Here is a 142,918-nt window from a genome sequence, read left to right as displayed (position 1 = left end):
GAGAAACGCCCCCTGCCTGCAGCGTGCTGCCTGTACATGGCACTCGGGGGGGGGGGATGTCCACTCGAGGGTGTCACTTCCCTCTGGGCTGAGGAACAGGCCCAATGCAGCCCACTCTTTGCAAATGCCACACCTGCAAGATCTTCTGCAGCTCCAGGAGGCTGGAAGTGGCTGACTTGAGCACCAGCACCTCCAACATGTTGTCCATGGCATCGAGGGTCTGCAAGGAGGACAGGGGGCTGTGGCATTCCTTCCCCACTGCCTCTGACCCACAGCAGACTCAGTTGAACCCCTGCTGCCCAGCGAGAACACCCGCTGCCCTGCACGGGCCAACGAGAGGCCTCAGGGCAGGAGATCTGCTGTGCACGCACCAGCCCCTGGGCACTGCCCATGGCCCAGCCCACGGGAAGGGCATGAAGGCAGGAGGGTGGGAAAACAAAGCTGAGATCCTGCCCAGCCTTGGAGCTGACAGTCACCTCTCAGCACAGCGAAGCCAGGGGCAAGCCCAGAGGGGCTGGCGGGCTCCCTGTAGCTCACCCAGCACCTACCTTGGAGTAGAGGGACATGTCCACGGTCTCCATGTCTTCTCTTGGAGGAAGCAAGAAGACACTCTTGAAGCAGGCATGGAGAAGGCTGCTCTTTTTGCCCTCCAGAACCGGCTCCACTGCACTGCAAAGAGAGAGCGAGAGAGAGAGAGAGAGAGATGCCTGTTGGACACTGGTGCTGGGAGCAGTGCCTGGATGCCCTGGGGAGGTGGCTGTGGGCCGCTGGGGCAGGAGTCCCCCGGCTGCTACAGAGAGCACGTGAGGGAGCCCTACAGGGAGGCACCTCCTCCCTCCATGAACTGGCCCAGGGCCAGAGGAGAGCCCAGGCAGCTAGGCCTCCCCCCTTCTCTACCACCTGCCTCCCCTTCTGCACTACAAGCCAAGGGGCCCTGGGGAGCTGCAGCAGGCAACCCTCTGCCCTCCCATCTGCCCTGCTGACAAGCCTGGGCCAGGGGAGAGCAGAAGCGCAGCAGACAGCACCGCCAGCCTCCTCCCACCATGGTGCACACCTCCCAGCCAGGGACGGTGCCATCAGGCACATGCTGTGCACAGGTCCTGGCCAAACCAGGGGCTCTGCTAGCTACCTCATTGCCGTGATAGCAAGCATGGCTTGCTGGCGCACTGCTGTGCCCAGGCGCTCCAAGGGCTCCTCTTCCAGCAGCACCTGCACAGCACAACCGGCAGTCAGCGCGGCAACTGCCATCACCCAGCACCAGCAGACCCAGGGCCCAGCTGGCCTTGCCCCTGTCCTCACACCTGCTGCCTCTCCCCTCACCTCGATATGCTCGGCCAGCTCGTGTCGGCAGCAGAACACCTCCAGGCCCCAGGACAAGGTCTTGGCGCTGCTGCCTCCACAGAGGGTGCCGATGGACGCTAGAAACTTCAGCTTCTGCGCCTCTTGCTGACAGACGGGGAAGAGAGACAGAGTGAGCGCGAGAGGAGACAGGAAAGGCCAGCAGGACCAGAGCAGCCAGGGGGCTGCAGTGCTGGGCGGGACCCCGGACGGCAGCAGCTCTGCACAGCCAGCACCTCCCCAGCAGCCTGCCAGCAGACATGGGCGGACCCGCAGGGAGACCCAGGCACAGCCCCCATGGAAACGGCTGCACTTACCTGTTCTCGGCCACCCACAAAGGCCTGGATGAAGTCCAAGGCTTCCTCATCCTCTCTGGACAGCTCGGACCAGCTGCTGATGGAAAACCTTGCACCTGAGAAAGGAAGAGAGCCGGGAGCACTGCAGAGATGGAGGGCAGGCAGCAGAGAGCCGCGCAGTGAGCTCTGCCCGCCGGCCAGCCATGGGCCTGCTCCCGGGCACGCAGTCTCCCCCAGGCTGCTCAAGGCTGCACGGTGCCCAGCACATGGGCTGCCCTGCTGCAGCCAGCCAGGCAGGGCAAACCTCAACTGCACCAGGCTGGGGAACGTGCTGCCAGACGGGCAGCATCCCTCCTCCTGCCACGGAGCTGCCGCTCGCTGCCCGTCCCAGGCAGCAGGAGCTGCGTCCATCTGCGCTCTCCCTCCTGGGCGCATGCTGCGCTGGGGCCAGCTCCCAAGCCCCGAGCGGGCCCTGGCATCCAGGCACCGCTGTGCCACCACCCCGGGCACCCCGACACCACGTGCTGGGGACATGGGAGCCCGGCGCAGAGCAGGGTGCGCTCCCCGGCCCTCACCCCAGCCCGGCCCAGCCCCACGGGGGCTCACTCACCTCTCCGCCACGCCTGGGACTCGAACCCCTCCAAGGGCCTCGAGGCAGAGCTGCTCTCCTCGGCAACCCTGTCCTGCTCCTGGGATGCCCGGCGCGGGCAGCCGTACTCCTGCTCCCAGGCCACCCGCGGGCGGCTGGGGGGTCTCTCCGCCATCCTGCGGCACGGAGCAGAGGCAGGAGGGGGACACTTGTTTAATGCAGACCTGGGGAGGGTCCCCACGGGGGTGGGGGCAGCGCAGTCAAAGGTCCCCGCGCCCGTCCCGGCCCTGGAGCCAGCTCTCCTGCGCCTCAGCCCCTGCCACAAGGTCCTGCCCCCGCCACGGCCGAGGGCCCCCGCAGCCCCGTGGCACTGCCGAGCCCGGCCCCGTCGCTCTCACCCGCAGCAGGAGCTGGCAAGGCCTCGGCAAACGCCTCGACTCCGCGGGGCTGCCGGGGCGGCAGGGAAAGACGCGGCTGCGCTCGGGGGCTCCTCCTCGAGCTCCACGCGCTCCTGCCCTCTCCCGTCGCCGTCCGCCCGGACACTGCCCGCACCTGACAGCGCCGCCGGTGTCACAACGGGGGGGGTCACAATGGCCCCGCCGGGGGCGGCTCTGAGGTCACCTCTGCTGCGCGAGCTGCTCCAGCAGCAGCAGCCGGCGCCGCCAGGGGCTCCAGGGCCGCAGCGCGGCCGCCCCGGGCAGGAGGGAGCTGGGGCAGGGCAGGGCGAGGCAGCTCGAGGGGCCGCGCGCGGCTCCGCATGGCCAGCTCCCTCCTCTTTCATCCCCGGCTGCCCACGCCTGGCCGCACTCACCTGCTCACCACTAACCACCAGCACCACCTCAAAACCTGACCCCACCGTACCTCTTGCCCCAATCCCCTCCTCTCATCCCTCACCCCAAACTCTAACCCTCCAGCCACAACCCAGACCTCCAACCCCTTTCCCTAACTCTTGCTCCAGCCCTCACCGGCATCTCCAACCCTCAGCCCTAGACAACAAATGCTAGCCTTCACCCCAGCCCTCACCCCTGCCATAGCCCACTCCCCCACAAAGCTAGCCAACGCTCACAGCAAGCACCAGAAACCCGCAGCACAACCACCAAACCTCGCCCCACGCCTCACCCAACCCCTCACCCCATGCAGCCAGCTCTCGTCCCCAGCCCTGCCCTCAACACCAGCCCCCAAGCACCAACCCCAGGGAGATGCCCGAACCCCCACTGCCAGCCCCAACCCCTTCCCCAGCCGCCCTCCCCCTCGCACCAGCCCCCTACCCTGCAGCCCCGCCGCTCACCCTCACGCTCCCGCCGGGCCCCCTCGCGCCCCACCCCGGCAGGCAGAGGAAGGGCAGGACCGGGCCGTGCTGGGGCAGCTGAGCGTGGCAGGCACCGCTGCAGATGCTCTGCTCCAGCCCCGCTCCAGCAGGGGCACCTACAGCACGTTGCCCCACACCAGCACAGGCGGCTTTGCAGCTTCTCCTGCAGCGGAGACTCCACAGCCTCTCGGGGAACCTGCTCCACTGCTTAACCGCCCTCGCGGGGAAAAAGCGCTTTCCTGCGCTCAGGGGGAATTGCCTGCTTCGCCATTTTGGGCCACGGCAGCACCCAACTCCTGGGCCGGGGCCGGGCCCGGAGGGGCGGGGCCATGGCAGGGACGGGGCGCCAGCCGGGCCCCCCGCGCCGGCACAGGGAGCGCAGCAGGCTGCTGGGGCGCGGCCGTGGCGCAGACGCCCCCGCCGCACGCCCCTCGCCCACGGGCCCCGCCCGGGCCAGCCCCGGCCCCCGCGCACGCAGCAGGCCGCCGCCGCCGGGCCCTGCGCCACGCTGGCCCCGGCCGCGGCCGCAGGGACAGCCCGCCGGGCGGCCGTTGGGCGGCCTGCGTGTCGCTCACGGCTCACCCCGCCCCTCCCGGGCACCCATTCGCTCGCTGCCTCCCCTCGCTCCCCGATTGGCCGGGCGGGGGGCGGGCTCTCCACCCGCCCGCGGCAGCTGCTGGCGCCAAGCAGAAGCTGCAGCTCGGCTCTGTGGAGAAGAGGTGGCTGCAGAGAGCCGCTCGCTCTGCCCGCAGCCCCGCCGCCTCCGGGCAGCGTTCTCCCGCCCGGCACCTGGCCCCTTCTCTGCACGGCACAGGTTATTGGCCTTGCCAGTTCTGCTGGCCCCCGGGGCCGTGGCCGGGCTCCCAAGTGGGCGGAAAACCACACGGACGTCGGGCAAAGAGCTGGTGAGCAGCCTGGACTGCTTCAGGCTGGAGCACGTTGTACGGCGTAGAAATTATGCCCTCCACTCCTGCAAGTAGGAGGATGTTGGCCCGTTCAGCTGGCACGGTTGGAGCTGGAAAAGGATGCCTGCCCGTTGTCTAAAAGAAATTGTTGTAAAACCTAAAACCTTTTCCCTGTGTTTTACAAAAGCAAAACAGCTAACCTCGTGTGAACTCAAGGAGCAATTTCTCTGGGAGGACTGTATGAAAACTGAGGGGTTTTTTTTGTTTGTTTTGAGGAGAAAAGCACTCTTTCTTTTCCAAACCCTTGAGTTGGTGTTCTTTGACCTTCATACGTGAGTCGATTTCAGCCTAGAAGGCTCTTTTCCCACCAGTAGGTGTTGATGTTGACAGAGGCACCGCTGTGCTTTCTAGTGTGGCATGCTAGCACCTATTCCAAGAAGTGGAACTCTCTCTGCTTATTGCGTTGTGGCCAAGCAATACATCCGCACAATGGAAGAAGGTTGAGGGCAGAAGCCTGGCTGTGACTGACCACAGGTGTTGCCAAGAAAGCTGGATGAATCTCAGCACAAAGGGCGCCACAGGCTGGCCTTTGTTTTAAGGCATGCCCTGGACTCCTGCAAGCACCTGAAGGCTGGAAGTCCATCCTTCCAGGAGCAGAAACGATGAGCAGTAGAGGGAATGTGCTGCGCAGGTGAGCTGCAGCTGGTGCAGCAAGCATTGCTGGTTTGAAGCGGTGGCTTGCTCCTTTGCCCTTTCCCAGAGAAATGCAATCTGATAATGGATGACATCTGTAAGAACAAAGAACTGCAAAGGTGGAGTTCTTCCCGTGGAGTCCAGTGGACTTTGCACCTACCGTGTCGAGCTCAATGCAATGGGGGAGGAGAAAGATGCAATGGATGAGAGAAAGGACAGCAATGCAAGAGTGACTCTTCTCTCTTAGAATACTTCTAAGTGGGGATTGGATTTGTGGGAAGTCTGAAGTTGGCTACGTAAGTGACACCCTCCCACCATGGGAAGTGTCAGAGAAGGACATTGTATCTGATTTAGCTTCAGCTTAGTCTCAGGGCCTAAAGTAGATGAAGCCTGCGGGCCTCAAGGCCGAGCTGTGAATGAACTTGAGAAACATTGCTGGCAATGTAGCTGCAAAACCATTTATGACCAGCTACTAAGGCTACAAAAGCAGCTAATGAGGATGTAAAATAGGATGCAGGAGACAAGATGGGATGCACGTGGGTTGGGGTTGACCTTGGAGGAGATAAGGGCCTGGGCTGTAGGCCAGGAGCTGTCCGAAGGAGAGAGAGACCAGTCAGAAGGGGAGAGACCAGTGACTCAGAAAAGACGACTGGAGGAGACTGTCACTGGCAGGTGGGGAAATAAGACTGCAAAGGGTCTGATTAGCCCAGAATGTCTTTGTTCAGGGTCCCTGCGTGGAGGCAGCCAGCTCGAGCTGTTACTTCCTGTACTGTCATTTATTCTTGTAATTCATGTCAAAGAAATAATTAATTCTGCTCCTATATGTGCATGAGACTCTGCTCCTCGGAAACCTAGGGTGGGGCCATGTCTACAACAGGAAGTCCCCTAGATGAGGGGTTTGTGTCAGTAGCTGCACAAATTCCTTTGAAAACACTGTCAAGGTCCTGGAGAATCACCGATCACAGGACGGCTGAGGTTGGAATGGACCTCTGGAGATCATCTAGTCCAACCCCCCTGCTCAAGCAGGGTCCTCCAGAGCACATTGCCCAGGACCCCACCCAGAGGGCTTTTGAGTATCTCCAGGGAAGGAGACTGCACAGCCTCTCTGGGCAACCTGTGCCAGTGCTCCGTCACCCTCCCAGCCCAGAAGTTTTTCCTCCTGTGCACATGGAACTGCCTGTGGTTCAGTTTGTGCCCGTTGCCTCTTGTCCTGTCACTGGGCTCTACTGAGATCCCCTCTCAGTCTTGTCTTCTCCAGGCTCTACAGGCCGAGCTCTCGCAGCCTTTCTTCACAGGAGACATGCTGCAGTCCCCTCATCATCTTTGTAGCCCTCCGCCGGACTCTCTCCAGTAGGGCCATGTCTCTCTTGTACCCTCTTTCCAGCAGGTCAACCCCCAGCCTGTCCTGGGCCATGGAGTTCTTCCTCCCTAGGTGCAGGACCCTGCACTTGCCTTTGTTGAACTTGAGAAGGTTCCTCTCTGCCCATGAGGTTGTGATTAAACAAGGTTGTGGCTCTTTTTCTGGATGGTGGACGGGTGGGATGGCAGCAGGACGAGGAGTCATGAGGGGAGGAAGGGGAATTCCATTAACTTCTGCACCTGGGTTAGGTTCTTGGGAGGGTTATTATTGTGGGAAGTGAGGACATATGCAGCGTGAGTGCCCAAGCTGTGCACGAATTCAGCCACAGTCAGGGGTGAATCCTCCTTCGGGAGAAAATCAAGATGTAGGCCGAACTGATGAATGACTAGTTGAGGAGGAATATCCTTGTGCTTGTATTCGATGTGTATGTATGTTTTTGGATGTAATCCCTTTGGCTAGTCAGGGCCGCATAACCAGGAAAGTGGCTGGAAAGCAAGTAACCTTTCTAGTGGCTACAGGGGCTACTTTATCTCTCAAGCCATGGAGCTCAATGACAGTCCTTCCGAGATGGGTGTGTTATAAAGGTCCGCAGGCATTCACCACTAAGTCAGAGTCAGACTCTTATACGATCGTTTGTTTCAGCTGGAGCTGGGTGCCTCCAAAGAGGGACCCAGAACAAAGACATTCTGGGCTAATTATACTCCTTCCAGTCTTATTTCCCCGCCTGCCAGTGACAGTCTCTTCCAGTCTTCTTTCCTGAGTTGCTGGTCTCTTTCTTTTTAAACGGTTCATGTCTACATCCCAGGACGGTTGCTGTGTTCCTGCTTCAAAGTGCCTTATCTTATCCGGAGGTTAACCGTGACCTCTGTCCATTGTGTTCTGTATGTTGGAGGGCTGATTCTGGCTGCTTCTGCAGTTGTTGCGTCAGCAGCAGCCCACAGGTTCGGTAAAAGCTTCGGCCTGCAGGCTTCAGGGCATTATTTTAAATAAAATAATTACTTATTTAAATGATTTTACAGCATAGAAACAGCTCGAAGTGGGTGCCTCTGGAGAAGGACACCGGACAAAGAAATTCTGGGGTAATTAGACCCCTTACAGTTTTATTTTCCCACCGGCCAGTGAAGGCCTCCTCCAATCTTCTTTACTGAGTCAGTGGTCTCTCCCCTTCTGATTGGTGTCTCTCTCCTTCTGACAGCTCCTGGCCTACAGCCCAGGCTGGATGCCATGTCCTTGTTTCTCCCAGGCCCTTATCTCCTCCAAGGTCAACCCCAACCCACGTGCATCCCATCTTGTCTCCTGCAGTCTACTTTGTAGCCTCATGAGCTAGTTTTGTATCTTTGTCAGCTAGTTTTAACTGGTTAGGCAGTTACAACATTGGCAAGGTCACATCCTTCGCAAAGTTTCTGGAGTTCAAGGACAGTTCAGCCTTGAGGCCTGCAGGCTTCATCTACTTTAGGCACTGATGCTAAGCAAGAGTGAGACTTATGCGAAGCGGAAGCTAAATCGGCTACAATTTCCTTCTCCAACAGTCCTCCCTTGGTTTCTATGAGCACACCTGCTGGATACATATATTGGGGTAGAGTATTTGTGCACATCATAGAGGAGAATGTGAGGCACTTTTTCTCCCTTTTTTTTTTTTTTTGTGAAGTTTACCTTAGATTAAATAATCTAATGAAAAGGCGCCAAGGTGTTGCTGGGTTGTTAAGAAAGCCTTACTGCACGGATTTGGTTTGGAGACTCAAGAACTGAGATGCAGCTGTGCTTTTGCAGCCGGGCACTAATTCGTGAAGCACAAAGTATAGGCATTCCTCTTTTTCGATTGTAATCCCGTTCCCAATAGTGCGTTATGACAAACAAGAAGTTATGTTACCATTTTTAGTTATTGAAGGCAGAACACTGAAGGAGATAAGCCCGCCTTAACTAGGATAATCCTTCTGTTAAGCAAACATGAAGATGGTACTGCTCTTTTGGAAGTTTGTCTGCAGCTCTTGAAAAAGCAGGTATCTCCCTAAGAGACAGCATCTCGAAGATGTACACAATATGCTAAACATTTCTCTCTCCTCAGAGTTTCTGGATTCCCCTGTCTCTAGTCATTGTGAATACTGTCCACCCTCCCAAGCTGATCCGCTTGCCTGGGGGCTCCTTACTCCTGGGAGCCTTCTTGGACAAAGGAGACATTCTCTCTGCATACGTCCTACATTGCCACAGAAGTAACATTCCGGTCCCTCACTGTCTGCCCATCTTCTCCTGTCCCCTTCTCGTCCTTGCCCTTGGCATTGCCCTAGCCTTCCTCGGCCTCCTCTGTCTCTTCCTCTACCCCTTCCTCTAATTTGCAAGTTCCGTGCTGAAGCTGCTGCTAAGAGATTAGCCTCTTCTTGGTTTTCCTTTTTCCGTTCCTTTGCTTGCTTCCCTTGCTGTTTCTCCTCTCGCCCGTCATAGACCAATACTGCCACGCTTAAAATCCTTTGTGAAGTTTCTCCTTGCCACCCTGGCATGTGCTCCTTCAACTCTTTTGGGCTATCCGGAGCGGCCTGATGGACAAAGACACTAATGGCTAGTGCATCATTCCAATTCTGGAAAGTCCTTCCCCCATAGTTCAACAAGGCTTGCCCTAGTCGTCCCCCAAAATCCCTGGCCTCTTTGTCCAAGCTCTGTCTACGCTCCTGCACTCTAGTCCAATCCACTCCTAGTTTGCTACATGCTCTAATAGCTTCTACCGAGTTCCGGAGTCCTGTCTGGCAAGCGACTCTGTCCCCTGCGTTATTGTAATCCCAATTTGGATCGTTTGCTGGCTAACGATTTGTGTTTCCCCCAGTCTGTTGTACAAACTTTGCCTCTTTATTAACTATTTTATCATCTCGCTCGTTTGGTCAGAACAACTCTCTCAAGAGTACTTGGGTATCCCGCCAGTTTGGATTATACCCAGTGCATATATATTAGAAAACAGCTGAGCGCTCCTTTCCGCATCCTCCCTCAACCTGGGCATTTTGCTTGCCCACAATGCTCAATCACTCAGACTCCAGGGTTGGCTAGTAAATACATGCAGTACCACGTGAGGGGGGTTAGCTCCCCCCCCCCCCACCCCCGCTGCACTCGGTTGTAATGCTGCTGCATTAGGTAAAACATTAGCAACCATAGGATGGAGGCCTGCCACGGGAGGAGGGGAAGTCTGAGTAAGAGGAGGAGAGGGACAGATAGACAGATCTTCAGGAGGCGCCACCGGAGGAGTGTAAGGCGGAGCAGTAGCTCCTGGGGCGTTATTTGGGACACCTATATCTGCTGCAGCAAGAGTAGTTTTACAGAGGGTGCCGTTTGTCCTCCTTGGATCTCGCCGGTCCCACATCCAATTATCCCCACACATACCAATAATCCATTCAGTGAGGCTTTTCATCTTCCAATATAAGCTGTAGCAGAGCTCATTTCTTAGAATCGAAGGATCCTTCCTTGGGTTAACCCCCACATTAATTGTAAGATGGACAATCATCCTGACATAAAGGGACAGCTAACTAGCTAGGGATCGATTTGACTGTAACGGCTTTTTTCTCCTTTTTGTTCCTTTTCCTTTTCTAAATTTGGATGTTTGGAGCCAAGAGGGTCCAATGGTGGTTGGCTACACTGCCATCTGGGGTGCCAAAGTGCTGTGGAAACACTTTGATCCTAGGTTTCCAAGAAGCAGAGCCTCACGCACATCTAGCAGCAAAATTTTATTTCTTTAAATGATGGTGCAGCATAGTAACTGCTGGAGCTGGGTGCCTCCAGGGAGGGACCTTGAACAAAGGAATTCTGGCCTAATTAGACCCTTTACAGTTTTATTTCCCACCTGCCAGGGAAGGTCTCCCCCAATCTTCTTTACTGAGTCTTCTTTACTCTCCTTCTGGTTGGTCTTGGCCTTCAGCCCACACTGGTTGCCACGTCCTTGTTTCCCACAGTCCCTTATCTCCTCCGAGGTCAACCCCAACCCAGGTGCATCCCATCTTGTCCCCTGCAGTCTACTTTTTAGCCCCATGAGCTAGCTGTGTATCTTTATTAGCTGCTTTTAATGGGTTTGGCCGTTACATGCTCAGCAATGATTCTGGAGTTCATGGACGGTTCGGCCTTGAGGCCTGCACGCGCAGGGTAGGCAGTGGCGATAGAAACAGAGCTGCATGTCATACCCCAGCTCTGCCCTTCCACCTGAGATGCAAGCCCTGAAGACAGCAGGGGCCTGCTCTTGCCCTGGGGTGACTGGAGAGGGCAGGGGAGGCCAAAGCTTTTCTCCCCCTTTCCCTTGGCTATTGTGGGCCAGCAGAGCAGTTGACGCTTTGCAGCAAAACCAAAGTGTGTCAGGCCGCTCTACGCTGGCCTGGCATATTGGAACGAGTGGACACCCCGTCCCCCCCAGGACAAGCCAGATTCATGCAGGCAGCAAGTTTTGCCCCTTGCCTTTGGCTCCCTAAAAAAAGAACACTCACTCCGGCTGAGGAAACGGGGCTGTATCTTTGCGGGAAGCCCAACAAAGCCATGAAGTGGTAGCACAACAGGGGCTGTGCTTGAGGAGTCGAGCTGTCCTGGGGCTGCGGGAGATGCCAGCAATGAGCCAGACCTTCCAGCACACTTGCGTGTGTCCGTGGTGTGCAGCACCATGGCATTGGCACAGCTGCGTCAGCTCTGCTCAAACAGAGTCACGTCCTGGCGGGAGGGTGCCACCTCGCCCATGCTCTCGGGAGCCAGGGACACAGTGCTCCGAGGTGGAATCTTGATGTTCTCCTTGGCACCCTCAGGTTCATGATGGTCTGTGACACCAGGCAACGGACTAAAGGTTCTGCATCATTTTCCAGGGGCTGGAGGGCTGCGAGAGAAAGGCACCGAGCTGAGAACAGACTCCCACCTTTGCAGAGATCCCAGGAATCCCCCCCCAGGCAGGGCCAGCCCCACTCAGCTCTTCCCATGCGGAGGAGGCAGCAGGTAGGACAAATGGATCAGCTGGCACTTGCAGGTCGGCCAAGCCCCAGATGCGCCCCAAATACCCCCTGCTCTCCCCCACATAGGGACACAGAGCCTTCCTCACCTGGGGCAGGCCAGTGAACTGCAGCTCACTTCCCAGCCTCCTCCCTCCTCCCTGCCAGGGCTGCCTGACACAGCGCTGCTCTCACTCACCAGTGCACAGCTCCTGCACCTTCTCCTTCCTCCGCTTCTTCACTTGCTGCCCGATGAGCCCTAGGCAAACACCTCCGCTCACCCCTCATACTCCCCAGCAAGCCCCCAGCAGCACAGCTCCCATCTGGCCTTGCCAGCTTGGCCATGCAGCCTGCTCCCCTTGGGCAAGGCTGGCCCCAGCCCCGTCCCCACGGTGCAGGACCCAGGGACGGTGGGAGGGACTGAAGACCCTCCTGTGTGCCCGTCTGGGTGGGCAGGCATGGCCCTGGGCTTGTGGCTCACCAATGAACCTCACAGCTGCCTCCCGCAAGGATGCGTCCGGGTTCTCCAGGTAAGGCAGGCTCTGGCGCAGGTGTTGCTCCGCTCTGCTCCTGTCCCTCAGCAGCTGCAGACAGCACAAGGACAGGGGGTTGGCACCGAGCCTCCCCAGAAGGCCAGGCCTGTCCCTCCTCCCAACTCCGGCCTCCTCTTCCTTCCTGTTCACGCCTCCCAGCTAGAAGCTGGCTGGTAGCCAGGTTCAGAGGGAGCAGAGGGCAGAGCGGGGCCTGCGGGTGCTGAGATCCCCGCCATGCTTCTGCCAAGGCCCAGCCAGGCCAGGGGCCCCTTCAGCACCCCAGCGGGCACTTAGAGTAGAGGGCTCTGGGCTGCAGCAGTGCGTGAGGGGCACAGCTGTGCACCCTGCCCACTGGCCATGGCGGCAGGCCTCATCCCGCCGCGGCCCCGGGGGCTTTGGCCACGTCCTTACCACGCACTCCCCGATCTTCCATGTCTCCGCTCTTTTGGCCAGCTGCTTGAGCTCCTCCCACTTGAGGAACTGTGCAGCGCTCACCAGGGCTTCCTGAGAGGCCTGCAGAGCAACAGAGACCAGGAGATGCCACCGCAGCCACGGCAGGACACCCTGGGTCCCCCTCGTCTTGGCAAGGCTCCCAGCCTTTCCCAGCCCCAAATGGCACGACGCAGCGTGCCACTAGGTCTGGCCCTCCCTGAAGGCAGAGGCAGCTCTGCCTTGTCCTTCGGCACACAGGAAGCTGCACCTCATGCTGCCATGCGTTCCAAGGCACACTTGGCAGCAGCCCTTGCCTTGCTGCTCACCTCCACCCATGGCATGTCAGCATTGCTTCCCCAAAACACTGCTCCCTACCTGGGCCACTCTCTGCACCTTGTCACTCATGTGGAGGAAGAGCGGCACCAGGCTCCTCTGTGCATGCTGCTTCAGGTTCCGTTTGTTCTTCCCCACCACAATCTCCAGCAGGTCTTTGAAGAGGAGCATGGAGAGCTCTCGCACTCTGCTGTCTTCCTGCAGGCAGGGAGGAGAGGAGGGGAGGCCTCAGCAACGACTCCAGGAACGGGGCCCGACAAGAGCGTTTGCCGTGGCAAGGCCTCGTCCTCTCCGGGCACAACTGTCCCCCAGCCCGGCCAGAGGTCGGAGCTGAGGACAAGCCTCTGCTGAGGCAGCCTGGACAATGAGGGTTGTCGGCAGCAGCACGACAAGCCTCCCTGGGCTCTGTCTCCCTCTCCCTCTGGAGGGAGCTTCTTGGATTTCCCGAGGCCTCCATCAGGGCCCCCGCACACAACAAGAGGACAGAAAGGGACAGCCCCGCGGCACGGCCTCTCCCTCGCTCTCTAGCCTGCTCCTACCTCTCTGCTCATCGCTGCCCCAGGCCACGGCAAGCGCCGCACGCAGTCAAGCACGAGACGCAGCAGCCGAGAGCAGACAGGGGGCTGGTTTGCTCTACTCCCACAGCCCTGGACACCAAGGCCAGCACAGGGCATGGGCTGAGAACCACAGGGCAAAAGGTTTCCTGACATACAGCAGGGCCTGTGTGGGGACGTGCCAACAGGCACGTATGCAGAGGGGCACACAGCACCCAGACCACGCATACGGACCCCCGGACACACCAGCAGAGCCCCGGCTCTCCCATCAGCCTTACGTCATCAAAGCGAGGCAGAAGCTTCTCGGCCAGCTGCAGAACAATCGGGTTGGAGCCCTTCTGTTCCAGGTAGCTGAGGATGTTTCTCAGCAGCATCAGGCTTCCTACACGCACTTCCCTGCAAGCATCCTGCAGCCACTCCATGCTGTCTGGGAGCAGGCTCTGCATTCTCCTTTTCTGTGGGAAACACACAACTTTCTTTGTGGGAAGCAAGGCCAGACCCCCCCCCCGCCCCGCCCAAAAGTGCTCTGCCCGCTCTTTTCCCATCAGGGCTCAGTGGCCAGGGCCAGGGCTCTGCACACACGCAGGCCTTGGGCACAGAGGCTGCAGTGCAGGGCACAGATCTCCAAGGGGGCCCTCAGCATGCACTGGCCTCTGTAGGGAGCAAAGCTGCTGCCTCAAGGCCCAGGAGCACCTGGCTGCCTTAGCCCGGCCCTGTGCTCCAGCTCATTGTCCCTCTCCCAGATCTTCCCGCTGGGCACTGGTGCCTTTCTCCTTGTGCAGCACGGCCAAGGGCCTGGCATGACACTCGGGGCAGATGAATGGGGCAGCGGAGACTTGGGAGCAGCTACCACACCTCCGGATTGCCAGCCAAGTCCAAGCCACTCTCTGACCCAGTGTCTCCTGTCAAGCCCCAGGCTGCCAGCATGGCTTCACCCGCCTGCCCCCCTCCTCACCATCTTGGGTCTATTCAACAGGGCCACGAGGCCTCTGAACGCCAGTCTGCGCATCTCCAGGCTCTCACTCTGCGCATAACCCTGGACGAGTGGCAGGACCTCCTCATCCATGTCGGCAAGGTCAGGGCATTCCAGCAGCTGAAATGGACACAGCACTGAAAGACTGGCACAGCCGGCAGCACTGCCCGCAGCGTGCAGCTCTCCATCCCACCCACCATCCAGGGCAAGGGCACCAGGCCCTCACAAAGCTCAGCCCAAACACAGCAGGCATTGTGCAGACACCCCTGGGCCCTGCTCCCAGCCCCGCGCCTCACGGCACACTGCACACACTGCTCGCCTCCTCCTCCCGTCCCCTGAACCCTCCACAGCCTCTTGTTCTCATCCCTTGGAGGAGCAATTGAACACAGACAGCTGCCACAAAGCAGGCACGAAATACAAGTGCTTACGAGTGGTCGCCCAGCAGAAACGAGCCAAGGCCGGGGCTACTAACAGGAGCGTATGCATTGCCCCAGCTCCATTCACCAGCATCACCCCACACGCATGTGCACAAGCGAGCACAGCATTTAGAGGCCCCTCCAGAGAGGCACTGCTTGCCATGAGGCCCACCTCGACAAAGAAAGCCATGACGGGCAGCTGATGAAACTGGTCCTCCCTCCTCAGCAGCCTTGCCAGCTGGCGGAAGATCCAGCGACGCAGGTGACTGGCAGCCCCCCTCATTGCTCTGTCAGAGGCAAGAAGGCAGTGTTGGGCCTCAGCCGAGCAGGCAAACCTCCTCTGGCATCGCTCTGCTTGGCACGCAGCTCCTGCAGCCAGCGGCATTTGCTCATGGAGCACTGCTCTTGCCCTACCACACCTTGCCATTAGAAAGTCAGCGTCAGGCATCATTACGTTCCTCTTGGTGGGAGACCGGAGAAACAGCCTTCCTGCCCAGGCGGCATGGCCTGCCCACACATCCCCTCTCCTGCCCGCTTTGGATTCCTGTGCCCCTGGGCCCTCCCCAGGTTCTCCTGCGCACGACCCTCTCCCACAGCTCCTAACACCACCTGCTCCCCCAGCAGCTCTCCAAGCTGGGCAGCATGGCAGCTCCCAGGGCCCTTCTGCTGGGCGAGCCCTTGCCACAAGGGCTGAGGCTGCAGCCTCTTTCTTGGAGAAGTGGCGTTCCCCCTCCCCCACCAAGAAGCACATGGGGAGGCACACCCCACAGCCAGGGAAGAGGTGCTGGGCCAGAGCAGGCCGGAAAGGGCTCTACCTGGCCAGCACCACCACCCCCTTCTGCGAGGTGTCCGCATGCAGAAATAGGTCCCAGCCGCCCTTCCTCTCAACAGCCACGGCTATGGTCTCATAGTGGGCGCAGCGCAGCAGACTTTTCATGGCCTGCACGGTGCACCTGCATGCAGAGCAAAGCCCAGGTCACACTGGCAGCCCGGCCCTGCCTCCAGGTGCAGCGCAGAGACAGGGCGAGCGGGATCGAGCACCTGACGTGGCTGGTGGGACGGGACTCATCCCGTTGGCATTCCCTCAAGAAGATATTTGCTTCCTGGTGGCTGAACTCTGCTGTGAAGACCATCTGCAAGAGCAGCGCCAGGAAGAGCTGGGGGAAAAACGCCTTCACCGCCTCTGGGCAGACGGGCTCCCGGATGATCTCACACAGTGCCCTCGTTGCCTGCAGAAAACACTCAGTCACACCTCTCACTCCCGAGCAGTCCCCGGCATGCTTCCACAGCCCTCCAGGTGGGAGGCTCGAGCACAGCCTTGGAGCATGGGAAGTGCAGCTGGAGGCCTCAGCCTGGCTGCCTGACCAGGGCCAGCGCCCGCAGGCTCTTGGGCCTCAGCTCCTGGTTGTACACAGTGAGCCTTCCTGCCTCAGCATGACCATCACCTCGGCAGGCTTCGTGTAGCGGGCACGCTCGGCCAGGCTCCCTGTCCCAGGCCGTGCTGCCTGCCCAGGTTTTGCAGGAGCCCTACTCCTGCCCCTCACCTTGCCCCCAACCCGACCCTGGCTTTCCAGCCTGCTGAGCGAGGTCGGCGGATGCAGGGACAGCGTCGGATGGAGATTTCCTGGGCATGGCCAGCCTGGCTGTTGGTGTGCAGAGAGGCCAGGCAGCACTTGGCAGCCCTGTGCACTGGCACAGTCGGAGGCCTGGCGCTGGCCATGTTGTAGCCATGGGCCCAGGAGAGGTCCCTGCTTGGGGGCACACGGGCAGCGGAGAGGGGGAGGGGGCCCAGGGAGGCAGGCACCAGCCTGGGGGCACGGGAGGCCTCGTCCCCTAACTCACGGCCAGCGGAAGGATGCAGTTGTTGTCCCTGTCGGAGCTGGACTGCTTGCGCAGTGGCCGCTCCTCCAGCAAGCTCAGCAGCTCCCGCAGCATGTCCGGCGCAAGCATCGGCTTATCCATCAGCACCTTCCACATGCTCACGGCAGTGCTGCAGGCCCAGAGCGCCTTGTCAGTGGCACTTCCTTGGCCGCAGCACCGTAGCCTGGGCCAGCCCTGGAGGTCCCCAGCTGTGTGCCAGCCCTGCCCCTGCCCACCCCCTCCTCCCTGGCAGCCCCAAGAGGGTCCTGCCCAGGCAGGCAGCACATGACCAAGCTGAAGCCCCTTGCGCGGCAGGGAGCGTGCAGAGCCGCTGCGCTCTGCGGCTCAAGGCAGGGACACTTGCTCAGCTCTGGCTCCTCAAGGCCTGCTTGAGGCACCAGGGCTGGGAAACGCTGGGCGAGACACAGGGCCCTGCCCCTCAGCCGTGTGCTGGCCATCTGCTTGCCTCTGGCCCTCTTTGGGCCCTTCTCCCCATGGCCAAGGAGCCACTGGAGCCCGTCCAGGCTGACGGGCCCCATACCTGTTGCACAGTGGCGAGCAGTACAGCAGGCTCACGGTCACCTCGCTGGGCTCCAAGCAGGCCAGCTGGCAAAGGGTCTTGTTTAGGGTGACCCGGGCCGACAGCTCCCTCACATACTTGACGTTCCTGTAGAGGCACCTTATGATGCGTGGCACCTGGAAGACACAAGGCGGACGGTGAGGCTGCTCCCAGAGAGCAGCCAATACCCCAGCTCCCACTCACTTCTCCTTCCCTCTCCACCACTCCCACCGCTCCTTGCTGCCTTCCAAGGGGCTCCGCTGCCCACGAACACTGGCTCTCGGCGGGGAAACAGCGCCCCAGAGGGTCGAGCCCCACGCACGCCAGCCCCAGGCTCCTTACATCTTCCAGCACAGAGAAAGCGTCCAGCAGGAACATGGTCAGCATGTGGGAAGCCACCTCCGTATTGTAGGTGCTGCAGTTCCTCATGCCCTCGATGGCTGTGACAATGACGTCTGTCCTTTCGGAAGGCTGCAGGTTTTTCACAAACAGCTGGGGCAGAAAGGACGTGAGAGAAGAAATGTCACGCTGCGGGCCGCACTACTGCTGCTTAGCTAAGCAGTGGATGTGGCTCTGGAGAGAGGTGCGGGGCAGTGCTGGCACCGTGGCCCAGGAGAGCCAGGAGCACGCGCTGTGCTGGGTAGCAGCAGCATGGGGCATGTGGCCAGAGGGCCACCAAGGCAAGGCAGGATGCTCGGGAGCAGGCTCACAGTGCACTGGCTCTGCAGGCAACCCTAGCTTGCCGGTGGCCAGCAGGCTGCAGCTGCTGCTGGGACTCTTGGAGCCAAGCCTCTGGCTAGTCCCCCCGCTCAGGGACAGCGGGAGACACAGCAGTGAGAGCAGGGCTGCTACCAGGCAGCAACCAGTACTCTAGGTGCCACTCAGAGCTGCTTCCTTCTCCACCACCACCTCTGCATCAACCCCAAGGCCCCCTCAGCCCCACTCGTTAGGCATCCCTTTGCTCATCCACGTCTCCTCAGGACCCCATGGCCAACAGTCCCAGCAAGGGAAGTGCTCCTCACCCTCATGATCACGCTCATGTTGCTCGTCCACGAAAGGCAGAGCTCATTGTCGGCTTCCCTCTCCTTCTGGGGCTCCACATACTCTGGATCATCCTGCAGCATCGCCCGGCCTGAACAGCAGCAGAAAGACACAGCAGTCAGCAGGAGTCATGCAGAGCTGCAGCTGGCAGACTCATGGCGTCAGAGAGAAACCAGCCTGGCAGAGACAAAGGGCATGCCAGGAATGGATGGGGAGCAGGATTCCCAGGGAGGGTCGGGGCCTATTCCAGGGCAGAGAAGGGCAACTGCTTCAAAGGGTACCAAAAGCCTCACGGGCTTTCCGGTGCGAAGCCCGACACAAGCCGTAGCCTCTGAGCAGGGGCTGCTGAGCGTTTTCCAGGCCAGTGGTATCCAGGACAGGTACTAACAGCCCGCTCCCCTGCTCCTACATCAGCTGCGCCTCCTGCTCCTTTGCCTCACTGAGCAGAGGGGCCGAGGCAGTGCGATGCCTTCCCCGGCCTTGCCAGCGTGGCCGCGTGCAGAAGCACACAGCCCAGCACAGCTTCTCTTACGTTTTCGCTGCACGACGAATCTGAAGAGGCAATGAAGAGCATCCAAGGCCCCACCCTTGGTCTCCGCATCCTCGTAAGCACAGCAAAGGATGAGACAGCCCACCAGCTGTCCCAGCATCGGCACGGGGATCTTCCCATAGCAGGCAGGGCTCTCATCCACTCCTCCAAAGGGGTGCCACACCTGGGCAAGGCGGGTGGGACAGGTAGAAGGGCTGACGGGAGGCAGTCGCCACCAAAGCCCTGAAGCCAAGACTCTGCCCAGGCATGGATCCCAGCGGAGCCAAAGCTCTCGAGGGCCCTGCAGGCCTTGCCTCCCAAAGCAGCAGCCCAGCAAAGGCAGCACTGCCAGGCTGCGGCTCACATCATGCTCCGCGCGCACTGCTCCCCTGCACAGGGCTGGGGGCACAGCTGGCTCCTGCGACAAAGGGACTGCAGAGAAAAGCCCATGGAGAGAGGGCCAAAGAGCTTTGCTTCAGGGCAGAGCCTTGCTCAGTGCCTTAACCTGTGCCCACGCTTCCCTCCGAGGGACCCCCTGAGCTGCACTGTGCTCTGGGCTGCTGCAAAGGGCCAAAGCGGGGGCTGCACGGTGCTTGGCTCCTTACCTCCAGCGAGGAATAGTTGGCCAGCAACTTGCTCAGCCTCCCAATCCTCCCCACGGCCCTCTCACGCACAGCTGCTCTCTCCGTCTTGGTGAAGGGCAGCAGCATCTGCAAGGAGAAAGGCTACTGCTCTGCCCGGGGAGCTGACGCCCACTCCAGCAGAAGCAGCTCTGCTAAGCGCCTGCCTGCAGTCCTACAGTGCACCAAGGCTTCCTCGGAGCTAGAGCCAAGCCTGGAATGGCCTTCCTGCCCCTACAGGCCCCAGCCTGCAAGGCCCACCTTGCCCTCAGGCAGCCAGCCACACCTAAGCCCCCTCCCAGCCTCTGCTCCTGGCCATGCACATGGCCCCGGGTGCCCTCTTCAGGATGGCATGCCTTTCAGGCCACACCTTCCCTAGGGGTCTGCAGTGGGCAGCCTGGCCTCCGGCCTCCTGGCATGGCAGAAGAACCAAGCTTCCGGGCTCGGCTCCCCTTGCAGCACGGGCAGCTCCCAGTGGGTCTCTGCCCCATTCCGATCTGGCAAGGAAAGCACAAGGCACGCGGAGGCGGGGGGGCAGCAGCACCAGCTGCCATCAGTGCAGTGCCTAGAGAAGAAGGGTGACATTCCTCCCACTGCTTTGGTGCAAGGAGAGCTTTGGGGGCAGAGGTGGCCCAGGAGTGCTCATGGGGGCAAGGTGTTCCCAAGAGCCTGGAGGATGTTTGGGGTGGGAAGGGACTTGGGCTGTAGCCAGGGGACACTGGGCTCACAGAAGAGCCCAGTGGGGAACCTCCGCTCACCCAAGCGAGAAACGCCCCCTGCCTGCAGCGTGCTGCCTGTACATGGCACTCGGGGGGGGAATGTCCACTCGAGGGTGTCACTTCCCTCTGGGCTGAGGAACAGGCCCAATGCAGCCCACTCTTTGCAAATGCCACACCTGCAAGATCTTCTGCAGCTCCAGGAGGCTGGAAGTGGCTGACTTGAGCACCAGCACCTCCAACATGTTGTCCATGGCATCGAGGGTCTGCAAGGAGGACAGGGGGCTGTGGCATTCCTTCCCCACTGCCTCTGACCCACAGCAGACTCAGTTGAACCCCTGCTGCCCAGCGAGAACACCCGCTGCCCTGCACGGGCCAACGAGAGGCCTCAGGGCAGGAGATCTGCTGTGCACGGACCAGCCCCTGGGCACTGCCCATGGCCCAGCCCACGGGAAGGGCATGAAGGCAGGAGGGTGGGAAAACAAAGCTGAGATCCTGCCCAGCCTTGGAGCTGACAGTCACCTCTCAGCACAGCGAAGCCAGGGGCAAGCCCAGAGGGGCTGGCGGGCTCCCTGTAGCTCACCCAGCACCTACCTTGGAGTAGAGGGACATGTCCACGGTCTCCATGTCTTCTCTTGGAGGAAGCAAGAAGACACTCTTGAAGCAGGCATGGAGAAGGCTGCTCTTTTTGCCCTCCAGAACCGGCTCCACTGCACTGCAAAGAGAGAGCGAGAGAGAGAGAGAGAGAGAGATGCCTGTTGGACACTGGTGCTGGGAGCAGTGCCTGGATGCCCTGGGGAGGTGGCTGTGGGCCGCTGGGGCAGGAGTCCCCCGGCTGCTACAGAGAGCACGTGAGGGAGCCCTACAGGGAGGCACCTCCTCCCTCCATGAACTGGCCCAGGGCCAGAGGAGAGCCCAGGCAGCTAGGCCTCCCCCCTTCTCTACCACCTGCCTCCCCTTCTGCACTACAAGCCAAGGGGCCCTGGGGAGCTGCAGCAGGCAACCCTCTGCCCTCCCATCTGCCCTGCTGACAAGCCTGGGCCAGGGGAGAGCAGAAGCGCAGCAGACAGCACCGCCAGCCTCCTCCCACCATGGTGCACACCTCCCAGCCAGGGACGGTGCCATCAGGCACATGCTGTGCACAGGTCCTGGCCAAACCAGGGGCTCTGCTAGCTACCTCATTGCCGTGATAGCAAGCATGGCTTGCTGGCGCACTGCTGTGCCCAGGCGCTCCAAGGGCTCCTCTTCCAGCAGCACCTGCACAGCACAACCGGCAGTCAGCGCGGCAACTGCCATCACCCAGCACCAGCAGACCCAGGGCCCAGCTGGCCTTGCCCCTGTCCTCACACCTGCTGCCTCTCCCCTCACCTCGATATGCTCGGCCAGCTCGTGTCGGCAGCAGAACACCTCCAGGCCCCAGGACAAGGTCTTGGCGCTGCTGCCTCCACAGAGGGTGCCGATGGACGCTAGAAACTTCAGCTTCTGCGCCTCTTGCTGACAGACGGGGAAGAGAGACAGAGTGAGCGCGAGAGGGGACAGGAAAGGCCAGCAGGACCAGAGCAGCCAGGGGGCTGCAGTGCTGGGCGGGACCCCGGACGGCAGCAGCTCTGCACAGCCAGCACCTCCCCAGCAGCCTGCCAGCAGACATGGGCGGACCCGCAGGGAGACCCAGGCACAGCCCCCATGGAAACGGCTGCACTTACCTGTTCTCGGCCACCCACAAAGGCCTGGATGAAGTCCAAGGCTTCCTCATCCTCTCTGGACAGCTCGGACCAGCTGCTGATGGAAAACCTTGCACCTGAGAAAGGAAGAGAGCCGGGAGCACTGCAGAGATGGAGGGCAGGCAGCAGAGAGCCGTGCAGTGAGCTCTGCCCGCCGGCCAGCCATGGGCCTGCTCCCGGGCACGCAGTCTCCCCCAGGCTGCTCAAGGCTGCACGGTGCCCAGCACATGGGCTGCCCTGCTGCAGCCAGCCAGGCAGGGCAAACCTCAACTGCACCAGGCTGGGGAACGTGCTGCCAGACGGGCAGCATCCCTCCTCCTGCCACGGAGCTGCCGCTCGCTGCCCGTCCCAGGCAGCAGGAGCTGCGTCCATCTGCGCTCTCCCTCCTGGGCGCATGCTGCGCTGGGGCCAGCTCCCAAGCCCCGAGCGGGCCCTGGCATCCGGGCACCGCTGTGCCACCACCCCGGGCACCCCGACACCATGTGCTGGGGAGATGGGAGCCCGGCGCAGAGCAGGGTGCGCTCCCCGGCCCTCACCCCAGCCCGGCCCAGCCCCACGGGGGCTCACTCACCTCTCCGCCACGCCTGGGACTCGAACCCCTCCAAGGGCCTCGAGGCAGAGCTGCTCTCCTCGGCAACCCTGTCCTGCTCCTGGGATGCCCGGCGCGGGCAGCCGTACTCCTGCTCCCAGGCCACCCGCGGGCGGCTGGGGGGTCTCTCCGCCATCCTGCGGCACGGAGCAGAGGCAGGAGGGGGACACTTGTTTAATGCAGACCTGGGGAGGGTCCCCACGGGGGTGGGGGCAGCGCAGTCAAAGGTCCCCGCGCCCGTCCCGGCCCTGGCGCCAGCTCTCCTGCGCCTCAGCCCCTGCCGCAAGGTCCTGCCCCCGCCACGGCCGAGGGCCCCCGCAGCCCCGTGGCACTGCCGAGCCCGGCCCCGTCGCTCTCACCCGCAGCAGGAGCTGGCAAGGCCTCGGCAAACGCCTCGACTCCGCGGGGCTGCCGGGGCGGCAGGGAAAGACGCGGCTGCGCTCGGGGGCTCCTCCTCGAGCTCCACGCGCTCCTGCCCTCTCCCGTCGCCGTCCGCCCGGACACTGCCCGCACCTGACAGCGCCGCCGGTGTCACAACGGGGGGGGTCACAATGGCCCCGCCGGGGGCGGCTCTGAGGTCACCTCTGCTGCGCGAGCTGCTCCAGCAGCAGCAGCCGGCGCCGCCAGGGGCTCCAGGGCCGCAGCGCGGCCGCCCCGGGCAGGAGGGAGCTGGGGCAGGGCAGGGCGAGGCAGCTCGAGGGGCCGCGCGCGGCTCCGCATGGCCAGCTCCCTCCTCTTTCATCCCCGGCTGCCCACGCCTGGCCGCACTCACCTGCTCACCACTAACCACCAGCACCACCTCAAAACCTGACCCCACCGTACCTCTTGCCCCAATCCCCTCCTCTCATCCCTCACCCCAAACTCTAACCCTCCAGCCACAACCCAGACCTCCAACCCCTTTCCCTAACTCTTGCTCCAGCCCTCACCGGCATCTCCAACCCTCAGCCCTAGACAACAAATGCTAGCCTTCACCCCAGCCCTCACCCCTGCCATAGCCCACTCCCCCACAAAGCTAGCCAACGCTCACAGCAAGCACCAGAAACCCGCAGCACAACCACCAAACCTCGCCCCACGCCTCACCCAACCCCTCACCCCATGCAGCCAGCTCTCGTCCCCAGCCCTGCCCTCAACACCAGCCCCCAAGCACCAACCCCAGGGAGATGCCTGAACCCCCACTGCCAGCCCCAACCCCTTCCCCAGCCGCCCTCCCCCTCGCACCAGCCCCCTACCCTGCAGCCCCGCCGCTCACCCTCACGCTCCCGCCGGGCCCCCTCGCGCCCCACCCCGGCAGGCAGAGGAAGGGCAGGACCGGGCCGTGCTGGGGCAGCTGAGCGTGGCAGGCACCGCTGCAGATGCTCTCCTCCAGCCCTGCTCCAGCAGGGGCACCTACAGCACGTTGCCCCACACCAGCACAGGCGGCTTTGCAGCTTCTCCTGCAGCGGAGACTCCACAGCCTCTCGGGGAACCTGCTCCACTGCTTAACCGCCCTCGCGGGGAAAAAGCGCTTTCCTGCGCTCAGGGGGAATCGCCTGCTTCGCCATTTTGGGCCACGGCAGCACCCAACTCCTGGGCCGGGGCCGGGGCTGGAGGGGCGGAGGGGCGGGGCCATGGCAGGGACGGGGCGCCAGCCGGGCCCCCCGCGCCGGCACAGGGAGCGCAGCAGGCTGCTGGGGCGCGGCCGTGGCGCAGACGCCCCCGCCGCACGCCCCTCGCCCACGGGCCCCGCCCGGGCCAGCCCCGGCCCCCGCGCACGCAGCAGGCCGCCGCCGCCGGGCCCTGCGCCACGCTGGCCCCGGCCGCGGCCGCAGGGACAGCCCGCCGGGCGGCCGTTGGGCGGCCTGCGTGTCGCTCACGGCTCACCCCGCCCCTCCCGGGCACCCATTCGCTCGCTGCCTCCCCTCGCTCCCCGATTGGCCGGGCGGGGGGCGGGCTCTCCACCCGCCCGCGGCAGCTGCTGGCGCCAAGCAGAAGCTGCAGCTCGGCTCTGTGGAGAAGAGGCGGCTGCAGAGAGCCGCTCGCTCTGCCCGCAGCCCCGCCGCCTCCGGGCAGCGTTCTCCCGCCCGGCACCTGGCCCCTTCTCTGCACGGCACAGGTTATTGGCCTTGCCAGTTCTGCTGGCCCCCGGGGCCGTGGCCGGGCTCCCAAGTGGGCGGAAAACCACACGGACGTCGGGCAAAGAGCTGGTGAGCAGCCTGGACTGCTTCAGGCTGGAGCACGTTGTACGGCGTAGAAATTATGCCCTCCACTCCTGCAAGTAGGAGGATGTTGGCCCGTTCAGCTGGCACGGTTGGAGCTGGAAAAGGATGCCTGCCCGTTGTCTAAAAGAAATTGTTGTAAAACCTAAAACCTTTTCCCTGTGTTTTACAAAAGCAAAACAGCTAACCTCGTGTGAACTCAAGGAGCAATTTCTCTGGGAGGACTGTATGAAAACTGAGGGTTTTTTTTGTTTGTTTTGAGGAGAAAAGCACTCTTTCTTTTCCAAACCCTTGAGTTGGTGTTCTTTGACCTTCATACGTGAGTCGATTTCAGCCTAGAAGGCTCTTTTCCCACCAGTAGGTGTTGATGTTGACAGAGGCACCGCTGTGCTTTCTAGTGTGGCATGCTAGCACCTATTCCAAGAAGTGGAACTCTCTCTGCTTATTGCGTTGTGGCCAAGCAATACATCCGCACAATGGAAGAAGGTTGAGGGCAGAAGCCTGGCTGTGACTGACCACAGGTGTTGCCAAGAAAGCTGGATGAATCTCAGCACAAAGGGCGCCACAGGTTGGCCTTTGTTTTAAGGCATGCCCTGGACTCCTGCAAGCACCTGAAGGCTGGAAGTCCATCCTTCCAGGAGCAGAAACGATGAGCAGTAGAGGGAATGTGCTGCGCAGGTGAGCTGCAGCTGGTGCAGCAAGCATTGCTGGTTTGAAGCGGTGGCTTGCTCCTTTGCCCTTTCCCAGAGAAATGCAATCTGATAATGGATGACATCTGTAAGAACAAAGAACTGCAAAGGTGGAGTTCTTCCCGTGGAGTCCAGTGGACTTTGCACCTACCGTGTCGAGCTCAATGCAATGGGGGAGGAGAAAGATGCAATGGATGAGAGAAAGGACAGCAATGCAAGAGTGACTCTTCTCTCTTAGAATACTTCTAAGTGGGGATTGGATTTGTGGGAAGTCTGAAGTTGGCTACGTAAGTGACACCCTCCCACCATGGGAAGTGTCAGAGAAGGACATTGTATCTGATTTAGCTTCAGCTTAGTCTCAGGGCCTAAAGTAGATGAAGCCTGCGGGCCTCAAGGCCGAGCTGTGAATGAACTTGAGAAACATTGCTGGCAATGTAGCTGCAAAACCATTTATGACCAGCTACTAAGGCTACAAAAGCAGCTAATGAGGATGTAAAATAGGATGCAGGAGACAAGATGGGATGCACGTGGGTTGGGGTTGACCTTGGAGGAGATAAGGGCCTGGGCTGTAGGCCAGGAGCTGTCCGAAGGAGAGAGAGACCAGTCAGAAGGGGAGAGACCAGTGACTCAGAAAAGACGACTGGAGGAGACTGTCACTGGCAGGTGGGGAAATAAGACTGCAAAGGGTCTGATTAGCCCAGAATGTCTTTGTTCAGGGTCCCTGCGTGGAGGCAGCCAGCTCGAGCTGTTACTTCCTGTACTGTCATTTATTCTTGTAATTCATGTCAAAGAAATAATTAATTCTGCTCCTATATGTGCATGAGACTCTGCTCCTCGGAAACCTAGGGTGGGGCCATGTCTACAACAGGAAGTCCCCTAGATGAGGGGTTTGTGTCAGTAGCTGCACAAATTCCTTTGAAAACACTGTCAAGGTCCTGGAGAATCACCGATCACAGGACGGCTGAGGTTGGAATGGACCTCTGGAGATCATCTAGTCCAACCCCCCTGCTCAAGCAGGGTCCTCCAGAGCACATTGCCCAGGACCCCACCCAGAGGGCTTTTGAGTATCTCCAGGGAAGGAGACTGCACAGCCTCTCTGGGCAACCTGTGCCAGTGCTCCGTCACCCTCCCAGCCCAGAAGTTTTTCCTCCTGTGCACATGGAACTGCCTGTGGTTCAGTTTGTGCCCGTTGCCTCTTGTCCTGTCACTGGGCTCTACTGAGATCCCCTCTCAGTCTTGTCTTCTCCAGGCTCTACAGGCCGAGCTCTCGCAGCCTTTCTTCACAGGAGACATGCTGCAGTCCCCTCATCATCTTTGTAGCCCTCCGCCGGACTCTCTCCAGTAGGGCCATGTCTCTCTTGTACCCTCTTTCCAGCAGGTCAACCCCCAGCCTGTCCTGGGCCATGGAGTTCTTCCTCCCTAGGTGCAGGACCCTGCACTTGCCTTTGTTGAACTTGAGAAGGTTCCTCTCTGCCCATGAGGTTGTGATTAAACAAGGTTGTGGCTCTTTTTCTGGATGGTGGACGGGTGGGATGGCAGCAGGACGAGGAGTCATGAGGGGAGGAAGGGGAATTCCATTAACTTCTGCACCTGGGTTAGGTTCTTGGGAGGGTTATTATTGTGGGAAGTGAGGACATATGCAGCGTGAGTGCCCAAGCTGTGCACGAATTCAGCCACAGTCAGGGGTGAATCCTCCTTCGGGAGAAAATCAAGATGTAGGCCGAACTGATGAATGACTAGTTGAGGAGGAATATCCTTGTGCTTGTATTCGATGTGTATGTATGTTTTTGGATGTAATCCCTTTGGCTAGTCAGGGCCGCATAACCAGGAAAGTGGCTGGAAAGCAAGTAACCTTTCTAGTGGCTACAGGGGCTACTTTATCTCTCAAGCCATGGAGCTCAATGACAGTCCTTCCGAGATGGGTGTGTTATAAAGGTCCGCAGGCATTCACCACTAAGTCAGAGTCAGACTCTTATACGATCGTTTGTTTCAGCTGGAGCTGGGTGCCTCCAAAGAGGGGACCCAGAACAAAGACATTCTGGGCTAATTATACTCCTTCCAGTCTTATTTCCCCGCCTGCCAGTGACAGTCTCTTCCAGTCTTCTTTCCTGAGTTGCTGGTCTCTTTCTTTTTAAACGGTTCATGTCTACATCCCAGGACGGTTGCTGTGTTCCTGCTTCAAAGTGCCTTATCTTATCCGGAGGTTAACCGTGACCTCTGTCCATTGTGTTCTGTATGTTGGAGGGCTGATTCTGGCTGCTTCTGCAGTTGTTGCGTCAGCAGCAGCCCACAGGTTCGGTAAAAGCTTCGGCCTGCAGGCTTCAGGGCATTATTTTAAATAAAATAATTACTTATTTAAATGATTTTACAGCATAGAAACAGCTCGAAGTGGGTGCCTCTGGAGAAGGACACCGGACAAAGAAATTCTGGGGTAATTAGACCCCTTACAGTTTTATTTTCCCACCGGCCAGTGAAGGCCTCCTCCAATCTTCTTTACTGAGTCGGTGGTCTCTCCCCTTCTGATTGGTGTCTCTCTCCTTCTGACAGCTCCTGGCCTACAGCCCAGGCTGGATGCCATGTCCTTGTTTCTCCCAGGCCCTTGTCTCCTCCAAGGTCAACCGCAACCCACGTGCATCCCATCTTGTCTCCTGCTGTCTACTTTGTAGCCTCATGAGCTAGTTTTGTATCTTTGTCAGCTAGTTTTAACTGGTTAGGCAGTTACAACATTGGCAAGGTCACATCCTTCGCAAAGTTTCTGGAGTTCAAGGACAGTTCAGCCTTGAGGCCTGCAGGCTTCATCTACTTTAGGCACTGATGCTAAGCAAGAGTGAGACTTATGCGAAGCGGAAGCTAAATCGGCTACAATTTCCTTCTCCAACAGTCCTCCCTTGGTTTCTATGAGCACACCTGCTGGAAACATATATTGGGGTAGAGTATTTGTGCACATCATAGAGGAGAATGTGAGGCACTTTTTCTCCCTTTTTTTTTTTTTTTTTTGTGAAGTTTACCTTAGATTAAATAATCTAATGAAAAGGCGCCAAGGTGTTGCTGGGTTGTTAAGAAAGCCTTACTGCACGGATTTGGTTTGGAGACTCAAGAACTGAGATGCAGCTGTGCTTTTGCAGCCGAGCACTAATTCGTGAAGCACAAAGTATAGGCATTCCTCTTTTTCGATTGTAATCCCGTTCCCAATAGTGCGTTATGACAAACAAGAAGTTATGTTACCATTTTTAGTTATTGAAGGCAGAACACTGAAGGAGATAAGCCCGCCTTAACTAGGATAATCCTTCTGTTAAGCAAACATGAAGATGGTACTGCTCTTTTGGAAGTTTGTCTGCAGCTCTTGAAAAAGCAGGTATCTCCCTAAGAGACAGCATCTCGAAGATGTACACAATATGCTAAACATTTCTCTCTCCTCAGAGTTTCTGGATTCCCCTGTCTCTAGTCATTGTGAATACTGTCCACCCTCCCAAGCTGATCCGCTTGCCTGGGGGCTCCTTACTCCTGGGGGCCTTCTTGGACAAAGGGGACATTCTCTCTGCATACGTCCTACATTGCCACAGAAATAACATTCCGGTCCCTCACTGTCTGCCCATCTTCTCCTGTCCCCTTCTCGTCCTTGCCCTTGGCATTGCCCTAGCCTTCCTCGGCCTCCTCTGTCTCTTCCTCTACCCCTTCCTCTAATTTGCAAGTTCCGTGCTGAAGCTGCTGCTAAGAGATTAGCCTCTTCTTGGTTTTCCTTTTTCTGTTCCTTTGCTTGCTTCCCTTGCTGTTTCTCCTCTCGCCCGTCATAGACCAATACTGCCACGCTTAAAATCCTTTGTGAAGTTTCTCCTTGCCACCCTGGCATGTGCTCCTTCAACTCTTTTGGGCTATCCGGAGCGGCCTGATGGACAAAGACACTAATGGCTAGTGCATTATTCCAATTCTGGAAAGTCATTCCCCCATAGTTCAACAAGGCTTGCCCTAGTCGTCCCCCAAAATCCCTGGCCTCTTTGTCCAAGCTCTGTCTACGCTCCTGCACTCTAGTCCAATCCACTCCTAGTTTGCTACATGCTCTAATAGCTTCTACCGAGTTCCGGAGTCCTGTCTGGCAAGCGACTCTGTCCCCTGCGTTATTGTAATCCCAATTTGGATCGTTTGCTGGCTAACGATTTGTGTTTCCCCCAGTCTGTTGTACAAACTTTGCCTCTTTATTAACTATTTTATCATCTCGCTCGTTTGGTCAGAACAACTCTCTCAAGAGTACTTGGGTATCCCGCCAGTTTGGATTATACCCAGTGCATATATATTAGAAAACAGCTGAGCGCTCCTTTCCGCATCCTCCCTCAACCTGGGCATTTTGCTTGCCCACAATGCTCAATCACTCGGACTCCAGGGTTGGCTAGTAAATACATGCAGTACCACGTGAGGGGGGTTAGCTCCCCCCCCCCGCCCCCGCTGCACTCGCTTGTAGTGTTGCTGCATTAGGTAAAACATTAGCAACCATAGGATGGAGGCCTGCCACGGGAGGAGGGGAAGTCTGAGTAAGAGGAGGAGAGGGACAGATAGACAGATCTTCAGGAGGCGCCACCGGAGGAGTGTAAGGCGGAGCAGTAGCTCCTGGGGCGTTATTTGGGACACCTATATCTGCTGCAGCAAGAGTAGTTTTACAGAGGGTGCCGTTTGTCCTCCTTGGATCTCGCCGGTCCCACATCCAATTATCCCCACACATACCAATAATCCATTCAGTGAGGCTTTTCATCTTCCAATATAAGCTGTAGCAGAGCTCATTTCTTAGAATCGAAGGATCCTTCCTTGGGTTAACCCCCACATTAATTGTAAGATGGACAATCATCCTGACATAAAGGGACAGCTAACTAGCTAGGGATCGATTTGACTGTAACGGCTTTTTTCTCCTTTTTTTCCTTTTCCTTTTCTAAATTTGGATGTTTGGAGCCAAGAGGGTCCAATGGTGGTTGGCTACACTGCCATCTGGGGTGCCAAAGTGCTGTGGAAACACTTTGATCCTAGGTTTCCAAGAAGCAGAGCCTCACGCACATCTAGCAGCAAAATTTTATTTCTTTAAATGATGGTGCAGCATAGTAACTGCTGGAGCTGGGTGCCTCCAGGGAGGGACCTTGAACAAAGGAATTCTGGCCTAATTAGACCCTTTACAGTTTTATTTCCCACCTGCCAGGGAAGGTCTCCCCCAGTCTTCTTTACTGAGTCTTCTTTACTCTCCTTCTGGTTGGTCTTGGCCTTCAGCCCACACTGGTTGCCATGTCCTTGTTTCCCACAGTCCCTTATCTCCTCCAAGGTCAACCCCAACCCAGGTGCATCCCATCTTGTCCCCTGCAGTCTACTTCATGAGCTAGTGTGTATCTTTATTAGCTGCTTTTAATGGGTTTGGCCGTTACATGCTCAGCAATGATTCTGGAGTTCGTGGACGGTTCGGCCTTGAGGCCTGCATGCGCAGGGTAGGCAGTGGTGATAGAAACAGAGCTGCATGTCATACCCCAGCTCTGCCCTTCCACCTGAGATGCAAGCCCTGAAGACAGCAGGGGCCTGCTCTTGCCCTGGGGTGACTGGAGAGGGCAGGGGAGGCCAAAGCTTTTCTCCCCCTTTCCCTTGGCTATTGTGGGCCAGCAGAGCAGTTGACACTTTGCAGCAAAACCAAAGTGTGTCAGGCCGCTCTACGCTGGCCTGGCATATTGGAACGAGTGGACACCCCGTCCCCCCCAGGACAAGCCAGATTCATGCAGGCAGCAAGTTTTGCCCCTTGCCTTTGGCTCCCTAAAAAAAGAACACTCACTCCGGCTGAGGAAACGGGGCTGTATCTTTGCAGGAAGCCCAACAAAGCCATGAAGCGGTAGCACAACAGGGGCTGTGCTTGAGGAGTCGAGCTGTCCTGGGGCTGCGGGAGATGCCAGCAATGAGCCAGACCTTCCAGCACACTTGCGTGTGTGCGTGGTGTGCAGCACCATGGCATTGGCACAGCTGCGTCAGCTCTGCTCAAACAGAGTCACGTCCTGGCGGGAGGGTGCCACCTCGCCCATGCTCTCGGGAGCCAGGGACACAGTGCTCCGAGGTGGAATCTTGATGTTCTCCTTGGCACCCTCAGGTTCATGATGGTCTGTGACACCAGGCAACGGACTAAAGGTTCCGCATCATTTTCCAGGGGCTGGAGGGCTGCGAGAGAAAGGCACCGAGCTGAGAACAGACTCCCACCTTTGCAGAGATCCCAGGAATCCCCCCCCCCAGGCAGGGCCAGCCCCACTCAGCTCTTCCCATGCGGAGGAGGCAGCAGGTAGGACAAATGGATCAGCTGGCACTTGCAGGTCGGCCAAGCCCCAGATGCGCCCCAAATACCCCCTGCTCTCCCCCACATAGGGACACAGAGCCTTCCTCACCTGGGGCAGGCCAGTGAGCTGCAGCTCACTTCCCAGCCTCCTCCCTCCTCCCTGCCAGGGCTGCCTGACACAGCGCTGCTCTCACTCACCAGTGCACAGCTCCTGCACCTTCTCCTTCCTCCGCTTCTTCACTTGCTGCCCAATGAGCCCTAGGCAAACACCTCCGCTCACCCCTCATACTCCCCAGCAAGCCCCCAGCAGCACAGCTCCCATCTGGCCTTGCCAGCTTGGCCATGCAGCCTGCTCCCCTTGGGCAAGGCTGGCCCCAGCCCCGTCCCCACGGTGCAGGACCCAGGGACGGTGGGAGGGACTGAAGACCCTCCTGTGTGCCCGTCTGGGTGGGCAGGCATGGCCCTGGGCTTGTGGCTCACCAATGAACCTCACAGCTGCCTCCCGCAAGGATGCGTCCGGGTTCTCCAGGTAAGGCAGGCTCTGGCGCAGGTGTTGCTCCGCTCTGCTCCTGTCCCTCAGCAGCTGCAAACAGCACAAGGACAGGGGGTTGGCACCGAGCCTCCCCAGAAGGCCAGGCCTGTCCCTCCTCCCAGCTCCGGCCTCCTCTTCCTTCCTGTTCACGCCTCCCAGCTAGAAGCTGGCTGGTAGCCAGGTTCAGAGGGAGCAGAGGGCAGAGCGGGGCCTGCGGGTGCTGAGATCCCCGCCATGCTTCTGCCAAGGCCCAGCCAGGCCAGGGGCCCCTTCAGCACCCCAGCGGGCACTTAGAGTAGAGGGCTCTGGGCTGCAGCAGTGCGTGAGGGGCACAGCTGTGCATCCTGCCCACTGGCCATGGCGGCAGGCCTCATCCCGCCGCGGCCCCGGGGGCTTTGGCCACATCCTTACCACGCACTCCCCGATCTTCCATGTCTCCGCTCTTCTGGCCAGCTGCTTGAGCTCCTCCCACTTGAGGAACTGTGCAGCGCTCACCAGGGCTTCCTGAGAGGCCTGCAGAGCAACAGAGACCAGGAGATGCCACCGCAGCCACGGCAGGACACCCTGGGTCCCCCTCGTCTTGGCAAGGCTCCCAGCCTTTCCCAGCCCCAAATGGCACGACGCAGCGTGCCACTAGGTCTGGCCCTCCCTGAAGGCAGAGGCAGCTCTGCCTTGTCCTTCGGCACACAGGAAGCTGCACCTCATGCTGCCATGCGTTCCAAGGCACACTTGGCAGCAGCCCTTGCCTTGCTGCTCACCTCCACCCACGGCATGTCAGCATTGCTTCCCCAAAACACTGCTCCCTACCTGGGCCACTCTCTGCACCTTGTCACTCATGTGGAGGAAGAGCGGCACCAGGCTCCTCTGTGCATGCTGCTTCAGGTTCCGTTTGTTCTTCCCCACCACAATCTCCAGCAGGTCTTTGAAGAGGAGCATGGAGAGCTCTCGCACTCTGCTGTCTTCCTGCAGGCAGGGAGGAGAGGAGGGGAGGCCTCAGCAACGACTCCAGGAACGGGGCCCGACAAGAGCGTTTGCCGTGGCAAGGCCTCGTCCTCTCCGGGCACAACTGTCCCCCAGCCCGGCCAGAGGTCGGAGCTGAGGACAAGCCTCTGCTGAGGCAGCCTGGACAATGAGGGTTGTCGGCAGCAGCACGACAAGCCTCCCTGGGCTCTGTCTCCCTCTCCCTCTGGAGGGAGCTTCTTGGATTTCCCGAGGCCTCCATCAGGGCCCCCGCACACAACAAGAGGACAGAAAGGGACAGCCCCGCGGCACGGCCTCTCCCTCGCTCTCTAGCCTGCTCCTACCTCTCTGCTCATCGCTGCCCCAGGCCACGGCAAGCGCCGCACGCAGTCAAGCACGAGACGCAGCAGCCGAGAGCAGACAGGGGGCTGGTTTGCTCTACTCCCACAGCCCTGGACACCAAGGCCAGCACAGGGCATGGGCTGAGAACCACAGGGCAAAAGGTTTCCTGACATACAGCAGGGCCTGTGTGGGGACGTGCCAACAGGCACGTATGCAGAGGGGCACACAGCACCCAGACCACGCATACGGACCCCCGGACACACCAGCAGAGCCCCGGCTCTCCCATCAGCCTTACGTCATCAAAGCGAGGCAGAAGCTTCTCGGCCAGCTGCAGAACAATCGGGTTGGAGCCCTTCTGTTCCAGGTAGCTGAGGATGTTTCTCAGCAGCATCAGGCTTCCCACACGCACTTCCCTGCAAGCATCCTGCAGCCACTCCATGCTGTCTGGGAGCAGGCTCTGCATTCTCCTTTTCTGTGGGAAACACACAACTTTCTTTGTGGGAAGCAAGGCCAGACACCCCCCCCCCCGCCCGCCCAAAAGTGCTCTGCCTGCTCTTTTCCCATCAGGGCTCAGTGGCCAGGGCCAGGGCTCTGCACACACGCAGGCCTTGGGCACAGAGGCTGCAGTGCAGGGCACAGATCTCCAAGGGGGCCCTCAGCATGCACTGGCCTCTGTAGGGAGCAAAGCTGCTGCCTCAAGGCCCAGGAGCACCTGGCTGCCTTAGCCCGGCCCTGTGCTCCAGCTCATTGTCCCTCTCCCAGATCTTCCCGCTGGGCACTGGTGCCTTTCTCCTTGTGCAGCACGGCCAAGGGCCTGGCATGACACTCGGGGCAGATGAATGGGGCAGCGGAGACTTGGGAGCAGCTACCACACCTCCGGATTGCCAGCCAAGTCCAAGCCACTCTCTGACCCAGTGTCTCCTGTCAAGCCCCAGGCTGCCAGCATGGCTTCACCCGCCTGCCCCCCTCCTCACCATCTTGGGTCTATTCAACAGGGCCACGAGGCCTCTGAACGCCAGTCTGCGCATCTCCAGGCTCTCACTCTGCGCATAACCCTGGACGAGTGGCAGGACCTCCTCATCCATGTCGGCAAGGTCAGGGCATTCCAGCAGCTGAAATGGACACAGCACTGAAAGACTGGCACAGCCGGCAGCACTGCCCGCAGCGTGCAGCTCTCCATCCCACCCACCATCCAGGGCAAGGGCACCAGGCCCTCACAAAGCTCAGCCCAAACACAGCAGGCATTGTGCAGACACCCCTGGGCCCTGCTCACAGCCCCGCGCCTCACGGCACACTGCACACACTGCTCGCCTCCTCCTCCCGTCCCCTGAACCCTCCGCAGCCTCTTGTTCTCATCCCTTGGAGGAGCAATTGAACACAGAGAGCTGCCACAAAAGCAGGCACGAAATACAAGTGCTTACGAGTGGTCGCCCAGCAGAAACGAGCCAAGGCCGGGGCTACTAACAGGAGCGTATGCATTGCCCCAGCTCCATTCACCAGCATCACCCCACACGCATGTGCACAAGCGAGCACAGCATTTAGAGGCCCCTCCAGAGAGGCACTGCTTGCCATGAGGCCCACCTCGACAAAGAAAGCCATGACGGGCAGCTGATGAAACTGGTCCTCCCTCCTCAGCAGCCTTGCCAGCTGGCGGAAGATCCAGCGACGCAGGTGACTGGCAGCCCCCCTCATTGCTCTGTCAGAGGCAAGAAGGCAGTGTTGGGCCTCAGCCGAGCAGGCAAACCTCCTCTGGCATCGCTCTGCTTGGCACGCAGCTCCTGCAGCCAGCGGCATTTGCTCATGGAGCACTGCTCTTGCCCTACCACACCTTGCCATTAGAAAGTCAGCGTCAGGCATCATTACGTTCCTCTTGGTGGGAGACCGGAGAAACAGCCTTCCTGCCCAGGCGGCATGGCCTGCCCACACATCCCCTCTCCTGCCCGCTTTGGATTCCTGTGCCCCTGGGCCCTCCCCAGGTTCTCCTGCGCACGACCCTCTCCCACAGCTCCTAACACCACCTGCTCCCCCAGCAGCTCTCCAAGCTGGGCAGCATGGCAGCTCCCAGGGCCCTTCTGCTGGGCGAGCCCTTGCCACAAGGGCTGAGGCTGCAGCCTCTTTCTTGGAGAAGTGGCGTTCCCCCTCCCCCACCAAGAAGCACATGGGGAGGCACACCCCACAGCCAGGGAAGAGGTGCTGGGCCAGAGCAGGCCGGAAAGGGCTCTACCTGGCCAGCACCACCACTCCCTTCTGCGAGGTGTCCGCATGCAGAAATAGGTCCCAGCCGCCCTTCCTCTCAACAGCCACGGCTATGGTCTCATAGTGGGCGCAGCGCAGCAGACTTTTCATGGCCTGCACGGCGCACCTGCATGCAGAGCAAAGCCCAGGTCACACTGGCAGCCCGGCCCTGCCTCCAGGTGCAGCGCAGAGACAGGGCGAGCGGGATCGAGCACCTGACGTGGCTGGTGGGACGGGACTCATCCCGTTGGCATTCCCTCAAGAAGATATTTGCTTCCTGGTGGCTGAACTCTGCTGTGAAGACCATCTGCAAGAGCAGCGCCAGGAAGAGCTGGGGGAAAAACGCTTTCACCGCCTCTGGGCAGACGGGCTCCCGGATGATCTCACACAGTGCCCTCGTTGCCTGCAGAAAACACCCAGTCACACCTCTCACTCCCGAGCAGTCCCCGGCATGCTTCCACAGCCCTCCAGGTGGGAGGCTCGAGCACAGCCTTGGAGCATGGGAAGTGCAGCTGGAGGCCTCAGCCTGGCTGCCTGACCAGGGCCAGCGCCCGCAGGCTCTTGGGCCTCAGCTCCTGGTTGTACACAGTGAGCCTTCCTGCCTCAGCATGACCATCACCTCGGCAGGCTTCGTGTAGCGGGCACGCTCGGCCAGGCTCCCTGTCCCAGGCCGTGCTGCCTGCCCAGGTTTTGCAGGAGCCCTACTCCTGCCCCTCACCTTGCCCCCAACCCGACCCTGGCTTTCCAGCCTGCTGAGCGAGGTCGGCGGATGCAGGGACAGCGTTGGATGGAGATTTCCTGGGCATGGCCAGCCTGGCTGTTGGTGTGCAGAGAGGCCAGGCAGCACTTGGCAGCCCTGTGTGCTGGCACAGTCGGAGGCCTGGCGCTGGCCATGTTGTAGCCATGGGCCCAGGAGAGGTCCCTGCTTGGGGGCACACGGGCAGCGGAGAGGGGGAGGGGGCCCAGGGAGGCAGGCACCAGCCTGGGGGCACGGGAGGCCTCGTCCCCTAACTCACGGCCAGCGGAAGGATGCAGTTGTTGTCCCTGTCGGAGCTGGACTGCTTGCGCAGTGGCCGCTCCTCCAGCAAGCTCAGCAGCTCCCGCAGCATGTCCGGCGCAAGCATCGGCTTATCCATCAGCACCTTCCACATGCTCACGGCAGTGCTGCAGGCCCAGAGCGCCTTGTCAGTGGCACTTCCTTGGCCGCAGCACCGTAGCCTGGGCCAGCCCTGGAGGTCCCCAGCTGTGTGCCAGCCCTGCCCCTGCCCACCCCCTCCTCCCTGGCAGCCCCAAGAGGGTCCTGCCCAGGCAGGCAGCACATGACCAAGCTGAAGCCCCTTGCGCGGCAGGGAGCGTGCAGAGCCGCTGCGCTCTGCGGCTCAAGGCAGGGACACTTGCTCAGCTCTGGCTCCTCAAGGCCTGCTTGAGGCACCAGGGCTGGGAAACGCTGGGCGAGACACAGGGCCCTGCCCCTCAGCCGTGTGCTGGCCATCTGCTTGCCTCTGGCCCTCTTTGGGCCCTTCTCCCCATGGCCAAGGAGCCACTGGAGCCCGTCCAGGCTGACGGGCCCCATACCTGTTGCACAGTGGCGAGCAGTACAGCAGGCTCACGGTCACCTCGCTGGGCTCCAAGCAGGCCAGCTGGCAAAGGGTCTTGTTTAGGGTGACCCGGGCCGACAGCTCCCTCACATACTTCACGTTCCTGTAGAGGCACCTTATGATGCGTGGCACCTGGAAGACACAAGGCGGACGGTGAGGCTGCTCCCAGAGAGCAGCCAATACCCCAGCTCCCACTCACTTCTCCTTCCCTCTCCACCACTCCCACCGCTCCTTGCTGCCTTCCAAGGGGCTCCGCTGCCCACGAACACTGGCTCTCGGCGGGGAAACAGCGCCCCAGAGGGTCGAGCCCCACGCACGCCAGCCCCAGGCTCCTTACATCTTCCAGCACAGAGAAAGCGTCCAGCAGGAACATGGTCAGCATGTGGGAAGCCACCTCCGTATTGTAGGTGCTGCAGTTCCTCATGCCCTCGATGGCTGTGACAATGACGTCTGTCCTTTCGGAAGGCTGCAGGTTTTTCACAAACAGCTGGGGCAGAAAGGACGTGAGAGAAGAAATGTCACGCTGCGGGCCGCACTACTGCTGCTTAGCTAAGCAGTGGATGTGGCTCTGGAGAGAGGTGCGGGGCAGTGCTGGCACCGTGGCCCAGGAGAGCCAGGAGCACGCGCTGTGCTGGGTAGCAGCAGCATGGGGCATGTGGCCAGAGGGCCACCAAGGCAAGGCAGGATGCTCGGGAGCAGGCTCACAGTGCACTGGCTCTGCAGGCAACCCTAGCTTGCCGGTGGCCAGCAGGCTGCAGCTGCTGCTGGGACTCTTGGAGCCAAGCCTCTGGCTAGTCCCCCCGCTCAGGGACAGCGGGAGACACAGCAGTGAGAGCAGGGCTGCTACCAGGCAGCAACCAGTACTCTAGGTGCCACTCAGAGCTGCTTCCTTCTCCACCACCACCTCTGCATCAACCCCAAGGCCCCCTCAGCCCCACTCGTTAGGCATCCCTTTGCTCATCCACGTCTCCTCAGGACCCCATGGCCAACAGTCCCAGCAAGGGAAGTGCTCCTCACCCTCATGATCACGCTCATGTTGCTCGTCCACGAAAGGCAGAGCTCATTGTCGGCTTCCCTCTCCTTCTGGGGCTCCACATACTCTGGATCATCCTGCAGCATCGCCCGGCCTGAACAGCAGCAGAAAGACACAGCGGTCAGCAGGAGTCATGCAGAGCTGCAGCTGGCAGACTCATGGCGTCAGAGAGAAACCAGCCTGGCAGAGACAAAGGGCATGCCAGGAATGGATGGGGAGCAGGATTCCCAGGGAGGGTCGGGGCCTATTCCAGGGCAGAGAAGGGCAACTGCTTCAAAGGGTACCAAAAGCCTCACGGGCTTTCCGGTGCGAAGCCCGACACAAGCCGTAGCCTCTGAGCAGGGGCTGCTGAGCGTTTTCCAGGCCAGTGGTATCCAGGACAGGTACTAACAGCCCGCTCCCCTGCTCCTACATCAGCTGCGCCTCCTGCTCCTTTGCCTCACTGAGCAGAGGGGCCGAGGCAGTGCGATGCCTTCCCCGGCCTTGCCAGCGTGGCCGCGTGCAGAAGCACACAGCCCAGCACAGCTTCTCTTACGTTTTCGCTGCACGACGAATCTGAAGAGGCAATGAAGAGCATCCAAGGCCCCACCCTTGGTCTCCGCATCCTCGTAAGCACAGCAAAGGATGAGACAGCCCACCAGCTGTCCCAGCATCGGCACGGGGATCTTCCCATAGCAGGCAGGGCTCTCATCCACTCCTCCAAAGGGGTGCCACACCTGGGCAAGGCGGGTGGGACAGGTAGAAGGGCTGACGGGAGGCAGTCGCCACCAAAGCCCTGAAGCCAAGACTCTGCCCAGGCATGGATCCCAGCGGAGCCAAAGCTCTCGAGGGCCCTGCAGGCCTTGCCTCCCAAAGCAGCAGCCCAGCAAAGGCAGCACTGCCAGGCTGCGGCTCACATCATGCTCCGCGCGCACTGCTCCCCTGCACAGGGCTGGGGGCACAGCTGGCTCCTGCGACAAAGGGACTGCAGAGAAAAGCCCATGGAGAGAGGGCCAAAGAGCTTTGCTTCAGGGCAGAGCCTTGCTCAGTGCCTTAACCTGTGCCCACGCTTCCCTCCGAGGGACCCCCTGAGCTGCACTGTGCTCTGGGCTGCTGCAAAGGGCCAAAGCGGGGGCTGCACGGTGCTTGGCTCCTTACCTCCAGCGAGGAATAGTTGGCCAGCAACTTGCTCAGCCTCCCAATCCTCCCCACGGCCCTCTCACGCACAGCTGCTCTCTCCGTCTTGGTGAAGGGCAGCAGCATCTGCAAGGAGAAAGGCTACTGCTCTGCCCGGGGAGCTGACGCCCACTCCAGCAGAAGCAGCTCTGCTAAGCGCCTGCCTGCAGTCCTACAGTGCACCAAGGCTTCCTCGGAGCTAGAGCCAAGCCTGGAATGGCCTTCCTGCCCCTACAGGCCCCAGCCTGCAAGGCCCACCTTGCCCTCAGGCAGCCAGCCACACCTAAGCCCCCTCCCAGCCTCTGCTCCTGGCCATGCACATGGCCCCGGGTGCCCTCTTCAGGATGGCAGGCCTTTCAGGCCACACCTTCCCTAGGGGTCTGCAGTGGGCAGCCTGGCCTCCGGCCTCCTGGCATGGCAGAAGAACCAAGCTTCCGGGCTCGGCTCCCCTTGCAGCACGGGCAGCTCCCAGTGGGTCTCTGCCCCATTCCGATCTGGCAAGGAAAGCACAAGGCACGCGGAGGCAGGGGGGCAGCAGCACCAGCTGCCATCAGTGCAGTGCCTAGAGAAGAAGGGTGACATTCCTCCCACTGCTTTGGTGCAAGGAGAGCTTTGGGGGCAGAGGTGGCCCAGGAGTGCTCATGGGGGCAAGGTGTTCCCAAGAGCCTGGAGGATGTTTGGGGTGGGAAGGGACTTGGGCTGTAGCCAGGGGACACTGGGCTCACAGAAGAGCCCAGTGGGGAACCTCCGCTCACCCAAGCGAGAAACGCCCCCTGCCTGCAGCGTGCTGCCTGTACATGGCACTCGGGGGGGGAATGTCCACTCGAGGGTGTCACTTCCCTCTGGGCTGAGGAACAGGCCCAATGCAGCCCACTCTTTGCAAATGCCACACCTGCAAGATCTTCTGCAGCTCCAGGAGGCTGGAAGTGGCCGACTTGAGCACCAGCACCTCCAACATGTTGTCCATGGCATCGAGGGTCTGCAAGGAGGACAGGGGGCTGTGGCATTCCTTCCCCACTGCCTCTGACCCACAGCAGACTCAGTTGAACCCCTGCTGCCCAGCGAGGACACCCGCTGCCCTGCACGGGCCAACGAGAGGCCTCAGGGCAGGAGATCTGCTGTGCACGCACCAGCCCCTGGGCACTGCCCATGGCCCAGCCCACGGGAAGGGCATGAAGGCAGGAGGGTGGGAAAACAAAGCTGAGATCCTGCCCAGCCTTGGAGCTGACAGTCACCTCTCAGCACAGCGGAGCCAGGGGCAAGCCCAGAGGGGCTGGCGGGCTCCCTGTAGCTCACCCAGCGCCTACCTTGGAGTAGAGGGACATGTCCACGGTCTCCATGTCTTCTCTTGGAGGAAGCAAGAAGACACTCTTGAAGCAGGCATGGAGAAGGCTGCTCTTTTTGCCCTCCAGAACCGGCTCCACTGCACTGCAAAGAGAGAGCGAGAGAGAGAGAGAGATGCCTGTTGGACACTGGTGCTGGGAGCAGTGCCTGGATGCCCTGGGGAGGTGGCTGTGGGCCGCTGGGGCAGGAGTCCCCCGGCTGCTACAGAGAGCACGTGAGGGAGCCCTGCAGGGAGGCACCTCCTCCCTCCATGAACTGGCCCAGGGCCAGAGGAGAGCCCAGGCAGCTAGGCCTCCCCCCTTCTCTACCACCTGCCTCCCCTTCTGCACTACAAGCCAAGGGACCCTGGGGAGCTGCAGCAGGCAACCCTCTGCCCTCCCATCTGCCCTGCTGACAAGCCTGGGCCAGGGGAGAGCAGAAGCGCAGCAGACAGCACCGCCAGCCTCCTCCCACCATGGTGCACACCTCCCAGCCAGGGACGGTGCCATCAGGCACATGCTGTGCACAGGTCCTGGCCAAACCAGGGGCTCTGCTAGCTACCTCATTGCCGTGATAGCAAGCATGGCTTGCTGGCGCACTGCTGTGCCCAGGCGCTCCAAGGGCTCCTCTTCCAGCAGCACCTGCACAGCACAACCGGCAGTCAGCGCGGCAACTGCCATCACCCAGCACCAGCAGACCCAGGGCCCAGCTGGCCTTGCCCCTGTCCTCACACCTGCTGCCTCTCCCCTCACCTCGATATGCTCGGCCAGCTCGTGTCGGCAGCAGAACACCTCCAGGCCCCAGGACAAGGTCTTGGCGCTGCTGCCTCCACAGAGGGTGCCGATGGACGCTAGAAACTTCAGCTTCTGCGCCTCTTGCTGACAGACGGGGAAGAGAGACAGAGTGAGCGCGAGAGGGGACAGGAAAGGCCAGCAGGACCAGAGCAGCCAGGGGGCTGCAGTGCTGGGCGGGACCCCGGACGGCAGCAGCTCTGCACAGCCAGCACCTCCCCAGCAGCCTGCCAGCAGACATGGGCGGACCCGCAGGGAGACCCAGGCACAGCCCCCATGGAAACGGCTGCACTTACCTGTTCTCGGCCACCCACAAAGGCCTGGATGAAGTCCAAGGCTTCCTCATCCTCTCTGGACAGCTCGGACCAGCTGCTGATGGAAAACCTTGCACCTGAGAAAGGAAGAGAGCCGGGAGCACTGCAGAGATGCAGGGCAGGCAGCAGAGAGCCGCGCAGTGAGCTCTGCCCGCCGGCCAGCCATGGGCCTGCTCCCGGGCACGCAGTCTCCCCCAGGCTGCTCAAGGCTGCACGGTGCCCAGCACATGGGCTGCCCTGCTGCAGCCAGCCAGGCAGGGCAAACCTCAACTGCACCAGGCTGGGGAACGTGCTGCCAGACGGGCAGCATCCCTCCTCCTGCCACGGAGCTGCCGCTCGCTGCCCGTCCCAGGCAGCAGGAGCTGCGTCCATCTGCGCTCTCCCTCCTGGGCGCATGCTGCGCTGGGGCCAGCTCCCAAGCCCCGAGCGGGCCCTGGCATCCGGGCACCGCTGTGCCACCACCCCGGGCACCCCGACACCATGTGCTGGGGAGATGGGAGCCCGGCGCAGAGCAGGGTGCGCTCCCCGGCCCTCACCCCAGCCCGGCCCAGCCCCACGGGGGCTCACTCACCTCTCCGCCACGCCTGGGACTCGAACCCCTCCAAGGGCCTCGAGGCAGAGCTGCTCTCCTCGGCAACCCTGTCCTGCTCCTGGGATGCCCGGCGCGGGCAGCCGTACTCCTGCTCCCAGGCCACCCGCGGGCGGCTGGGGGGTCTCTCCGCCATCCTGCGGCACGGAGCAGAGGCAGGAGGGGGACACTTGTTTAATGCAGACCTGGGGAGGGTCCCCACGGGGGTGGGGGCAGCGCAGTCAAAGGTCCCCGCGCCCGTCCCGGCCCTGGCGCCAGCTCTCCTGCGCCTCAGCCCCTGCCGCAAGGTCCTGCCCCCGCCACGGCCGAGGGCCCCCGCAGCCCCGTGGCACTGCCGAGCCCGGCCCCGTCGCTCTCACCCGCAGCAGGAGCTGGCAAGGCCTCGGCAAACGCCTCGACTCCGCGGGGCTGCCGGGGCGGCAGGGAAAGACGCGGCTGCGCTCGGGGGCTCCTCCTCGAGCTCCACGCGCTCCTGCCCTCTCCCGTCGCCGTCCGCCCGGACACTGCCCGCACCTGACAGCGCCGCCGGTGTCACAACGGGGGGGGTCACAATGGCCCCGCCGGGGGCGGCTCTGAGGTCACCTCTGCTGCGCGAGCTGCTCCAGCAGCAGCAGCCGGCGCCGCCAGGGGCTCCAGGGCCGCAGCGCGGCCGCCCCGGGCAGGAGGGAGCTGGGGCAGGGCAGGGCGAGGCAGCTCGAGGGGCCGCGCGCGGCTCCGCATGGCCAGCTCCCTCCTCTTTCATCCCCGGCTGCCCACGCCTGGCCGCACTCACCTGCTCACCACTAACCACCAGCACCACCTCAAAACCTGACCCCACCGTACCTCTTGCCCCAATCCCCTCCTCTCATCCCTCACCCCAAACTCTAACCCTCCAGCCACAACCCAGACCTCCAACCCCTTTCCCTAACTCTTGCTCCAGCCCTCACCGGCATCTCCAACCCTCAGCCCTAGACAACAAATGCTAGCCTTCACCCCAGCCCTCACCCCTGCCATAGCCCACTCCCCCACAAAGCTAGCCAACGCTCACAGCAAGCACCAGAAACCCGCAGCACAACCACCAAACCTCGCCCCACGCCTCACCCAACCCCTCACCCCATGCAGCCAGCTCTCGTCCCCAGCCCTGCCCTCAACACCAGCCCCCAAGCACCAACCCCAGGGAGATGCCTGAACCCCCACTGCCAGCCCCAACCCCTTCCCCAGCCGCCCTCCCCCTCGCACCAGCCCCCTACCCTGCAGCCCCGCCGCTCACCCTCACGCTCCCGCCGGGCCCCCTCGCGCCCCACCCCGGCAGGCAGAGGAAGGGCAGGACCGGGCCGTGCTGGGGCAGCTGAGCGTGGCAGGCACCGCTGCAGATGCTCTGCTCCAGCCCCGCTCCAGCAGGGGCACCTACAGCACGTTGCCCCACACCAGCACAGGCGGCTTTGCAGCTTCTCCTGCAGCGGAGACTCCACAGCCTCTCGGGGAACCTGCTCCACTGCTTAACCGCCCTCGCGGGGAAAAAGCGCTTTCCTGCGCTCAGGGGGAATCGCCTGCTTCGCCATTTTGGGCCACGGCAGCACCCAACTCCTGGGCCGGGGCCGGGGCCGGGCCCGGAGGGGCGGGGCCATGGCAGGGACGGGGCGCCAGCCGGGCCCCCCGCGCCGGCACAGGGAGCGCAGCAGGCTGCTGGGGCGCGGCCGTGGCGCAGACGCCCCCGCCGCACGCCCCTCGCCCACGGGCCCCGCCCGGGCCAGCCCCGGCCCCCGCGCACGCAGCAGGCCGCCGCCGCCGGGCCCTGCGCCACGCTGGCCCCGGCCGCGGCCGCAGGGACAGCCCGCCGGGCGGCCGTTGGGCGGCCTGCGTGTCGCTCACGGCTCACCCCGCCCCTCCCGGGCACCCATTCGCTCGCTGCCTCCCCTCGCTCCCCGATTGGCCGGGCGGGGGGCGGGCTCTCCACCCGCCCGCGGCAGCTGCTGGCGCCAAGCAGAAGCTGCAGCTCGGCTCTGTGGAGAAGAGGCGGCTGCAGAGAGCCGCTCGCTCTGCCCGCAGCCCCGCCGCCTCCGGGCAGCGTTCTCCCGCCCGGCACCTGGCCCCTTCTCTGCACGGCACAGGTTATTGGCCTTGCCAGTTCTGCTGGCCCCCGGGGCCGTGGCCGGGCTCCCAAGTGGGCGGAAAACCACACGGACGTCGGGCAAAGAGCTGGTGAGCAGCCTGGACTGCTTCAGGCTGGAGCACGTTGTACGGCGTAGAAATTATGCCCTCCACTCCTGCAAGTAGGAGGATGTTGGCCCGTTCAGCTGGCACGGTTGGAGCTGGAAAAGGATGCCTGCCCGTTGTCTAAAAGAAATTGTTGTAAAACCTAAAACCTTTTCCCTGTGTTTTACAAAAGCAAAACAGCTAACCTCGTGTGAACTCAAGGAGCAATTTCTCTGGGAGGACTGTATGAAAACTGAGGGGTTTTTTTTGTTTGTTTTGAGGAGAAAAGCACTCTTTCTTTTCCAAACCCTTGAGTTGGTGTTCTTTGACCTTCATACGTGAGTCGATTTCAGCCTAGAAGGCTCTTTTCCCACCAGTAGGTGTTGATGTTGACAGAGGCACCGCTGTGCTTTCTAGTGTGGCATGCTAGCACCTATTCCAAGAAGTGGAACTCTCTCTGCTTATTGCGTTGTGGCCAAGCAATACATCCGCACAATGGAAGAAGGTTGAGGGCAGAAGCCTGGCTGTGACTGACCACAGGTGTTGCCAAGAAAGCTGGATGAATCTCAGCACAAAGGGCGCCACAGGCTGGCCTTTGTTTTAAGGCATGCCCTGGACTCCTGCAAGCACCTGAAGGCTGGAAATCCATCCTTCCAGGAGCAGAAACGATGAGCAGTAGAGGGAATGTGCTGCGCAGGTGAGCTGCAGCTGGTGCAGCAAGCATTGCTGGTTTGAAGCGGTGGCTTGCTCCTTTGCCCTTTCCCAGAGAAATGCAATCTGATAATGGATGACATCTGTAAGAACAAAGAACTGCAAAGGTGGAGTTCTTCCCGTGGAGTCCAGTGGACTTTCCACCTACCGTGTCGAGCTCAATGCAATGGGGGAGGAGAAAGATGCAATGGATGAGAGAAAGGACAGCAATGCAAGAGTGACTCTTCTCTCTTAGAATACTTCTAAGTGGGGATTGGATTTGTGGGAAGTCTGAAGTTGGCTACGTAAGTGACACCCTCCCACCATGGGAAGTGTCAGAGAAGGACATTGTATCTGATTTAGCTTCAGCTTAGTCTCAGGGCCTAAAGTAGATGAAGCCTGCGGGCCTCAAGGCCGAGCTGTGAATGAACTTGAGAAACATTGCTGGCAATGTAGCTGCAAAACCATTTATGACCAGCTACTAAGGCTACAAAAGCAGCTAATGAGGATGTAAAATAGGATGCAGGAGACAAGATGGGATGCACGTGGGTTGGGGTTGACCTTGGAGGAGATAAGGGCCTGGGCTGTAGGCCAGGAGCTGTCCGAAGGAGAGAGAGACCAGTCAGAAGGGGAGAGACCAGTGACTCAGAAAAGACGACTGGAGGAGACTGTCACTGGCAGGTGGGGAAATAAGACTGCAAAGGGTCTGATTAGCCCAGAATGTCTTTGTTCAGGGTCCCTGCGTGGAGGCAGCCAGCTCGAGCTGTTACTTCCTGTACTGTCATTTATTCTTGTAATTCATGTCAAAGAAATAATTAATTCTGCTCCTATATGTGCATGAGACTCTGCTCCTCGGAAACCTAGGGTGGGGCCATGTCTACAACAGGAAGTCCCCTAGATGAGGGGTTTGTGTCAGTAGCTGCACAAATTCCTTTGAAAACACTGTCAAGGTCCTGGAGAATCACCGATCACAGGACGGCTGAGGTTGGAATGGACCTCTGGAGATCATCTAGTCCAACCCCCCTGCTCAAGCAGGGTCCTCCAGAGCACATTGCCCAGGACCCCACCCAGAGGGCTTTTGAGTATCTCCAGGGAAGGAGACTGCACAGCCTCTCTGGGCAACCTGTGCCAGTGCTCCGTCACCCTCCCAGCCCAGAAGTTTTTCCTCCTGTGCACATGGAACTGCCTGTGGTTCAGTTTGTGCCCGTTGCCTCTTGTCCTGTCACTGGGCTCTACTGAGATCCCCTCTCAGTCTTGTCTTCTCCAGGCTCTACAGGCCGAGCTCTCGCAGCCTTTCTTCACAGGAGACATGCTGCAGTCCCCTCATCATCTTTGTAGCCCTCCGCCGGACTCTCTCCAGTAGGGCCATGTCTCTCTTGTACCCTCTTTCCAGCAGGTCAACCCCCAGCCTGTCCTGGGCCATGGAGTTCTTCCTCCCTAGGTGCAGGACCCTGCACTTGCCTTTGTTGAACTTGAGAAGGTTCCTCTCTGCCCATGAGGTTGTGATTAAACAAGGTTGTGGCTCTTTTTCTGGATGGTGGACGGGTGGGATGGCAGCAGGACGAGGAGTCATGAGGGGAGGAAGGGGAATTCCATTAACTTCTGCACCTGGGTTAGGTTCTTGGGAGGGTTATTATTGTGGGAAGTGAGGACATATGCAGCGTGAGTGCCCAAGCTGTGCACGAATTCAGCCACAGTCAGGGGTGAATCCTCCTTCGGGAGAAAATCAAGATGTAGGCCGAACTGATGAATGACTAGTTGAGGAGGAATATCCTTGTGCTTGTATTCGATGTGTATGTATGTTTTTGGATGCAATCCCTTTGGCTAGTCAGGGCCGCATAACCAGGAAAGTGGCTGGAAAGCAAGTAACCTTTCTAGTGGCTACAGGGGCTACTTTATCTCTCAAGCCATGGAGCTCAATGACAGTCCTTCCGAGATGGGTGTGTTATAAAGGTCCGCAGGCATTCACCACTAAGTCAGAGTCAGACTCTTATACGATCGTTTGTTTCAGCTGGAGCTGGGTGCCTCCAAAGAGGGACCCAGAACAAAGACATTCTGGGCTAATTATACTCCTTCCAGTCTTATTTCCCCGCCTGCCAGTGACAGTCTCTTCCAGTCTTCTTTCCTGAGTTGCTGGTCTCTTTCTTTTTAAACGGTTCATGTCTACATCCCAGGACGGTTGCTGTGTTCCTGCTTCAAAGTGCCTTATCTTATCCGGAGGCTAACCGTGACCTCTGTCCATTGTGTTCTGTATGTTGGAGGGCTGATTCTGGCTGCTTCTGCAGTTGTTGCGTCAGCAGCAGCCCACAGGTTCGGTAAAAGCTTCAGCCTGCAGGCTTCAGGGCATTATTTTAAATAAAATAATTACTTATTTAAATGATTTTACAGCATAGAAACAGCTCGAAGTGGGTGCCTCTGGAGAAGGACACCGGACAAAGAAATTCTGGGGTACTTAGACCCCTTACAGTTTTATTTTCCCACCGGCCAGTGAAGGCCTCCTCCAGTCTTCTTTACTGAGTCGGTGGTCTCTCCCCTTCTGATTGGTGTCTCTCTCCTTCTGACAGCTCCTGGCCTACAGCCCAGGCTGGATGCCATGTCCTTGTTTCTCCCAGGCCCTTGTCTCCTCCAAGGTCAACCGCAACCCACGTGCATCCCATCTTGTCTCCTGCAGTCTACTTTGTAGCCTTATGAGCTAGTTTTGTATCTTTGTCAGCTAGTTTTAACTGGTTTGGCAGTTACAACATTGGCAACGTCACATCCTTCGCAAAGTTTCTGGAGTTCAAGGACAGTTCAGCCTTGGGGCCTGCAGGCTTCATCTACTTTAGGCACTGATGCTAAGCAAGAGTGAGACTTATGCGAAGCGGAAGCTAAATCGGCTACAATTTCCTTCTCCAACAGTCCTCCCTTGGTTTCTATGAGCACACCTGCTGGATACATATATTGGGGTAGAGTATTTGTGCACATCATAGAGGAGAATGTGAGGCACTTTTTCTCCTTTTTTTTTTTTTTTTTTTTTTGTGAAGTTTACCTTAGATTAAATAATCTAATGAAAAGGCGCCCAGGTGTTGCTGGGTTGTTAAGAAAGCCTTACTGCACGGATTTGGTTTGGAGACTCAAGAACTGAGATGCAGCTGTGCTTTTGCAGCCGGGCACTAATTCGTGAAGCACAAAGTATAGGCATTCCTCTTTTTTGATTGTAATCCCGTTCCCAATAGTGCATTATGACAAACAAGAAGTTATGTTACCATTTTTAGTTATTGAAGGCAGAACACTGAAGGAGATAAGCCCGCCTTAACTAGGATAATCCTTCTGTTAAGCAAACATGAAGATGGTACTGCTCTTTTGGAAGTTTGTCTGCAGCTCTTGAAAAAGCAGGTATCTCCCTAAGAGACAGCATCTCGAAGATGTACACAATATGCTAAACATTTCTCTCTCCTCAGAGTTTCTGGATTCCCCTGTCTCTAGTCATTGTGAATACTGTCCACCCTCCCAAGCTGATCCGCTTGCCTGGGGGCTCCTTACTCCTGGGGGCCTTCTTGGACAAAGGGGACATTCTCTCTGCATACGTCCTACATTGCCACAGAAATAACATTCCGGTCCCTCACTGTCTGCCCATCTTCTCCTGTCCCCTTCTCGTCCTTGCCCTTGGCATTGCCCTAGCCTTCCTCGGCCTCCTCTGTCTCTTCCTCTACCCCTTCCTCTAATTTGCAAGTTCCGTGCCGAAGCTGCTGCTAAGAGATTAGCCTCTTCTTGGTTTTCCTTTTTCCGTTCCTTTGCTTGCTTCCCTTGCTGTTTCTCCTCTCGCCCGTCATAGACCAATACTGCCACGCTTAAAATCCTTTGTGAAGTTTCTCCTTGCCACCCTGGCATGTGCTCCTTCAACTCTTTTGGGCTATCCGGAGCGGCCTGATGGACAAAGACACTAATGGCTAGTGCATCATTCCAATTCTGGAAAGTCCTTCCCCCATAGTTCAACAAGGCTTGCCCTAGTCGTCCCCCAAAATCCCTGGCCTCTTTGTCCAAGCTCTGTCTACGCTCCTGCACTCTAGTCCAATCCACTCCTAGTTTGCTACATGCTCTAATAGCTTCTACCGAGTTCCGGAGTCCTGTCTGGCAAGCGACTCTGTCCCCTGCGTTATTGTAATCCCAATTTGGATCGTTTGCTGGCTAACGATTTGTGTTTCCCCCAGTCTGTTGTACAAACTTTGCCTCTTTATTAACTATTTTATCATCTCGCTCGTTTGGTCAGAACAACTCTCTCAAGAGTACTTGGGTATCCCGCCAGTTTGGATTATACCCAGTGCATATATATTAGAAAACAGCTGAGCGCTCCTTTCCGCATCCTCCCTCAACCTGGGCATTTTGCTTGCCCACAATGCTCAATCACTCGGACTCCAGGGTTGGCTAGTAAATACATGCAGTACCACGTGAGGGGGGTTAGCTCCCCCCCCGCCACCACCGCCCCCGCTGCACTCGCTTGTAGTGTTGCTGCATTAGGTAAAACATTAGCAACCATAGGATGGAGGCCTGCCACGGGAGGAGGGGAAGTCTGAGTAAGAGGAGGAGAGGGACAGATAGACAGATCTTCAGGAGGCGCCACCGGAGGAGTGTAAGGCGGAGCAGTAGCTCCTGGGGCGTTATTTGGGACACCTATATCTGCTGCAGCAAGAGTAGTTTTACAGAGGGTGCCGTTTGTCCTCCTTGGATCTTGCCGGTCCCACATCCAATTATCCCCACACATACCAATAATCCATTCAGTGAGGCTTTTCATCTTCCAATATAAGCTGTAGCAGAGCTCATTTCTTAGAATCGAAGGATCCTTCTTTGGGTTAACCCCCACATTAATTGTAAGATGGACAATCATCCTGACATAAAGGGACAGCTAACTAGCTAGGGATCGATTTGACTGTAACGGCTTTTTTCTCCTTTTTGTTCCTTTTCCTTTTCTAAATTTGGATGTTTGGAGCCAAGAGGGTCCAATGGTGGTTGGCTACACTGCCATCTGGGGTGCCAAAGTGCTGTGGAAACACTTTGATCCTAGGTTTCCAAGAAGCAGAGCCTCACGCACATCTAGCAGCAAAATTTTATTTCTTTAAATGATGGTGCAGCATAGTAACTGCTGGAGCTGGGTGCCTCCAGGGAGGGACCTTGAACAAAGGAATTCTGGCCTAATTAGACCCTTTACAGTTTTATTTCCCACCTGCCAGGGAAGGTCTCCCCCAGTCTTCTTTACTGAGTCTTCTTTACTCTCCTTCTGGTTGGTCTTGGCCTTCAGCCCACACTGGTTGCCACGTCCTTGTTTCCCACAGTCCCTTATCTCCTCCGAGGTCAACCCCAACCCAGGTGCATCCCATCTTGTCCCCTGCAGTCTACTTTTTAGCCCCATGAGCTAGCTGTGTATCTTTATTAGCTGCTTTTAATGGGTTTGGCCGTTACATGCTCAGCAATGATTCTGGAGTTCATGGACGGTTCGGCCTTGAGGCCTGCATGCGCAGGGTAGGCAGTGGCGATAGAAACAGAGCTGCATGTCATACCCCAGCTCTGCCCTTCCACCTGAGATGCAAGCCCTGAAGACAGCAGGGGCCTGCTCTTGCCCTGGGGTGACTGGAGAGGGCAGGGGAGGCCAAAGCTTTTCTCCCCCTTTCCCTTGGCTATTGTGGGCCAGCAGAGCAGTTGACGCTTTGCAGCAAAACCAAAGTGTGTCAGGCCGCTCTACGCTGGCCTGGCATATTGGAACGAGTGGACACCCCGTCCCCCCCAGGACAAGCCAGATTCATGCAGGCAGCAAGTTTTGCCCCTTGCCTTTGGCTCCCTAAAAAAAGAACACTCACTCCGGCTGAGGAAACGGGGCTGTATCTTTGCGGGAAGCCCAACAAAGCCATGAAGCGGTAGCACAACAGGGGCTGTGCTTGAGGAGTCGAGCTGTCCTGGGGCTGCGGGAGATGCCAGCAATGAGCCAGACCTTCCAGCACACTTGCGTGTGTGTGTGTCCGTGGTGTGCAGCACCATGGCATTGGCGCAGCTGCGTCAGCTCTGCTCAAACAGAGTCACGTCCTGGCGGGAGGGTGCCACCTCGCCCATGCTCTCAGGAGCCAGGGACACAGTGCTCCGAGGTGGAATCTTGATGTTCTCCTTGGCACCCTCAGGTTCATGATGGTCTGTGACACCAGGCAACGGACTAAAGGTTCCGCATCATTTTCCAGGGGCTGGAGGGCTGCGAGAGAAAGGCACCAAGCTGAGAACAGACTCCCACCTTTGCAGAGATCCCAGGAATCCCCCCCCAGGCAGGGCCAGCCCCACTCAGCTCTTCCCATGCGGAGGAGGCAGCAGGTAAGACAAATGGATCAGCTGGCACTTGCAGGTCGGCCAAGCCCCAGATGCGCCCCAAATACCCCCTGCTCTCCCCCACATAGGGACACAGAGCCTTCCTCACCTGGGGCAGGCCAGTGAACTGCAGCTCACTTCCCAGCCTCCTCCCTCCTCCCTGCCAGGGCTGCCTGACACAGCGCTGCTCTCACTCACCAGTGCACAGCTCCTGCACCTTCTCCTTCCTCCGCTTCTTCACTTGCTGCCCGATGAGCCCTAGGCAAACACCTCCGCTCACCCCTCATACTCCCTAGCAAGCCCCCAGCAGCACAGCTCCCATCTGGCCTTGCCAGCTTGGCCATGCAGCCTGCTCCCCTTGGGCAAGGCTGGCCCCAGCCCCGTCCCCACGGTGCAGGACCCAGGGACGGTGGGAGGGACTGAAGACCCTCCTGTGTGCCTGTCTGGGTGGGCAGGCATGGCCCTGGGCTTGTGGCTCACCAATGAACCTCACAGCTGCCTCCCGCAAGGATGCGTCCGGGTTCTCCAGGTAAGGCAGGCTCTGGCGCAGGTGTTGCTCCGCTCTGCTCCTGTCCCTCAGCAGCTGCAGACAGCACAAGGACAGGGGGTTGGCACCGAGCCTCCCCAGAAGGCCAGGCCTGTCCCTCCTCCCAGCTCCGGCCTCCTCTTCCTTCCTGTTCACGCCTCCCAGCTAGAAGCTGGCTGGTAGCCAGGTTCAGAGGGAGCAGAGGGCAGAGCGGGGCCTGCGGGTGCTGAGATCCCCGCCATGCTTCTGCCAAGGCCCAGCCAGGCCAGGGGCCCCTTCAGCACCCCAGCGGGCACTTAGAGTAGAGGGCTCTGGGCTGCAGCAGTGCGTGAGGGGCACAGCTGTGCACCCTGCCCACTGGCCATGGCGGCAGGCCTCATCCCGCCGCGGCCCCGGGGGCTTTGGCCACGTCCTTACCACGCACTCCCCGATCTTCCATGTCTCCGCTCTTCTGGCCAGCTGCTTGAGCTCCTCCCACTTGAGGAACTGTGCAGCGCTCACCAGGGCTTCCTGAGAGGCCTGCAGAGCAACAGAGACCAGGAGATGCCACCGCAGCCACGGCAGGACACCCTGGGTCCCCCTCGTCTTGGCAAGGCTCCCAGCCTTTCCCAGCCCCAAATGGCACGACGCAGCGTGCCACTAGGTCTGGCCCTCCCTGAAGGCAGAGGCAGCTCTGCCTTGTCCTTCGGCACACAGGAAGCTGCACCTCATGCTGCCATGCGTTCCAAGGCACACTTGGCAGCAGCCCTTGCCTTGCTGCTCACCTCCACCCACGGCATGTCAGCATTGCTTCCCCAAAACACTGCTCCCTACCTGGGCCACTCTCTGCACCTTGTCACTCATGTGGAGGAAGAGCGGCACCAGGCTCCTCTGTGCATGCTGCTTCAGGTTCCGTTTGTTCTTCCCCACCACAATCTCCAGCAGGTCTTTGAAGAGGAGCATGGAGAGCTCTCGCACTCTGCTGTCTTCCTGCAGGCAGGGAGGAGAGGAGGGGAGGCCTCAGCAACGACTCCAGGAACGGGGCCCGACAAGAGCGTTTGCCGTGGCAAGGCCTCGTCCTCTCCGGGCACAACTGTCCCCCAGCCCGGCCAGAGGTCGGAGCTGAGGACAAGCCTCTGCTGAGGCAGCCTAGACAATGAGGGTTGTCGGCAGCAGCACGACAAGCCTCCCTGGGCTCTGTCTCCCTCTCCCTCTGGAGGGAGCTTCTTGGATTTCCCGAGGCCTCCATCAGGGCCCCCGCACACAACAAGAGGACAGAAAGGGACAGCCCCGCGGCACGGCCTCTCCCTCGCTCTCTAGCCTGCTCCTACCTCTCTGCTCATCGCTGCCCCAGGCCACGGCAAGCGCCGCACGCAGTCAAGCACGAGACGCAGCAGCCGAGAGCAGACAGGGGGCTGGTTTGCTCTACTCCCACAGCCCTGGACACCAAGGCCAGCACAGGGCATGGGCTGAGAACCACAGGGCAAAAGGTTTCCTGACATACAGCAGGGCCTGTGTGGGGACGTGCCAACAGGCACGTATGCAGAGGGGCACACAGCACCCAGACCACGCATACGGACCCCCGGACACACCAGCAGAGCCCCGGCTCTCCCATCAGCCTTACGTCATCAAAGCGAGGCAGAAGCTTCTCGGCCAGCTGCAGAACAATCGGGTTGGAGCCCTTCTGTTCCAGGTAGCTGAGGATGTTTCTCAGCAGCATCAGGCTTCCCACACGCACTTCCCTGCAAGCATCCTCCAGCCACTCCATGCTGTCTGGGAGCAGGCTCTGCATTCTCCTTTTCTGTGGGAAACACACAACTTTCTTTGTGGGAAGCAAGGCCAGACCCCCCCCCCGCCCCGCCCAAAAGTGCTCTGCCTGCTCTTTTCCCATCAGGGCTCAGTGGCCAGGGCCAGGGCTCTGCACACACGCAGGCCTTGGGCACAGAGGCTGCAGTGCAGGGCACAGATCTCCAAGGGGGCCCTCAGCATGCACTGGCCTCTGTAGGGAGCAAAGCTGCTGCCTCAAGGCCCAGGAGCACCTGGCTGCCTTAGCCCGGCCCTGTGCTCCAGCTCATTGTCCCTCTCCCAGATCTTCCCGCTGGGCACTGGTGCCTTTCTCCTTGTGCAGCACGGCCAAGGGCCTGGCATGACACTCGGGGCAGATGAATGGGGCAGCGGAGACTTGGGAGCAGCTACCACACCTCCGGATTGCCAGCCAAGTCCAAGCCACTCTCTGACCCAGTGTCTCCTGTCAAGCCCCAGGCTGCCAGCATGGCTTCACCCGCCTGCCCCCCTCCTCACCATCTTGGGTCTATTCAACAGGGCCACGAGGCCTCTGAACGCCAGTCTGCGCATCTCCAGGCTCTCACTCTGCGCATAACCCTGGACGAGTGGCAGGACCTCCTCATCCATGTCGGCAAGGTCAGGGCATTCCAGCAGCTGAAATGGACACAGCACTGAAAGACTGGCACAGCCGGCAGCACTGCCCGCAGCGTGCAGCTCTCCATCCCACCCACCATCCAGGGCAAGGGCACCAGGCCCTCACAAAGCTCAGCCCAAACACAGCAGGCATTGTGCAGACACCCCTGGGCCCTGCTCCCAGCCCCGCGCCTCACGGCACACTGCACACACTGCTCGCCTCCTCCTCCCGTCCCCTGAACCCTCCACAGCCTCTTGTTCTCATCCCTTGGAGGAGCAATTGAACACAGACAGCTGCCACAAAGCAGGCACGAAATACAAGTGCTTACGAGTGGTCGCCCAGCAGAAACGAGCCAAGGCCGGGGCTACTAACAGGAGCGTATGCATTGCCCCAGCTCCATTCACCAGCATCACCCCACACGCATGTGCACAAGCGAGCACAGCATTTAGAGGCCCCTCCAGAGAGGCACTGCTTGCCATGAGGCCCACCTCGACAAAGAAAGCCATGACGGGCAGCTGATGAAACTGGTCCTCCCTCCTCAGCAGCCTTGCCAGCTGGCGGAAGATCCAGCGACGCAGGTGACTGGCAGCCCCCCTCATTGCTCTGTCAGAGGCAAGAAGGCAGTGTTGGGCCTCAGCCGAGCAGGCAAACCTCCTCTGGCATCGCTCTGCTTGGCACGCAGCTCCTGCAGCCAGCGGCATTTGCTCATGGAGCACTGCTCTTGCCCTACCACACCTTGCCATTAGAAAGTCAGCGTCAGGCATCATTACGTTCCTCTTGGTGGGAGACCGGAGAAACAGCCTTCCTGCCCAGGCGGCATGGCCTGCCCACACATCCCCTCTCCTGCCCGCTTTGGATTCCTGTGCCCCTGGGCCCTCCCCAGGTTCTCCTGCGCACGACCCTCTCCCACAGCTCCTAACACCACCTGCTCCCCCAGCAGCTCTCCAAGCTGGGCAGCATGGCAGCTCCCAGGGCCCTTCTGCTGGGCGAGCCCTTGCCACAAGGGCTGAGGCTGCAGCCTCTTTCTTGGAGAAGTGGCGTTCCCCCTCCCCCACCAAGAAGCACATGGGGAGGCACACCCCACAGCCAGGGAAGAGGTGCTGGGCCAGAGCAGGCCGGAAAGGGCTCTACCTGGCCAGCACCACCACCCCCTTCTGCGAGGTGTCCGCATGCAGAAATAGGTCCCAGCCGCCCTTCCTCTCAACAGCCACGGCTATGGTCTCATAGTGGGCGCAGCGCAGCAGACTTTTCATGGCCTGCACGGCGCACCTGCATGCAGAGCAAAGCCCAGGTCACACTGGCAGCCCGGCCCTGCCTCCAGGTGCAGCGCAGAGACAGGGCGAGCGGGATCGAGCACCTGACGTGGCTGGTGGGACGGGACTCATCCCGTTGGCATTCCCTCAAGAAGATATTTGCTTCCTGGTGGCTGAACTCTGCTGTGAAGACCATCTGCAAGAGCAGTGCCAGGAAGAGCTGGGGGAAAAACGCCTTCACCGCCTCTGGGCAGACGGGCTCCCGGATGATCTCACACAGTGCCCTCGTTGCCTGCAGAAAACACTCAGTCACACCTCTCACTCCCGAGCAGTCCCCGGCATGCTTCCACAGCCCTCCAGGTGGGAGGCTCGAGCACAGCCTTGGAGCATGGGAAGTGCAGCTGGAGGCCTCAGCCTGGCTGCCTGACCAGGGCCAGCGCCCGCAGGCTCTTGGGCCTCAGCTCCTGGTTGTACACAGTGAGCCTTCCTGCCTCAGCATGACCATCACCTCGGCAGGCTTCGTGTAGCGTGCACGCTCGGCCAGGCTCCCTGTCCCAGGCCGTGCTGCCTGCCCAGGTTTTGCAGGAGCCCTACTCCTGCCCCTCACCTTGCCCCCAACCCGACCCTGGCTTTCCAGCCTGCTGAGCGAGGTCGGCGGATGCAGGGACAGCGTCGGATGGAGATTTCCTGGGCATGGCCAGCCTGGCTGTTGGTGTGCAGAGAGGCCAGGCAGCACTTGGCAGCCCTGTGTGCTGGCACAGTCGGAGGCCTGGCGCTGGCCATGTTGTAGCCATGGGCCCAGGAGAGGTCCCTGCTTGGGGGCACACGGGCAGCGGAGAGGGGGAGGGGGCCCAGGGAGGCAGGCACCAGCCTGGGGGCACGGGAGGCCTCGTCCCCTAACTCACGGCCAGCGGAAGGATGCAGTTGTTGTCCCTGTCGGAGCTGGACTGCTTGCGCAGTGGCCGCTCCTCCAGCAAGCTCAGCAGCTCCCGCAGCATGTCCGGCGCAAGCATCGGCTTATCCATCAGCACCTTCCACATGCTCATGGCAGTGCTGCAGGCCCAAAGCGCTCTGAAGTGAAAGCCCCCTGCCCCTCCATGGGGAAGTGTTAGGGAAGGACATTGTATCTGATTTAGCTTCAGCTTAGCATCAGGGCCTAAAGTAGATGAAGCCTGCTTGAGGCTTCAAGGCTGAACTGTATGGACTTGAGAAACATTGCTGGCAATGTAACTGCAAAACCGTTTATGACCAGCTACTAAGGCTACAAAAGCAGCTAATGAGGATGTAAAATAGGATGCAGGATACAAGATGGGATGCACTGGATGGGTAGCTGGACATGGTTTTGGCAATTGAGTGCAGTGGGTACTACAGCCACAAAAGGCAGCATTTGCTGTTGTAATGTGACATGTGTTTTTGACCAAATTGCCGTGCAGACGTACTCGTTAACTTCTCCTATGCCTGAAGAAACAATGGCTAATTTTTGCACTGTTTCTTACATCAGGAACACTTGGAGGCAGCACAACGACACCGATCACTCTGTATCTCCCCTGATCTTGTGTCCAAGACATCCCCCTCCTGGTCTGTCGACAGCCCCTCCATGCGTACCCCGCTGCCCAGGACACCATGAGAGTGCTGGCCCTGCAGCCCCTCGAGCAGCTCCTGCTGCCCTAGGGGCAGAGCAGCCTGCTCTGAGCTGGTGCCCAGAGAAACCTGTTTGTTGTTTCCATTTTCTATGTCTGAATGCTGCCCTGCTTTTCTCCTGGGATGTCCCTGCTGCCCAGAGAGCCTTTCCTTGTCAATATCAATCGAATTATCCCTCGGCAGTCAGCAGGTAATAAAATTTGTGTACTCCAGATATAATCTAACATTTGTTTCGCTGGCTCGCTATGGACTCCAAATTGACTGACCGTGGCGCGCAATTGGGACAATAATTTCCAATCCAAGGCTGAAATTGTCGCTTGCACACCGCCTCCCGGAATTGCTGGAATGTGACAGGACAGGCTAGCTGTGCAGCCACTTGCAATACCTCTCCATCCCCCCGCTCCAGCCCTTCCCGAGCTAGCGCAGCCCAAGCTTCTCTACATTCCTTTGCCATAGCCTCAGCCAGGTCCGCTTCCGCCCCTGGAGTTGGCTCCGACAGAAACGGATTAGTAGGGCTGCTTGATGTGTCCTTGGGAGCAAACTCGCTCTGGGGGGCTGAGGGTACAGAAGGAGGAGGTTTAAATCCATCAGTAGAAGGAGGAGGCGATGGAGGCAAGTATACGGTAGACACACTTGGGGGTAAGGGGGCATCTCGCGGCCAGTCAATCCCGTACGTCTTATTCTTTTCATGAGCAGCAGATGCCTGTTCAGCCGCCCTCTGTTCTGCCTGATATCGTAATAACTCATTATGTACAGCCCTCCATGGTTTTCCAAATTTCTTGGCTGACTTATCCCCATCAATTGCAGCCTCCCATAACCTATCACCCAATTTACGCCACTCAGATAATTCGTGAACAGTATGCGGGTTCTGAAAACAGCCCTGGGAGTGCCCATAAGCTAACAACCCAGGAAGATCCTTTTGTAAATCGATCTCCCTAATTTGTCTCTTTTGTAAGAGACATGTACATAAATCATATGCTGCTTGCCTCTGCATACCTGAATATCGTCAGCGCGCGCTGTTGCAGCTCTCCAAGGTCTCGGCAGCACGTTTCAGCCGGGTACGCCGATGCGAACGCCCGGGGCTCGACACAGTTTTCTTCGCTGTGTTTTAGCCGTCCTCGCTGCAAAGGACCTGACCACTCGTTGCTCCGTCGTGGATCACGTCGGGGTCACCATTTGTCGGAGACCAACGGGAGACAAGCACATCCGATGATGATCAACAAGTCTCAGTTTATTCAGAATTATCTTATGACTTATATAGCAGAGTTAATTAGCTCATACATATTGCAAAAGCCAAGCTCCTTATAGGTGGCTACAGTAGAAGGCATTGTTATCTATTAAATGGATACAGTAGAAGGCTATGCATCTTTTCCCAAGACACTAGTAGCAAGTCATGTACCTTTCCCAGGACACTAGTAGCAAGTCATGTACCTTTCCCAAGACACTAGTAGCAAGTCATGTACTTTTCTCAAGACACTGGTATCTACATTATTTTCTAGTTTCTAAACCAAGGTCCTGCATTCCGTGTCTAGCTACATTTAAGCAGGTCTTGTGATCTTGTTGTCATGCCCCTTGTCACGTAGCCACTATTCAATAATATCTTCCACATTTCCCCCGTCTTCTTTTAATAAAAACAAATTATTTTGTGTTTTATGGACCATGCGTATAACTATATTCTGTAGATAGGCTACAAAACAGGGTAAAAACAATATAATCAACAAAACCATCAATCCTATACCTATTGCATACATAATCATGGTCTTAAGCCAGGGACCAATACCGAGAGATGATAGCCAGGTATCAAGCGGGTTAGTTACAACAGTAATATCCTTAGTGTGATTCTTAAGCCATTGCAATTGCTTGTGAATTGATTCTGAATTAGAGGAGAGATTAAAACAACACATGCCCTCAAAATCTTTACAACCATGCCCATGAGCCAATAATAAAAAATCAATAGCAGCTCTATTTTCAAGTATCTGATGTCTGAGATTTTCCATGTCCTGTGCTAGTTCACTCAATATCTGTGTTGTTACGTTTGATTGCTTAACCATCCAGCATGCTAGTGTATTTATAGTACGAAGCGCATGAGCAGCACCTACCCCTGGAACAATTGACGCAAAAAAGTTAGCCGTGGGTCCCCACAGTTCTACTTGATCACTACAGTCGGGTGTGAGGGTTGCTACAGCTCGCTTATCACGATGTGTCTTATTAAAAAGGAATTGTGATATTACAGTAACATTTGGTGCGAAAAGAGTCAATTTTCCCAGATAACATGGACCACCACGAGCATGCCTAGGTATTCCTTGCCATGCTCGATCACCGCAAATCAAATAGGTGTTGCCAGGCAATGCCTTTGCACTGTCATTAGCCCAAATCTTTGTGTCATTTTTTCCCCCAACCACAGGTTCTATAATCGCCACACATATATGTTTCGTTCCAAAAGGGATAGCTCCTGGGTGTAAGCCATAATGCAGGATCATTGACATTTTGCTTATAATCACCCAGTTCAACACATCCTGATTCATTTGCTGAACTATTCAACATTCTGCTACCTAAAAAGCCCGATTTCTTGAGGATCCCAGGGTAATGCTTTGTTTAAGGCAGCTAATAATTTGGCTGTCCATTTACTGCTGTCATCTAACCTATTGCATGTGGCAGTGGATAGCTTTGAAAAATCAGTTGTATTATATCCGGGTATTCCAACCAAACATGTACGAAAAGGATCAGTAGCAGAAGCCAATGCTAAGCAAAAGGAAGTAGTATGCGTTTTGTTAGCCCATGTTACCCATAAGTTTGGTGGAGAATTGAGATACATAGCAAAAACGGTATTATACACAAATAAGATGCAGTAGATCCAGGACCACACGATCGCAGTAATATTGGATCAGCTCTTCTTCAATCACCGTGCCTTTCTGTTGACTCCGTGGAACTTTGGGGATCAAGTACAGGTCTTGCCCATCTTGCAGGTATCCAAAGAGGTCCTGTAGGGGCAGAAACACAAAGATAGCCCCTCCCCCAAAATAAGACCTTTGCAGGTGTTTGCCGTACTCCTGTCTTAGGGTCCTTATACCGTACCCATATGGTACTAGTATCTTGACATTCAGATGAAGAGCTAGTATGTACAACTACGGGTGGATACTTTGCATCTCCAAAAACACACAAATGGTTAATTACGAATAAGGTTTTCAACAATCTTGAATGCGGATCAGCGATCTCTGCATGATGCGCCAAATGCTGTTTTAGGGTACCATGTGCCCGTTCCACTATAGCTTGTCCTGTGGGGGAGTGAGGAATTCCCGTGACATGTCTTACTCCCCATGTCTTCAAAAAATCTATCCATCCTGTGGCTAGTATAAGCGGGACCATTGTCCGTCTTTAACTGCTTTGGGACTCCCATGACAGCAAAACAACTAAGCACATGTCTTTCGACATGCAATACTTTCTCTCCAGCTTGTGCCGTTGCCCAAATAAATTTACTATATGTATCAATAGATACATGCACATATTTTAAACGTCCAAAAGAAGAGACATGAGTAACATCCATCTGCCAAAGGTCATTTGAGACAAGCCCTCTGGGATTAACTCCCACTCCTAATCCGCAACCTCCATTATGGTTACTACAGATTGGGCAAGCTCCAACAATACTACACGCCTCCGCCATGGAGATCCCAAATTCGACATGCAGGCCTTTGGCATTTTGGTGGAAAACCGAATGGGCCTCTCTGGCTAAAACAGTTTTTGCAATGGGAACAGCAGTGAAAACAGAGACCAGCCTATCCGCCCTATCATTACCCTCTCCAAGTCCAATATTCCCTTTATGACTTCGTATGTGGATTATAGAATAGGGATTTTCTCTAAGCTTCACTGCCTTTCTGAGTTGGATAAAAAGCTCATGTAACCTCTTATTTTGGACGTCTTTGATAAATGCATCCTCGATTCGCTCAACAATGCCCGTTACATAAAGTGAATCAGTTACAATATTTAGAGGCCCCATCAAGTTCATCATGGCCCATACGACGGCAGTCGGTTCCATGGTCTGTAAAGTATCCTCCTGTCTTGCGTGTAACAATTCCTGTTTCCATGAACCGTTGTCTTGCCATGTAACGGCAGCCCGTTGCGATTTACGTCCTGCATCAGTATATGCTGTTACCGCGTCTTTTATAGGGTTCTTTTCTCTTTTCGGGCATGTCATCCAGTTCCATTGCCCGATCCATCGTAATAATGGGGACTCAAAGCTATTAGTCTCAATCACACAACCAGCACCAAGCAACGCCTCTTGCAAATGTTCACTATTCTGTAGATACCATTGTAAAGAGTCTTTTCTTTGCATGGGTAAATATATTGTGGAAGGCTGGCAGCCTTGAACTTGTAAAATTCTTTCCCGTCCTCGTTTTATCAAATCCGCCAAAATTTCCACTTGTTGTACCAAGGTTTTAGCCTGCTGTAAAGCAGGGGATACCTATTCAAGAATACCCAATTCCCCGGTTTTCTTTAATTGCATGAGAGCTCCAATCAGGTACCGATGCCCTAACCACACAGCAAGATCAATCGGAACAGTAGCATCGAGTCGATGTACATGTCCTGTAATAGCGCGTTCTACAATTTGCTGTATGAGAGTTTTCTGATAAGGGGTAACTCTAAGTTCTTTCGTAGGGTCCGTACCTAGCAATTCATTTGGTATACCCACTATGGGCCGTAGCCACTGCAAGTCTCCTAAAAATCTTTGTGCATCATTAAGAGTCCGTAGTCGCGACTGTAACTGTAATTTCTGAGGGGACGCAGTTTTGTCAGTAAGCACCCATCCTAAATATTTCCATGGTGATGACTGTTGAACCTTATCTGAAGAAATTACCAGATTAGAACATTGTAACACTCGTTGGATGTGTTCAATCTGCTTGTCAGAAAAGGGGCGCAGCTTGAGCTATATCAGATTGAGATATATCAATCATGTAGATTGAGATATATCATCCATGTAATGATAAATTATAACATGTTTCCATTGTTCTCGTAAGGGCTGTAGTGCAGCAGCTGCATATAATTGACACAAGGTGGGGCTATTACGCATACCCTGTGGTAATACTGTCCATTCAAATCGTTGATCTGGGCCCTCTCTGTTAAGGGAGGGTAAGGTAAAAGCAAACCGTTTTTGATCCTGAGGATGTAAATCGATTGTAAAAAAGCAATCCTTTAAATCAATAATTAGCAGAGACCAACACTCTGGAATCATGGCTGGATTAGGTAGCCCTGGCTGTAAAGCACCCGTCGGTTCCATCTGATTATTAATCTCTCTCAGATCATGTAACAATCGATATTTACCTGACTTCTTTTTTATGACAAATATTGGAGAATTCCATGGACTAGTGGACAAACATAAATGACCTTGTTGAAATTGCTCTTTGACCAATTGATGAGCATGAAATAGACTTTCCCATTTTAGTGGCCATTGCTTAACCCATACCGGTGTGTTGGTAGTTCAGGTAATGGGAATTGGGAAAGTCCAAGCAATGGCTAATAGGCCAAAGGGTGCTCATTCGTAAGTACAACCGCCAACTGTGAGAGTATATCCCTTCCAATTAGACACTGCACAGTTGGTGGTAGTTGTACCACAAAAAACACAGCAGAAACTTGACGACCCTCCAGTTTTACTTTTAACGTAGGTGTTCTCTGAGCAAATGTCATACCCCCAACTCCAGAAACCGTAGTACCTGATGGAAACAGGGGCCATCCTTGGGGCCACTGTGATGGAGTAATTATACTAGAATCTGCCCCAGTGTCCAAAAGGGCCATAAGGATCAGTTTTTGATTGTCATAACCAATCTCAACCTTGTGTCTAGGTCGATCATTTAATGTCAAGGTTAAAAGAGTCAGTCCCCCTGAAGAGCCAAATCCTTCATCACCTCGATCCTTATCAGTTAACGACGGCATTCCCTTTGTAAGTTGTTCCAATGGGATCAACTGAGCGATACGTTGTCCCTTGGTTATCCGTATGGGAGGAAAAGGGGTATATAACATTATCATTATTTCTCCGGTGTAGTCAGCGTCAATAACGCCAGGTAAAACAAAGAGTCCCAGCATTGATGCCGATGACCTGCCGAGTAATAATGCCCCCACAAACTTATTTTGAATCACCACAGGACCATACACTCCAGTGGGAATTCGATGTGGCTGAGTGTTTAGGAGACTAATGTCTACAGCGGATGCCAGGTCAAGTCCGAGACTCCCTCTTGTTGCTGGTCTGAGGCGGGAGACGCTACCTGCTGTGCAGCAGCTACTTGTGTCTGCGCGCGGCTGCTCCGATTCACGCTCCCAACGGAGTTTCCCGAACGGCGATGACAGGCTCCCGTTTTATGATTATCCGAACGACACTTGACACACCACACACCGGAGGCAGTACACTCTTTGCGAACGTGGCCCAGAAGGCCACACCGAAAGCACCTTGCTCGGCCAGTCCCCGGGGACGTCTTCTGTCGAGTAACGACCGACGCTTGGAGGGGTGCAAGAGCTGCTAACACTTGAGTCTGAGATGCCTTAGCTTGTTCTTGTAACCCAACCCCCAACTGCTTTATAGCCTCTACTACTAAAGCTTGAGGTCCAGTGGGCACCTGAGCCATCCTTTCTAATGCTTCCTCTATTGTCCAATTGGCACCAAGAGTGCTCAAAATATTACGAGTAGTAGTATTACAATTTTGTAAGGCACACTGTTTTAACAAGGCTCCTCGCATATGTTCAGGAACCCCAGCTCTCTCTGTAGCTGCAGCAGCCTTGTCTATGAATGCCCCAAACGTTTCGTCCCTGCCTTGTCTTATACCCATATAAACCGGAACGCCCCCCCGGTTCTTTCACTCGATCAATAGCTCTCCTTACTAGTTGCATTGCCTCTCTCAACTTATCTGGACCTATCATTGCTTGTGCTTCAGTGCGTAAAAACGGTCCAAGTCCCATAAGTTCCTCTACAGTCACTCCCTGCAACGGATCCCCAGGCTGTCTCTGAATTGCAACGGATTCATGCACTAAACTCTGCCAATGAGCATTAAACAACAATTGCTGATGCTGGGTAAATATCAATCGAATTATCCCTCGGCAGTCAGCAGGTAATAAAATTTGTGTACTCCAGATATAATCTAACATTTGTTTCGCTGGCTCGCTATGGACTCCAAATTGACTGACCGTGGCGCACAATTGGGACAATAATTTCCAATCCAAGGCTGAAATTGTCGCTTGCACACCGCCTCCCGGAATTGCTGGAATGTGACAGGACAGGCTAGCTGTGCAGCCACTTGCAATACCTCTCCATCCCCCCGCTCCAGCCCTTCCCGAGCTAGCGCAGCCCAAGCTTCTCTACGTTCCTTTGCCATAGCCTCAGCCAGGTCCGCTCCCGCCCCTGGAGTTGGCTCCGACAGAAACGGATTAGTAGGGCTGCTTGATGTGTCCTTGGGAGCAAACTCGCTCTCGGGGGCTGAGGGTACAGAAGGAGGAGGTTTAAATCCATCAGTAGAAGGAGGAGGCGATGGAGGCAAGTATACGGTAGACACACTTGGGGGTAAGGGGGCATCTCGCGGCCAGTCAATCCCGTACGTCTTATTCTTTTCACGAGCAGCAGATGCCTGTTCAGCCGCCCTCTGTTCTGCCTGATATCGTAATAACTCATTATGTACAGCCCTCCATGGTTTTCCAAATTTCTTGGCTGACTTATCCCCATCAATTGCAGCCTCCCATAACCTATCACCCAATTTACGCCACTCAGATAATTCGTGAACAGTATGCGGGTTCTGAAAACAGCCCTGGGAGTGCCCATAAGCTAACAACCCAGGAAGATCCTTTTGTAAATCGATCTCCCTAATTTGTCTCTTTTGTAAGAGACATGTACATAAATCATATGCTGCTTGCCTCTGCATACCTGAATATCGTCAGCGCGCGCTGTTGCAGCTCTCCAAGGTCTCGGCAGCACGTTTCAGCCGGGTACGCCGATGCGAACGCCCGGGGCTCGACACAGTTTTCTTCGCTGTGTTTTAGCCGTCCTCGCTGCAAAGGACCTGACCACTCGTTGCTCCGTCGTGGATCACGTCGGGGTCACCATTTGTCGGAGACCAACGGGAGACAAGCACATCCGATGATGATCAACAAGTCTCAGTTTATTCAGAATTATCTTATGACTTATATAGCAGAGTTAATTAGCTCATACATATTGCAAAAGCCAAGCTCCTTATAGGTGGCTACAGTAGAAGGCATTGTTATCTATTAAATGGATACAGTAGAAGGCTATGCATCTTTTCCCAAGACACTAGTAGCAAGTCATGTACCTTTCCCAGGACACTAGTAGCAAGTCATGTACCTTTCCCAAGACACTAGTAGCAAGTCATGTACTTTTCTCAAGACACTGGTATCTACATTATTTTCTAGTTTCTAAACCAAGGTCCTGCATTCCGTGTCTAGCTACATTTAAGCAGGTCTTGTGATCTTGTTGTCATGCCCCTTGTCACGTAGCCACTATTCAATAATATCTTCCACATTTCCCCCGTCTTCTTTTAATAAAAACAAATTATTTTGTGTTTTATGGACCATGCGTATAACTATATTCTGTAGATAGGCTACAAAACAGGGTAAAAACAATATAATCAACAAAACCATCAATCCTATACCTATTGCATACATAATCATGGTCTTAAGCCAGGGACCAATACCGAGAGATGATAGCCAGGTATCAAGCGGGTTAGTTACAACAGTAATATCCTTAGTGTGATTCTTAAGCCATTGCAATTGCTTGTGAATTGATTCTGAATTAGAGGAGAGATTAAAACAACACATGCCCTCAAAATCTTTACAACCATGCCCATGAGCCAATAATAAAAAATCAATAGCAGCTCTATTTTCAAGTATCTGATGTCTGAGATTTTCCACGTCCTGTGCTAGTTCACTCAATATCTGTGTTGTTACGTTTGATTGCTTAACCATCCAGCATGCTAGTGTATTTATAGTACGAAGCGCATGAGCAGCACCTACCCCTGGAACAATTGACGCAAAAAAGTTAGCCGTGGGTCCCCACAGTTCTACTTGATCACTACAGTCGGGTGTGAGGGTTGCTACAGCTCGCTTATCACGATGTGTCTTATTAAAAAGGAATTGTGATATTACAGTAACATTTGGTGCGAAAAGAGTCAATTTTCCCAGATAACATGGACCACCACGAGCATGCCTAGGTATTCCTTGCCATGCTCGATCACCGCAAATCAAATAGGTGTTGCCAGGCAATGCCTTTGCACTGTCATTAGCCCAAATCTTTGTGTCATTTTTTCCCCCAACCACAGGTTCTATAATCGCCACACATATATGTTTCGTTCCAAAAGGGATAGCTCCTGGGTGTAAGCCATAATGCAGGATCATTGACATTTTGCTTATAATCACCCAGTTCAACACATCCTGATTCATTTGCTGAACTATTCAACATTCTGCTACCTAAAAAGCCCGATTTCTTGAGGATCCCAGGGTAATGCTTTGTTTAAGGCAGCTAATAATTTGGCTGTCCATTTACTGCTGTCATCTAACCTATTGCATGTGGCAGTGGATAGCTTTGAAAAATCAGTTGTATTATATCCGGGTATTCCAACCAAACATGTACGAAAAGGATCAGTAGCAGAAGCCAATGCTAAGCAAAAGGAAGTAGTATGCGTTTTGTTAGCCCATGTTACCCATAAGTTTGGTGGAGAATTGAGATACATAGCAAAAACGGTATTATACACAAATAAGATGCAGTAGATCCAGGACCACACGATCGCAGTAATATTGGATCAGCTCTTCTTCAATCACCGTGCCTTTCTGTTGACTCCGTGGAACTTTGGGGATCAAGTACAGGTCTTGCCCATCTTGCAGGTATCCAAAGAGGTCCTGTAGGGGCAGAAACACAAAGATAGCCCCTCCCCCAAAATAAGACCTTTGCAGGTGTTTGCCGTACTCCTGTCTTAGGGTCCTTATACCGTACCCATATGGTACTAGTATCTTGACATTCAGATGAAGAGCTAGTATGTACAACTACGGGTGGATACTTTGCATCTCCAAAAACACACAAATGGTTAATTACGAATAAGGTTTTCAACAATCTTGAATGCGGATCAGCGATCTCTGCATGATGCGCCAAATGCTGTTTTAGGGTACCATGTGCCCGTTCCACTATAGCTTGTCCTGTGGGGGAGTGAGGAATTCCCGTGACATGTCTTACTCCCCATGTCTTCAAAAAATCTATCCATCCTGTGGCTAGTATAAGCGGGACCATTGTCCGTCTTTAACTGCTTTGGGACTCCCATGACAGCAAAACAACTAAGCACATGTCTTTCGACATGCAATACTTTCTCTCCAGCTTGTGCCGTTGCCCAAATAAATTTACTATATGTATCAATAGATACATGCACATATTTTAAACGTCCAAAAGAAGAGACATGAGTAACATCCATCTGCCAAAGGTCATTTGAGACAAGCCCTCTGGGATTAACTCCCACTCCTAATCCGCAACCTCCATTATGGTTACTACAGATTGGGCAAGCTCCAACAATACTACACGCCTCCGCCATGGAGATCCCAAATTCGACATGCAGGCCTTTGGCATTTTGGTGGAAAACCGAATGGGCCTCTCTGGCTAAAACAGTTTTTGCAATGGGAACAGCAGTGAAAACAGAGACCAGCCTATCCGCCCTATCATTACCCTCTCCAAGTCCAATATTCCCTTTATGACTTCGTATGTGGATTATAGAATAGGGATTTTCTCTAAGCTTCACTGCCTTTCTGAGTTGGATAAAAAGCTCATGTAACCTCTTATTTTGGACGTCTTTGATAAATGCATCCTCGATTCGCTCAACAATGCCCGTTACATAAAGTGAATCAGTTACAATATTTAGAGGCCCCATCAAGTTCATCATGGCCCATACGACGGCAGTCGGTTCCATGGTCTGTAAAGTATCCTCCTGTCTTGCGTGTAACAATTCCTGTTTCCATGAACCGTTGTCTTGCCATGTAACGGCAGCCCGTTGCGATTTACGTCCTGCATCAGTATATGCTGTTACCGCGTCTTTTATAGGGTTCTTTTCTCTTTTCGGGCATGTCATCCAGTTCCATTGCCCGATCCATCGTAATAATGGGGACTCAAAGCTATTAGTCTCAATCACACAACCAGCACCAAGCAACGCCTCTTGCAAATGTTCACTATTCTGTAGATACCATTGTAAAGAGTCTTTTCTTTGCATGGGTAAATATATTGTGGAAGGCTGGCAGCCTTGAACTTGTAAAATTCTTTCCCGTCCTCGTTTTATCAAATCCGCCAAAATTTCCACTTGTTGTACCAAGGTTTTAGCCTGCTGTAAAGCAGGGGATACCTATTCAAGAATACCCAATTCCCCGGTTTTCTTTAATTGCATGAGAGCTCCAATCAGGTACCGATGCCCTAACCACACAGCAAGATCAATCGGAACAGTAGCATCGAGTCGATGTACATGTCCTGTAATAGCGCGTTCTACAATTTGCTGTATGAGAGTTTTCTGATAAGGGGTAACTCTAAGTTCTTTCGTAGGGTCCGTACCTAGCAATTCATTTGGTATACCCACTATGGGCCGTAGCCACTGCAAGTCTCCTAAAAATCTTTGTGCATCATTAAGAGTCCGTAGTCGCGACTGTAACTGTAATTTCTGAGGGGACGCAGTTTTGTCAGTAAGCACCCATCCTAAATATTTCCATGGTGATGACTGTTGAACCTTATCTGAAGAAATTACCAGATTAGAACATTGTAACACTCGTTGGATGTGTTCAATCTGCTTGTCAGAAAAGGGGCGCAGCTTGAGCTATATCAGATTGAGATATATCAATCATGTAGATTGAGATATATCATCCATGTAATGATAAATTATAACATGTTTCCATTGTTCTCGTAAGGGCTGTAGTGCAGCAGCTGCATATAATTGACACAAGGTGGGGCTATTACGCATACCCTGTGGTAATACTGTCCATTCAAATCGTTGATCTGGGCCCTCTCTGTTAAGGGAGGGTAAGGTAAAAGCAAACCGTTTTTGATCCTGAGGATGTAAATCGATTGTAAAAAAGCAATCCTTTAAATCAATAATTAGCAGAGACCAACACTCTGGAATCATGGCTGGATTAGGTAGCCCTGGCTGTAAAGCACCCGTCGGTTCCATCTGATTATTAATCTCTCTCAGATCATGTAACAATCGATATTTACCTGACTTCTTTTTTATGACAAATATTGGAGAATTCCATGGACTAGTGGACAAACATAAATGACCTTGTTGAAATTGCTCTTTGACCAATTGATGAGCATGAAATAGACTTTCCCATTTTAGTGGCCATTGCTTAACCCATACCGGTGTGTTGGTAGTTCAGGTAATGGGAATTGGGAAAGTCCAAGCAATGGCTAATAGGCCAAAGGGTGCTCATTCGTAAGTACAACCGCCAACTGTGAGAGTATATCCCTTCCAATTAGACACTGCACAGTTGGTGGTAGTTGTACCACAAAAAACACAGCAGAAACTTGACGACCCTCCAGTTTTACTTTTAACGTAGGTGTTCTCTGAGCAAATGTCATACCCCCAACTCCAGAAACCGTAGTACCTGATGGAAACAGGGGCCATCCTTGGGGCCACTGTGATGGAGTAATTATACTAGAATCTGCCCCAGTGTCCAAAAGGGCCATAAGGATCAGTTTTTGATTGTCATAACCAATCTCAACCTTGTGTCTAGGTCGATCATTTAATGTCAAGGTTAAAAGAGTCAGTCCCCCTGAAGAGCCAAATCCTTCATCACCTCGATCCTTATCAGTTAACGACGGCATTCCCTTTGTAAGTTGTTCCAATGGGATCAACTGAGCGATACGTTGTCCCTTGGTTATCCGTATGGGAGGAAAAGGGGTATATAACATTATCATTATTTCTCCGGTGTAGTCAGCGTCAATAACGCCAGGTAAAACAAAGAGTCCCAGCATTGATGCCGATGACCTGCCGAGTAATAATGCCCCCACAAACTTATTTTGAATCACCACAGGACCATACACTCCAGTGGGAATTCGATGTGGCTGAGTGTTTAGGAGACTAATGTCTACAGCGGATGCCAGGTCAAGTCCGAGACTCCCTCTTGTTGCTGGTCTGAGGCGGGAGACGCTACCTGCTGTGCAGCAGCTACTTGTGTCTGCGCGCGGCTGCTCCGATTCACGCTCCCAACGGAGTTTCCCGAACGGCGATGACAGGCTCCCGTTTTATGATTATCCGAACGACACTTGACACACCACACACCGGAGGCAGTACACTCTTTGCGAACGTGGCCCAGAAGGCCACACCGAAAGCACCTTGCTCGGCCAGTCCCCGGGGACGTCTTCTGTCGAGTAACGACCGACGCTTGGAGGGGTGCAAGAGCTGCTAACACTTGAGTCTGAGATGCCTTAGCTTGTTCTTGTAACCCAACCCCCAACTGCTTTATAGCCTCTACTACTAAAGCTTGAGGTCCAGTGGGCACCTGAGCCATCCTTTCTAATGCTTCCTCTATTGTCCAATTGGCACCAAGAGTGCTCAAAATATTACGAGTAGTAGTATTACAATTTTGTAAGGCACACTGTTTTAACAAGGCTCCTCGCATATGTTCAGGAACCCCAGCTCTCTCTGTAGCTGCAGCAGCCTTGTCTATGAATGCCCCAAACGTTTCGTCCCTGCCTTGTCTTATACCCATATAAACCGGAACGCCCCCCCGGTTCTTTCACTCGATCAATAGCTCTCCTTACTAGTTGCATTGCCTCTCTCAACTTATCTGGACCTATCATTGCTTGTGCTTCAGTGCGTAAAAACGGTCCAAGTCCCATAAGTTCCTCTACAGTCACTCCCTGCAACGGATCCCCAGGCTGTCTCTGAATTGCAACGGATTCATGCACTAAACTCTGCCAATGAGCATTAAACAACAATTGCTGATGCTGGGTAAATATCAATCGAATTATCCCTCGGCAGTCAGCAGGTAATAAAATTTGTGTACTCCAGATATAATCTAACATTTGTTTCGCTGGCTCGCTATGGACTCCAAATTGACTGACCGTGGCGCACAATTGGGACAATAATTTCCAATCCAAGGCTGAAATTGTCGCTTGCACACCGCCTCCCGGAATTGCTGGAATGTGACAGGACAGGCTAGCTGTGCAGCCACTTGCAATACCTCTCCATCCCCCCGCTCCAGCCCTTCCCGAGCTAGCGCAGCCCAAGCTTCTCTACGTTCCTTTGCCATAGCCTCAGCCAGGTCCGCTCCCGCCCCTGGAGTTGGCTCCGACAGAAACGGATTAGTAGGGCTGCTTGATGTGTCCTTGGGAGCAAACTCGCTCTCGGGGGCTGAGGGTACAGAAGGAGGAGGTTTAAATCCATCAGTAGAAGGAGGAGGCGATGGAGGCAAGTATACGGTAGACACACTTGGGGGTAAGGGGGCATCTCGCGGCCAGTCAATCCCGTACGTCTTATTCTTTTCACGAGCAGCAGATGCCTGTTCAGCCGCCCTCTGTTCTGCCTGATATCGTAATAACTCATTATGTACAGCCCTCCATGGTTTTCCAAATTTCTTGGCTGACTTATCCCCATCAATTGCAGCCTCCCATAACCTATCACCCAATTTACGCCACTCAGATAATTCGTGAACAGTATGCGGGTTCTGAAAACAGCCCTGGGAGTGCCCATAAGCTAACAACCCAGGAAGATCCTTTTGTAAATCGATCTCCCTAATTTGTCTCTTTTGTAAGAGACATGTACATAAATCATATGCTGCTTGCCTCTGCATACCTGAATATCGTCAGCGCGCGCTGTTGCAGCTCTCCAAGGTCTCGGCAGCACGTTTCAGCCGGGTACGCCGATGCGAACGCCCGGGGCTCGACACAGTTTTCTTCGCTGTGTTTTAGCCGTCCTCGCTGCAAAGGACCTGACCACTCGTTGCTCCGTCGTGGATCACGTCGGGGTCACCATTTGTCGGAGACCAACGGGAGACAAGCACATCCGATGATGATCAACAAGTCTCAGTTTATTCAGAATTATCTTATGACTTATATAGCAGAGTTAATTAGCTCATACATATTGCAAAAGCCAAGCTCCTTATAGGTGGCTACAGTAGAAGGCATTGTTATCTATTAAATGGATACAGTAGAAGGCTATGCATCTTTTCCCAAGACACTAGTAGCAAGTCATGTACCTTTCCCAGGACACTAGTAGCAAGTCATGTACCTTTCCCAAGACACTAGTAGCAAGTCATGTACTTTTCTCAAGACACTGGTATCTACATTATTTTCTAGTTTCTAAACCAAGGTCCTGCATTCCGTGTCTAGCTACATTTAAGCAGGTCTTGTGATCTTGTTGTCATGCCCCTTGTCACGTAGCCACTATTCAATAATATCTTCCACATTTCCCCCGTCTTCTTTTAATAAAAACAAATTATTTTGTGTTTTATGGACCATGCGTATAACTATATTCTGTAGATAGGCTACAAAACAGGGTAAAAACAATATAATCAACAAAACCATCAATCCTATACCTATTGCATACATAATCATGGTCTTAAGCCAGGGACCAATACCGAGAGATGATAGCCAGGTATCAAGCGGGTTAGTTACAACAGTAATATCCTTAGTGTGATTCTTAAGCCATTGCAATTGCTTGTGAATTGATTCTGAATTAGAGGAGAGATTAAAACAACACATGCCCTCAAAATCTTTACAACCATGCCCATGAGCCAATAATAAAAAATCAATAGCAGCTCTATTTTCAAGTATCTGATGTCTGAGATTTTCCACGTCCTGTGCTAGTTCACTCAATATCTGTGTTGTTACGTTTGATTGCTTAACCATCCAGCATGCTAGTGTATTTATAGTACGAAGCGCATGAGCAGCACCTACCCCTGGAACAATTGACGCAAAAAAGTTAGCCGTGGGTCCCCACAGTTCTACTTGATCACTACAGTCGGGTGTGAGGGTTGCTACAGCTCGCTTATCACGATGTGTCTTATTAAAAAGGAATTGTGATATTACAGTAACATTTGGTGCGAAAAGAGTCAATTTTCCCAGATAACATGGACCACCATGAGCATGCCTAGGTATTCCTTGCCATGCTCGATCACCGCAAATCAAATAGGTGTTGCCAGGCAATGCCTTTGCACTGTCATTAGCCCAAATCTTTGTGTCATTTTTTCCCCCAACCACAGGTTCTATAATCGCCACACATATATGTTTCGTTCCAAAAGGGATAGCTCCTGGGTGTAAGCCATAATGCAGGATCATTGACATTTTGCTTATAATCACCCAGTTCAACACATCCTGATTCATTTGCTGAACTATTCAACATTCTGCTACCTAAAAAGCCCGATTTCTTGAGGATCCCAGGGTAATGCTTTGTTTAATGCAGCTAATAATTTGGCTGTCCATTTACTGCTGTCATCTAACTTATTGCATGTGGCAGTGGATAGCTTTGAAAAATCAGTTGTATTATATCCGGGTATTCCAACCAAACATGTACGAAAAGGATCAGTAGCAGAAGCCAATGCTAAGCAAAAGGAAGTAGTATGCGTTTTGTTAGCCCATGTTACCCATAAGTTTGGTGGAGAATTGAGATACATAGCAAAAACGGTATTATACACAAATAAGATGCAGTAGATCCAGGACCACACGATCGCAGTAATATTGGATCAGCTCTTCTTCAATCACCGTGCCTTTCTGTTGACTCCGTGGAACTTTGGGGATCAAGTACAGGTCTTGCCCATCTTGCAGGTATCCAAAGAGGTCCTGTAGGGGCAGAAACACAAAGATAGCCCCTCCCCCAAAATAAGACCTTTGCAGGTGTTTGCCGTACTCCTGTCTTAGGGTCCTTATACCGTACCCATATGGTACTAGTATCTTGACATTCAGATGAAGAGCTAGTATGTACAACTACGGGTGGATACTTTGCATCTCCAAAAACACACAAATGGTTAATTACGAATAAGGTTTTCAACAATCTTGAATGCGGATCAGCGATCTCTGCATGATGCGCCAAATGCTGTTTTAGGGTACCATGTGCCCGTTCCACTATAGCTTGTCCTGTGGGGGAGTGAGGAATTCCCGTGACATGTCTTACTCCCCATGTCTTCAAAAAATCTATCCATCCTGTGGCTAGTATAAGCGGGACCATTGTCCGTCTTTAACTGCTTTGGGACTCCCATGACAGCAAAACAACTAAGCACATGTCTTTCGACATGCAATACTTTCTCTCCAGCTTGTGCCGTTGCCCAAATAAATTTACTATATGTATCAATAGATACATGCACATATTTTAAACGTCCAAAAGAAGAGACATGAGTAACATCCATCTGCCAAAGGTCATTTGAGACAAGCCCTCTGGGATTAACTCCCACTCCTAACCCGCAACCTCCATTATGGTTACTACAGATTGGGCAAGCTCCAACAATACTACACGCCTCCGCCATGGAGATCCCAAATTCGACATGCAGGCCTTTGGCATTTTGGTGGAAAACCGAATGGGCCTCTCTGGCTAAAACAGTTTTTGCAATGGGAACAGCAGTGAAAACAGAGACCAGCCTATCCGCCCTATCATTACCCTCTCCAAGTCCAATATTCCCTTTATGACTTCGTATGTGGATTATAGAATAGGGATTTTCTCTAAGCTTCACTGCCTTTCTGAGTTGGATAAAAAGCTCATGTAACCTCTTATTTTGGACGTCTTTGATAAATGCATCCTCGATTCGCTCAACAATGCCCGTTACATAAAGTGAATCAGTTACAATATTTAGAGGCCCCATCAAGTTCATCATGGCCCATACGACGGCAGTCGGTTCCATGGTCTGTAAAGTATCCTCCTGTCTTGCGTGTAACAATTCCTGTTTCCATGAACCGTTGTCTTGCCATGTAACGGCAGCCCGTTGCGATTTACGTCCTGCATCAGTATATGCTGTTACCGCGTCTTTTATAGGGTTCTTTTCTCTTTTCGGGCATGTCATCCAGTTCCATTGCCCGATCCATCGTAATAATGGGGACTCAAAGCTATTAGTCTCAATCACACAACCAGCACCAAGCAACGCCTCTTGCAAATGTTCACTATTCTGTAGATACCATTGTAAAGAGTCTTTTCTTTGCATGGGTAAATATATTGTGGAAGGCTGGCAGCCTTGAACTTGTAAAATTCTTTCCCGTCCTCGTTTTATCAAATCCGCCAAAATTTCCACTTGTTGTACCAAGGTTTTAGCCTGCTGTAAAGCAGGGGATACCTATTCAAGAATACCCAATTCCCCGGTTTTCTTTAATTGCATGAGAGCTCCAATCAGGTACCGATGCCCTAACCACACAGCAAGATCAATCGGAACAGTAGCATCGAGTCGATGTACATGTCCTGTAATAGCGCGTTCTACAATTTGCTGTATGAGAGTTTTCTGATAAGGGGTAACTCTAAGTTCTTTCGTAGGGTCCGTACCTAGCAATTCATTTGGTATACCCACTATGGGCCGTAGCCACTGCAAGTCTCCTAAAAATCTTTGTGCATCATTAAGAGTCCGTAGTCGCGACTGTAACTGTAATTTCTGAGGGGACGCAGTTTTGTCAGTAAGCACCCATCCTAAATATTTCCATGGTGATGACTGTTGAACCTTATCTGAAGAAATTACCAGATTAGAACATTGTAACACTCGTTGGATGTGTTCAATCTGCTTGTCAGAAAAGGGGCGCAGCTTGAGCTATATCAGATTGAGATATATCAATCATGTAGATTGAGATATATCATCCATGTAATGATAAATTATAACATGTTTCCATTGTTCTCGTAAGGGCTGTAGTGCAGCAGCTGCATATAATTGACACAAGGTGGGGCTATTACGCATACCCTGTGGTAATACTGTCCATTCAAATCGTTGATCTGGGCCCTCTCTGTTAAGGGAGGGTAAGGTAAAAGCAAACCGTTTTTGATCCTGAGGATGTAAATCGATTGTAAAAAAGCAATCCTTTAAATCAATAATTAGCAGAGACCAACACTCTGGAATCATGGCTGGATTAGGTAGCCCTGGCTGTAAAGCACCCGTCGGTTCCATCTGATTATTAATCTCTCTCAGATCATGTAACAATCGATATTTACCTGACTTCTTTTTTATGACAAATATTGGAGAATTCCATGGACTAGTGGACAAACATAAATGACCTTGTTGAAATTGCTCTTTGACCAATTGATGAGCATGAAATAGACTTTCCCGTTTTAGTGGCCATTGCTTAACCCATACCGGTGTGTTGGTAGTTCAGGTAATGGGAATTGGGAAAGTCCAAGCAATGGCTAATAGGCCAAAGGGTGCTCATTCGTAAGTACAACCGCCAACTGTGAGAGTATATCCCTTCCAATTAGACACTGCACAGTTGGTGGTAGTTGTACCACAGAAAACACAGCAGAAACTTGACGACCCTCCAGTTTTACTTTTAACGTAGGTGTTCTCTGAGCAAATGTCATACCCCCAACTCCAGAAACCGTAGTACCTGATGGAAACAGGGGCCATCCTTGGGGCCACTGTGATGGAGTAATTATACTAGAATCTGCCCCAGTGTCCAAAAGGGCCATAAGGATCAGTTTTTGATTGTCATAACCAATCTCAACCTTGTGTCTAGGTCGATCATTTAATGTCAAGGTTAAAAGAGTCAGTCCCCCTGAAGAGCCAAATCCTTCATCACCTCGATCCTTATCAGTTAACGACGGCATTCCCTTTGTAAGTTGTTCCAATGGGATCAACTGAGCGATACGTTGTCCCTTGGTTATCCGTATGGGAGGAAAAGGGGTATATAACATTATCATTATTTCTCCGGTGTAGTCAGCGTCAATAACGCCAGGTAAAACAAAGAGTCCCAGCATTGATGCCGATGACCTGCCGAGTAATAATGCCCCCACAAACTTATTTTGAATCACCACAGGACCATACACTCCAGTGGGAATTCGATGTGGCTGAGTGTTTAGGAGACTAATGTCTACAGCGGATGCCAGGTCAAGTCCGAGACTCCCTCTTGTTGCTGGTCTGAGGCGGGAGACGCTACCTGCTGTGCAGCAGCTACTTGTGTCTGCGCGCGGCTGCTCCGATTTGCGCTCCCAACGGAGTTTCCCGAACGGCGATGACAGGCTCCCGTTTTATGATTATCCGAACGACACTTGACACACCACACACCGGAGGCAGTACACTCTTTGCGAACGTGGCCCAGAAGGCCACACCGAAAGCACCTTGCTCGGCCAGTCCCCGGGGACGTCTTCTGTCGAGTAACGACCGACGCTTGGAGGGGTGCAAGAGCTGCTAACACTTGAGTCTGAGATGCCTTAGCTTGTTCTTGTAACCCAACCCCCAACTGCTTTATAGCCTCTACTACTAAAGCTTGAGGTCCAGTGGGCACCTGAGCCATCCTTTCTAATGCTTCCTCTATTGTCCAATTGGCACCAAGAGTGCTCAAAATATTACGAGTAGTAGTATTACAATTTTGTAAGGCACACTGTTTTAACAAGGCTCCTCGCATATGTTCAGGAACCCCAGCTCTCTCTGTAGCTGCAGCAGCCTTGTCTATGAATGCCCCAAACGTTTCGTCCCTGCCTTGTCTTATACCCATATAAACCGGAACGCCCCCCCGGTTCTTTCACTCGATCAATAGCTCTCCTTACTAGTTGCATTGCCTCTCTCAACTTATCTGCACCTATCATTGCTTGTGCTTCAGTGCGTAAAAACGGTCCAAGTCCCATAAGTTCCTCTACAGTCACTCCCTGCAACGGATCCCCAGGCTGTCTCTGAATTGCAACGGATTCATGCACTAAACTCTGCCAATGAGCATTAAACAACAATTGCTGATGCTGGGTAAATATCAATCGAATTATCCCTCGGCAGTCAGCAGGTAATAAAATTTGTGTACTCCAGATATAATCTAACATTTGTTTCGCTGGCTCACTATGGACTCCAAATTGACTGACCGTGGCGCGCAATTGGGACAATAATTTCCAATCCAAGGCTGAAATTGTCGCTTGCACACCGCCTCCCGGAATTGCTGGAATGTGACAGGACAGGCTAGCTGTGCAGCCACTTGCAATACCTCTCCATCCCCCCGCTCCAGCCCTTCCCGAGCTAGCGCAGCCCAAGCTTCTCTACGTTCCTTTGCCATAGCCTCAGCCAGGTCCGCTCCCGCCCCTGGAGTTGGCTCCGACAGAAACGGATTAGTAGGGCTGCTTGATGTGTCCTTGGGAGCAAACTCGCTCTCGGGGGCTGAGGGTACAGAAGGAGGAGGTTTAAATCCATCAGTAGAAGGAGGAGGCGATGGAGGCAAGTATACGGTAGACACACTTGGGGGTAAGGGGGCATCTCGCGGCCAGTCAATCCCGTACGTCTTATTCTTTTCACGAGCAGCAGATGCCTGTTCAGCCGCCCTCTGTTCTGCCTGATATCGTAATAACTCATTATGTACAGCCCTCCATGGTTTTCCAAATTTCTTGGCTGACTTATCCCCATCAATTGCAGCCTCCCATAACCTATCACCCAATTTACGCCACTCAGATAATTCGTGAACAGTATGCGGGTTCTGAAAACAGCCCTGGGAGTGCCCATAAGCTAACAACCCAGGAAGATCCTTTTGTAAATCGATCTCCCTAATTTGTCTCTTTTGTAAGAGACATGTACATAAATCATATGCTGCTTGCCTCTGCATACCTGAATATCGTCAGCGCGCGCTGTTGCAGCTCTCCAAGGTCTCGGCAGCACGTTTCAGCCGGGTACGCCGATGCGAACGCCCGGGGCTCGACACAGTTTTCTTCGCTGTGTTTTAGCCGTCCTCGCTGCAAAGGACCTGACCACTCGTTGCTCCGTCGTGGATCACGTCGGGGTCACCATTTGTCGGAGACCAACGGGAGACAAGCACATCCGATGATGATCAACAAGTCTCAGTTTATTCAGAATTATCTTATGACTTATATAGCAGAGTTAATTAGCTCATACATATTGCAAAAGCCAAGCTCCTTATAGGTGGCTACAGTAGAAGGCATTGTTATCTATTAAATGGATACAGTAGAAGGCTATGCATCTTTTCCCAAGACACTAGTAGCAAGTCATGTACCTTTCCCAGGACACTAGTAGCAAGTCATGTACCTTTCCCAAGACACTAGTAGCAAGTCATGTACTTTTCTCAAGACACTGGTATCTACATTATTTTCTAGTTTCTAAACCAAGGTCCTGCATTCCGTGTCTAGCTACATTTAAGCAGGTCTTGTGATCTTGTTGTCATGCCCCTTGTCACGTAGCCACTATTCAATAATATCTTCCACATTTCCCCCGTCTTCTTTTAATAAAAACAAATTATTTTGTGTTTTATGGACCATGCGTATAACTATATTCTGTAGATAGGCTACAAAACAGGGTAAAAACAATATAATCAACAAAACCATCAATCCTATACCTATTGCATACATAATCATGGTCTTAAGCCAGGGACCAATACCGAGAGATGATAGCCAGGTATCAAGCGGGTTAGTTACAACAGTAATATCCTTAGTGTGATTCTTAAGCCATTGCAATTGCTTGTGAATTGATTCTGAATTAGAGGAGAGATTAAAACAACACATGCCCTCAAAATCTTTACAACCATGCCCATGAGCCAATAATAAAAAATCAATAGCAGCTCTATTTTCAAGTATCTGATGTCTGAGATTTTCCACGTCCTGTGCTAGTTCACTCAATATCTGTGTTGTTACGTTTGATTGCTTAACCATCCAGCATGCTAGTGTATTTATAGTACGAAGCGCATGAGCAGCACCTACCCCTGGAACAATTGACGCAAAAAAGTTAGCCGTGGGTCCCCACAGTTCTACTTGATCACTACAGTCGGGTGTGAGGGTTGCTACAGCTCGCTTATCACGATGTGTCTTATTAAAAAGGAATTGTGATATTACAGTAACATTTGGTGCGAAAAGAGTCAATTTTCCCAGATAACATGGACCACCACGAGCATGCCTAGGTATTCCTTGCCATGCTCGATCACCGCAAATCAAATAGGTGTTGCCAGGCAATGCCTTTGCACTGTCATTAGCCCAAATCTTTGTGTCATTTTTTCCCCCAACCACAGGTTCTATAATCGCCACACATATATGTTTCGTTCCAAAAGGGATAGCTCCTGGGTGTAAGCCATAATGCAGGATCATTGACATTTTGCTTATAATCACCCAGTTCAACACATCCTGATTCATTTGCTGAACTATTCAACATTCTGCTACCTAAAAAGCCCGATTTCTTGAGGATCCCAGGGTAATGCTTTGTTTAAGGCAGCTAATAATTTGGCTGTCCATTTACTGCTGTCATCTAACCTATTGCATGTGGCAGTGGATAGCTTTGAAAAATCAGTTGTATTATATCCGGGTATTCCAACCAAACATGTACGAAAAGGATCAGTAGCAGAAGCCAATGCTAAGCAAAAGGAAGTAGTATGCGTTTTGTTAGCCCATGTTACCCATAAGTTTGGTGGAGAATTGAGATACATAGCAAAAACGGTATTATACACAAATAAGATGCAGTAGATCCAGGACCACACGATCGCAGTAATATTGGATCAGCTCTTCTTCAATCACCGTGCCTTTCTGTTGACTCCGTGGAACTTTGGGGATCAAGTACAGGTCTTGCCCATCTTGCAGGTATCCAAAGAGGTCCTGTAGGGGCAGAAACACAAAGATAGCCCCTCCCCCAAAATAAGACCTTTGCAGGTGTTTGCCGTACTCCTGTCTTAGGGTCCTTATACCGTACCCATATGGTACTAGTATCTTGACATTCAGATGAAGAGCTAGTATGTACAACTACGGGTGGATACTTTGCATCTCCAAAAACACACAAATGGTTAATTACGAATAAGGTTTTCAACAATCTTGAATGCGGATCAGCGATCTCTGCATGATGCGCCAAATGCTGTTTTAGGGTACCATGTGCCCGTTCCACTATAGCTTGTCCTGTGGGGGAGTGAGGAATTCCCGTGACATGTCTTACTCCCCATGTCTTCAAAAAATCTATCCATCCTGTGGCTAGTATAAGCGGGACCATTGTCCGTCTTTAACTGCTTTGGGACTCCCATGACAGCAAAACAACTAAGCACATGTCTTTCGACATGCAATACTTTCTCTCCAGCTTGTGCCGTTGCCCAAATAAATTTACTATATGTATCAATAGATACATGCACATATTTTAAACGTCCAAAAGAAGAGACATGAGTAACATCCATCTGCCAAAGGTCATTTGAGACAAGCCCTCTGGGATTAACTCCCACTCCTAATCCGCAACCTCCATTATGGTTACTACAGATTGGGCAAGCTCCAACAATACTACACGCCTCCGCCATGGAGATCCCAAATTCGACATGCAGGCCTTTGGCATTTTGGTGGAAAACCGAATGGGCCTCTCTGGCTAAAACAGTTTTTGCAATGGGAACAGCAGTGAAAACAGAGACCAGCCTATCCGCCCTATCATTACCCTCTCCAAGTCCAATATTCCCTTTATGACTTCGTATGTGGATTATAGAATAGGGATTTTCTCTAAGCTTCACTGCCTTTCTGAGTTGGATAAAAAGCTCATGTAACCTCTTATTTTGGACGTCTTTGATAAATGCATCCTCGATTCGCTCAACAATGCCCGTTACATAAAGTGAATCAGTTACAATATTTAGAGGCCCCATCAAGTTCATCATGGCCCATACGACGGCAGTCGGTTCCATGGTCTGTAAAGTATCCTCCTGTCTTGCGTGTAACAATTCCTGTTTCCATGAACCGTTGTCTTGCCATGTAACGGCAGCCCGTTGCGATTTACGTCCTGCATCAGTATATGCTGTTACCGCGTCTTTTATAGGGTTCTTTTCTCTTTTCGGGCATGTCATCCAGTTCCATTGCCCGATCCATCGTAATAATGGGGACTCAAAGCTATTAGTCTCAATCACACAACCAGCACCAAGCAACGCCTCTTGCAAATGTTCACTATTCTGTAGATACCATTGTAAAGAGTCTTTTCTTTGCATGGGTAAATATATTGTGGAAGGCTGGCAGCCTTGAACTTGTAAAATTCTTTCCCGTCCTCGTTTTATCAAATCCGCCAAATTTTCCACTTGTTGTACCAAGGTTTTAGCCTGCTGTAAAGCAGGGGATACCCATTCAAGAATACCCAATTCCCCGGTTTTCTTTAATTGCATGAGAGCTCCAATCAGGTACCGATGCCCTAACCACACAGCAAGATCAATCGGAACAGTAGCATCGAGTCGATGTACATGTCCTGTAATAGCGCGTTCTACAATTTGCTGTATGAGAGTTTTCTGATAAGGGGTAACTCTAAGTTCTTTCGTAGGGTCCGTACCTAGCAATTCATTTGGTATACCCACTATGGGCCGTAGCCACTGCAAGTCTCCTAAAAATCTTTGTGCATCATTAAGAGTCCGTAGTCGCGACTGTAACTGTAATTTCTGAGGGGACACAGTTTTGTCAGTAAGCACCCATCCTAAATATTTCCATGGTGACGACTGTTGAACCTTATCTGAAGAAATTACCAGATTAGAACATTGTAACACTCGTTGGATGTGTTCAATCTGCTTGTCAGAAAAGGGGCGCAGCTTGAGCTATATCAGATTGAGATATATCAATCATGTAGATTGAGATATATCATCCATGTAATGATAAATTATAACATGTTTCCATTGTTCTCGTAAGGGCTGTAGTGCAGCAGCTGCATATAATTGACACAAGGTGGGGCTATTACGCATACCCTGTGGTAATACTGTCCATTCAAATCGTTGATCTGGGCCCTCTCTGTTAAGGGAGGGTAAGGTAAAAGCAAACCGTTTTTGATCCTGAGGATGTAAATCGATTGTAAAAAAGCAATCCTTTAAATCAATAATTAGCAGAGACCAACACTCTGGAATCATGGCTGGATTAGGTAGCCCTGGCTGTAAAGCACCCGTCGGTTCCATCTGATTATTAATCTCTCTCAGATCATGTAACAATCGATATTTACCTGACTTCTTTTTTATGACAAATATTGGAGAATTCCATGGACTAGTGGACAAACATAAATGACCTTGTTGAAATTGCTCTTTGACCAATTGATGAGCATGAAATAGACTTTGCCGTTTTAGTGGCCATTGCTTAACCCATACCGGTGTGTTGGTAGTTCAGGTAATGGGAATTGGGAAAGTCCAAGCAATGGCTAATAGGCCAAAGGGTGCTCATTCGTAAGTACAACCGCCAACTGTGAGAGTATATCCCTTCCAATTAGACACTGCACAGTTGGTGGTAGTTGTACCACAGAAAACACAGCAGAAACTTGACGACCCTCCAGTTTTACTTTTAACGTAGGTGTTCTCTGAGCAAATGTCATACCCCCAACTCCAGAAACCGTAGTACCTGATGGAAACAGGGGCCATCCTTGGGGCCACTGTGATGGAGTAATTATACTAGAATCTGCCCCAGTGTCCAAAAGGGCCATAAGGATCAGTTTTTGATTGTCATAACCAATCTCAACCTTGTGTCTAGGTCGATCATTTAATGTCAAGGTTAAAAGAGTCAGTCCCCCTGAAGAGCCAAATCCTTCATCACCTCGATCCTTATCAGTTAACGACGGCATTCCCTTTGTAAGTTGTTCCAATGGGATCAACTGAGCGATACGTTGTCCATTGGTTATCCGTATGGGAGGAAAAGGGGTATATAACATTATCATTATTTCTCCGGTGTAGTCAGCGTCAATAACGCCAGGTAAAACAAAGAGTCCCAGCATTGATGCCGATGACCTGCCGAGTAATAATGCCCCCACAAACTTATTTTGAATCACCACAGGACCATACACTCCAGTGGGAATTCGATGTGGCTGAGTGTTTAGGAGACTAATGTCTACAGCGGATGCCAGGTCAAGTCCGAGACTCCCTCTTGTTGCTGGTCTGAGGCGGGAGACGCTACCTGCTGTGCAGCAGCTACTTGTGTCTGCGCGCGGCTGCTCCGATTCACGCTCCCAACGGAGTTTCCCGAACGGCGATGACAGGCTCCCGTTTTATGATTATCCGAACGACACTTGACACACCACACACCGGAGGCAGTACACTCTTTGCGAACGTGGCCCAGAAGGCCACACCGAAAGCACCTTGCTCGGCCAGTCCCCGGGGACGTCTTCTGTCGAGTAACGACCGACGCTTGGAGGGGTGCAAGAGCTGCTAACACTTGAGTCTGAGATGCCTTAGCTTGTTCTTGTAACCCAACCCCCAACTGCTTTATAGCCTCTACTACTAAAGCTTGAGGTCCAGTGGGCACCTGAGCCATCCTTTCTAATGCTTCCTCTATTGTCCAATTGGCACCAAGAGTGCTCAAAATATTACGAGTAGTAGTATTACAATTTTGTAAGGCACACTGTTTTAACAAGGTTCCTCGCATATGTTCAGGAACCCCAGCTCTCTCTGTAGCTGCAGCAGCCTTGTCTATGAATGCCCCAAACGTTTCGTCCCTGCCTTGTCTTATACCCATATAAACCGGAACGCCCCCCTGGTTCTTTCACTCGATCAATAGCTCTCCTTACTAGTTGCATTGCCTCTCTCAACTTATCTGGACCTATCATTGCTTGTGCTTCAGTGCGTAAAAACGGTCCAAGTCCCATAAGTTCCTCTACAGTCACTCCCTGCAACGGATCCCCAGGCTGTCTCTGAATTGCAACGGATTCATGCACTAAACTCTGCCAATGAGCATTAAACAACAATTGCTGATGCTGGGTAAATATCAATCGAATTATCCCTCGGCAGTCAGCAGGTAATAAAATTTGTGTACTCCAGATATAATCTAACATTTGTTTCGCTGGCTCGCTATGGACTCCAAATTGACTGACCGTGGCGCACAATTGGGACAATAATTTCCAATCCAAGGCTGAAATTGTCGCTTGCACACCGCCTCCCGGAATTGCTGGAATGTGACAGGACAGGCTAGCTGTGCAGCCACTTGCAATACCTCTCCATCCCCCCGCTCCAGCCCTTCCCGAGCTAGCGCAGCCCAAGCTTCTCTACGTTCCTTTGCCATAGCCTCAGCCAGGTCCGCTTCCGCCCCTGGAGTTGGCTCCGACAGAAACGGATTAGTAGGGCTGCTTGATGTGTCCTTGGGAGCAAACTCGCTCTGGGGGGCTGAGGGTACAGAAGGAGGAGGTTTAAATCCATCAGTAGAAGGAGGAGGCGATGGAGGCAAGTATACGGTAGACACACTTGGGGGTAAGGGGGCATCTCGCGGCCAGTCAATCCCGTACGTCTTATTCTTTTCACGAGCAGCAGATGCCTGTTCAGCCGCCCTCTGTTCTGCCTGATATCGTAATAACTCATTATGTACAGCCCTCCATGGTTTTCCAAATTTCTTGGCTGACTTATCCCCATCAATTGCAGCCTCCCATAACCTATCACCCAATTTACGCCACTCAGATAATTCGTGAACAGTATGCGGGTTCTGAAAACAGCCCTGGGAGTGCCCATAAGCTAACAACCCAGGAAGATCCTTTTGTAAATCGATCTCCCTAATTTGTCTCTTTTGTAAGAGACATGTACATAAATCATATGCTGCTTGCCTCTGCATACCTGAATATCGTCAGCGCGCGCTGTTGCAGCTCTCCAAGGTCTCGGCAGCACGTTTCAGCCGGGTACGCCGATGCGAACGCCCGGGGCTCGACACAGTTTTCTTCGCTGTGTTTTAGCCGTCCTCGCTGCAAAGGACCTGACCACTCGTTGCTCCATCGTGGATCACGTCGGGGTCACCATTTGTCGGAGACCAACGGGAGACAAGCACATCCGATGATGATCAACAAGTCTCAGTTTATTCAGAATTATCTTATGACTTATATAGCAGAGTTAATTAGCTCATACATATTGCAAAAGCCAAGCTCCTTATAGGTGGCTACAGTAGAAGGCATTGTTATCTATTAAATGGATACAGTAGAAGGCTATGCATCTTTTCCCAAGACACTAGTAGCAAGTCATGTACCTTTCCCAGGACACTAGTAGCAAGTCATGTACCTTTCCCAAGACACTAGTAGCAAGTCATGTACTTTTCTCAAGACACTGGTATCTACATTATTTTCTAGTTTCTAAACCAAGGTCCTGCATTCCGTGTCTAGCTACATTTAAGCAGGTCTTGTGATCTTGTTGTCATGCCCCTTGTCACGTAGCCACTATTCAATAATATCTTCCACATTTCCCCCGTCTTCTTTTAATAAAAACAAATTATTTTGTGTTTTATGGACCATGCGTATAACTATATTCTGTAGATAGGCTACAAAACAGGGTAAAAACAATATAATCAACAAAACCATCAATCCTATACCTATTGCATACATAATCATGGTCTTAAGCCAGGGACCAATACCGAGAGATGATAGCCAGGTATCAAGCGGGTTAGTTACAACAGTAATATCCTTAGTGTGATTCTTAAGCCATTGCAATTGCTTGTGAATTGATTCTGAATTAGAGGAGAGATTAAAACAACACATGCCCTCAAAATCTTTACAACCATGCCCATGAGCCAATAATAAAAAATCAATAGCAGCTCTATTTTCAAGTATCTGATGTCTGAGATTTTCCACGTCCTGTGCTAGTTCACTCAATATCTGTGTTGTTACGTTTGATTGCTTAACCATCCAGCATGCTAGTGTATTTATAGTACGAAGCGCATGAGCAGCACCTACCCCTGGAACAATTGACGCAAAAAAGTTAGCCGTGGGTCCCCACAGTTCTACTTGATCACTACAGTCGGGTGTGAGGGTTGCTACAGCTCGCTTATCACGATGTGTCTTATTAAAAAGGAATTGTGATATTACAGTAACATTTGGTGCGAAAAGAGTCAATTTTCCCAGATAACATGGACCACCACGAGCATGCCTAGGTATTCCTTGCCATGCTCGATCACCGCAAATCAAATAGGTGTTGCCAGGCAATGCCTTTGCACTGTCATTAGCCCAAATCTTTGTGTCATTTTTTCCCCCAACCACAGGTTCTATAATCGCCACACATATATGTTTCGTTCCAAAAGGGATAGCTCCTGGGTGTAAGCCATAATGCAGGATCATTGACATTTTGCTTATAATCACCCAGTTCAACACATCCTGATTCATTTGCTGAACTATTCAACATTCTGCTACCTAAAAAGCCCGATTTCTTGAGGATCCCAGGGTAATGCTTTGTTTAAGGCAGCTAATAATTTGGCTGTACCTTTACTGCTGTCATCTAACCTATTGCATGTGGCAGTGGATAGCTTTGAAAAATCAGTTGTATTATATCCGGGTATTCCAACCAAACATGTACGAAAAGGATCAGTAGCAGAAGCCAATGCTAAGCAAAAGGAAGTAGTATGCGTTTTGTTAGCCCATGTTACCCATAAGTTTGGTGGAGAATTGAGATACATAGCAAAAACGGTATTATACACAAATAAGATGCAGTAGATCCAGGACCACACGATCGCAGTAATATTGGATCAGCTCTTCTTCAATCACCGTGCCTTTCTGTTGACTCCGTGGAACTTTGGGGATCAAGTACAGGTCTTGCCCATCTTGCAGGTATCCAAAGAGGTCCTGTAGGGGCAGAAACACAAAGATAGCCCCTCCCCCAAAATAAGACCTTTGCAGGTGTTTGCCGTACTCCTGTCTTAGGGTCCTTATACCATACCCATATGGTACTAGTATCTTGACATTCAGATGAAGAGCTAGTATGTACAACTACGGGTGGATACTTTGCATCTCCAAAAACACACAAATGGTTAATTACGAATAAGGTTTTCAACAATCTTGAATGCGGATCAGCGATCTCTGCATGATGCGCCAAATGCTGTTTTAGGGTACCATGTGCCCGTTCCACTATAGCTTGTCCTGTGGGGGAGTGAGGAATTCCCGTGACATGTCTTACTCCCCATGTCTTCAAAAAATCTATCCATCCTGTGGCTAGTATAAGCGGGACCATTGTCCGTCTTTAACTGCTTTGGGACTCCCATGACAGCAAAACAACTAAGCACATGTCTTTCGACATGCAATACTTTCTCTCCAGCTTGTGCCGTTGCCCAAATAAATTTACTATATGTATCAATAGATACATGCACATATTTTAAACGTCCAAAAGAAGAGACATGAGTAACATCCATCTGCCAAAGGTCATTTGAGACAAGCCCTCTGGGATTAACTCCCACTCCTAATCCGCAACCTCCATTATGGTTACTACAGATTGGGCAAGCTCCAACAATACTACACGCCTCCGCCATGGAGATCCCAAATTCGACATGCAGGCCTTTGGCATTTTGGTGGAAAACCGAATGGGCCTCTCTGGCTAAAACAGTTTTTGCAATGGGAACAGCAGTGAAAACAGAGACCAGCCTATCCGCCCTATCATTACCCTCTCCAAGTCCAATATTCCCTTTATGACTTCGTATGTGGATTATAGAATAGGGATTTTCTCTAAGCTTCACTGCCTTTCTGAGTTGGATAAAAAGCTCATGTAACCTCTTATTTTGGACGTCTTTGATAAATGCATCCTCGATTCGCTCAACAATGCCCGTTACATAAAGTGAATCAGTTACAATATTTAGAGGCCCCATCAAGTTCATCATGGCCCATACGACGGCAGTCGGTTCCATGGTCTGTAAAGTATCCTCCTGTCTTGCGTGTGACAATTCCTGTTTCCATGAACCGTTGTCTTGCCATGTAACGGCAGCCCGTTGCGATTTACGTCCTGCATCAGTATATGCTGTTACCGCGTCTTTTATAGGGTTCTTTTCTCTTTTCGGGCATGTCATCCAGTTCCATTGCCCGATCCATCGTAATAATGGGGACTCAAAGCTATTAGTCTCAATCACACAACCAGCACCAAGCAACGCCTCTTGCAAATGTTCACTATTCTGTAGATACCATTGTAAAGAGTCTTTTCTTTGCATGGGTAAATATATTGTGGAAGGCTGGCAGCCTTGAACTTGTAAAATTCTTTCCCGTCCTCGTTTTATCAAATCCGCCAAAATTTCCACTTGTTGTACCAAGGTTTTAGCCTGCTGTAAAGCAGGGGATACCTATTCAAGAATACCCAATTCCCCGGTTTTCTTTAATTGCATGAGAGCTCCAATCAGGTACCGATGCCCTAACCACACAGCAAGATCAATCGGAACAGTAGCATCGAGTCGATGTACATGTCCTGTAATAGCGCGTTCTACAATTTGCTGTATGAGAGTTTTCTGATAAGGGGTAACTCTAAGTTCTTTCGTAGGGTCCGTACCTAGCAATTCATTTGGTATACCCACTATGGGCCGTAGCCACTGCAAGTCTCCTAAAAATCTTTGTGCATCATTAAGAGTCCGTAGTCGCGACTGTAACTGTAATTTCTGAGGGGACACAGTTTTGTCAGTAAGCACCCATCCTAAATATTTCCATGGTGACGACTGTTGAACCTTATCTGAAGAAATTACCAGATTAGAACATTGTAACACTCGTTGGATGTGTTCAATCTGCTTGTCAGAAAAGGGGCGCAGCTTGAGCTATATCAGATTGAGATATATCAATCATGTAGATTGAGATATATCATCCATGTAATGATAAATTATAACATGTTTCCATTGTTCTCGTAAGGGCTGTAGTGCAGCAGCTGCATATAATTGACACAAGGTGGGGCTATTACGCATACCCTGTGGTAATACTGTCCATTCAAATCGTTGATCTGGGCCCTCTCTGTTAAGGGAGGGTAAGGTAAAAGCAAACCGTTTTTGATCCTGAGGATGTAAATCGATTGTAAAAAAGCAATCCTTTAAATCAATAATTAGCAGAGACCAACACTCTGGAATCATGGCTGGATTAGGTAGCCCTGGCTGTAAAGCACCCGTCGGTTCCATCTGATTATTAATCTCTCTCAGATCATGTAACAATCGATATTTACCTGACTTCTTTTTTATGACAAATATTGGAGAATTCCATGGACTAGTGGACAAACATAAATGACCTTGTTGAAATTGCTCTTTGACCAATTGATGAGCATGAAATAGACTTTCCCATTTTAGTGGCCATTGCTTAACCCATACCGGTGTGTTGGTAGTTCAGGTAATGGGAATTGGGAAAGTCCAAGCAATGGCTAATAGGCCAAAGGGTGCTCATTCGTAAGTACAACCGCCAACTGTGAGAGTATATCCCTTCCAATTAGACACTGCACAGTTGGTGGTAGTTGTACCACAGAAAACACAGCAGAAACTTGACGACCCTCCAGTTTTACTTTTAACGTAGGTGTTCTCTGAGCAAATGTCATACCCCCAACTCCAGAAACCGTAGTACCTGATGGAAACAGGGGCCATCCTTGGGGCCACTGTGATGGAGTAATTATACTAGAATCTGCCCCAGTGTCCAAAAGGGCCATAAGGATCAGTTTTTGATTGTCATAACCAATCTCAACCTTGTGTCTAGGTCGATCATTTAATGTCAAGGTTAAAAGAGTCAGTCCCCCTGAAGAGCCAAATCCTTCATCACCTCGATCCTTATCAGTTAACGACGGCATTCCCTTTGTAAGTTGTTCCAATGGGATCAACTGAGCGATACGTTGTCCCTTGGTTATCCGTATGGGAGGAAAAGGGGTATATAACATTATCATTATTTCTCCGGTGTAGTCAGCGTCAATAACGCCAGGTAAAACAAAGAGTCCCAGCATTGATGCCGATGACCTGCCGAGTAATAATGCCCCCACAAACTTATTTTGAATCACCACAGGACCATACACTCCAGTGGGAATTCGATGTGGCTGAGTGTTTAGGAGACTAATGTCTACAGCGGATGCCAGGTCAAGTCTGAGACTCCCTCTTGTTGCTGGTCTGAGGCGGGAGACGCTACCTGCTGTGCAGCAGCTACTTGTGTCTGCGCGCGGCTGCTCCGATTTGCGCTCCCAACGGAGTTTCCCGAACGGCGATGACAGGCTCCCGTTTTATGATTATCCGAACGACACTTGACACACCACACACCGGAGGCAGTACACTCTTTGCGAACGTGGCCCAGAAGGCCACACCGAAAGCACCTTGCTCGGCCAGTCCCCGGGGACGTCTTCTGTCGAGTAACGACCGACGCTTGGAGGGGTGCAAGAGCTGCTAACACTTGAGTCTGAGATGCCTTAGCTTGTTCTTGTAACCCAACCCCCAACTGCTTTATAGCCTCTACTACTAAAGCTTGAGGTCCAGTGGGCACCTGAGCCATCCTTTCTAATGCTTCCTCTATTGTCCAATTGGCACCAAGAGTGCTCAAAATATTACGAGTAGTAGTATTACAATTTTGTAAGGCACACTGTTTTAACAAGGCTCCTCGCATATGTTCAGGAACCCCAGCTCTCTCTGTAGCTGCAGCAGCCTTGTCTATGAATGCCCCAAACGTTTCGTCCCTGCCTTGTCTTATACCCATATAAACCGGAACGCCCCCCCGGTTCTTTCACTCGATCAATAGCTCTCCTTACTAGTTGCATTGCCTCTCTCAACTTATCTGGACCTATCATTGCTTGTGCTTCAGTGCGTAAAAACGGTCCAAGTCCCATAAGTTCCTCTACAGTCACTCCCTGCAACGGATCCCCAGGCTGTCTCTGAATTGCAATGGATTCATGCACTAAACTCTGCCAATGAGCATTAAACAACAACTGCTGATGCTGGGTAAATATCAATCGAATTATCCCTCGGCAGTCAGCAGGTAATAAAATTTGTGTACTCCAGATATAATCTAACATTTGTTTCGCTGGCTCACTATGGACTCCAAATTGACTGACCGTGGCGCGCAATTGGGACAATAATTTCCAATCCAAGGCTGAAATTGTCGCTTGCACACCGCCTCCCGGAATTGCTGGAATGTGACAGGACAGGCTAGCTGTGCAGCCACTTGCAATACCTCTCCATCCCCCCGCTCCAGCCCTTCCCGAGCTAGCGCAGCCCAAGCTTCTCTACATTCCTTTGCCATAGCCTCAGCCAGGTCCGCTTCCGCCCCTGGAGTTGGCTTCGACAGAAACGGATTAGTAGGGCTGCTTGATGTGTCCTTGGGAGCAAACTCGCTCTCGGGGGCTGAGGGTACAGAAGGAGGAGGTTTAAATCCATCAGTAGAAGGAGGAGGCGATGGAGGCAAGTATACGGTAGACACACTTGGGGGTAAGGGGGCATCTCGCGGCCAGTCAATCCCGTACGTCTTATTCTTTTCACGAGCAGCAGATGCCTGTTCAGCCGCCCTCTGTTCTGCCTGATATCGTAATAACTCATTATGTACAGCCCTCCATGGTTTTCCAAATTTCTTGGCTGACTTATCCCCATCAATTGCAGCCTCCCATAACCTATCACCCAATTTACGCCACTCAGATAATTCGTGAACAGTATGCGGGTTCTGAAAACAGCCCTGGGAGTGCCCATAAGCTAACAACCCAGGAAGATCCTTTTGTAAATCGATCTCCCTAATTTGTCTCTTTTGTAAGAGACATGTACATAAATCATATGCTGCTTGCCTCTGCATACCTGAATATCGTCAGCGCGCGCTGTTGCAGCTCTCCAAGGTCTCGGCAGCACGTTTCAGCCGGGTACGCCGATGCGAACGCCCGGGGCTCGACACAGTTTTCTTCGCTGTGTTTTAGCCGTCCTCGCTGCAAAGGACCTGACCACTCGTTGCTCCGTCGTGGATCACGTCGGGGTCACCATTTGTCGGAGACCAACGGGAGACAAGCACATCCGATGATGATCAACAAGTCTCAGTTTATTCAGAATTATCTTATGACTTATATAGCAGAGTTAATTAGCTCATACATATTGCAAAAGCCAAGCTCCTTATAGGTGGCTACAGTAGAAGGCATTGTTATCTATTAAATGGATACAGTAGAAGGCTATGCATCTTTTCCCAAGACACTAGTAGCAAGTCATGTACCTTTCCCAGGACACTAGTAGCAAGTCATGTACCTTTCCCAAGACACTAGTAGCAAGTCATGTACTTTTCTCAAGACACTGGTATCTACATTATTTTCTAGTTTCTAAACCAAGGTCCTGCATTCCGTGTCTAGCTACATTTAAGCAGGTCTTGTGATCTTGTTGTCATGCCCCTTGTCACATAGCCAGTATTCAATAATATCTTCCACATTTCCTCAGGTGAATGTGTGTGTGCTGGGCTAGCTGGCTGTTGCTGCACCCCTCCCAGGTGCTCCCTGCAGGGCCCCAGGCTGGCGGTGCTGCTCTGCAGAGCGAGTGGGCTGTGGGGCCCCAGGGCCACAGGGTGACTCCTGACTCAGCTCTGGCCCGTGCTGCTCAGGGCAGGAAGCAGACCCAGGCAGACATGGCTCAACATCCCTGATGCTGCTGGCACGTGTCTGTGCTCATGGATGGTGCTCAGAGTGACCCCAGGGTGTTTGCAGTGGCACACGATGTGTTCATGTGTGCACTAGCTCCAGCCTGTGGTGTTTTTTTGAGGGTGCATGAGTCACTCTCCAGTCCCCCTTCCCTGTGCTTCCTGAGTCCCCACTGCCTCTGCTGGGAATGCAGAGAAACTCTGGCTTCCCTATGCGTACCTGGACTTAGCATTTTACCTTTGGGTGACTGCATCATGGGCTGTCCCTCACTTTGTGAAGCTCTGCTCACTGCCCACCCCCAGGCACACGCTGTCTCTGGAGATCCCCTGAGCTCTCCTGGTGGCTCAGGTTCCGCTCCAGAAGGATGGGCATCTGTCATCAGCACTGTCACCTGTGCAACAGCCCCAAGCAGGCAGTTCACCATCTCCACTAGCACTGGTCACTGAGAAATGAGTTGTGAATCCAGCCATTGGTCCCTACCACATCACACTGGGACTCTGAGCTTGTCCCCTGGAGGCCATGGAGTACACAGGCAGAGCAGCGGGCCCTTTTCTGGTGCAATTGCTGGGGCATATTTTTGACTCCCTCTTCTGAAGAAAAGCCAGACTTGAGGCACATCTCTGAGGATATCCCCTTTTATTTTTACCTGGTCAGCCGGTACTCACAGGAACACCCACGGGAACACAACCCTACAACCACCGTGCAGAGAGAACTCTTGGGCTATATACATGCACGCTAGAGCACAGCAGGACAGTGGGGAAATGAGGAGACCAACCCCCAAAAGAGAAAGTCCTTCTGCTGTAGGTGGGCATGTCTCCAGAAAAGCTGCAGCCCTCACACAAAGGTTGTAGTGAGGAAATGGCTGCTGTGGCAATGGGAGAACGGTCCTGAGGAGCACAGGGTCTGTCCCCACAGGCTGCTCCCACTCTGCTTTGAGCATTGGAGCACAGTAGAGGGAAGGGACGAGGCCATGGTGAATCCTGGCCGCCACCCTCACAGGAGAGGGGTGCGAGATAACACCCTGATTGTGGCCAAGGGAGCTGAATTGCCCTAATGCACATGGGACACAAGGCCTCACCCTGTCTGTGCTCGTCTGAGCCTGACTCTGTTGCCATGGGCACCCTTGGTGGCAGTGCCAAAAGAGGGGCTGCAAAGGGAAACACTTACACTCCTTACACTGAGGGCATCCGAGGGAGCTCAGGCTAGCAGGTTCTGAAGTTCCCCCATCTCTGCTGATGAAGGGAGAAGCCTGGCTTCCTGCTTCAACAGGGTCTCTGGGTCAGACTTGGAAGAGCGCTTCCTAAGGATAAGTGCATTTTTTCTTTTGCAAGAGTGTAACAGAGAAAAGTGAGACAGGAAGAAATGAACAGCACTCATCTTTGATGCCAAATAGCCTTGGAGTGAGGAGTAGATGCACGTTGGACAGTTACTGGTGCTGGCATTGTAGCCAGTGAAGCAGTTTCCTGAGGGCATCCTTGGGCCCCTTGTTCCGCAAGCTGTAGCTGAGGAGGTTCACTGCTGGAGGCACCACCGCCTACAGAAGAGCCAGCACCAGATCCAGAGCTGGGGAGGAGGTGGAGGGGGGCTTCAGGTAGGCAAACACTGTAGTGCTGAGAGAAAGGGAGACCAGGGCCAGGTGCGGGAGGCACATGGAAAAGGCTTTGTGCTGGCCCTGCTCAGAGGGGATCCTCCGCACAGCAGTGGAGATCTGCATGTAGGACGGCACAGTGGAAACAAAGCACTCAAAGCCCAAACAAACACTAGCCGCAATAACCCCAGCTTCCCTGAGGGAGGATTCTGAGCAGGAGAGCCCGAGAAGCTGGGGAATTTCACAGAAGAACTGGCGCAGGACATTGCTTTGGCAGCTGCTGCCACTTTGACACAAGCTCTGCTGCCCAGGAGGGTCCCGTAGTACAGGGGTCTGCAGATGGCAGGGAAGTGGTTATGGGCCATGACAGTGAGAAGAGAACACTCTGGTGATAACAAGAACAGGAGCAGGAAGAGCTGGGCAGCACATCCTGAATAGGAAATAGGCCTGGTGTCCCCGAGGGAATTGGCCATGGATTTGGGGACAGTGATGGAGATGGAGTCAAGGTCAAGGAGGCAGAAGCTGAGGAGGAGGAAGTACCTGGGGGTCTGGAGGTGCTGGTCACAGGCTACAGCTGTGATGCTGAGGCGGTTGCCCAGGAGGGCAGGCAGGTAGATGCCCAGGAAGAGTGTGAAGTGCAAGAGCTGCAGCTCCCGTGTGTCTGCGAACGCCAGGAGGAGGAACTCGTTGAGGGAGCTGCTGTTGCCTAGATGTTCTCTCAGGGCACAGGGGGACTGCTGGAGAAGGAAGAGATGTTGACAAGTTAGGACAGACTTCTATGAATAAAACTTTCTCCTAACCGTCTCGCCTGATCCCAAAATATACACACCTCTCTGCATGTAAGAAAACTCCTGTTATTTCCCTTGGCATAACCTTGATTAAACTACTCCAAGCCTCAGTAGTGAAGCCTGCAGGCCTAAGCTTGAACTTTAACCAAACCTGTGGGCTACTGCTGACACAACAACTGCAGAAGCAGCCAGAATCAGCCCTCCAACATACAGAACACAATGGACAGAGGTCACGGTTAACCTTTGAGAAGATACAGAACACAACGGACAGAGGTCTCAGTTAACCTCCGGATAAGATAAGGCACTTTGAAGCAGGAACACAGCAACCGTCCTGGGATGTAGACACAATCCATTTACAAGGAAAGAGACCAGCAACTCAGGAAAGAAGACTGGAAGAGACTGTCACTGGCAGGCGGGGAAATAAGACTGGAAGGAGTATAATTAGCCCAGAATGTCTTTGTTCTGGGTCCCTCTTTGGAGGCACCCAGCTCCAGCTGAAACAAACGATCGTATAAGAGTCTGACTCTGACTTAGTGGTGAATGCCTGGGGACCTTTATACCAGTTTGGCGACCCAGATGGGACCGAGGCTTCTCTGTTTGGTGTGACTCTGTGGAGCAACCGCTGGCAGCATATGTGTGAGTTCACCTTATGGATTGCTCCTCAGGGTCGCACTGATCAGGGATACCAAATTTCCACTAAGTATTTTATTTGGGGCTCGAGTCCCTTGAAAAAGGAAAAAAAGCAGGTTATCTGGGGTTCAAGTTCCTTGAAAGGAGGGGGAAAAAAGAAGAAGAAAAAAGGGGTTGGGGGTTTGAAAAAGGGAAGAGGGAAAAAAAAGTGGGTTCAAGTCCCATAGTGTGCACACTGAAAGGGGTTGAGTGAAGGGGTTTGAGTTCTCCTCAAAAAAAAAAGCAAAAAAAAAAAAAGCAAGAAATTTGAATTTGAGTTCTACCCCACAGATAAAACACCTTCTGGGGAGACTTCCTGAGACTGGGTGAGTACTACATTTTCTATGTTCCTCTAAGCTTTTACAATTAGGTGGAGTGGGAGAGGAGAAGAAAGAAACAGAAAAAAAAAAAAGAGAAAGGAAAATAGGACCTGGATTAAGTGCCCCAAAGGGGACACCCTTGGCAGAAATTATTACTATTTGGAAACATATTGCAGGGATTGCAGGTATGTCATGGAGACAATGAATAATTTTGTGCCGGGAGGACTGGGCTTTTATTAGTCATGATGGCAATGCAGCCGAATGCTGGCCGGCAAGTGGTAGTTTTGATTCACAAGTATTAACTTTCTTACGGCACCAGCTTGAGGATCATTATCCTGGTCAACTGGATTACTGGTATGTGTGGGACAACTGGGCATATGAACGCCAGAAGGACAGCACAATCTGAACAATGGTGATGCATGCAGAAAGTAGCAGACAGTCAGTGCATGGTAGTAATGATAATGGCAATGGGAATGCTAAGAAGATTAGAAAGGTGAATGAGAATGGAAGTTATGAAGAATGTGAGGAAGGGAAAAATAATGATGAAGGAGGGGCTGCTTCCCGTTGTCTCCTGCCCTCCCATTACCAACTGCGAATGCTGAAATAATACAAGCCCCCTTATGGGCAGTCCCAAAAGCTGGTGCCCTGTGAGAGGGGGGAGCAGGAGTAGCCCAAGTGTTTACTGCTCGAGTTTATGGACCCTGGGGACAGCAGGATTTGATTCTGTGGGGGCAACAGACCCCTCGGTTGCGGGAGGATCCTGAGAAGGTCATTCGAATTGTGAAAGGCATCTTTCAGGCATATGAAATACGCCTACCTGGGGAGATTTACAGATGTTAGTAGACACTCTGTTTACACCCGATGAGAAACACGCGATTTTAGCTGCCAATCAACATTAGGCAGAACAGGGAGGGGATCCTGAGGCTCGTGCCCGCACTGGCCCACTATAGATCTTTGGTGGGATTATTGGAATGATGCGGATCACAGGCAGCTTAGACAGGCTCGGAGAGGATTGGAGGAAGCTATTAGGCTTGCAGGTGTTAGACCAGGGAATTGGTCAAGAGTAAGGGAATGTCAACAACAACCTACTGAACACCCATCCGCATATCTGTTGCGTTTGTTTAAGCAAATGTGACTGTATGGGGGTGGAGTGGACCCAGAAGCTGAGGCTCAGAGATGATTAGTTGTGTCTACTTTTGTTGATCAAGCTGCCCCAGATATAAAAAAGTCTTTTTCTAAACATGTGCCTGATTGGCCAGGAAAGACTGCAGATGAGATTGTCCGCTTGGCAACCTTTGTATATGACAGACGTGATGCTAAGAAATTAGAGGAGGAAAACCCTAAATTAAAAAAGGAAGAAGCCACAATTGTGGCTGCAGTCATGTGAGGAGCTATTTACTCCCTGTGAGTGCAGAACTGGGCTTTTTATAGGACCAGGTCATGGATCTTTTCCTGGACGGTGGACGGGTGGGATGGCAGCAGGACGAGGAGTCATGAGGGGAGGAAGGGGAATTCCATTGACTTCTGCACCTGGGTTAGGTTCTTGGGAGGGTTATTATTGTGGGAAGTGAGGACATATGCAGCGTGAGTGCCCAAGCTGTGCACGAATTCAGCCACAGTCAGGGGTGAATCCTCCTTCGGGAGAAAATCAAGATGTAGGCCGAACTGATGAATGACTAGTTGAGGAGGAATATCCTTGTGCTTGTATTCGATGTGTATGTATGTTTTTGGATGCAATCCCTTTGGCTAGTCAGGGCTGCATAACCAGGAAAGTGGCTGGAAAGCAAGTAACCTTTCTAGTGGCTACCGGGGCTACTTTATCTCTTTTGAATTATACAGATAAAGGGTTGTGTTCTGGGGAGGTCTGGAAAATATGGGGTGTGATGGGGGGAGGAGAAAAACCCCTGAGCAAACCATTACTGGCAGTTATAGATGCAAAAGCAATATGGAATCAATGTGTTTTGGTTGAAGAATCCCCTGTGTGTTTCTTAGGGCGGGCTTTGTTACCAGCACTTGCTGTAGAGACATGGGCAAGTGCCAGCGGTATGGATTTGGTAATTATGGGTGTTTCAGAAGTCGGTGCATCAGAAGTGCAAGTTCCGGTGGCAGATGTTCCTCTTGAACTAGGTGTTCAAGCACTCCTCCACTGCTGTGCCTGCTAAACTGTGGAGTGGGAAAGGAACAGGCGTGGGCTTGCTTTTATCTGCAGAGCCTGTATCCATAACAACTCTCCAAGGCCCCATCCAGCTGTAAAACAATATGCTATCTCGCATGAGGCAGAAAATTGTTCCAAAGCAGATGGATACCTATGTAGAACAGGGGATTCTGAAGCCCTGCATTTCTCCTTTCAATACACCCATTTTACCGGTACATAAACATCGCCTGGACAGTGATGGCGATCCTGAGTATCGATTTGTACAGGATGTACATGCTATTAATCACTATGTTGTCGGTTTTAACTCCAATTCCTGTATGGGCTAAGGGGTTTACAGTAATAGATTTAAGTTCTGCTTTCTTTAGTATACCTGCAGGAGAAGAGAGTCAACTTTTGTTTGCATTTACCTGGAAAGGACAACAACTGACCTGGACACGACTTGCACAAGGATTCACTGGCTCACCAGTGAATTTTTACTCGGTTGCTGCGGAAAGGTTTACATAACATTGTTTTATCCTGTGATTCCGTGTTAATACAGTATGTAGACGATTTATTGCTTGCTAGGAGAACAAAAAATGCTTGTACTTCACATACAATAATTTTGTGTACAGCCTTAGCTGAAAAGGGACATCATGCATCCCCACCTAAGCGCCAGTTCTGTCAAGAAAGAGTAAAATATTTAGGATTGATTCTAATGGAAGGAAAACGATCTCTCCATCCTGAACGCATTAAAGCAATTGAAGATCTACCTTGACCTGTGACGAAAAAGCAGATTAGAGGTTGTTTTTAGGGGCAGTAGGCTTCTGTAGACCATGGATTCCCGGGTTGGGGGACTTAGTAAACCCATTAGTGGGAGCAACTGAACAGGAAGCAGTAGAACCTATAAAGTGGACAGTCAGAGAGATTTGGCATTTAACAAAATTAAGGAGGCATTAGGTAAATCCCTGGCTTTAGGGCTCCCCCATTATAAAAAACCTTTCCAGCTGTACATTCATGAACAACAAGGGGTTGCCAGTGGAGTGCTGACTCAAATGCCAGGTCCTCAACCCAGAGCAGTCGCGTATTATGCAGTACAATTGTATGCTGTCCTTCTGGGGACTCCTGGATGTATGTGTGCGGGGGCTGCTGCAGGAATCATTGTTGGGAAATGTCGAACCATAGTTCTGGGACTATAGCAGATTGGTGTAAGTTGCAACATCCGTTGCAGTCATCTGTGATGGCATTAGGGAAAAGACAATGGCTAATATCAGACGTGTTACCTCGGTGGGAGGAGATGAATGAGCAAGACCCACCGATTAATAGTAGACCCTTTAGGGGTACGTCAAGGAAATACAAGGCCTTAGTTGCATTCAAGCCCAACTTTGGCTACAAACAGTAGCTGCATCCATAACAAGGGAAGGAGAGAATGGTATACTTCCCGCAGAAACCCGAAACTTGATATGGGAAACGAGTACCATATCTGAAGGGAAATATCCAGCTTGGTGGCAAATGCTTAATTTGCCATTCGATAAGGAGCAAAAAGTGATAACTGCTCTCGTTCTCACTATTCAAGAAGCACAGGTCTCTACAATCTAGCCTATTGTGCCTCTAGGCTGGATCCATGGGGATGTTGCATTACATCCTTTGGAAAACAGGGGATGGGCACAGCACATTCGTGATAAGTGGAACACTATAGATTTAGCCTCCTGGATGGGTTGGGATCAATTAGGATTTGTACGTGAAGGTAATGCCCTACAAACTCAAGGCATTTGTTTAGCCACGGAACACAGTGTTTGTCATGTTGGGGTGCAGACCCAAAGTGCAAATGAGAAGGTAACTTTGGTCTCTCCTGGGAAGGGTTGTCTATGTTTGTGGAGTCAGGGCAGCACTGTTATAATTGATGGTGCAATGTTGTATCACAATAATAGTTTAAATTTGTGCATGTGTAACTGTACAATGGTAAAGGGATGTGGCTACAATTATACAAGCCCCGTAACAACTCACCAGTTACTCCAGGGAAATTATTCATGGATTCATGAATTATCACCAGTACCGATTGGAATGCATCTCAGGTTAGTGAAGGAATTATTACACCATGAGCAGTTGCGGACGTTTCTCCAGAAGGTCAAAGAAACAGGGAAAAGTACCCTGATGACTGCAGAGCATGATACACAACAGAGTCAAGCGATACTTGAAAGAACCAAAAAAAAGTCACAGAGCATAAATGGTGGGAAACTTTAGGTGGTCTCCCACCACTTCTGGCTTGTATAATTGTTTGCTGCATGCTGTAGTGATTCTGTTCTGTCTGATCATTGTGTGCTTTGTGCTCCCCTTGGGATTGTATATAAAATTGTGAAGGCTGGCTGCTCGTCTTGAAAAATGGCTATATTACAAAGACAAACAGCCAGAAAAACAACGGGGGGATTTGTAAGAAAACTACTGTTAATTCCATTGGCCTAACCTTGATTAACTTAGCATCAGTGCCTAAAGTAGATGAAGCCTGCAGGCCTCAAGGCTGAACTGTCCTTGAACTCCAGAAACTTTGCGAAGGATGTGACCTTGCCAGTGCTGTAACTGCCAAACCAGTTAAAACTAGCTGACAAAGATACAAAACTAGCTCATGAGGCTACAAAGTAGACTGCAGGAGACAAGATGGGATGCACGTGGGTTGCGGTTGACCTTGGAGGAGATAAGGGCCTGGGATCCCTTATCTGGGAGACACAAGGACATGGCATCCATCCTCAGTTACACCAAAGCGGCATGGCTCCAGTGTGCACATCAGCAGATGACCGAGTGCTCAGCCCACAGCACTGCTCCTTGGGGTGGGTAACAATAGGCCCATTGACAGGTCGTTCTGTGGGGAATGGCTCCACAGCACCTAGATGTTTACAGTGTGGATCTGTGGTGTGGCTTCTCTTTTGCATGGCCTTGTCAATCATGGGCTGGTTAGAGGGTGTGCCCCTAGGCTTCAGCAACCCCACAGGTGGGGGCTCTGGCCCTAGTGCACTCAGGGTTCCTTCACTCTTGGGGAGCACCCCAGAGCAAACCTCTCTTCTAGCGGCTGCACCACCCGGAGTCCCACGCTTGCCTGGGTGGCACCTGTCAGGATCACAGATGTGATGGGATAGCTCACACCACTGGAACCCGGCAAGGATGGGATTTAGGCTCTTTCAGAAAACAAAACCAGAAGTCAAGAGGAACATGCCGTAGCTCAATTTGTTTCATCAAAAGTTGAAACTACAAACTGACAACAGCAAGATGGTGGTGAGGTGGCCAAGAGGTTACAGGGATGCACTGCTAATCTATTCTGCACCATGCACACAGCCTCCAACCCCACCCTCCTCAAAGACACTCCTGTTTCTGGCTCAAGACCAACCTGGAAGGAGTGTGTTGGGGCAGTGACAGTCCTGCAGTTCCTGTCCCTACAGGCAAGCCTTTTCAAGCTCCTTCTCTAAGCTGGCAGCAGCTTCCTCTCCACCCTGCTCTCATTTGAGTTCAGTCACAACAAAAGCCCAACTTCCCTGGAGGTACATCTCTGGGGAGTCAGCTCTGGGACAGCAGATCTGCTGGTGGCTGGGACATGCATGTCGCTGTGGGATGTCCTTTCTGGACCATGTGGGATGGCCAGAGAAGCTGGAGAAGAGCATGGAAGATGCGTGGGTGTCCTGTTGCCGCTGAGCTGAGCTGAGCTGTGCCATCTCCTTCCCTGATGGGAAGGACAGAAGAGGGAAGAGTGTGTGTCAGTGCTGGGTGGTCGTGTCCGTACATCTCGTTACTGAACGGGGGGAAGGGAGGGTGCAGTGGCATGGGGCAGTGAAAGAGGCTGGCTGAGCCCCCTGCTCCAGCACCTGGGTGGCGACATGAGAGCTATTCAGACATCTGCCTGATGTGCAGACAGCTCTGCCAGAGACTCCCCCATGGTAAGGTCAGTACTTCATCCGCCCCGAGCGCAACCTCGGGGGAGAGGACAGTGCTCTCAGTCCAGGCTGCACTCGAGTCTTGGCCTGACTTGTTGGCTGGAGACAGGCTGAGACTGGAGACAGAGTGGGATGTCCTGGGTCACGGTTGCAGCTGAGCTGCTGACGGGAGAGCAGGGTTCAGCAGCAGCAAGAGCTGGCAAGAGGGGCAAGAGGACCAAAACAACTTGAGGGGTTGCAGGAGCAGGCCTTCCCCTTCTGTGCAGGGACGGAGGGCTGCAAGGTGCTGCAGCTGGGCTGGCCAGGACAGTCTGGTGGGTGAGTCGCTAGGCCACTCTCCATCATCTTTGAAAGGTCCTGGAGATCAGGAGAGGTGCCTGAGGACTGGAAGAAAGCCAATGTCACGCCAGTCTTCAAAAAGGGCAAGAAGGAGGAGCCAGGAAACTACAGGCCTGTCAGCCTCACCTCCATCCCTGGAAAGGTGATGGAACAGCTCCTCTTGAAGGTCATCACTAAGCATCTGGAGGACAAGAAGGTGATCAGGAGTAGTCAGCATGGATTCACCAAAGGGAAATCATGCTGGACCAATCTGATAGCCTTCTATGACGGGATGACTGGCTGGGTAGATGAGGGCAGAGCAGTGGATGTTGTCTACCTGGACTTCAGCAAGGCTTTTGACACTGTCTCCCATCACATCCTCCTAGGTAAGCTCAGGAAGTGTGGGCTAGATGAGTGGACGGTGAGGTGGATTGAGAACTGGCTGGATGGCCGAGCTCAGAGGGTTGTGGTGAATGGCGCAGAGTCAAGTTGGAGGCCTGTGGCTAGTGGTGTCCCCCAGGGGTCAGTCCTGGGCCCAGTCTTGTTCAATATATTCATCAATGACCTGGATGAAGGGACAGAGTGCACCCTCAGCAAGTTTGCTGATGATACTAAACTGGGGGGAGAGGCTAACACACCAGAAGACTGTGCTGCCATTCAGAGGGACCTGGACAGGCTGGAGAGGTGGGCGGAGAGGAACCTCCTGAAGTTCAACAAAGGCAAGTGCAAGATCCTGCACCTAGGCAGGAATAATCCCATGCACCAGTACAGGCTGGGGACTGACCTGTTGGAAAGTAGCTCTGCAGAGAAGGACCTGGGAGTGCTGGTGGACAACAAGTTAAAGATGAGCCAGCAGTGTGGCCTTGTGGCCAAGAAGGCCAAGGGGATCCTGGGGTGCATTAGGCAGAGTGTTGCCAGCAGGTCGAGGGAGGTGATCCTGCCCCTCTCCTCAGCCCTGGGGAGGCCTCACCTGGAGTACTGTGTCCAGTTCTGGGCTCCCCAGTGCAAGAGAGACATGGCACTCCTGGAGAGAGTCCAGCGGAGGGCTACAAAGATGATTAGAGGGCTGGAGCACCTCTCCTAGGAAGAAAGACTGCAAGAGCTGGGCCTGTTCAGCCTGGAGAAGAGAAGATTGAGAGGGGATCTCATCAACGTGTACAAGTATCTGAAGGGGGAGTGTCAAGAGGATGAGGCCAGCCTCTTCTCCGTGGTGCCCAGCAACAGGACAAGAGGCAATGGGCACAAACTGAACCACAGGAAGTTCCATCTGAACCTGAGAAAAAACTTCTTGACTGTGAGGGTGACAGAGCATTGGAACAGGTTGCCCAGAGAGGTAGTGGAGTCTCCTTCGCTGGAGATATTCAAAAGCCGTCTGGATGTGATCCTGGGCAATATGCTCTAGGTGACCCTGCTTGAGCAGGGAGGTTGGACTAGATGATCTCCAGAGGTCCCTTCCAACCTAAACGATTCTGTGATTCTGTGATTCTGTGATTCTGAGTAGGTTTGGTAAGGGAAGTGGGGAGGACTGAGACATTTGTGCTGTGGGCTGGTACAGAGGGAACAGGGAACACAAAAGCAAAGTCTGTTTGCAGTGTTCAGCACCATGCTCAGCACACACTGAAACACAGGAAGTTCCACCTGAACAGAAGGCAAAAGTTCTGGACTGTGAGGGTGACTGAGCACTGGCACAGGTTGCCCAGAGAGGCTGTGGAGTCTCCCTCCTTGGAGAGATTCAAAAGCCGTCTGGGTGGGGTGCTGGGCTGCAAGCTTTAGGGGAGCCTACTAGAGGAGGTGAGGCTCTTGGAGGCCCCAGGTGGGGCTGGCCAGGGACATAAAGGCCTGTTAGTGCCCTCAGGGCCCTGACAAACTCTGCGGTCATCTGGATCACAGCAACTCCATAGGTCATCAGCAACCAGGCAGCTGGGCAGGCATTGTGATGTCCTCAAGGGCATCAGAACATTGCCCCAGCCAAGGTGACAGATTTGGGGGAGAGAAGAGGGAGGACAGGAGAGAGGACATGGCTGGTGCCTTGACGGTGAGGTCACTCCTGTCTCAGCATTGTGATAAGGCAGCAGCAGGCAGGCAGCAGGGCAGCTGTTGGGAGGTCACCCAAGGCATATGAGAGCAGACCCGGTCGGATCAAAGATCCCTGACCCCATCCTCCACCACTGCTGCTGGTCCTTCTCCTCCTAGAACCCTTTCCCTAAGCACAGAGGCCCAGAGACCTTTTGGGGAAGACTGAGGCAAGTGGCACACAGTAGCTCCGCCTCATTGCTTTGTTCTCATTAATTCAGCCACCCTATTCAGCAAGGTACCAGTATTTTCCAGTTCAGCCTACACACTTAGCAGAGGAAGCTCTTGTTGTCCTCGACGTCCCTCGCAAGTCTCAACTCCAGCTGAGCTTTGGCCTTCTTGACACCATCCCTACACACCTGGGGCTTGTTTCTGTATTCCTCTGCTGTAGCCTGTCCTTGCTTCCACCTCCTCTATGCTCCCTTTTTTGCACTGCAGTTCCATCATGAGTTCCCGGCTCAGCCAAGTCAGTCGCCTGATACCTCTGTTTGTTTGCCTGCATATCAAGGTGCAGCCTTCTTGTGCTTGGAGGGTGCCGTCCTTACACACCTGCCAGGTTTCTTAAGCTCCTTTGCCCTTCAGACCTGCTTCTACGGGACACCCCAATCAGTTCCCTGACAAGGGTGAAGTCTGCTCACATCAAGCCCACGCTCTGCACTCTGCTGCTCTCCTTCCTTGCTCCCCTCAGGCTCTTGAACTCCATTATTTCATGGGCGCTACAACCAAGGCAGCCACGCACTATCATGGCCACTCCCTACTGGTTTTCAGCTTCCATTGCTAGTCCTTGCGATCCACATTATTCCCTTCACACCCCCAAAAGCCAAGTGCTCAGTGCAACAAACCTGCACACGAGAGTTGAGGTCCCTTCCCATCTTGCAGCCAGGACTGGCAGCAGGAGAGGGAGGCCCTGGCTCCACCCCTTTCTGCCTCAGGAGGGCTACACCAGCTCTTCCCACCTCCCTGGAGTGTCCCCTTGTCACCAGGGGATGTGCTGCCAGGCAAGGGCTGACTCCACTCCTCTGACTGGCTCCTGCAAAGAGTAGGAGGGCCCTGAGACATCGTGACCACAGCTGCGGACAAATAGTTATGGCATGACCTTGGCAGAGAGCTGCCCTGGGAGCAGGCACTGACACTCAACCCCTGACTGCTGAGCTCTTGTTTTGGGGCCCCTCTGGACAGTCACATGCTGCAAATGGCAGAGTTCACACCAGGCCAAGGAAATAGCCACAGCCCCTTGGAGCTCTGGTTTAATGCACAGGAAGGCAATTCTGTGAGGGCCGGGATGGCTGGCACTCACTGGTACCTCTGCTGTTGGCTCGGCAGGCGGCTCTTCTCTCCAGAGCTAAGGAGCAAGAAAGGAAGAGGCTCAGTGGGATGCACAGGCAGAAAGGCAGAGAAACACTGCCGGCTATTTCAGGCCATATATTTGTGGGTGTGCTTCTGATGGCATTTCCATACTCACTGGGATGTGATACAGGCCCCTGGCTCCACCCAAAGTCCTTGGAGCAGTTGGTCAGCCTGAGGCTGAGCCTGGTGGGGCCAAGACTGGGCGGGAAACCCGTTTCTTGGCTTCAGCATTCAGCATTCAGCATTCAGCATTCTGGGAGAGGTTTGAAAAGGGGCAGACAAACATGCCTTTGTGTTCAGTTGCTCAAGACTTCCATGTCCCACACTGTCATCCTATTTGGAGTGCCCAACAGCTGCCCCTTGGAGGGAAGGCATGTCTGAGGCATCCACCTCCAAGGGAGTGCTGGGCATTTGCTGGGGGCTGCAGAGAGGTGCATGGGATCAAGGTCTAAGCCAGGTCAATCCCAAGTCACAACAACTCCTATTCAAACCAGTGGCTCTGGCACTGGGATTCTGACACCTCGGTGGGTCACTACCCCTGCACGCTCCCAGGCTTTGCCTGGAGCTGCTACACACTTACTCCGTCTGTTGTGCCCCCAGCCTCTCGGCTGCTCTTTTCTGCTCCTCGTCTATTCTCCTCGGGAGAATAAAACATTGATGGTCACGTCCTCATCTGGTGCCAGGCAGTACTGGAGGACATCCTGAAAAGAAGGCTTTTCTTCACGCAGCTTCCCAGCACTCTCCTCCTCTTTCCCAGCTGGGGCTAGGGATGAGCCCGACTGCACCCTTGACTGGGTTTCACTTCTCTGCTGAACCTGCAAGACAAGTCAAGGAAGGTTTTAGCCCCACTTCCAAGCACGCTCAGAGGCTCTCAACAGGCACCAAGAGAGCAGCCAGTGCCTGCAGGATCTCTGCTGTCACCAGACCCCTTGCTCTGGCCTGGCCTCAGGCACCCCATGAAGGCACGCTGCCACTGTAGCTACAGAACTGGCAGGGTCCCTGCAGCATACCCTAGCCATGTCACAGCCTGACCAGGTTTCACTGCTGCTTCCCACTGGCACTTCTCTCTCAAGCTGGGCTCTCTCAAGGCAACACAAACGAGGGAAGGGAATTGTGACTTGCAGAGCAGGACACCTGCCCTGCCTTCATCCCAGGCAAAGACTGGGGATGGGGGTTTAGCAGGGCTCATTCTTCCTACAGGGCACAATTGTCTCACAACTGCCTCCTCTACACTGCTTGACTTGAGCCATCCAGTCAGCAATCTTAAGCTAATATTTGCAATACGAAGCCTCAACTCCCTTAAGCAAACACAGCCCACAACTTCGCACAGGGGCTCTTTTCAACCCATGAAGTGACCTCAACATGCTCTCAAGGGGAAACTGATGTGTCACCAGGGCATCACTGCAATTCCCCATTGGCCCCCCCTCTCCCACCAGGAGCTCACTCCTCACATCATGAATGAGTGGAAGGCATTGCCATTGGTAGAGCAGAACTCCAAAACGAAATCCTCCTACCGGGCTCAGGGGCTCAGAGCACACAGTCCACTCAAATGAGGGGAAGGAATTGCTGTTGGCTCAGCAGGTGCTAGGAATGCAGCCCTGCTGTGGCATTCAGCACGTCACACCAAACAAGCCTGAGCACCCCTGCTGACCTCAGGTTGCACCATCAGCATCAGTGCTCATGGCCTCCCTTGCTGCTTCCCCAACACCCAACAGCCCAGCAATGGGCCTTTCATACCACTGGCACTTCTCTTGGACCACGGAGCCCATTCCTGGGCGTCCTTGGCCTCTTATGGATGCTTCTGCAAAAGAGCTCCAGAGGAAATACGGCGGTCTTCTTCAAACATGCGCCTCTGTCTTCAGTTGCCTTGCTTGCTTTTCAGCCAAACCCACAGGAAAGGAAAATCTTCCTGGGCGTTCAGATTTTAGGAAAGGCAGGACTCCCCTGCCTCGCTCTTCGGCAGCAACAAGGCACCTCCAACCTGGCTCCCTGAGGAACCTGCAAGGCTCCGCTGCCCTGGAGCAGAGGAAAGGCTTTTTCTGTCGGAAGGTTTACAAAGTACCTGGCTCCTCTCTGCCTCTTCCTTTTCTCCCTTGCCTTTCAGGCCTGCCCTTTCTTTCTTCTCTTTTGGCTTAGCTGAGGAGTCCCACAGATCTCTTTGCCCCTGCACAACAGACAGAAAGGCTGCGTGCTGCAGGGCCACAGAAAAGACACAGCAAGGAGCACTACTGCCATCTGTTTCTTTCCAGTGGCGGAAGGTAATTTCTCTCTCTCTCCAGCCCTTTGTCTCGAGCCTTTCTCTCAGCGCTCTTAGGCCCTAAAGCTAGTACTGGCCAGACAGAAAATCCCTGCTTTCTTCTGACCAGGGAGCTAAATAACCACTCAGAGAAACAGAAGGTGGCCACCTTCCATCCCTGAAAGGCTCAGCAGGTACATTTCCACGAGGAACAGGGCCAAAGAGGGGCTTTTGATGTGATTCCGGAGAAGGCAGTAGTGACCAACGCCTAGAGAAAATAGAGCATAGCCTGCGCCTTTTAAAGCAAGCCCCTGAAAAGGTCAATCCAAGGTCTAATGAACACTTAGGAAGGAGGCTTCTATACCCGCTGCCCATAGAACTGCACTTTTCCACAAGCCCAGATGGCACAAGGAGGACCTCAGTCACTATCACATACCTGTCCTGCCCTCTCCTGGCTTTTACTGAGAGGGCTCACAGCTGGGAATCTCACTTCAGCACTTTGCTTCCTCCTGCCTTTCTCCACCTTCCTTGAGGAGCTCCCTCGGATGGCTGGCAGCACGCTGAAAACACACATCACGGGGAGGTGGTGTGAGCACAGGGGCAGTTTGCTCCCCAGCCCGCACTCACAAGCTGGGCACCTGCCACTGCAGCACAAGGCAGTTCTGCGTTCAAATACATGTGTTCCCTTCCACAGAGGCAGAGATCACCCCTGGCTGAAACAGCCTGGGCTGCCCAACATGCCCACAGAAATGCTCAGGATGCCCACATCCAGGCTCTCTCTGGATGCAGCCAGGACTTGTGGTGCCACGTCATGTGCAAGGACAGGCTCCGAGAGACACCAGTACGTCCCTTCCTGGCAATTGCATTTATCACTGCTCAGTGGTCCAAAATACTCTGTGGTTGGGGATGGAAAATGTAGTAGTATGGGGACTCAGTGTCAAGAATGGAGCAAGTGATCAGGGGAGGAAAGCACGCCTGCCATTTACCCATCCCTGCCACTCTCTTGGGCCTGCCACAAGACAACTTTTCAGATGAACGAAAAGGCTTAAAGGGAACCAAATCATTAACAGACCCTCCTGCTCTGTATCCTGGGTGGCGGGAGAACTGCAGTTTCACTTTGCCTTGCAAAGCAACGTCCTTTCCATTCAAAGAAAGAGCTCCTCCATGTTTAATCCCTTCTGACTTAGTACTCAGTGGCCATTGCAAACAGCCCAGAGAGTGGCACAGAGCTCAGACAAACACCTCCTCTGTCTAAAAGCCACTCCAAGAGCGTTCAGTCTTTCCCTCACCCTTGGAAAATGTCTGTGCATCCCCAACATTCTTGTCACCAAGAAAGAAAGGCTGCTGCTTACTTACATCTAAAGGGCATGAGAAAAGGGCCCTGGTCTGCCAGAAGCTACGTTTGCACTGAGTTGCCAAAAAGCCCGTACTCTGGAGGCAGAGTCAGGAGAACCATGAAGCGAACCCGGGGGTCTCCCAAGAACTTGCTGTGTGCTGGCCATCCAGCAAGGGAGCAGAGGTCATTGTGGCATGTGGTCAAAGGCCTTCAGAGTTACCACCAACACTGTCTCCAAAGGAAACGTCTCACTCAAACAACAAGAGTACAGGGTCACCCTCAGCCCTTTCTCCAAGTGCCTCACCTGCCAGGAGGAGCTTTGCCCTTGCCTGTGTCTCCCTTTCCTTTGTCCATGTTGAGAGCAGGAATTCTGGGTGGAGGAGGCTGCTCTCTGAAGAGCAGGTGGTTGGCAGGGAGATTTCCTGCAAGCAGGAGGCAAGAAAACACTTCAGGACAGCACTGTGGACTCCTTCTGAGCAGGAATGAGATGCAAATTGGCTCAAGCCTGTGGTAAAACTGTGAGGCCTCCAGCTGATTCCTTTGAAGCTTTGTTTTCTGGGGGGTCTTAGGCCCTTGGGAGTGCTGGCTCCTGTCCAACTTTCCGCTTGTACTGTGCAACAGCATTTTTTCTTTTGGGCTATTCATTTCCTCATGCTCTGTCCCAGTCACATGATGCAAAAGGGGACTTGCTGGGATGCGCCAGTGACCAGAGTCCCTTGAGAGGTAATCATTGCACACGAGGGAACAGAACCTTGCATCTGCCCACTCCTCTCATACTGCCTACAAGTCCTCTGTTGACAGAGTCAACCCAAAGGCATTGTTTTGGGGATGATGATGAGAAATTAAGAAAGAAAGGTTACTCCTTGCTTTGAAAATGAAAGGAAGCCTTGGCACAGGCTCCTAGACTTGTTACCATCTACTCGGGGTGACTTTTCCCATCAGATGAAAACACATTGGTTCCCTGAGATGGGCCAGCTGTTCTCAGGACCCCCATGGAAATGGGGGCAAGTTTAACTCGGAGGTAGCCACTGCAGGTAGGAGTGCTGGGCTGCCCCAAGGTCTTGTTCCCTCCAGAGATTGCCCATATTGGGACAGCAGTGTCACCTCTAGTGCCTCATGCTACCTGAGGCCACCTGGGCACTGCCACCTGGGCTCCTACGCCCTACCAAGGAGCACAGGAGGAGGAGAAGGCACAAAGCCCTGCCACGAATCAGCTCTTCCCTTGCTTGCCCCTGGAGTCAACTACCTTGCTTGCCCCTGGAGTCAACTTTTCTCCTCTCCTCTTCCCATGTGGGCTTCACAGGTGCCACGGGCTTCACGCGGGGTTTTCTAACTACACTCGCAAGCTTGTACCTGGACACAGGAAAAACACAGCAGCGGGAAGGGAGGGCAGCCCGCTTCCTTTGCACCTTGGGCAAAGAATGGGGACACAGTGGCACTGCGGAGCTACTGTGAAGTCCATCCTTTTCCAAAGCAGAAGATGCAGAATATGCCACATCCTGGAGGACTCCATCAGCAAGCTGAGTAACATCAGGAAGTCTTCCAGTGCCTGCAGGGGCATCAGCTTCCCCATCCTCCCTGGCAGAAAGCTCATTTTCACCTCCCTCCCCTGTGCTGCCATGGCAGACCATCTGCCATCTCCTGTGGCAGCCAGGGGCTCACAAGCAAACATACTCACTCTGGAAAGACAATGGCACGGCCACAAACGGTGAGAGAAGCAGCAGTTTTGGTGCCCGACAGGACTGAATCCCTCAGCTCTGGCATCTGCAAGGTGAGAGACACAGGGGAGATGATGCCAAGAAAACGAGGTCAGTGCTCACAAGGGCAGCACACTTTCCCATGGCTCAGAGAAGAACCTGCCTCTCAGAAATGCTGAAACAAAGCACTCGCTTCCTTACAGCAGCCCCTCAGTGCTACAGCAAAGCAACTGGAGGGAAATAAATGAGAAAGGGCAAGCACACGGTCAGGCTTTTTGCAAGGCTGACAATCCAGAGACTCAGCCCAGGGACCAGGTCTTGCCTCATGCCGAAGGCCATGGAGGCAAGCACAGGGGAAGGCATTTCACTAGCCAGGCTTCCTGGCTGCTGCGGTTTCCCTGCTGGCTTCAGTTGGAGCCTCCTGAGCTGAGAACAAAGGCGTCACACGTGCCGTTAACCCCACAGTCTCTCCTAGCATTCAAATGGCTGCCTCTGCACCCTGGAGGAATAGAGACACTCAGCCCTTCCTTTCCCTTTGCACAGCGGGGGACAACTGTGAGGGCCAAGCCTCTGGTGGGTGTTCAAGGAGCAGCTGAGGGCCCTGCTCTGGGACCCACTGCAACAGAGGCTGGAGAACAGCCTTGGCCCAGAGAACAGCCTCAAAGGACACCACGGACTAAGACAGAAGGAAGAGACAGAGCTGGGAAGCAGGGCTCGGCTACAGCACTGAACCATGGCTTTCTGGAAGGAGACAAATCTAAGGGGAAAACACACCACAGACCTGCCCTTTTCTTTGAATTTGTCCCTCACCACATTGGAATGGGATCCTGGGCAGGAAGGAGCTTTGCTTTGACCCAGGACAGAAATCCCCAAGGTCTTCTATGTCACCGAGTCCTCTGAATGCCAGAGAAGAACAGTGCAGGGAGCTGGCATTACTCTAGGCCACGACTATCCACCCGCCCAGAAAGGTCGTGGCAGGCCATCAGAAATCCACTCACTCGTCCTTTGCTAGGATTCCCAAAAGATTAGAAGCAGCAGTGGAGAAAGGGAAACCTTACCCGCAGGTAAGAGCTGCTGTCAGCTCTCCAGTCCCATTTAGCCTTTGCAGAAAGTCTCTGTAAAACCTCATTTTCACCTCTTTTCCTTGAATGACAAGCAGGCCAATGTCCTTCCACACAAAGGCAACATTCTTCCCGCTCTTGAGGCAGCGAGAGAAAAGACACGTGCTCTCTTCTATGCAAGACTCCACTGGTTTCCGAGGAACAGAGACGTGCGAGGCTATGCGAGCATACTTCAGGGGCTCAGCTTGCTTATGACCTAGGAAGCAACACAGCAAGAACACAGTGCCTAACAAAGCAGTTCAGCAGGCTACAACGGAGCATTGGCAGCTTTGAGGTCTTCCCGCAAGACACTGCTACAGAGCTGTCTTCTTTAACCCTGCTGGTAAAGCTCATGTGGGAAGCTGATGCCATCCCTCCCGAGGAGAAGTTCAAAGCACTCTGCAACCGGATGTGCCAAGAGTACAGCAATGCTTTCTTCCCTACACAGGGAGAAAGAAAGGGCCCTAGCCATCTCCTATGAACAAGAGACATGATGGCAGAACAAGGAGAGGAGAAAGGAGGCCACTTCCCATGATGGGGGAGTGGGTGCCACCACGGTACTTGTGCCCGCACTCAGTGCCTTCCAGGTTGGGAGAGATTTAGCTGTGCCATGTCACAGGGATTCAAGGAAGAAGGAAAACCCACGTACTGCGTCGCTCCTCTTTAGATCCTTCCAGTCACCCGCAGCACCCTCAGCAGTGCACAGCAAACATCCCTGCTTTTGGGGTCAGAGGGCTCCTGCTGCCCCACAGGCATCCCCAATGTCCACTACAGCGGCAGTGCTGCTACCACTGACCAGCAATCACAGAACAGCTGCCCTCTCACAGCTTTGCATACACACTATTGTTCCCATCTCCGCTTCAGGGCTCTCTACAGCTGCCTGTGACCTAATTCTAAGGAGCGGGAGAATGGAAGAGCCACCATGAATACCAGTATTTGCCTTTACAAGCTCCAGGGTGGCATAAACATGAACCAACGGTGTTAACTAAATCTGACGAGAAGCAGCAGCCCCAATACATGTGGCATGTAGCCAGCTGTTAAAGCAAGTCATGCGGAGAGCAAGTGTAATTGTACTCTGCATTAGGATGTCAGGAGTAGTCCAAAAAAAAAATCTGAAGCTGTTCTCAGGGCCTGGTGAAGGAATTCCAGATTTCTAACAGTCACTGCTGAACAGCACTTATGCACACCCCAAAGCTGTCCCAAGGGGAAGCCAAAGTTTCAGCCTGTCTTCTTTACCAGGAGCATAGGCGTTATCATCGGAGAGGCCCTGGACCTCCGCAATATTCTTTGACAGATGGAACAGGGGTCTGCGCACAGTCAGAAGACCACGCTTCCCACCACCAACATGTTGTTGATGTAACAACATCAAAGGTCCCAAGGCGAATAATTCGGACTCCCTGAAAACAAGAAGGAAGAGAAGAATGAGGAGGCTCTTAGGTGGACAGGCTGGTGACTTGTCAGGGCATGGGGATGGTGCTCGGTGCCTTTCCCTACTCCTGGAAAGCTTTGGAGAAGCCTTGCAGAAGGTCTTGTGAAGACCTTTCCGGAGGTTTTCACCCCCCTCCTCTTCACCCTCTCAAAAATACAAGTAAAAGCAGAGAAGTCATCCCTTTAATACATAAGACCCAGAAGAAGGGCTTCCTGGCGAGGCCCAGGAGGGCAGACCCACCTGGTTCAGCATCAGCTGCCGTACAATGTAGTCAGACACACCTTCCCAGACAGCAAGGGTCTCTGGAAAAGAAGGGAAAGACACGTCATGCTCTGGGTGAGCCAGCTCACAACCATTCAGCACATGCCTAACCAAGGAGAGGCAGAGGGCAGGCATCATCAAACAGCACCCCCTCCCCAAACTAACCCCATTCCTCACAGGGGCCATCAGGCTAGAACCTGTCCTGTGACCCCAGCCGAGGTCTGGACCTGAAACAGAGCCATTAGGGCATGGAGATCATGCTACCGGACATCCACAGTGTGTCTCCCAGATCAATGCTTGCTCTGCCAGGCTGGAGGTACAAGGAGAGCCAGTGGGAAGGACTCGAGGCAGTGGCTGGGCTCCTGGACAGAAAGCCCCACTGAGCTGAGGAAAAGTGCAAGGGTTCATTTCAAGCACGGCAGTTTCCTGCAGCCTCTCCAGAGCCCAGCAGGAGCTGCAGGACCCCTCAGCCTTCTTCACACAGCTCTCCTTTCCTGACAAATGCAGCTCTCAAGCGGTGAGCCCCTCCCTAGGGATATTGGCAATGGATTTCCACCCCAGCGAGAGGATGCTGCTGTGCCCGTGGGAGTCCGGGGGCTCAGGGCATCCCCTGGAGGCTCCCCTGTGGGGCCAGCTTCCCCATATGGCATCCCTGCACACGCAGGCTCTGCACGGCCACCCAAGCAGCTCCACCTCCTTCCCACACCAGGATCTCAGGTGGGTGATCCCCACTGTGAGGCCAGCAGCGACCCTCGGGGCAGGGACTTCTGCCTGGGGTGCCCCAGGACAGCAGGGGCAGCATCAGGGCCAGGAGCCAGAAGTCCTGGTGGCCACACTGGCATCTGAGCCAAAAGGCACCATCAGTCAGACCATCAGACCATCCAGCTTCCCCCTGGCCCCAGGGTTTCCACAGCCATGTTCAGAGTTAATGAGCTCTGCGACAGCTCCTGGGAATGAGCTCCTGAAGTCTTTACCCTGGGTGGGAGTGTTGGCACCCTCCGCCCACGCCGTGTCCCGTGGCCGGCGTCCCAGAGCTCCATCTTTGTCCTCCTCGCCCTGCGTCAACCTCACAGTAGGAGGTGACAAGAAAACAGCTCCTCTCCTCCTCCTTCTCCTCCACACTTCACCACAGCCCCACGCTGCCTTGGCCTCCCCGCCGCTGAGGCTCAGCGGCTCCTGGCAGCAGAGCGGTGCCGAGAGCAGCCCCAGCGTCTGGGTTCCCTCGGGCTCACCGGGTCATTCCCCTAGGCAGAGAGGGGCTGCGTGGGGCAGGGCTGCTCACAGCTCCCGCTCACCCCCAGAATGCTTCCCCAGAGGATTCTCAGGAGGAAGCTCAAGGCAGGGACAACACCAAAGGCAAGGAGCTTCCCTGAGTCTCTGCTTTCAGCTCCCTGCTGTTGGGCTGGGGGCAAGGGAAAAGGAGCTGCCAAGCCTGGGCAAGAGCCAGAGACTCCCAAGGCCACGCAGAGACCAGCAGGTCTGCGAGGAAGCTCAGGAAGTGCCTTCCTGCACTCTCTGCCCACGCACAGCACCAGCAGCACCTCTGCTGGCCCCATCCGGCTCTCTCCCAGCTGCTCCACAGCACCTGCCAACATACAGATAGCCTTTGACGCTGCCCCACGGCCGGGGGGGTGTCCGTGGGGCAAAGCCAAGTGCATGGGGGGGGTCTGCGATGGGGGCTGGGAGCCAACGCTCCCCTAGGTAGACGTCACCTGCAGACACTCGACTGTCTCTGTGGAGGGGTCCTGAGGGGCTGCGAGCGCCCTCCAGCCGGGCACAGCCCTCACCACGGGGATGGCGCTGAGGAACGGCCACTGCTGCGGGAGGGGCTGCCAGGAGAAGGGGCGCAAATGCTGGGGGCTCCCGCGGGCCAGAGATGGCCCAGGCCAGGCCAAGCCTTCCTCAGAAGCTGCTGGCATCACAGAGGAGAGTCTGGCCCCATCCTCTTGACACCCTCCCTTCACATACTTGAACACGTTGATCACAACCCTTCTCAGTCTTCTCTCCTCCAGCCTCTACAGGCCCAGCTCTCGCAGCCTTTCTTCACAGGAGACATGCTCCAGGCAGCCCCTCATCCTCTTTGTAGCCCTCCGCTGGACTCTCTCCAGGAGTGCCATGTCTCTCTTGTCCTGCGGAGCCCAGAATTGGACACAGTACTCCAGGTGAGGCCTCACCAGGGCTGAGGAGAGGGCGAGGATCACCTCCCTCCACCTGCTGGCAACGCTCTCCCTAATGCACCCACCCCAGGATCCCATTGGCCTTCTTGGCCACAAGGGCACACTGCTGCCTCATGCTTCACTTGGTGTCCACCAGCACTCCCAGCTCCTTCTCTCCAGAGATCCTTTCCAGCAGGTCACCCCCCAACCTGTCCTGGGCCATGGAGTTCGTCCTCCCTAGGTGCAGGACCCTGCACTTGCCCTTGTTGAACTTCAGGAGAGTCCTCTCCACCCAGCTCTCCAACCTGTCCATGCCCCTCTGAATGGCAGCACAGCCTTCTGCTGTGTCACCACTAGCTACAGGCCTCCCACTAGACTCTGCACCACTGACCACAACCCTCGGAGCTCGGCCATCCAGCCAGTTCTCAACCCACCTCCCTGGCCACTTGGCCAACCCACACTCCCTGAGTTTACCTAGGAGGAAGGGATGCGAGGCAGTGTCCAAGGCCTTGCTGAAGTCCAGGCAGACAACACCCACTGCTCTGCCCTCATCTCCCCAGCCAGTCATCCCCTCCGAGAAGGCCGTCAGGTTGGTCCAGCATGAGGTCCCTTTGGTGAGTCCACGCTGACTACTCCTGACCACCTCCTTGTCCCCCTCCACGCCAGCGCCCATGCTCTGCCATGGCCCCGCCCCTCCCCTCTCTGCCCCCCCACCCCTCCTCGCCCCCCCCCACACTGCGCACGCGCACTGCCGCCCCCTGCCTGTCCCTCCTGCAGGTCCCGCCCCGGGAGGCCCCGCCCCCTCCGGAGCGAATGGGGGAGCGCGGGGTGGGCGGGGCGGGGGCGCTGGAGGCGTCACTTCCGGCGCGGGGGCGGGGCTGTGTGGGCGTGGCCGCCGGCCCTGGTGCCGCTGTGGAGGCCGGGGAGAAGCAGCGGAGCCAAAATGGTTGTTGCCGGCTGCTGCGCCGGGAGCCCCGAGCGCCGCCGCCGCCGCCTGTGGTGCGCTGGCGGTGCGGGAGCCGGCGGGGTCCCGGGGGCTGGGGCGGAGCGGGGAGCGCGGGGGCCCCGCTCTGGCCGGCGGCCCCGGGGCGGCGGGAGTTGTCCTCCGGGGGAGCCTGCGCGGGAGAGGGAGACGCTGCGGCCGGGAGCTGCTGCCGGCTGCCGTGGCCAGGGACGGGCAGGAAAGAGGGCTGTGCAAAGGGCAGGGCCTGAGCGCCTGCCTGCCTGTGCAGGGCTCTAGCGCCTGTTGGACAGTCTCCTTGTTGCGCTGCCCTTGCTAAGGAGGAAAGTCAAAGGTGGGGCACAAACGGGCTCTGCCCTCGCTAGACCGAGGAGAGGGATGCGAGCACCCCCTGGCGTGGAGAGCGTTTTCAGGAGGTTCTCCGGCCGGAGCCCGGGTTTCCTCTTGGTTTCCAATATTCCTCAGCACCAGTGTCCTTGTTCCTTTCTCCCAGGCCCTTGGTTAAACCTCCGGTGTAAAGACCGAGCGTAACCCTCTCCGGGAGGTGTGCATTGCTGTGGGGGGAGCTAAGCATAGATGGATTTTTCCTTGCTTCTGCCTTGCGTCCATGCATGTTCGCGGGCTCTGGCTGCTGTAGAAAGTCCAGTTTTCCCCTTTCCTTCCCCAAATTGTGAAGAGAAAATGGATCTTCCTGTGTCATCAAGGTACTTCTCATCCCTCAAGCGTTTGACAAAGGGCTGAACGAGGCTCTCACGGACGGTGAGCGCTCTCCAAAAACTGGAGCAGGGCGTGCTTCTGTTCAAGAGCGGGTGTTGTTCCCACAGCCAGGTACTGAAACTCTATTTCTCCCTGCAGGTCACCTGGAGGCGGTTGAATTGTACTTAGCCTCTGCTGGACGGCTGATGCTGGCAAGCAGTGCCTGGAGGCAGCTCGACTGAAACTTGTGTTGTGCTAAAGGTTCAACTGGAGGACACAGCAATGTGTTGCCTGCTTGAGTTTGGCCTTCTGAAAAAAACAGAATACGCAGAATGAGAAGATGTTTTTATGGGAGAAGATTTTTTGTCCAGGGGTGATAGTACAGGCTGGCTTTGGGAGCAAAAGCGTGGAGAAGAAGGGATTTTTGGTGAAGAAAGCCTGACGAAGCCTTCCAGTGTTTCCTTGTCGTTTTGAAAGCAGCTAGAAGAGACCTGAGAAAGCGCTTTCAGTCTGTGCTGCTGTAGCAGAACTCTTTGCAAGACTCCAGCTTTGTTTCAGCTGGCAAAATGTTTCAGCTGACTGTTGCCTTCTGCCTAGTGCGGAAGTGTGCAGCTGAGACTTGTGGAAAGACCTGGTTCCTGAGCCCTGCTTTAGCAGCAGGTGATTAAAGTGGGAGGCTGTGAGTTGCTTTTCTGTCTTTTATTGTGTGTGCTACGTGGACTTTTCTTTTCCTGGAGCTTGCAGTAGGGAGTGAGGTACATGTTTGCTTCTGAGGGTAGATGGCTTAGTACTCTTTAGGCTGTTGCTTTCCTTGAGGAGGAGGCAAGCTTGGCGTCTAGGTGGGGGTACTTTCTTGCCAGTAAAGCCCCCAGCCGTTGGGTGCTAGAAGGGAGTGTTACTGGAAGGCATGTGAGAAAGAGGCCAGAGATGGTGTGGTGGGCGAAGTAGCTGTGTGTGAGCGGTGTGTTGCCCGGGCGAGGTGTGGGGGGTGTTGCTGAGCTGCTGCAGCGGTGGCAGTAGCTGCGCTGGAGGGATCTTCCTGTGTTTCTGTCGGAGGTGATGGGTGAGGTGCTTGGAGGGGAGGACTTTGGGACGCGAAAGGTAACGTTGGGAGTGTGGGCCCTGTGCAGGGAAGTCAGTGTCTGAGAGGCTGCTCTGTGGCTGCCCAAGGCTGTTCTGCCTGTTCTTTCCTCAGCATCGAGCCACGTGTGGAGGAGCCTGGCCAGCCTTGAGCAAGGAAGAGAAAACCCAGAGTTCCACCTTATTCAGGTAATGAATAAGGCGCACCTTATTGTTCTGAGGTGTCACGTACCTTGGAAAACTCTGGTTCTTCTACTGAAGCGTTGTTACTGAAGTTGTGAGGGTTTTCATGCATTCTTTTCTCTTTGGGAGTGTCTGTGTGTCCAGGGGCCTGAGGAGGTATGGTGGGGGCTAGCCCCAGGCAGGACAGTATGTGTGCTGAGTGAATAGGCACTATTTCTCCTGCCAGCAGTAGAGATGCCCAAGTCAGTAGACTCCAGGCATTGTTTTCTGGTTGTGTGCCTCTACCCATGGGCAGCAGCGAGAGCATTTCAGCTGGCAGGCTCAAATCTTTTGGTCGAGGAAGTCTAAATCAGCCAGAGCATTTCTGCTATGTTATGCAGAGAACTGACTTTATCCCCACACAAAGGGGGCCAGAGGGTGACCTTTGTGTTCGATAAGTAGCCATAGGCATTAGCTAGACGTGTCACTTGAATTTGGATTTCAGTTCATTGCTGCATCACTCTGCTAAATCAAAAGTCCCGTGTAACATCAAATGTCTTCAAAATAAGCTTTTCTCTTCAACATGACACTCTCCGTATGTGTGGAATATCTGAAAGAACCTGGTCAGTGAGTACTGGACTCTGACGTAAAGGAGCAGCAAGACTCAGGGCACTGCCTGCAGGCGCCAGGATGAGATGAGCGACTCCAAAGTGAAAGACAGTTGGGAATCAGAGGACATCTGAGAGCTGCCAGTGGGGAGGAATCTTGAGAGCCCTTGACACAGTCGGTCTGTGGCTGCAGGGCACTGCTGCGCTGGTTCCCGGAGGGTTCTTCTAAAGGCAGCACCTTGCACAGCTGAGAGGGGCTGTCAGGGTGGCTCTCGGAGCTTCTCCTGTGTGGAGCAGGAGGTGCTTTAGATCAGGGATGCCCAGCCACACCGTCTCAGGGACAGGGCACGACGGTTACCTTCTGCCGGGGATGGTGCAGGGGTGTGAAGCCAGGGAGTGCGCCCAGGTCTGCACGGGCTGTAATTCAGAGCAGTGTGCCTGCATGCCAGGGGGCTGTGTGCATCAGGACCATGCCTTGCAGGTGGGCAAGGAGCCCTCAGGCTCTTGCCACGCTGTGGGAGAGGCGCTAGCCTCTCAGAGGACTGGGAGGAGGAGGCACAGATCCCTTGCAAAGTGAAGGTGCTGCTGACATGTGCCTGGGGCCAGGGCCATGGAACCTGCTAGGCCCTCTCCCAGCTGCTGGGAAGGCACTACAGAAGCAGACAAATCCCAGGGAAAAAACCTTCCGCATGTTCCTGGGAGTCAATGGAAGGGTCACTTCTGTTTGAGAACATGAGAGGGCAGCAGCAGGGAGGTGGCTGGGGTTTGTGCTTGTGAGAGGACTTCTGCCTGAGTAGCGGACAGGCCAGCAGCAGGAGCAGCATCAGCTAAGCCGCTGTGAGGTCCCTTCAGTCTGAGCAGCTGATCAGCAGGGAGAGGGCTGGGAAATTGCTTGTGGGGACACTTCTGTCTCTGTAGATGAGAGGCCAGAAATGCGCTGGCCTTGCAGGGCTGTTCCCTGCTGGGCTGGGGCACTCCGGGGAGGCCTGAGCCGCTCCCAGGTGGTGCTGGGCAGGGGGCTTGTGTGGGCTCCCACTGCCATGGATCCAGCAGGCTGCCTGGAGTCCACTGAGTAGACTCAGCACTGAGTTCACGCAAGCAGGGGTTTGGTTGGTTTGGTTGGGATTGTCTTTCCACACTGAAATAGAGACTGCTGTTACACTTAAAAACAAGATTTATCAGCTCGTTCCGATGAACCGCACACCACACGCAGCCGTGACAACACAGCTCATGCAGTTGGGTGGTGACTCTGTTCACTTGTGTGGGGACAAGTGCTCTGTCATTCTATATATATATATATATATATATATAAATATATAAATATATAATATATATATAGATATGTATATACACACATACACATGTATATATATGTTTGTACATAGACATATATAGACACTATATGTATGGTGTCTAGGAACTACAGAAGGCATTCCTGATGATCAGCTGTTTTTATTCTTAGGAGAATAGGGCTTTTCACCATTGCAGAAATAGCCTCAGGCAAGTCAGGGGATTCAGGGGTGCTTTGTGCAGACTGTTTGTAGAGTCTCCTTAGTTGGGTGGTAGGATGGAGTTTTAAGCAAATAGCGTGTTGCCATTAAATCGAAAAATGCAAGATAAGGCATTCCAGCCCTAATTTAGAAGCTGTACTAGTGCAAGTGAGGCATGTGGACTATTCAGGGGAGTGAACTCATCTCTCTTGTCTTTCCGACAGGATAAACCATATCATAACAGAGGATGCACTGCATAGTGATGAAGAATCACCTTCAGGGTTTGAAGATGAGTTATCTCATCAGATGCCCGGTAGACGAAACAGGTAAATGTCTGGGTCCTTTGGATTCCAACTCTTGAGAGTGCTGGGTCTTTGTAAACAGTCCTTGCTGTTGTCAGCGTGAGGAGATGTAGAGGAGGGAGTAAAGACAAGTTTGTCAGGGAGGGAGGGTTATCTCAATACATGCACGAAGTAAGCGCAAAGATAAATCTAGGTACAGGAAAGTACATTGCTATTGTGGATCAAATGGAAGGACCCAGCTGCCTTTTCCTGCACATAAAAGATCCACAGACTATTGGGAGCCGTTGATTTAATCCAGGGTATTGCTTCAGTAACTCAAGCCCAAAGAAATGTTGTCTATCCTTTTAGATAAAAAACCTATACAGATTTGTGTAGCCCTCTTTGCCCTTCCCACTTCCAGCATTGTTAAAACAGCAGTGAATTATGTAGTGGGAATAACATTGCACAATTGCATGTGTTTCGATCCCCCCCCTTTTTTCCCTAAAAAGGCTACTCTGCTCCCGGCATCACGAAAATGAGTGTCTGGGTGGTGAAGAAATCCCGGCGGGTGCGTGCTGAGGGAGAAAGTTGTACTTCTCCCCCGGATCAGTCACCTGAGCCCTAGTCCCTGCATGCATTTGGCTGGCCAGTGGCCATGCGTTATGTGAGAACCATCACTTGCCTAGACAACATAGTGGGGAACCAGCGGACATGGTGGGGCTTGGCAGGATTGCTTAGGGGAGGTGTGGTACGAGTCAGCCAGAAAATGGGCTGTGGTAGTCTTCCTGATCCCAGAAGAGCTTATGACCTGCTGGAGGATGGAGACTATTAACAACAACAAAAGTGGCGGGGAAGGGGGAAAGAGAAGAAGAAAAGATTAACATCTCTGTCTTCCTTGCTAACTTTATTTGTAAACCTCTTTTTTTGCAATTGCTGTTGTTGAAATGCTGGTTGCCAGCCAGCATGGTCCAGGGCAGGGCTCTAAACAGCTGGAGAGCCAGGCTACAGGCCAAGGTCTCCTTTGGAGCCTGCAGCGAGACGTGCTTGGGAAAAGTTGGCAGTTCATACCCTGGGCCTGTCAGGTCTGCTTGTTAACACCACATCCCCACCACCTGTCGGGGCTCTGCTTGGGCCTTTGGAGGAGCTTGTTGGAAGTTGTGGAGGCTTTGTGGGGACCCCCGAGGAACTAGACAGTGCTTGCTGCTAGCAGGAAAGGAGAGCTAGGCAAGGACAACTGCAGGAGGCCTTAACTTCTCCTGGGAAGTTGTAGCTAGGTGTGGCTGCTGCTAACGAGCAGCACCTGGGTTGCCCCTGAGGAGAGGGAGTTGGGGCTTTTGATCCAGGTGGCACCACCTTGATTGGGTGGGTCAAGCACCCTGTGAGTCACTGCTAGGCAGAGGCCTCTAGAAGAGCCAGGCCTAGAGCACAGTGAACAGAGGCAGCAGTTTGTGCAGGAGGTGCTTTCCATTTCTGGTAGTGGTGTGTGCTTCCTCAGGTGTGGTCATGACATGCTGCAGAGCACCTTCCCCAGTGGCTGCTGGAGGTGCTGCATCACCTGTGTCTGAAGCTTCATCCCAGACAGACCCTCTGAGAGCAGATGCAGCTGTAGAGGTGTCAGGCTGCAGGGAGTGCCTAGGGCCTCTCTGTGAGGCCTGGGCTGACAGTCAGCTCTCCTGCAGAAGGTGTGCTGTGGCTGATCAGTTGTATTGGCAGGTAAAGGAGTCAGTCAGGGAGGAAGTCAGTAGGCTGCGTAGCATCCAAGAAGATGAGTAAGAGATGGACAGGGTATTCTCGGAGGCTGTGCAGCTCCAGGAGTCCCCACCCCGCACTGCAATGGAGTTGCTGGAGGGCTCTGCACCATGTGAAACAGTACATCATAACACTGTTGAAGAAGGCTGGAAAGTGGTCACTTCTTGTAGCAGGAGAAAGGCTCTTGCTCCCCCTCAAGACTTGCCTTTGAGGAACAAGTTTCGTGCCCTGCAGGCTGAGGAGGAGCTGGGCATGACTTCAAGGGAAGCTCCTGGCCTGACAGACCCCGTGCCATGTGGGAACACCTGGAAGAAGCGGCGAGTAATTGTGGGTGACTCCCTGCTGCAGGGGACAGAGGCACCTATCTGCCGACCAGACCTCTTGTCTAGAGAGGTTTGCTGCCTGCCAGGGGCTCGAATAAGAGATGTCATGGAAAGACTGCCAAGGATCTTCTTACACCTCTCCTGAGAAGCCTGCATGCTCGATTGGCTCTCTGAAATGCCTGTACACCGATGCAGGCAGCAAGGGGAATAAGCAGGAAGCATTAGAGCTCTTGTGGGGTTGCAGGGCCATGGTCTCGTTGCAGTTACAGAAACATGGTGGGATAGCTCACATGACTGGAATGCTGTCATGGATGGCTCTGTGCTTTTTCAGAAAGACAGGCCAGGAAGGCGAGGTGGTGGAGTTGGTCTTCATGTGAGGGAGCAACTAGAATGTGTGGAGCTCTGCCTGGGGGTGGCTGAAGAGCAAGTTGAGAGCGTATGGGTCAGGATTAAAGGGCAGGCTAGCATGGGTGACACGGTGGTGGGGGTTTACTGCAGGCCACCTGATCAGGAAGAGGAAGTTGATGAGGCCTTCTAGAGAGCTGGAAGTAGCCTCACGATCACAGGCCCTGGTTCTCCTGGGAGGCTTCAACCACCCTGACATCTGCCGGGAAGAGAGCACAGCTAGGCACAAACAGTCGAGGAGGTTCCTGCAGAGCACTGAGGATAACTTCTTGACCCAGGTGGCAGAGACGCCAACAAGGAGAGGTGTGCTGCTAGACCTTGTCAAAGACAAAGAAAGTCTGGTTGGAAATGTGAAGGTTGGGGGCAGCCTTGGCTGCAGTGCCCAGGAGATGGTGGAGTTCAGGATGCTGTGAGGAGGGAGCAGGGCAATAAGTAAGACCACAACGCTGGACTTGAGGAGAGCTAACTTTGGCCTCTTGAGGGACCTACTTGGAGGACTCTCATGGGGTAGGGCCCTAGAAGGAAGGTGGGTCCAGGAGAGCTGGTTAATAGTCAAGTATCACTTCCTCCAGGCTCAAGAGCAGTGCATGCCTCTGAGTAAGAAGTCCAGCAAAGGGGGCAGGAGAGCTGCCTGGCTGAGCAAGGAACTCCTGGCAAAACTCCCAACAGAAGAAGGCAGTCTACAGAATGTGGCAAAGGGGACAGGCCACTTGGGAGGAATATAGGGATACAGAGAAGGCAGAGTTGCTGAATGCCTTCTTTGCTTCAGTCTTTACTGCTAAGGCCAGCCCTGGGGAATTCCAGACCCTGGGGACAGGAGAGGAAGTCTGGAGAAAGGAAGACTCTCCCTTGGTCAAGGAGGATCGGGTTAGAGATCATTTGTGCAAACCTGACATCCACGGGCCCCGATGGGATGCAGCCATGAAGGCTGAGGGAGCTGGCAGATGTTATTACTAGGCCGCTCTCCATCATCTTGGAAAGGTCCTGGAGATCAGGAGAGGTGCCTGAGGACTGGAAGAAAGCCAGTGTCACCCCAGGCTTCCAAAAGGGCAAGAAGGAGGAGGCAGGAAACTACAGGCCTGTCAGCCTGCCCTCCATCCCTGGAAAGGTGATGGAACAGCTCCTCCTGGAGGTCATCACTAAGCATGTGGAGGACAAGAAGGTGATCAGGAGTAGTCAGCATGGACTCACCAAAGGGAAATCATGCTGGACCAATCTGATAGCCTTCTCGGAGGGGATGACTGGCTGGGGAGATGAGGGCAGAGCAGTGGATGTTGTCTGCCCGGACTTCAGCAAGGCCTTGGACACTGCCTCGCATCCCTTCCTCCTAGGTAAACTCAGGGAGTGTGGGTTGGCTGAGTGGCCAGGGAGGTGGGTTGAGAACTGGCTGGATGGCCGAGCTCCGAGGGTTGTGGTCAGTGGAGCAGAGTCTAGTGGGAGGCCTGTAGCTAGCGGTGTCCCCCAGGGTCAGTACTGGGTCCGGTCTTGTTCAACGTATTCATCGATGACCTGGATGAAGGGACAGAGTGCACTCTTAGGAAGTTTGCTGATGAGACTGAAGTGAGAGGAGTGGCTGACACAGCAGAAGGCTGTGCTGCCATTCAGCAGGACGTGGACAGGCTGGAGAGTTGGGTGGGGAGGAACCTCCTGAAGTTCAACAAGGGCAAGTGCAGGGTCCTGCACCTAGGGAGGACGAACTCCATGGCCCAGGACAGGTTGGGGGGTGACCTGCTGGAAAGGATCTCTGGAGAGAAGGAGCTGGGAGTGCTGGTGGACACCAAGTGAAGCATGAGGCAGCAGTGTGCCCTTGTGGCCAAGAAGGCCAATGGGATCCTGGGGTGGGTGCATTAGGGAGAGCGTTGCCAGCAGGTGGAGGGAGGTGATCCTCGCCCTCTCCTCAGCCCTGGTGAGGCCTCACCTGGAGTACTGTGTCCAATTCTGGGCTCCGCAGGACAAGAGAGACATGGCGCTACTGGAGAGAGTCCAGCGGAGGGCTACAAAGAGGATGAGGGGCTGCCTGGAGCATGTCTCCTGTGAAGAAAGGCTGCGAGAGCGGGCCTGCAGAGCTTGGAGGAGAGAAGACCGAGAGGGGATCTCATCAATGCGTACAAGTATGTGAAGGGAGGGTGTCAAGAGGACGGGGCCAGACTCTTCACTGTGGTGCCCAGCAACAGGACAAGAGGCAATGGGCACAAACTGAACCACAGGAAGTTCCATCTGAACAGGAGGAAAAACTTCTTGACGGGGAAGGGTGACGGAGCACTGGCACAGGTTGCCCAGAGAGGCTGTGGGAGCACTGGCACAGGTTGCCCAGAGAGGCTGTGCAGTCTCCTTCCCTGGAGATATTCAAAACCCTCCTGGATGCGATCCTGGGCCATGGGCTCTAGAGGACCCTGCTTGAGCAGGGGGGTTTCACTGGATGATCTCCCGAGGTCCCTTCCAACCTTGGCCATTCGGTGATTCTGTGATTCTTTACTCTCATAGGATTAATTGACTCAGGTGAGGAAGGTGGGATTGGTGGTTAAGGAGGTGGCCTGGTTTTAATGTGCTGCCTGTTATTTCTGCCTTAATATCCACGTTTTCTTTTGGATTGAATGACCTCAAGTAAGGATGTTGCGCATGACCGTATTTTCTGCTCCAAATTGAAAGTCAGGATGTTGCTGGCAGCTCAGGGAGCTGGAAGATGCTGCTCATAAACCTCTCTGCATGGCAAGAACTCCTGCTGACCTTAGTGGGATTCAGACCGTGGGTTTCATCGCCTCGGAAGACTCTGTAGCTCCCAGGAGATGGCTCTGCATCAGCCTGACTGCAGGTCATGCACTTTTTCTGGCCTCCTTTTGTTATAATGGGGTAACGCAACCAAAGTTTCTTTGCGGCAAGAAAGGTGTTTCTTTTCTTTCATTTAACTTGAGGGGAACAGTTACAGTACACTTGTCGATTAATATGAACATTTCCTTTAGCTGGGTACGTTTACCAAACATAACCAGTCCGACAGCCTGTCATGCTGCACTGTAGGTGCTATAAAGCATTTCAACTCTCAGAAGCCTTCTCTGTCTACAGCCGTCTCTTTGTCTCAAGGAGCCGGATAAAGCACCAATAGGCTTAGTGATGTTTTGTTCCTTTTTACTTTTAGGCAGGCAATCTGTGCTGTTGTTTGGCAGCATCTGGACCTTTAGGAGAAGCACCTGAGAGCTGTGAAAGTGCGGACAGACCTGTTAGGTGGCTGGATGCTCCTCTGTCACATAAGAGGATTATCTCTAGTTGCCTGGTGTGAGGGCTGCCTCTGTGGTCATCTCCCAAGAATGTCTAGTTACTGCTAGCACTTTCCACCTGGGGACCAGGACTGTGTGAGTCTTGAGGATGTGATCAGATGCAGAGAGAAATGCATCCCGTGAAAGAGTGCTTGCTGCTTTGTTCATGAGGTAGAGGCTGGTCTGCTTATGTGCTTGAGGTATCATGTGGAGGCAATGGCTTGTGGTCTGCCCGAGCAAGGAACGTGGTCCAAAGGAGCCTCTGGAAAGGAGAGAGCAGGCTGTGAGCTGGGGAGCTCTTCAGAGAGCTTGAAGGCTGGTCACCTCCTCTAAAATTAACTTTGAAACTGTGATTCATAGCCAGGCTTCTTTGACAGGGCCTGCCCTCACCTTGTCTGACTGCGTTGTGCTGCTTGTGCTCCAGGCTGACTTGGGCACAAGCCCACCCTGAACTGAAAACTCGGCAGTCCCGGGGGTGTAGCAGTGCACCCAGGCTCACCCCCCTTGCTGAAGGGCTCGGCTTCTTTTCTCAAGCACACCCCGAGCCGCTGTGAGGCTCCTGAGGAGTGACCTTGCATCTCAGGAGCTCTGAAGTCAGGCAGAGGTTAAGGTCTGCTTCTGTTTGTGCAGCTAGGTCTTGAATGTAATCAAAGCAGAAATTGTACTTTCGTGTTAAGCAACGGGTTTGTCTTGGTAGGTGTGTTCTGACACTTAGTGCTGTGTGGTTGCTGCACAGTTTTCAGCTGACATCCTGTTTACATGTGCTCCCGTGTGTTAGTTTGCAGAGATCCATAGTTATGAGCTCCACAGCAGCCTCTTCTACATGCCTCAAGGTTCTCATACCAACTTCCTTGTCACCAGCATCTGGGAAGGCCAGAGGACAGCACCAACTGTCACTTATACTCCCCATGCCCACGTATGCTGGGAGGATATGGGAGTCTCATTGAAAGCTCCGCTTACAACATTATTGCAGAGCAGTGCAGCACAGGCACCAGTTGTGTTGCTTGCAACTCCAGGCGTATGGCTCCGTAGATACTATTGAGTTTCGTTTCATTTGCCTTTCCCACTTTCATTTTCATTTCTGTGCCCTTGAAGCACCTGGGTGCTGTGCTGTCCCAAGCAACCGGATGCTGTTGTCACTAGGGCACCCTACCGGCATCTCGTACAGTTTGCTTAGGCAGAAAACAATCCTGACAACTTGTGTCTAAACTGTTTTCTGAGTCAAGAGATTGCCTTGGAGCCAGCCTTGCCCACGTTCCCCCACACAGAGGCTTATTAGGCAGATCTACAAATTTGCCTAGGAGAATCACTCCAGGGACTTTGAGGTGGCTATTTATAGCCTGACTTCAGTGTATGCAGGCGTGTCACGTAGAAGGCAGTCAGGATGGGTGCACTAAAAGCCTGCCTGCCGACAGTTTGCCACTGCCAAGTGTAGTGGTTACAGTTTTCAGAAGAGAAATCGATTGAGCGTTTCCATGCCTTGACTACAGTGTCAGCTCTTTCTTCATAAAGGCCAAAGCTTTACAAATTAGGAAGCTAAATTCCATCTTGTGTTTCAGTGACTTTAGGAAGACAGCTACCTTGATTTCTGTCAGCACGCTTCCGTCGACATACAGCCTTCACTTTCCAGCCTGCTGAGAGCTGGCATTAAAGGAAGGTGTTGACAAGATGAAACAAGTTACTCTCCAGCTGATGATGTTTTCCTGACTATGGAAGCAAAATTCCTGACTGGATACTGTTTCCATCAAATGCTTTGAAAGTGCATAACTTGGATAGTGTTGGTAAACTCCTTCTAAGGCTGAATACTGAAATTCCAGTGTGTCAACAGTTCCTGGCATCAAAGCAGGTCCATCTTCTCACAGACGGCTCGAGTAGTTCAAGGCTAAGGCCCCAGGTCAGGGGTCAGTGCTGGCCCTGGAAACAGTCCTCCCTTTCGTCAGGATCGGAGAAGCCTTGTCGCTCTCTGATGTCCAGGAGCCAGGGTGCCAAGTTCCCGCCTTATTTTTTCAGAGAGGATGAGAAAAAAAACGGATTTGGGATATAATAGTTAACATTGGCCTCCTCAAAGAGTTCAAAGCCCTCCAGCCCAAGTAGCACTGCCTCAAACCCTGACACCTTTGAGCCTCTACCTGAAGCCTTTCTTGCAGCTCCTTCAAATAGCATGACTAATGCTGTCCTGCTATCTGAAACCTTGCAGCTTCTCCGCAAACTAGTGCTGCTCCCACGCAGTCCATCTGCCTCCTCCCATTTCCACTTCATGTCTTCAGCAGCTCACTAAACTCAGCCCACTAGTCAGTCCTCACCCATGTATCTGATCTATCTCCAGATGGACAGGCAGGAGGACTTGACAGGAAAGCCTGCCATTCCTTCCTAAAAGGATGTCAGTTCCTGGATTTGGTCTCCCCGCATTTTTCACAATAGCTGAAGAGAAAGTCTACAGCTGGCAGCAAGAAAAAGGTTTTCTGCATGGCCAGATAACCACTTAAATCTCAACTAGAAAAGCTAGCCTGCTGTTTTCTAGAAGAGAATTTCAAAGCAGCAAATCCTGTGAAGGTTTTTGTTTCATTGTTTTCAGCAATGTTTACGTTGTTGAAACCAAAGAACTTAAACCCGTAGTTCATCCTACTGTGGGTTGAGTTTTGCTGACCCAGGATGCATACAGCTAATCGTTAAATCTACAGATAGCACTCCCATCAAGGAAACAGCTGGTCTTTCAAGCAACAAATGACAAGTGACTTCCACTAGATAAACCTGGCCTGCTTAGAAACCGCTCAAGCTGGCATGTACAGAGAACACACAGACAACAGCCTCCCCAAACCCGCCTTTTTAAACCAGAAGACTGGTTTTAGGGAGTCTGCTCCCCTTTTTTATTACAGCAGACACTAAGCCTTCAAGCCTGACAAGGCATTGTTTATATTTGGAATCCACGTACGTTTGGCATTTTATCCATTCTTAAGAAACTTCTTTTTTTCTACTCCTAGAAAAGCTCAGTCCTGACAGACGTTTTGCAAGCGCACAAATGTATTGATTCCTCAGGTCTCTTCTCCTGCAAACAGGTGAGTCAGCATTTGTAGTTCTAACACAGCCTCCATTGCCTTGGATGTCACACTTTGAATCTGTCACCAGACTTCTGGATAAAGCAATGGAAGAATGACCATTTCTCTTCTAAAAGCTGAAATTTGGTCAAAGAGACCACCCACACCATCAAAGTGTACCTCAAGATGAATTCCACACAAGCCATGTGTCAAAGAAAGGTAAAGAAACTCCATCATTGTCTCCATACGTTTTCTGCTATGGGGGCTTTCTTTCTGAATAACCTACTGTAAAGCAGGGGCACCGTGGGATTTTACATTAGAATCTTTGGAGTTTGCTCCTAACCCCTCCAAAGAAATCTAACTGCGCTTGAAGAATCTGTTCTAAAAGAGAGCCCACTTAAAGCCATCAGTGCCAACAGATTAAATGTTATGCCAGTGGATTAAATACTGCCCCCATTTAGATTCCATAGGAGAGCAGGGAGGGGAACCCTTCACAGTCAGGCAGCTGCTCCTCGTCTTCAGTAATTTCCTCCCTCCCCTGTTCTCTAATGACACTCACCTTCTGGAAGCTCTGTTAGGGCTCTGCTTCCTATGCCTCTGAAAATGTTCCTCATCATTAGAGGAGGAGGATGGGGAAGTACTGTTGTAGAGTTCATCTTTCCATCTGAAAGCATTGGAAAGGCAACAACAAAAACAAGGTTAAGAACACACTAAGTCCTGCCAAGACTCAAGGGAGCGCTCTCAGAATGTCCTGTGAGAGCTATGAATTTTCCAGTCCGTTTTATTCCTCAGGCATGTGATTTCAAAAAGCATTACGAGTTTTCCCTTGTGAGAGCAAAATTCAGTCTTTCTTGGGAAGGGGAAATGTTGAACTATGACTTCTCTGTGTCTCTGCCTTGGTTTTCCTCACAGTTTGCCTCTTTGCCACAGGTAGAGCAGGCAGTGGTGCATGGAGCTTGGAAAGCAGATGCAGATCTATTCAAAGGCAGCACCAGCTGGGTCTAGCAGCCTGCCAGTGGAAAGGCGTGCCTGGACATAAGTTCTCAGTCTTCTTTAACGTCATGGCAGGCTACAAAATAGATGGCGTAAAAAACCAAGTGACAATAGAGATTATCTGATGCCATACATAACGCTGAAGTACTGACCGAGCTGCATACCCAGTTCTGCCTGTAAGCTAACAGTTGGTTCCAGCTTCTTTATTGACCCTAAGGACAGATGAGCTGCTCTGAATTTGCCATAGAAACAAGAACTGAGTTCCACCTCTGAGTCAAATGAAAAAGTTTTCATGAACCCTTTCTGAATCGTGGTGAACCCTTTCTGAATCGTGAGACGGAAGAGACTAAGAACACTGGAAAACTTCTACACAGACTCTTCTGCTAAGTCTAACTAAATTACCTCCCTGGTTTCCGAAATCCTTGGCTATCCTTGACGATTAAATAGTCTGATGAAGATTTTGAGAAGCGGCTTGTGGCTTCAAGTGCAGAACAAAAGGATTTCAGGTACAGAATCTCAGCCAACACTTCCTGAATCATGTCATCCCTGACCTCAGGCGTTGCATTTTTTGAAATCACTAGCTCTTGGAAGGTATTCTGTCTCCCAAGAAAAAGATCTTGCTTCCTTTGTACCTTCACACTGTCACAGTTACCATACTACAATGATTCTGTAATTACCACCCATGTGAAAATCCTTTAAAGCATTTTGGGGTGTTGTGACTGACACTACGACTGATAAAGAAGAACGATCGTTAGCCATACGCTTACCGATTAGGTCTTTTGCAGCAAAGGCTTCATGACTGGGCACTTCTCAATGTGCACGTTTGTGTGACTGGAGAAGACCAGCCTGCACACAATATCTTACTTTGTCTGAAAGCAAAGAATTCAGAAGAGTGTTACAAGCGCCTTCAAGATAAATCAGGTTAGCCGTGAGGCAGAACATGCGAGGTGTTTCACCCATCTCTTTTTGGACCACAGGGACGTTTCAAGTGTCTTTTATCAATGCACAAGTCAAGTGGACTACACACAGGCCTGCTTTTTCAGGAGGACTAAAAGTCACCCCAGAGAGAGCGAGGAAGCTGGTTTGGGTACTGTTCTTTGAGGGATACCCAGGCCATTGTTTTAACTCTGTGTGGAGAGCTTTAACTGAAAGCCGGGAAGTTTGATATGGGAACAGTAAAACTCAGTCGGTAACTCTTTGGTAAAAGTAGTGCAGTGAAATGGAAACGGTATTACCCAGCGCAGACTCCGAGTAGGAAAAGCTGAATTATAGAGAGTAGGCCTGTGGAAGTCACACTCTAGCAGTTAGCATTACATCTGCAGTAGACCTCTGATACCCTTTAGACACAGACCAGTGTATCTAAAAAAAGGAAAACAGCAAGGAGTAGGCCAAGTGACAAAGAAATACAGCGTGTGCAGAGACCTGCATCTAGCAAAACCAGGGAACTTGACTTGCAGAATGACAGCAAGAAATTTAAAGAAAAGTAGCGTGGGTGTTCATATGCTTTTCCTTCCTGAAATTATATCCTGCTTGTACACAAGAAATCAGCCCTTCACAGGAATTGCGCATATAACCTACTTTCCAAGGGAGCTTGACAGCATTCAACAGTTTTCCTTGGTCTAAGCTCTTAGGGCATTCAAGAATCTTTGCCATTTTCTGCTTCTCAGTCTTAGCTTTCTTCTGATGACACGATAATTACACTACGCGGACCAACATGCAACTGTTTAAATACTATTGGAAAGTATATCAAATCCAAAATGCACCATACAGGCACCTATGGGTTTTACTCTTGTCATCATGCCAAGGACACGCTAGACCTGGCAACCTGCAAAACCTCAAGAACAATATGGGCAAGACGCATTCCAGCAACTAGAAATCAGCACGGAGGAGCACGCATAGCGATTTGTCACTAGCCTCAGTGATAACAACGGACAAAACACCTTCCCCTTGCTTAGACAAGATTCAACTGCTGGGAAAGCAGTTATTTCTTGAAGTTATTCCTTGATATTCTGAGAAAATGTGTCCAGGAATTTTTTTCTTACTCTAGCGTGGTAATAAGTCTTGTAATCGAGTTACAAGGCTGAGCTCTGCCCCAGATGACATGAGCAACAACAGGCAAGTTCCCAACTGGAACATTCCCCAATGAGAAAAAACATACCCAATGCATGCAGGACAAGTTTATGCCATTAGCTTCTGTAAAGTACCTGGAAAGTCTTCCACCAAGATGTTTACATTCAGATTACCTCCTGACAATTCTTGCTGGGCTCCTCAAAACCCATGTCAGGCTACTGCTATAGTGAGAGCAGGGCTTATCATTCAGAGTAGGACTATCCATTGCCTTGTATGCCCACCTGCCAACAGCCAGCTGTCGCTTTTTCTGTTCTGCTAGGTTGTAAGCATTTGGGAAAGGCACTGATTTCTTCTGCTGACTCTCTGTCCTGAGCTTATGAGCAGGGCCCTGGAGTCCATGACTGTGGTCTGTAAGCTCTGTGGCGATAGACAAATGTGAAGAGAGAAAAATATCCAGCAGTTCAGCTCGTTTCCACTGTTTGTTTAAGGTAAGGCTTTGGGTCAGAAGCCAGTAAAGAAAATTGAAAGCCAGAACTAACCTACACTGCCCTCTTCATTGTTCGCAATTTCACAATGTCACCCCCAGATTTTTCAGTTTCTTTCTCGTACTTTCCTCCTCGGGTTTTCCTAATTAAAAGAGACAAGAAGGATCAGGCACAAACATGCAGCAAATCTGACAGGTGCACTCCCTGGACCACTTTGCAGACCCTCTTGCTGGGGGTAACTGCCTGCAGGTGTAGGGGATGCATTATGGGATTCCAGGAAGAACATCCTAAAATTGAGTGAGCCTTAATGGGGGATGTTTTGGAGGAGGCCCAAAGGCTGTGAAAGGGAGGGATCAAGCTGGTTTGGGGAGGAACCAATGTGGAGAAGCAGAGGGGGAAAAGGGATACAAGGGGCAGAGAGCTTCTGACCAGGTGCCTGGTCAGCAAGCTTCTCTAGCCATGCCCTGGGCCTGATAACTGCAGCCTGTCCTGTCTTCTTAAATCCCTTTTCCAACTCTTCTCCAGGGTGAGGAAACTCTCTACGCTGCGCGCATGTGTGTCTATGGAGGTCCAAGTGGCGGCCACTGGTGAAGGGGCCAGCGGTCACTGGGGCATGTGAGCTGAGGGTGCTCGCAACTGGAGAGAGCGAGTGTGTGCATTTGGTGTGCATGTGTATGTCAGTGTGTGGCATCACTAGCCAACATCAAGCTGGACAAGCCAGCGAGGGGGAGATGAGGTTTGGGAGCGAAGTCTTGGAGCAGCCCTAATTCTGGGCTGGATACTGGAGAGACCAGAGGCTCTGAGAGTAGGCTACTGGAGGGACCAGGGGCTCCAAGGCAGCAACCGGAGAGACTGTGCGGTCTGGGGGACAGCTGCTGGAAAGGCCATTGTGCTGGCCTTTTGTATGGGTATGTCTTGGGGAATGAGTGCCTAACAGGCCTTAATGGCCCTGACCAGCCTCACCTGCAGCCTCCACCCATACCCTCTGCCCATGGTGCCAGGGCATCACTGAAGACCAGCCCTGGACCTTCAGTCCCTGCCTGAGTGATGGTGTAGGAGGACTGGTCTCCAGCACAGCTGCAGCCATGTCCATGCCTGGCCATGGACCCTGAGAATCTGCACTCTGACCTGCAGACTGATTTCCAAGCCAGGCCTTGGACCTGCCTCCTCACAATGGATTTGCCCCACAATCACTGGACTGTGTCTGACACTGGTCACCCTCAACACACCTGAGGACTGACTTCTCGGCTTGACTGTGGACATGCCACATCACCACACACTTTCCTGATGGTCTGGATCCTTGCTTGAACCTGCACAGCATCCCTGCGCCTGCCCATATTTGCCTCGCTTGGGTACTGGGGGGTGGGCCCTGGCTGGCGAGGCCCCTGCCCTGGCAGCTGGGTTACTGCCTTTGGCTCTCCATTCCTGTGGGAGCAGCTGACCCTCACTGCTCCCCGACAGTGAGACCTCTGGGAGAGCAGGGCTCGAGGGCCCATTACTGCATAGTCTGAGCGTCTAAGGCCAGTTCCTGGTGTGATTGAGTGTGTAGGTGCGAGGGGACCTCCACCTGAACCCCACAACTGGAGTGGGGCTGTGGGTCTCTGGGGTTCACATGCCCAGAAACCAGTGACTGGGGAGACCAGGGGATCTAGGGCTGAGTGACTCAGTGGACCTGCCTGTCTAAGGCCAGACCTGGGTGGATCCATATCAATAGCTGTTTTTTTCCACTCATGGGCTTTCATCCTGATCAGTCGGAGAAAGGAACAGGATCTGGCCCGTGGTTGTGTTAGTGTTTGTGGGAGTGCTGTGTTTTCTGTGTTGATCTGTGTGGTCAGTGATAACTGAATGGAGGGTGTGTAGGTGTGCTTGTCTGCCTATTGGGAAAACAGGCTCAGCCTCGCTACTGCCTAGGCATGGAGACATGGAGCTGTGGCAGCCTCGCTTCCATTGGGCTGTTGGACTCAGTGTCTCCTACCTGAGTGCACCTACAAGGCTGAGTGGAGGCAAGCTCATGTGGGAGCTGCCACTGCTGCTCTCACTGCTGGCCTCCCTCTGTAGCACTGGCGCTGAAAAGCATCTGCCTAGAGGGGTATTATCCCAGCTGCTCAACTCCTCCTAAAAAGGCCAAAGGAAGATGGTTGGTGCCTCTTCCGAGCAGGGGCGACCAGCCTTTTGCTTGCCTTGGATTTCCCTGCGGGAAAGGGGAAGAGCTGTTAAATGCCACGGGCTATCCCACAGGCCTCTGTATGGCCACTGCAGCATACACAGCTCTGTCTGGATCACCTCTCCTTTCAGCTAGGAAGCTCAGGAGCAAGTGCAAGCCAGATCCTGGAGTGGGGAATCGAGGTCTCTGGGGGCTGCAGGGGCTCTCCCCCAGGGACCCCCCACCAAGGTAAACCCTGTCCCAGGGCCAGCACTGAACAGCCCAGGGACTGGCTAAGGCCCAGAGGGCAGAAGTGACATTCCCCAGACTTGTCTGCCAGCAGTGCGCTGCAGCTGGGAGAGAACCCAGGTGTCCAGGCTCCTAGTCAGCTCCTCCCCTCCTCTACCCCATAGACCCCTGCCCTTCCCCTTGCAGTGCCAACAGTGTGGACAGGTCTCTTATCCCCACTTGGAGTCCCAGGAATTAAGGGGGATCTTTGGCCACAGCATGCTGCATACTTCTGCAATGTGCCTGTTTAGTGGTTAATCCTCTTGCTCCAGACCAACCACGGGAGATATCTTGGGGACAAAGGCACTCGCACCAGCTCCGTGATTTCTGAGTCCAGCGAACCACATCTGTGTGTCAGAAGAGGAGCAACTCGGAATGTGTGAAATAACAAGAGAAGGGAAGAGAAGAAAGAGGGAAAACAAGAATCAGTGTAAACGCAGCAACTTTGGAAATTACTGTTGGTCTCGCTCATCTACTGACATAACTAAGGGCAAAGTGCAATGAACGCTAGCAGCATTGTGTTGATGTTTGGGGAAGTCCAGGTAAGCTGGTGCTGCTGGCTAGCTAGAGTGCCGAGGAAACTGCACGTTATCCTTGTACGTACCCTGAGATTTGCACTGTGGTCAGCTTCTATCACTTCCGCAGCACCTTTACTGAGGCAGCCTGAAAGAATGCAAACAGAAACGGAGTGCCCATACCTTCTGTGAGAATGGGTTGGGCTCTCAAGAACAATGGGTTGGGCTTTCTTTCCGCTCTGAAAGACGGAAAGAAACTCCCCTGATTCACCCGGGAAAGACATTTTCACAGCCAGTGGACAAGCTGCATCAATTTCCTGGCAAACATCAACAAGTCCTACAGTCTGTTCCAGCATGCATTTCCCCCAAACGCCTGGCCTGTTGTTTATTTGGGCTGCACTGACAGCAGATGCGCTGCTCTCCAGCAACTCCAGCCACAGCATGAGAAAGGCAGGAGCACAGCTCCCATCACCTTGCTCAGTGTGCACTCGAGAGGACCAGCAGGAGCAGGAGCAGGGTCCTGTTTTGCCTCTGCTCTCCTGCCTGCGGGATCTTGCAGTGAACTGCCAAATGCTTTGATTTCCTTTCCTTGTTAGGGGCACTAAACCCACCCACAGGTGCGCCTTGCTTCTCAGGCCTCTTTCAAGGAACACTGAGAAACCTTGAGGGCAGCTGCCACAGACCCAATCCCCATCAAAGCTGCCTTTCATTTACTGAGGGAAGGAGCTCATCACCAGGGCTTTCACACAGCCTCTGCTCTCAAACTGACTGCTGGCACTGCAATTTCTCACGTTGGACAAGGCTTCCTTGCCATAACTGGAGCGAAATTCCCCCGCAAGGCAATACAGTACCTGCTGACGTTCTGCCCACCAAGAGGATCAGGCTCTTGCTGAGAAGCACAGCCATCCTTCAGAGACGCCAACACGCCATGTTCCCAAACATCGACATGCGACAAGCATGTTCTTTTTTTCCACTTACCAGTCACTCTCCAGCACAAGTTCTCGGGCTGTTACAACCCTGTCCTTTTTGCTCTGGACTGCAAGCAGTAGAGTAAGATGCAGCAAGAGGACAGTCAAGTGTAACTCTCAGTTCAGGGAATGCTTGACGTAGCGTAAAATCCACCAAGACACTCCGGCGTGAATCTGAAAAACCATGAAAAGAAAAACTGTATAAATAAAATATTGTATATTAAAGCTTGCTGTAGATTGTTGAAGCAATACATTTTAAGTGTTTTTGACTGTACTTTGATTTCTACAAGCTGTCGCTTAGGTTACGTCTCCAGCTGCTCCCCCATAAAGAGTAATGTCGCTAATAATTTACTTCAAGTGTATATGCTGCTCAAGCAGACAAGTAAATATCATTCCTTAAAGTGGCAGCGACTGACCAAACGTGTTGCAGCCTGCCTACATGGGGCAGAGAGAGAGCACAGGTGGCTTTGCTGAGTAGCATCATCCTCAACCCCAGCAGGAAAAGACAAAGACTCCTTCCCTTACAGAGAGCAGCAAGCTAGGTGCATTGCCACTGGATTACTGACAACAGGCCAACAACCTCATGGGAAGGACAAACCACCTGGGACAGAAATGTAATCAGTGTGGCTTTTTTTCTGGTTTTCCCCCTCTAATTCGGTTGCCGCCAGGAACACTTCTGCTGGTGCTCCAGATAGGCCAGAGGACACAACTGCATGCTGTTCATTGCTTGCTTCCACCCAGGGGTCTCACAGCAAACATGGGAAGACCAGCCTTCCTGCAGCAAAAAAAAACCCCAAAAAACAAAAAAAAAACCCACCCACACCCCTGAGGAGTGCTCTGATGGCTTCCCAGACTGGTGGTATTTTCAGGAAAAAAAGACAGTCTGCACTGCAGTCAGTGACCTGAGGGAAGAGCAATAACTGTTGAGTAGAGACTGTTCCCAGTCTCTACTCTCCCCTGACCCACGCACACACTCACCTCACAACCTCCCACACACTTCACACCTCCTACGCTGCACAAACACACCCAACAGCCATCCCTGCTCAACCACCTCCTCTGCACCACCACCACCACAACCTTCCTCTAACCCTCCACATACAACCTCCCCCCGCAACACCCACCGCACCCACCCCAACACCTAATACACTCTCCACACCCCTCCCCAAACAAAATTCTCACACCACGCCCCTGCGAGCTGCTGCCTGCACTCGACCAATCCATCGGCTGGGCTGTGCTGGCTGACGACACCCCAGCGCTCTTCACCGCCTGCACAACACAAGCACCCATTTCCACACAAAGGCACATGCAAAGCCCCACCAACACACGCTGCCTCTTCCCTCCCACGTCCTGCCACACCACAACGCCAACAAACACATTCCCACACCTGCCCGCAACAAACCCTCTCCTCTTCTCCTCCACTCCATGCAACCAAAGGCACACAAGCCTCCACACACTACACCCTCCCCACCTCTCTCTCCCAACACCACCTCCCACCAGGGCCTCTTTCCTCACCCTCACACACCCTGCACCAGCCACCCTTCCCCGGGTCCTGCCCACCACAAAGCCCTCCTCCCACCTCCACCAGGCCTGCCCACGGGGCCCCCACCTCACCCCACCCACCTCTCACCCCATTGCCCTTCAGGCCTCCTACACTACCTAGCCTACACACACCTCCTCACCTCTCTTCTCCCTCCTCCTCCTCCTCCAACAACCAGGACGCACCCACCTTCCCGCATCCTCACCTGCTCTCCACCACCTCCTCACACCGACATTCCCCTTCCCACTCACCCTCCACACCCTCCAACTCCCTCCCCCCACAAACCCTCCGCCCCACACCCCTCACAACCCGCCCCACACACCACCACCACAACACCCAACAACAACCCCCACAGCCACAACAACAAAACGCACCCCACTACACACACAGCCCCACTCCACAACACCCCCTCCAACCCTATCACCCTCCCATCACACCTTGCCCCACACACCCACACTCTTTCCTACACCTCCTCCTCCCCTTCCTCCACTCACACACCCTTCCCAGTCGCTACTCTCCCCTGACCCACGCACACACTCACCTCACAACCTCCCACACACTTCACACCTCCTACACTGCACAAACACACCCAACAGCCATCCCTGCTCAACCACCTCCTCTGCACCACCACCACCACAACCTTCCTCTAACCCTCCACATACAACCTCCCCCTGCAACACCCACCGCACCCACCCCAACACCTAACACACTCTCCCCATCACTCCCCTGCCACCACGCACCTGCGAGCTGCTTTCCGTGCCCGACCGCTCCGTGGCCTGGGCTGTGCTGGCTGACGACAGCCTAGCGCTCCTCGCCACCTGCACAACACAAGCACCCATTTCCACACAAAGGCACATGCAAAGCCCCACCAACACACGCTGCCTCTTCCCTCCCACGTCCTGCCACACCACAACGCCAACAAACACATTCCCACACCTGCCCGCAACAAACCCTCTCCTCTTCTCCTCCACTCCATGCAACCAAAGGCACACAAGCCTCCACACACTACACCCTTCCCACCTCTCTCTCCCAACACCACCTCCCACCAGGGCCTCTTTCCTCACCCTCACACACCCTGCACCAGCCACCCTTCCCCAGGTCCTCCCCACCACAAAGCCCTCCTCCCACCTCCACCAGGCCTGCCCACGGGGCCCCCACCTCACCCCACCCACCTCTCACCCCATTGCCCTTCAGGCCTCCTACACTACCTAGCCTACACACACCTCCTCACCTCTCTTCTCCCTCCTCCTCCTCCTCCAACAACCAGGACGCACCCACCTTCCCGCATCCTCACCTGCCCTCCACCACCTCCGCACACAGACACTCCCCTTCCCACTCACCCTCCACACCCTCCAACTCCCTCCCCCCACAAACCCTCCGCCCCACACCCCTCACAACCCGCCCCACACACCACCACAACAACACCCAACAACAACCCCCACAGCCACAACAACAAAACACACCCCACTACAAACACAGCCCCACTCCACAACACCCCCTCCAACCCTATCACCCTCCCATCACACCTTGTCCCACACACCCACACTCTTTCCTACACCTCCACCTCCCCTTCCTCCACTCACACACCCTTCCCAGTCGCTACTCTCCCCTGATCCACGCACACACTCACCTCACAACCTCCCACACACTTCACACCTCCTACACTGCACAAACACACCCAACAGCCATCCCTGCTCAACCACCTCCTCTGCACCACCACCACCACACCATTCCTCTTAACCCTCCACATACAACCTCCCCTCGCAACACCCACCGCACCCACCCCAACACCTAACACACTCTCCCCATCACTCCCCTGCCACCACGCACCTGCGGCTGCTCCCTGCGCTTGACCGATCCATGGGCTGGGCTGGGCTGGCTGATGACACCCCAGCGCTCTTCGCCGCCTACACAACACAAGCACCCATTTCCACACAAAGGCACATGCAAAGCCCCACCAACACACGCTGCCTCTTCCCTCCCATGTCCTACCACACCACAATGCCAACAAACACGTTCCCACACCTGCCCGCAACTAACACACTTCACACCTCCTACACTGCACAAACACACCCAATAGCCATGCCTGCTCAACCACCTCCTCTGCACCACTACCACACCATTCCTCTGACCCTCCACATACAACCTTCCCCTGCAACACCCACCACACCCACCCCAACACCTAACACACTCTCCCCATCATTCCCCTGCCACCACGCACCTGCGAGCTGCTCCCTGCGCTCGACCAATCCATCGGCTGGGCTGTTCTAGATGACGACAGCCTAGCTCTCTTCGCCGCCTGCACAACACAAGCACCCATTTCCACACAAAGGCACATGCAAAGCCCCACCAACACACGCTGCCTCTTCCCTCCCACGTCCTGCCACACCACAACGCCAACAAACACATTCCCACACCTGCCCGCAACAAACCCTCTCCTCCTCTCCTCCACTCCATGCAACCAAAGGCACACAAGCCTCCACACACTACACCCTCCCCACCTCTCTCTCCCAACACCACCTCCCACCAGGGCCTCTTTCCTCACCCTCACACACCCTGCACCAGCCACCCTTCCCCGGGTCCTGCCCACCACAAAGCCCTCCTCCCACCTCCACCAGGCCTGCCCACGGGGCCCCCACCTCACCCCACCCACCTCTCACCCCATTGCCCTTCAGGCCTCCTACACTACCTAGCCTACACACACCTCCTCACCTCTCTTCTCCCTCCTCCTCCTCCTCCAACAACCAGGACGCACCCACCTTCCCACATCCTCACCTGCCCTCCACCACCTCCTCACACCGACATTCCCCTTCCCACTCACCCTCCACACCCTCCAACACC

Source organism: Struthio camelus, chromosome 16 (genome assembly GCF_040807025.1).
Source record: "Struthio camelus isolate bStrCam1 chromosome 16, bStrCam1.hap1, whole genome shotgun sequence".
In the NCBI taxonomy this organism is placed as follows: Eukaryota; Metazoa; Chordata; class Aves; order Struthioniformes; family Struthionidae; genus Struthio; species Struthio camelus.
Note: the sequence above shows the minus strand (reverse complement) of the source record.